This window comes from Schistocerca cancellata, chromosome 3 (assembly GCF_023864275.1).
Source record: "Schistocerca cancellata isolate TAMUIC-IGC-003103 chromosome 3, iqSchCanc2.1, whole genome shotgun sequence".
Classification (NCBI taxonomy): Eukaryota; Metazoa; Arthropoda; class Insecta; order Orthoptera; family Acrididae; genus Schistocerca; species Schistocerca cancellata.
This window is the reverse complement of record NC_064628.1, coordinates 408,331,567-408,468,686: the sequence shown is the minus strand read 5'-3', so window position 1 is coordinate 408,468,686 and position 137,120 is coordinate 408,331,567. Positions and strand designations below refer to the sequence as shown.

The 137,120-nt window shown below is 41.9% G+C and overlaps 1 protein-coding gene across 1 annotated transcript; it reads right to left on the bottom strand.

The window, feature by feature from the left end:
* Window positions 1-20,446: 20,446 nt before the first annotated feature.
* Window positions 20,447-131,494, bottom strand: LOC126176732 (zinc carboxypeptidase-like). The gene is made up of 10 exons (XM_049923901.1): window positions 131,425-131,494; window positions 121,288-121,447; window positions 90,408-90,544; window positions 78,773-78,848; window positions 70,718-70,862; window positions 49,923-50,083; window positions 44,147-44,231; window positions 28,007-28,212; window positions 24,638-24,722; window positions 20,447-20,696 (listed from the first exon to the last, which is right to left on the bottom strand). The coding sequence occupies exons 2-10, from the start codon at window positions 121,438-121,440 to the stop codon at window positions 20,488-20,490; spliced, it is 1,257 nt and encodes a 418-aa protein (XP_049779858.1). The 5' UTR covers window positions 121,441-121,447; window positions 131,425-131,494; the 3' UTR covers window positions 20,447-20,487.
* Window positions 131,495-137,120: the final 5,626 nt, after the last annotated feature.

Sequence of the window (137,120 nt, the reverse complement as noted above, 5' to 3'; positions counted from 1 at the left end):
AGATGCAGCGGTCCACCGCGCAGTTACGATTCAGGGAGAAATTCTCCACCACGTGATCGACAAGAAAGAAATTACAGAGCTACTGACACGACGACAGACGATATAATCATAACGACAGACCTGAATTTCATCAGAAATGGCGGGATTCGAACAGGGCAGGGCCCTCTCGGTAAGGTGAATTTGTAGAAATTAGGTCTCCTAATCCCAATAACGACCCTCGCAAGAGACAATAGACAATGACCCGCACAGCAGGCAGCCACGTGCGCCAGCTGGCTCAGTGAAAAATAACATAGACGCTAATCTCGAGAAAAATTTGAGCATTCTTTACCGTTGCATACCACATGATAATTGCGTTGAAGGTGAAGCTCTGTGTACTATGAAGAGTATAGGTTTACACCACATTTCACATGTAAAACCATTTATTGAGAGATAATTTGCTTTCTGAATTAGTATTTACGATAAAATTTTTCACTTCACGTTACTAGTACGCTTTGTCACACTTAGAAACTGTTAACATGCAACAATGTTTTGAAGTCAACTATCCAGGCAACAACCTAGGGAACTTATTTAGACAGTAACTAAGAATGCATTTTTGTAGTGAACAGACTACATAATGTTATTGTGTGTACATTCTTGCTTGTCAGCTGCTCCCTGCCGCCGTTGGATAAGCAGCTGCAGCAGCAAGTCGTATACTCCTAGCTCACTCATTTGTTACATAGTTTAATTCTTAATTTATTTGCGTGTTTTTGGTACTTGCATTGTTAAATTCATAAATTTCGGGCGTATTATAGTATTTGAGAGTTGTAGCATCGCGTTTTAGTACCTGAATAGTGTAAATTCGCGTAGTCGTCAGTCTTCTGTTTTTGTTTTGAACGGCCAGTGTCGGTTGGTCACAGTCAGTGTGCTCCCTGCCGCCGTTGGATAAGCAGCTGCAGCAGCAAGTCGTATACTCCTAGCTCACTCATTTGTTACATAGTTTAATTCTTAATTTCTTTGCGTGTTTTTGTTACTTGCATTGTTTAATTCATAAATTTCGGGCGTATTATAGTATTTGAGAGTTGTAGCATCGCGTTTTAGTACCTGAATAGTGTAAATTCGCGTAGTCTCCTTCCGCCGCCGAGCAGTGTGTCAGCAGTGCACAAGTTACTGCATTTACTAGGCAATCTCGTATTTTAATAACCGTTTAAATTTTGTGTCGATTTGTTTGCGCTCTCTGTAGATTAGTTCAGACGTTCTTTGCACAAGTTTTTAGCATGGATAGGGACTGCAACTGCTGTGTTCGGATGCAGGCTGAGTTGGCATCCCTTCGCTCCCAGCTTCAGGCAGTGTTGGCTTCGGTCACACAGCTTGAGGCTGTTGCCAATGGGCATCACTGTGGGGGTCTGGATGGGAGTTTGTCGGGGACGGCCAGCTCGTCCCACGCATCCCCCGATCGGGCTACGACTGTGGTTGCCCGGGATACTGCCCGCATTGAGGCTGATCCCTCACCTGTGGTAGAGTGGGAGGTCGTCTCAAGGTGTGGCAGGGGGCGAAAGACATTCCGGAGGGCTGAACGGAAGGCCTCTCCAGTTTGTCTGACGAACCGGTTTCAGGCTCTGTCTCTGGCTGATACTCAGGCTGATACTGATCTTCGGCCTGACATGGCTGCCTGTCCTGTTCCAGAGGTTGCCCCTCAGTCTGCAAGATCCGGGCGGTCGCAGAGGGTGGGCTTACTGGTAGTTGGGAGCTCCAACGTCAGGCGCGTAATGGGGCCCCTTAGGGATATGGCAGCAAGGGAGGGGAAGAAGACCAAAGTGCACTCCGTGTGCATACCGGGGGGAGTCATTCCAGATGTGGAAAGGGTCCTTCCGGATGCCATGAAGGGTACAGGGTGCACCCATCTGCAGGTGGTCGCTCATGTCGGCACCAATGATGTGTGTCGCTATGGATCGGAGGAAATACTCTCTGGCTTCCGGCGGCTATCTGATTTGGTGAAGACTGCCAGTCTCGCTAGCGGGATGAAAGCAGAGCTCACCATCTGCAGCATCGTCGACAGGACTGACTGCGGACCTTTGGTACAGAGCCGAGTGGAGGGTCTGAATCAGAGGCTGAGACGGTTCTGCGACCTTGTGGGCTGCAGATTCCTCGACTTGCGCCATAGGGTGGTGGGGTTTCGGGTTCCGCTGGATAGGTCAGGAGTCCACTACACGCAACAAGCGGCTACACGGGTAGCAGGGGTTGTGTGGCGTGGGCTGGGCGGTTTTTTAGGTTAGATGGCCTCGGGCAAGTACAGAAAGGGCAACAGCCTCAACGGGTGCGGGGCAAAGTCAGAACATGCGGGGACCAAGCAGCAATCGGTATTGTAGTTGTAAACTGTCGAAGCTGCGTTGGTAAAGTACCGGAACTTCAAGCGCTGATAGAAAGCACTGAAGCTGAAATCGTTATAGGTACAGAAAGCTGGCTGAAGCCAGAGATAAATTCTGCCGAAATTTTTACAAAGGTACAGACGGTGTTTAGAAAGGATAGATTGCATGCAACCGGTGGTGGAGTGTTCGTCGCTGTTAGTAGTAGTTTATCCTGTAGTGAAGTAGAAGTGGATAGTTCCTGTGAATTATTATGGGTGGAGGTTACACTCAACAACCGAGCTAGGTTAATAATTGGCTCCTTTTACCGACCCCCCGACTCAGCAGCTTTAGTGGCAGAACAACTGAGAGAAAATTTGGAATACATTTCACATAAATTTTCTCAGCATGTTATAGTCTTAGGTGGAGATTTCAATTTACCAGATATAGACTGGGACACTCAGATGTTTAGGACGGGTGGTAGGGACAGAGCATCGAGTGACATTATACTGAGTGCACTATCCGAAAATTACCTTGAGCAATTAAACAGAGAACCGACTCGTGGAGATAACATCTTGGACCTACTGGTAACAAACAGACCCGAACTTTTCGACTCTGTAAGTGCAGAACAGGGAATCAGTGATCATAAGGCCGTTGCAGCATCACTGAATTTGGAAGTTAATAGGAATATAAAAAAAGGGCGGAAGGTTTATCTGTTTAGCAAGAGTAATAGAAGGCAGATTTCAGACTACCTAACAGATCAAAACGAAAATTTCTGTTCCGACTCTGACAATGTTGAGTGTTTATGGAAAAAGTTCAAGGCAATCGTAAAATGCGTTTTAGACAGGTACGTGCCGAGTAAAACTGTGAGGGACGGGAAAAACCCACCGTGGTACAACAACAAAGTTAGGAAACTACTGCGAAAGCAAAGAGAGCTTCACTCCAAGTTTAAACGCAGCCAAAACCTCTCAGACAAACAGAAGCTAAACGATGTCAAAGTTAGCGTAAGGAGGGCTATGCGTGAAGCGTTCGGTGAATTCGAAAGTAAAATTCTATGTACCGACTTGACAGAAAATCCTAGGAAGTTCTGGTCTTACGTTAAATCAGTAAGTGGCTCGAAACAGCATATCCAGACACTCCGGGATGATGATGGCATTGAAACAGAGGATGACAAGCGTAAAGCTGAAATACTAAACACCTTTTTCCAAAGCTGTTTCACAGAGGAAGACCGCACTGCAGTTCCTTCTCTAAATCCTCGCACAAACGAAAAAATGGCTGACATCGAAATAAGTGTCCAAGGAATAGAAAAGCAACTGGAATCACTCAACAGAGGAAAGTCCACTGGACCTGACGGGATACCAATTCGATTCTACACAGAGTACGCGAAAGAACTTGCCCCCCTTCTAACAGCCGTGTACCGCAAGTCTCTAGAGGAACGGAAGGTTCCAAATGATTGGAAAAGAGCACAGGTAGTCCCAGTCTTCAAGAAGGGTCGTCGAGCAGATGCGCAAAACTATAGACCTATATCTCTGACGTCGATCTGTTGTAGAATTTTAGAACATGTTTTTTGCTCGAATATCATGTCGTTTTTGGAAACTCAGAATCTACTATGTAGGAATCAACATGGATTCCGGAAACAGCGATCGTGTGAGACCCAACTCGCTTTATTTGTTCATGAGACCCAGAAAATATTAGATACAGGCTCCCAGGTAGATGCTATTTTTCTTGACTTCCGGAAGGCGTTCGATACAGTTCCGCACTGTCGCCTGATAAACAAAGTAAGAGCCTACGGAATATCAGACCAGCTGTGTGGCTGGATTGAAGAGTTTTTAGCAAACAGAACGCAGCATGTTGTTATCAACGGAGAGACGTCTACAGACGTTAAAGTAACCTCTGGTGTGCCACAGGGGAGTGTTATGGGACCATTGCTTTTCACAATATATATAAATGACCTAGTAGATAGTGTCGGAAGTTCCATGCGGCTTTTCGCGGATGATGCTGTAGTATACAGAGAAGTTGCAGCATTAGAAAATTGTAGCGAAATGCAGGAAGATCTGCAGCGGATAGGCACTTGGTGCAGGGAGTGGCAACTGACCCTTAACATAGACAAATGTAATGTATTGCGAATACATAGAAAGAAGGATCCTTTATTGTATGATTATATGATAGCGGAACAAACACTGGTAGCAGTTACTTCTGTAAAATATCTGGGAGTATGCATGCGGAACGATTTGAAGTGGAATGATCATATAAAATTAATTGTTGGTAAGGCGGGTACCAGGTTGAGATTCATTGGGAGAGTCCTTAGAAAATGTAGTCCATCAACAAAGGAGGTGGCTTACAAAACACTCGTTCGACCTATACTTGAGTATTGCTCATCAGTGTGGGATCCGTACCAGATCGGGTTGACGGAGGAGATAGAGAAGATTCAAAGAAGAGCGGCGCGTTTCGTCACAGGGTTATTTGGTAACCGTGATAGCGTTACGGAGATGTTTAACAAACTCAAGTGGCGGACTCTGCAAGAGAGGCGCTCTGCTTCGCGGTGTAGCTTGCTCGCCAGGTTTCGAGAGGGTGCGTTTCTGGATGAGGTATCGAATATATTGCTTCCCCCTACTTATACCTCCCGAGGAGATCACGAATGTAAAATTAGAGAGATTAGAGCGCGCACAGAGGCTTTCAGACAGTCGTTCTTCCCGCGAACCATACGCGACTGGAACAGGAAAGGGAGGTAATGACAGTGGCACGTAAAGTGCCCTCCGCCACACACCGTTGGGTGGCTTGCGGAGTATAAATGTAGATGTAGATGTAGATGTAGATTTTGTAACGACTATAAGGCTTACATATTTGGAACATATACTGCTAATGAGATTTTAGTGCAACATTTTGGTTTACTTGAAAAGACATTCCGGATTTAAAGTAATTTCTGAGAGATAACAGATGACACAGTGATTAGTTTATTTAACAGCTACACGATTATATCATGGTGCTATTAATGAGTAACACGATTTACATTATTGCTTTTGCGCTTTATCTGTTTTATATCTGCACAGTTTTTCTGTATTATTCTGGAAAGTAAAACATGTTTTAGTAGTAACTTTTGTAGTATAGCTACAATGAGATAGGTATTTTTCATTGCACAACAATACATTATAGTATGGTACTTTCTTGGTTATGGTAATGTATATAATAACTACGATATCTATATGCATAGCATTTCACTTTTGTTTATGATGAGGTATGTACATTGACTTTTGCAGAACTTTGCTTATGGGAGACGATAATTACGACACTTGGCACATTTTTACCATTAACTAATGACAGAGATTATCTTAGAAAAGGACGTACAGTCTAGCTCTCCAGTACACGTATTTGAGTGATTAATTTTCTACTTAAAAAGATTATTTTTAAAGATTTTTGAATTACAAAGATGCAAAGGTTTTCCGTGTTACATTTCATTCGATTGCTGTAATCTGTAACAACTGAGTGTATAATTACATTTATCCTCAGGGATACTTTGTGTACTAAGCGTGTGGCAAGCACTATGAGCCGTAACTAATATGGTATTTGCATATACATCTTTACACATCGGTACCATATTTCTCCAACACAGAATGTCACAGCTATCTGATCATTTAACTGAGAGAGACAACCATTTTTTTTACTACATCAGTGAAACATGTTTATGCAATTACACAGTTAGGTAACTTCACACTTATGAAATTGTATTTTGTCTGTACTTTGTAAACTGTTCATACTTTTTGGAACCATTTTGATGCTATGAGAGCTTTGAAAGAGGTGTTTTTTATGGGATCATGATTTTTGAAGCACGTTTGAGGTAGATGACACTATTGAAATGAGCAGAGAATTTTTTTTTTAGGTTTTGAAATTATTGAAGAAAGCTACAACGTTTCTGAGAATTTACTGAGATGTTATGATATTATTATGATGACAATGTGCATTATGCTGTTGAGGTATGTTTATGATCAATAATCTGATGATATATGAGGAATTTGATTATGCTACATATTTATTATGATGAAATATTGAAGAAGTGTCGACGAATATGTATATGTGTAATAAGGTAAGGAATAATGAGTAGTGGTTAGGGACTCTGATTTGTGAAAAGAATGTTGGAAACCAATAATAGTACTTTAAGAGTTATGAAATGTGTGTACATGTGTGAATTTGAGTATCACAACACTGCTGTTTATGGTATTTTGTTTCTACACATTTGTAACATAAATTCAGACCTGTGAAATTTTTTATATATATGAGACTGTCACTGTAGTGGAAACTGCTGTCGTAAATATTTTGATAAGGAAGGTAAGTGACCTAGACGTGCTGGCTTCAGTGGCCAAGTGGTTCTAGGCACTTCAATACAGAACAGTGTGACTTCTATGGTCACAGGTTCGAATCCTGCCTGGGGAGTGGATGTGTGTGATGTCCTTAGGTTAGTTAGGTTTATGTAGTTCTAAGTTCCAGGTGACTGATGACCTCAGATGTTATGTCCCATAGTTCTCAGAGCCATTTGAACCATTTGACCTTGATGTAATGCATTGTGGGCTCCCAGCTGCATGACAGTCGCCTGGAAAAAACCTATTAGGTGGAGAAAAAAGAGGCCATTAACCTCCCTATTGAAATTTCTTTGTAGAAAGCAGCGCAAATACGACATGCTCATACTTGAAGACATATAATTACACTTTGGAGCTCGTAATTGTTGATATTTACTGAAATGCCATATGTCCAGTGAGTGATGTTTCACGCTTTGCTCATTTTCTTTAACATCTAGTTTGTAGTTGCACTGCAGCATGGGTTAATATAAAATTTGATAGATGTACTAATGTGACAAATAGACATTTCCCGCCACAGGAAGTGCATGCATAATTTTTTCAACGATTTGGTAACTTCTTTGGTAAAGTAAGTTATCGTGATGCATTACTCTAGTGTTAAGATGCGACATAGGTATTACACATTTCCTATCTTTACTGTAATATTTTTCTGCTTGAGCTTGGCCATGTTTAAGTATAAGTTATTGTGTTTGCTGCTGCTGCTGTTTGTCAGGCATGGTCCTACTGAATTTTACGTTGTAGTAAGCCAGTTTTACTACTGATTTATTTTTCTTGTTGCTGCACATTGGCTCATATTAGTTGTAATGTTGCATTTGCTCTGCTAGTGTAGATATACTGCAGCTTGCTTTGCCAATTTGCATTTTTTTCTCATTGATGTTTGCGTTAATTGTTTTGTGCTGATGCATTGTCTTGTCCCTTAGTTTATGCATCTGAGCTCAGTAGATTTAAGTTACCTTAAGATGAGGTAGGCTTTACAAGAGAATGAATTGTGATGAATTGGAAGAAATGCATTGAGAAGCTACAAGAAAAATGTTTCTCCAAACAAGCATTGTACAATGAAGAATAATTATTTTGAAAGAGGATATGAACAGAAAAGTAGGGTTTAGGGACAACAGGTGTAGGTAGGATTCTCTTGGAAACAAGTGATGAACTCAGAAAGATCTCCGAGAAGTAAAGAAAATTTTGTTTGCAAATCAAATACAATAAATACTGCAGTACCAAATGTCATACTGAAAATAAACCCTGTCCTGTCCTTTTGTGTTATTCCCCTATGTATTTGTGTACCCTTATGTATTTGTGTTCTTCCTGTTTTTATGTGTTTAGCTGATAAGAATTATGTTAGAATTTTTATAATACTAAGCTACATTCACTATGATGAGGAATACTGTTATCTTCAATTATAATTTTCAATAATAATATGTTATTTACTATGTAAAGATGTTTAGACATTATTTATTCTGTTCTGTTTTAATGCTCACGTGTGAAGTTAATGTTTCTAAAACTATTCTCATTATTTTATTTATTTACTTATGTCCTAATTCCTGTAACACTGATGTATATGTCAATTTATATTCTTTTGTAAAGCCCATATTACTAAAAATGTTATCTGTACTATCATGTTCTTCAGTTATGTATTTTGTAACTTTGTAATTGATTTCACATGTCATAAATTTATAAGTGTATAGGCACCAGTTCCTCAAATTAAGTTTCATTTGACTGCACACGTTTCTGTTTGGTCATAGTATATGCACAATATATGAGAAGAAAAAAAAGTGACTGTTAGTGCTTGCACTTGTGTTGATAATTCAGCAAGGGACTGGTTAATAGTATTGCTGGTTTTAAGGAATTAAAAAAAAAAGTGATGCACATGTGGTGGTTCATGGACTTGCTATATTATCTGCAAGACTCTTTGATGTTAATTGTGCACCCGCACAGTCGCAACAGATGGCTGCTAACCATCTCTGCAATGACTACAGTGGGTCTGCACCTTTGGTAGCCCACCAATACCATTATCTCTACAAGGACTAGAGTGGGTCTGCACCTCTGGTGGCCCACCAATACCATAATATCTAACAGGACTACAGTGGGTCTGCTCTGTGATGACCTACCTACCAATATTCTTCAAAACTTCGACTGACTCTGCTGTGGGTTTGCTCTGTTGTGGCCCATCACCTGTCTGCATGTCAAGAGTCAGCACCGTCTTTCCGTCGGAAGGACACCACTATTTCTTCAAGACTGCATGGAAATCCACTACTTCTGTGTGCATTTTCTTTTACTTATCAGACTTTGTGCAATGTAATTACTACTGTGATGAATGATCAGGACTATGAGAACAATTTTTGCTTTTCACCAACAATGTATCAATAATTGTGTCTATTTGATATATTCGTTATAGCTAATATAAAAAATTTGCAAATAATTAGTGGGCACTGCCAAAAACAATTTGTAAAATTTTTTGTGGGGAGCATGGGGGCTATGTAAGTGGGCTGTTTAGGTTTTTTGTTGGTAACGCCGCGTAGCGCTCTTTATGAATATCACTGACTGTGCTGTGTGCAGTCTGTGGCTGGTCGGACTTATTGTTGGAATACATCTACATACATACTCTTTGGAGTATAGATGGTATTGCTTCACTTCATGGATTGCCGCATTATTTCCTTTTCGAAGTGATAAACACATGTTTCATCGCCTGTGACGATGTTCGAAAGATAATTATCATCATCAGCTCCATAATGCACAAGCAACTCTGCACATATGGTCCTATCTGGGTCTTTATGGTCTTCTTTTGGGTGATGAGGAATCCAATGGGCTCACACTTTTGAGTACCCCAAATGGTGGAGGAGTGTGTCAGCACTACTAATAGTGACGTCCAATCGATCAGAGAGGAGTCTGATTGTGATCCATAGATCACCTCAGGTGAGAGTGTCTGGTCGTTTTCGACCTGGAATCTCGCTGACAGAAGTACAATCGTCTTCAGTGATGAGTCTTGCTTTGAACTATGCCCCGACGATGGGTGAGAACATGTCTGGAGATGTCCCAAACAGCACTGGGATACCAACCTGACTGTTACCTGCCATACAGCCTGACAACCAGGAGTAATAGTCTGTTGTGCCACTTCATTCCATAGCAGGATCCCTTTGCTTGTCATTCTCAGCACACTTACAGCAGTGCGGTACGTCGACGACATTATACGCCTCGTTTTGTTGCCCTTCGTGGCAAGCCATCCTTGGCTTACATTTTGCCTGTACACAGCGAGATTCTCTACTGCTTGCCTTCGTGCTTTACAAACCCTACCTTGCCCAGCAAGCTGACCAGATCTCTTCCCAAATGAGAACGTCTGGAGCTTTATGGGCAGAGCCCTCCTGCGATCTCGACATTTTGACGACCTAACACGCCAATTGGATAGATTACGCAGTGAGGGGCTTCCATGCGACGTGCGGTAGTAATCGAAGGCACCATGACAGCTGTTGTATCACATGAACGTTATTTACATCTCCTCATGCTTGATGTCTTCCCCGACGGCGATGAGATCTCACAACAGCATTACTGCCAACAACATCATTGCTCATTTCACAAGACCATAATCGCGCTACTATGGTACTAGGAGCATTACAGCTAACCTTTGTTGAAATCGTGGCTAGTAAATTCAAGTAATCAGAACTCGATGCAACACGTATGCGACGCTTTCGGATGCCAGCTCTATGCCAATAAACCACCTGTCGGTATTCTACAGGATTTGAGTGACTTGTGCGTACTCGTCTGATACCACGTAGCTCCAAAGATTTGTCGCATATGTGCCATGCAGAAGTGTTACTGTATTGCGTGCCAAAAGTGGATCAACTCATAACTTGCCAGGTGATCACTATATTTCTGACAATCACTGTAAATAACTTTTCTAGTGTGTTCCAGAGTGTGTGTATCATAATGGACAAACGCTATTTTTCTGAATTAAGCAAATGGGCTGCTGAATGTCAAATAAAGTGTTTTGAAGTACTTCTTTGACAACCTGTAATCATCCAGTATGTTCCACTTCCGACAATCGGTGACTCATTTCATTTCAGTAATACACTCCTGGAAATTGAAATAAGAACACCGTGAATTCATTGTCCCTGGAAGGGGAAACTTTATTGACACATTCCTGGGGTCAGATACATCACATGATCACACTGACAGAACCACAGGCACATAGACACAGGCAACAGAGCATGCACAATGTCGGCACTAGTACAGTGTATATCCACCTTTCGCAGCAATGCAGGCTGCTATTCTCCCATGGAGACGATCGTAGAGATGCTGGATGTAGTCCTGTGGAAAGACTTGCCATGCCATTTCCACCTGGCGCCTCAGTTGGACCAGCGTTCGTGCTGGACGTGCAGACCGCGTGAGACGACGCTTCATCCAGTCCCAAACATGCTCAATGAGGGACAGATCCGGAGATCTTGCTGGCCAGGGTAGTTGACTTACACCTTCTAGAGCACGTTGGGTGGCACGGGATACATGCGGACGTGCATTGTCCTGTTGGAACAGCAAGTTCCCTTGCCGGTCTAGGAATGGTAGAACGATGGGTTCGATGACGGTTTGGATGTACCGTGCACTATTCAGCGTCCCCTCGACGATCACCAGTGGTGTACGGCCAGTGTAGGAGATCGCTCCCCACACCATGATGCCGGGTGTTGGCCCTGTGTGCCTCGGTCGTATGCAGTCCTGATTGTGGCGCTCACCTGCACGGCGCCAAACACGCATACGACCATCATTGGCATCAAGGCAGAAGCGACTCTCATCGCTGAAGACGACACGTCTCCATTCGTCCCTCCATTCACGCCTGTCGCGACACCACTGGAGGCGGGCTGCACGATGTTGGGGCGTGAGCGGAAGACGGCCTAACGGTGTGCGGGACCGTAGCCCAGCTTCATGGAGACGGTTGCGAATGGTCCTCGCCGATACCCCAGGAGCAACAGTGTCCCTAATTTGCTGGGAAGTGGCGGTGCGGTCCCCTACGGCACTGCGTAGGATCCTACGGTCTTGGCGTGCATCCGTGCGTCGCTGCGGTCCGGTCCCAGGTCGACGGGCACGTGCACCTTCCGCCGACCACTGGCGACAACATCGATGTACTGTGGATACCTCACGCCCCACGTGTTGAGCAATTCGGCGGTACGTCCACCCGGCCTCCCGCATGCCCACTATACCCCCTCGCTCAAAGTCCGTCAACTGCACATACGGTTCACGTCCACGCTGTCGCGGCATGCTACCAGTGTTAAAGACTGCGATGGAGCTCCGTATGCCACGGCAAACTGGCTGACACTCACGGCGGCGGTGCACAAATGCTGCGCAGCTAGCGCCATTCGACGGCCAACACCGCGGTTCCTGGTGTGTCCGCTGTGCCGTGCGTGTGATCATTGCTTGTACAGCCCTCTCGCAGTGTCCGGAGCAAGTATGGTGGGTCTGACACACCGGTGTCAATGTGTTCTTTTTTCCATTTCCAGGAGTGTATTTGCGAAACATTTGTATCACTACGATGCATATCTGTGATCATGGATGCAATCTGACAGGTAGATGTAGTGGGTCACAAAGAAAAAAAAAATTCTGAAACATCATAAAATACCGCAAGTATCGAAAATCTCGAAGAATACCCTGTCCGGTTCTGCAACATAGGACCTCTCATCAGGTGCAAAGCCCTGTGCGACATGTATAAATATAATAATATTAATAATTTTTACTTCTGTGTATGAGGATGAGAATACAGATTAGATAATAAATATTTCAAAGTATTAAGATTAAACATTATTAATTCCTCACACATTGTCTGTCGTGCAAACAATGACATTGTTAGATGAGGTCGTGCGTTTGCTAAGTGTTTTTGCGCTACCGTGTGAAATATTGGACTTCTGGCAGTAAATTTGCCGTGGAGATAGACTTATGGTTCTTTTATGCTAGGACTTTATCATTTTCCATCAGATTGCACACAAACTTTTGCCACGTCGCAGCCGCTTACATCATTGTTGAAACTACTTGAAATGAAAAATGACACAGATATTAATAAAATATCACATAAATTATGAATAGACTCTTACATATAAATAATAATTTCTGCTTGGCAGTACATTAATATAAATGACTATGTCGATGAGCCTTCTAAATCTGCTTATGTTCAGTATATAAGAAAATGTCTCGACTTACAGAGCAATGAGAAAATGCGTCGGTACAGAAACAGATTGCCTCACCACTCTGAGAAGAGCGAGAGGAGAAGAAGCTGAAGTATAATATTAAAACGTTTGCTGCTTTCTCACCACAAATACATGTTGTTTATCGATAGCGCTTTGTAACATATATTTGACAGCTCGAAAAAATTGTATTATCGCTTTCGCGTGCAGATGAGTCCTTCAACATGTCAGCGCAATTTTAATTTATGAGAAATGATCTAGCCTCGATTCCCGCCACACCTACCAAATTTTGAATTTCCCACAAGGAATGAGGACTGTTATACATATGAGAACTGACTTGTTTGAATTTCCTAAGCCGACCGCGGTGGTCTAGCGGTTCTAGGCGCTCAGTCCGGAGCCGCGCGACTGCTACGGTCACAGGTTTGAATCCTGCCTCGGGCATGGATGTGTGTGATGCCCTTAGGTTACTTAAGTTTAACTGGTTCTAAGTTCTAGGGGACTGATGACCATAGCTGTCAAGTCCCATAGTTCTCAGAGCCATTTGAACCATTTTGAATTTTTGAATTTCCTAACCCCGCCAAAATGGAATTTTCTTCAGAAGGCTATTGGGAAGGAGAGTTAGTACTTAACCCCCCTTCGAAAATGAGGACATTAAAGACGGAGCACAAGCTACGACTGTTTCAAGGATGGTGAAGGAAATCAGCCGTGTTCTTCCAAAAAACAATCCTAGAATTTTCAGGAGTGATTTAGGGAAATCACGGAAAACCTAAATCAGGATGGTCAGATGCGGATTTGTACCACCGTACTCCCGAATGCTAGTACACTGTGATGGCCACTGTGTCACCTCGCTCGTTCAGAGAGTTAGGGAGCAGGGATGGAATCGAGAAGGTAATAGGAGAACTGGGTTAACTACTTTCACCTCTGACGTTACTAATGAAAGGTGACAGGCCCTTCTGGTCCCTCCAGTCTAGCTGGAAGGCCCATTCCTTTTTCATTCATTTGGTTTTTTTTTACTTATTTTCGCAATCCAACATGCATTTTCTCATTTAGTTTCTGTTATGGAACAGGAGGCATGAGACGGTGATTCAGCTCACATTACCTGTATGTCGGGGGAATTTCATCGTTGAGGGGATGGATTTCTTTTCTCAGCACTACGTTTCGCCCGCTGTAAGTGGCGGTTGCATTCGGTCGGAGTCACGTGAAGTTGGCACCAGACATTCGAGAAATATACATTCTTTTTCAGAGTTATTGGTAGATATGCTATAGTTTTAGAGTTCTCTGTACTAAATTTAAATAGTTCTGCAGAATTTTGTGAAGACAACACTAGTAATCGGGAATCTTTTAATGTTGTGAAAAGATTGTTAGCCAGTTTGCGAAAATAAAATTGTGATCTGATTTGTTAGCAGCTACAAGTCCTTGCCCATACTGGTACTTCCCTCTCTCTAGCTTTGCATGGATCAACGGAAAGATATTACCCGGTATATCATTTTCATAACTGGAATTGATGCTAATGTTAATGTCTTCGAAGATGTTACCAGTCGGAGACGTTGAATGCAAAAACAATAGAATCAGGAATATCTGAAAAAGTAAAATTATGACTACAAAAATTTAAAAATATATTAGAGGAAAGTCATCAATAAGTGTACTGACGGAGAGCCGTTAATGATACGAATAATCAACGGCACTGCAATTTTGCTCGAATACCTTTTAAAACATCCTTTACTAAAGTATTACTGCATTATACACCTAGAGTCACTGATGGAAAACCTTAAATAAGCAGCGTGTTATGCCACCTGTTCTGAAATGTGTGAATAAACCTAGAGCCACGGCATTAACTACACGAGGATTCTAAGGGTCCTGTGAATTGTTGGACTTCGAGTATGGAGGACTTGGATTTGTCCTACATTTTGAGATGCAATATTTACGGAAGGAATACAGCTTGAAACTTGACAGATGCTGTTTGTGATCTTTTTAGAACGGGAAAACACGCTATCTGAAAAATGAATCCTATGACATGACAACAAACAACTGTATTTGGTATTTTTAGTTGAACTTAGTTGCCACCTCAAAGTCTAAATTTAAAACTAGAAGGGAAAAGCATCAGTCCATTTAAAGTTATATTTAAACTGATTATCTCTCAGTCATAAAATTAGAATTCGAGTGAATTTCCATATCTGAAACAAGAGAGTGAATGAACTGCTGATAACAGCTGCTCGACCAAATATATTGAAAAACACAAAAATTTCGAAGCTCATTTGAAATTCGTTTTCATCAATTTCAAACTCAATTTTAGTTAGTCAAAAAAACATAATGCCGATTTCTAGTGATACTGAAACAGAGCTGATTAATCTAGAAGTAATTTAGTAGTAAAAAATGAAATCTGATAAGCTTTCTTCATATCTAAATGATTCTGCCGTAATTAATTTCTGGCATTCATTAAGCAGCAAACATTTCCTAGAGCTAAGAACATTTTCACATGATTATATAGCCCTATGCCTCTTTGAGACGATATACAGATGAACATAAGGCTTTTCATGTATGACATTTACTGAGAGCAAAACAACGTTACGGATAAAAGATGCATATTAATGGAATGTAAGGTTCCTGAGCTGTGACAGATATTGTTTAAATATATTAATTAAAACGTTAATTAAGTCTACAATCAAACTTCGTTTCATACTTTTGAACATCGGCTGGGAGTCATAGTGAGCAGAGGCAACCGACAGCTTGCAAGTTCTGTCTCTCTCTCTCACACACACACATACACACACAACGCACACACGTACACACACTTCGAATCCCCAAATCTGGTCCAGAGCTATCTTCACTAAACGACACTCTCCGGCAGGTGTGGCGCCATAAGCAGTGTCCACGGCAGCACTCACCCTCCTCACCCTCTCATCGAACAGATGATTTCCGACTACTGATGACTGGTGCTGTAATAAGCGTGTGTATTTGAGCTGGCCTAAATCAATGAATTTAATTCCGTGGGTCAGTTGGTCTTTTACCTCGTCTAAGCGAACAAGACCCTACCCTATCCCAGTTTTCCAACGCTGACAATAAACATATGAAGGTACGAAAGGTGCTTGACTTGTATGACTCATCTGAACTCCTCGTGAAAAAATAGGTCTTGCTAATTTTTCGAAAGTCCCACTCCGTATCGAATACTAAAGTAACAGGAGACCGTGAAAGACCATTATAGCGAGAGCTTTCTGGAAATCCGATACTTAGTTGTAGCAAAGAGTATCAAATTAAATTAAAGTTGTTGTAATACGTAATAAGTTAACGAAAAATTGGTAACTACCGTTAGATTGCTGGGGTTGTCAGCAGTCGGATACATAGCACAGTCGACACGATGTGTGCCGACGTGTGCTTCGTCCACCTATCACAATTGAGAAAGCGACGCTCAGCCTCCTATGGAAAAGCTGTATTATTGCAATTATGAACGATTACCTCCACAAGGAATTGCATAAGGTTTTTCTATATAATTCTTGGACTGTTATCCAGAACTGTGGTCGGAACTGTCATCAGAATTCTGGTGGTATTTCATATATTTTGTGTAGTGAAAAATGGGTCCCTCATTATTGCAATTATCTCATAAACTATTACCTGCACAAAATATTTCATTAAGATATTCTGTCGAGCTCTTGGGGAGCTATTCAGAATTGTGATCACAACTTTATTTCCCCAAATTGGTAAAAAAACTTTTCACAGCGTTAAAATGTTCTCGATTACTAGTGTACTTTATTGAAATTCTGCATAACTATTTAAATTTTGCGCAGAGAACTCTAGAACAATGGCGTACCTATGAAGAACTCCGAAAGAAACGTATATTTCTCTAAAGCTGGGTGTCAACTTCATCAGACTACATTCGAGAACCTTCCTGGAAGGAAGTGAGGACAATACGTGAAAGCACAAAGATCCTCACAGTCACAGTTCGTGTTTTAAGTTACCGGTGCGCTGCCCAGACTCAGCGCCAGCGAAACCGCGTTACAGTTCGCCCTCTCTGTCGCTGGAAGCCTCGTGATTGTTCCAGCGGGCAGGTTGCTGGGCTACGGTGTCCGCACTCCTTCGTGTGTTAGCACTGTAAGTAGGCTGGTTAGGTTTTTATGTTGGTAACGCCACGTAGTGCTCTGTATGAAAATCGCTGACTGTGCTGTGTGCGGTCTGTGGCTGGTTGGACTCATTGTTGGAATATTCGCTAATGTAGTGTTGGACAGTTAGGTGTGAACAGCGCGTAGCGTTGGGCAGTTGGAGAGGAGCCGCCAGCAGTGGTGGAAGTGGGAAGAGAGATGCCAGAGTTTTGAGAGGTTACTATGAGCGGACGATCTGGATGTGTGTGCGTCAGAAAAAGGAGATTTGTGTAATTGGATACCACACTTTTGAACGCTATTAAGGTAAATACATTGTTTGTTCTCTATCAAAATCTTTCATTTGCTAACTATGCCGATCAGTAGTTAGTGCCTTCAGTAGTTAGTATCCTTTATTTAGCTAGCGGTATTGGCGCTCGCTGTATTGTAGTAGTTCGAGTAACGAAGATCTTTGTGAGGTAAGTGTGTGTGTGTGTGTGAAATCTTATGGGACTTAACTGCTAAGGTCATCAGTCCCTAAGCTTACACATTACTTAACCTAAATTATCCTAAGGACAAACACACACACCGATCTCCACCTTGGCTCCTTCGGAGACCCAAACTTGTTTTAGATTTGACTAATTTTAAGAAAGCTGGCACACCAGATTTTACGTTCCAATCTCTGTTTTTTAACATTTTAGATGTGCATCACGGTTTCACTGTCGTTTATACTGATGGCTCCAAACTGGAGACTTCCCTTGGCTGTTCTGTGGTGTTCCCTGATCATGTTACCCGAATTCGCCTCCCTGCTGAATATACCGTTTTTGCAGCGGAGCTCCACGCGATCCTGACGGCACTGGAGCAGATGCATCGTGTTCGGGGCGATCGATTTCTTCTCTGCTCCGATTCTCTTAGTGCCTTACAGTCACTGCAGGACCTGTATCCGACTGAAGAGATGGTCCAGCTGATACATGACCAACTGTACTTGCTCCAACGGCGGGGTAAAGAGGTATCCTTCTGATGGGTGCCTGGTCATGTCGGTATATGGGGCAATGAACAGGCTGATCGGGCTGCCAAGGAGGCCTGCAGAGAGCAGGATGTGGTCCAGTGTCCTATCCCCTTGCAGTCAGTCATCGCTGCACTCCACAGGAAGTGCATGGAGTTGTGGGAGGACGAATGGCTGGCGGTGACGGCCAATAAACTGCGGTCGGTAAAGTCGACCACTCGGCCGTGGCGTTCCTCCTGCCGGCTGCTCAGTCGGGAAGAGGTGGCGCTCAAATGTCTTCGGATCGGGCACTGTCCTCTGACACATAGCTATTTATTACGGTGGGAGGATCCTCCGTTTTGTGATGCTTGTGGTGTGCACATCTCTGTCCGGCACATTTTAACAGGCTGCGTTTTATACCGTGATGCAAGGGCAGAAGCACAAGTTGATGGGGATCTGCCCTGTGTTTTAGCTAACGATGAGACGTGTGTGTCTAGGGTTTTTAAGTTTTGTGATGTGTCTGGACTCTGGCCTAAACTTTTAGGCTGGCGGTTTTAGTGTATTGCAGAGTGGCTGACTCCTCCCTTTTTTCCTTGCGGTCAGCCAGCCACTTCCATCTGCTCTATTGTTTTAGCTCCCTCTACCTTTTTCTTCCTGTGTTGTCCGTGTTTTACTGCTGACGCCCTGCTTCATCCCACGCTTCGGTGTGGGTGAGCACATATTTTTCAATGATTGTTCCTCGTGTTTTATGTTCCGTTTTATGTTCCGTTTTATGTTCCGTTGGATGTAAATGTTCTGAGTTTTTTCTTGACACCCGTCTCACTATGATACTGAACGGGCGCTGAAGACCTTGCTGTCGTGCGCCCACAAAACCCTTCTACTACTCTACTACTACTACATGCCCGAGAGAGGAGTCGAACCTCCGCCGGGACCAGCCGCGCAGTCCATGACTGGAGCGCCTAAGACCGATCGGCTAGTCCCGCGCGTCTTGTGAGGTAAGTGATTCATGAAAGGTGTATGTTATTGTTCGTAAGGGCCATATTTATGTAGGGATTATTGAAAGTCAGATTGCGTTGCGCTAAAAATATTGTGTCAGTTTAGTGATGATCTGAATATGTAAAGAAAGAAATGTCTGAGTACGTTCAGTTTTTCTCAGTTGTTTGAAAATCAAATAACGTAAGAGGTTTTTCCAGCACTGTCATTCTTTACATACAAAGGGGAAGTTTCAGAATTTGCAGAAATATCCCTTCGGATCTACGGGACGTCCGCTGGAGTGGTTCCACACGTAAGCCCAGCAGATTTTCATTGCATCCCGCACTAGAGTTCTCCCACCCGTGGGCGTATGTTTGGTGGGTCCACTGTGACGTCTGCCCATGTTCAAAGCAGCCTTTTGGTTTTGGCGGAACGCCTTGACATTGATACAGCGCGTCTTTCTAGTGTGGGCAGAGCGCGTCTGAGTCAGGGACTTGATTGGTGCCAGTTTGTTGCTGCGTTAAGATTGGCGACGGAATGGTTTCCCGTGTTGTGGTGCGAAAGACAGAATATCAGACTCACTTCTGATTGGTCGCAGCGTAAAGTCGTCTTATGTCTTCTCTATCCACAGACACATTTGCGCAGAGATGTACTAGTCTGGATACCTGGTCGAAAATTTTTGACGTAGCCACGGATTAATCGTGCTCCACTCTGGAGTACGGCAGAGGCACGCTGGGCAGCTGACGACTCTTGCAGCTGCGGTGTCGTCTCCATGTATCCGTCGGCTTCGTGTCATACGTCTGCCGTTTTGGTAACGTGTCGCAGCACCGGCAGGTAGAGTATTCTGAGTTACATTACCAGCACTTGCTACCTTGTTGCCATCTGCAGTAGCCACACTCAGCGCCTCTCTGTTCACCTGCAAAGCCATGTCTTCTGTATCTGAGGTCAGTCACTGTTTCGAGTTAGGCAAATACTACGTTAATATTACATGTCCTCCATTCACGGTAGAGTCAACAGCACGTTTTCTGCAGTCAAGGTAGGAATGCAATCGTGTATTGTTAACAACCCATCAGAAATTCTTGCCCATGTTCCTGATTTTTGTATAACCTGTCGCTCTAAAAATTCTGGTCAAAATCCAAGTCTTAATTTTGTGCTTACGCAATTAAATCTATTTGTTATAGATTAGCACATTGTCTTCTTGGTTCGTGATCATAATTTAACTTCATTCCTCAGCTCACCCATTTTGAAGCGGTTCTCACATAATTTCTGTAGCAATTGTATGAGAAATTAGCCACCATGATTGCTAAAGTAAAATAGCGACACGGTATCAGTATTCTTCCTCTTGAGGGCGGCGGATATCAGAATTATTCGCTTTTTGATACTGACAAATGTAAGTCAGTCGCCCTAAATAGGAAGCACCACAGGCTAACTTCCAGTGAGCACGATTTGATTACAAAAGACAGATCACTGTTTCTGTATTACTCCTGCACTACAAGTATAGGTCCAGAAGCTCCAATACATCATTTATAGTTAATTATAAAAAGGAAAATACAGTACGGTATAATTATACCAGACACAAATTATCGTCAGGACCTTATTTATTTATTATTTACGGATACAACAAAACAGACACTAGTGCTTCCTTGAAGATTTACTGGAGGTGGCGAGTACGTCCCGAAGGATGGAGACCAGGCTGTCGAACGCCTCCTGGCAGGTCGGGACTATCTGGTCGGCAGGCAGCAGGAAACCATACTGGCCCTCGTCCCTCAGCTCCCAAGCAAAGTTGTACTGGTTGCCGTTGACACCTTGCATCCAGTCGATGCTGGTTCCCGACGCCGGATCTGCCAAAAACATTGTCACAGTCAAAGCTCACCAAGACTTTTCACTTAGTTGTCCGGTTACTTATGCGTAGATAAAGTCGATGTGACTCGATGGACGAGGTGTAGTTGTATGCTGTTGCATTAATTTGAGGTGTAAGCGGTTCTGATATTCAAGACCATAAAAGTGGGTTAAAAGCTGTGAGCTATGTGAGGAAGTTAACCTTGCATTACTGCGCAACTGTTTCACCAGGTATCCAGTCTAGCTTACCAAATTCCCAAACAGACTAACATTAATTATAATCTTTTAGTATTCATCTTACGGTAACCGGTGATATATATATATATATATATATATATATATATATATATATCAAGTTTGATATGCTGAAATTTTAACGGAACAATGATCAATGGTAAAATAAATGTCCAAATATAAACTGATTTATTTCTTTCTATTTAAATTGTCTTTGTATATATATATATATATATCGGGCTTTAGACGGCCACGTGGCACAACCAAGGGGTAGACCATCGTGTTCGGCGTGTGGCTTCGGCACATCATATTGCAGCAGCAGCAGCAATCTGAGCAGAAGTAGGCACCATAGTGACGCGACGAACTGTTGCAAATTGGTTACATCAAGGACAGCTCCCAGCCAGACGCCCTGCAGAGTGAATTCCACTGACCTCAAACCCCCGCCATTTGCAACTTCATGGTGTCAAGCGACAGCTCCTTAGTGGACAGGGTGGAGGTCTGTTGTCTTTCCTGATGGACGATGATTCTGCCTGGGTGCCAATGATGGCCGTGTGTTGGTTACAAGGAGGCCAGGTGAGCGCCTCCATCCAACCTGTGTGCGTGCTAGACACACTGGACGTACACCTGAAGTTTCGGTATGGGATGCGATTTCGTACGACAGGTAGAGCACTCTAGTGGTTATCTCACGCACCCTGACCGCAGATTTGTACGTCAGGCTGGTGATTCGACGTGTTATGCTGTCATTCATAAACAGCATTCCAGGGGTTGTTTTTCAACAGGTTAACGCTCGCCCTACCGCTTTTGTAACCCATCGTGCTCTACGGAGTGCCATGTTGCCTTGGCCTGCTCCATCACCACACCTGTCTCCAAATCGAGCCTACTGTCATACGCAAAACAGCATTAACCGTCCCTGTGTTGACCGACCAAGTGCAACAGGCATGGAACTCTATCCCACAAACTGACATCCAGCTCCTGTACAATGCAATGCATGCACGACTGCGGTCACACCGGTTATTACTGCAGCAGCATTTCGTATTTGCAATGGTGAATCTCGCACCTACATTAACCTGCGATCTTGCATTGTTAATCACTTAAAAATGTTACGCAGATATATGTTTTCCCGAAATTTCATTACTCTACATTAGTTACTTTTTGGTGTTGTGATTTTTTTTTCGTCAGTGTATTTTCTTTGTCTCTGTATTCTCGTCAACATTTCTGGTACCCACCGGGCGCAGACATATGAGTAGCCCAGTTTTTCAATTGTGGACATCGCATTCCCTTTAGCAGTGACTAATTGGAGACGCAAGTCATCTTTTGCTTCCAGGCGGCCGTCACGGATGATTTGGTCGACACGGTGGATTCGTGACGTCACTCCAGGTCACCGCTCTGTGTTGCATCAGCCAGCTGTGTTTGCCCTTCGGCGTATTGACAGTGACGAACCCATCGTCTAATGTTGCTGACGTTCACCGTGTTATCTCCATAACATTCTTAAGCCTTTCGTGAATACTGCTGGGCGTTTTGCATTCCGAGGTACAGAATTCTACCTCAGAATGCTGTCTTGCTGTCTGAATGTTGGCCATTTTCTGAACTTATACAGTGCTGACATTTGTTGATGTAGGACGCTGTTATTGGAATGGACTGTGGACGAAGTTTTGGGGAAGAGCGCAAAATGAAGGAGGCATTCATTTTAATGGCCCTCATACAATAAATTATGACACCACTTATTTACACACAGACAACATCTCCAAATCTCCCTGCAGCATAAGCAATAGATACTTTGAGTACGTCCATAGTATGCATTGCGATATCCACACCAGTTTGGCGAAGGATAGTGTAGAACACGCGTACTTACAGATTTATTTTTAATAAGATCTGAAGGCGACTGCCTTGTGCCGTTGAGAAAGGTCATCATCTGTAATTGTACTGCGGTTGTAGTATATATTATGTAACTTTCTTCGCGAAATTTCGCTGTACGTCAAATCCGTTACTCTTAAACCGGTCATACAGATATACTCGAAACCACTCACGGATTGGAATTGCAGCGCTTATTTCCACGTGTCCACTTTTTGTGACTGCTCTTCGTTGAGTAAGTTTGATATTACCCTAACTTTTCGGGGCCCATAAGACAAACCAGAGATTCCCGGTCTCTGTGCACTTAGGCTTTTAGTCCAGGTACATTGATTAACACTCCTCCGTAATTGTAGTTGTTATGTTATGTGATTATTTCACTTTTCACGAGTGCTGGTGTTTTAGGTTTACATTATGTAAAATGTTTCTCTCAGAAATGTCCTAGAAGTACAAGAAATACGCTAAAGTTATAGGAATACTAAATAGCAGTACATGTGTTTTTACGAAGTACGGTGCAGTCCTTCTTCGAACATGTACACAAGTCCGAAGGATGAGGCACTGCAGTGACTACATCTGCCAAGAAATACAGGAAAGGTATCCCCAACAGCGAATATGAACCACAGTCGATTTTACATTGGAATGACGACACTGAAAATTCGTGCCGGCCCCGTACTCGAAGCCGGATTTCCCGCTTTACGCGAGCGGTCACGTTAACAGCTTCGGCTGTTCGTGCACGAATCACAGCCAGGCTTAAACTTCCATTTGTCGTCGTCCATGTGTCACAACCTGCACTCAAACACTACGCATATTCTCGTTCAGGAAAGACACGTGTGTTGAGAATCGAGGGCCTGTTACTCTCGAATAAATATGAAATAGTAGTGCCTGTGTTATTAAGAATTACGATTGGCGTTCCTTAGGACATGCATGCAGGAACAGGCACTGCTGCGGCTACAGTTGTCAAGAAATATAGGAAATACACTCCCAGGTGCGAATGTGAACCATCATCGATGAGACTCGAAACCAGATTTCCCGCTACACGCGAGCGGTTGCCTCAACCGCTTCAGCTGTCCGTGCATGAACCATGGCCGGACCCGGACTTCCACATGCGTGCATGTCCGAAGGAATATTGCACCGTACTTCTTGATAACACAGGCACTGCCACTTATGGGATATGCGGGTTCGGGTCCTAGTCCACCTCAAATTTTCGCTGTCGTCATTCGAATATAGAGCAGATGTTGTTTCATATTTACAATTGCGAATACATATTCATGGGAAGTTAAAGAGACACCAGTCGGTCGTGTGCTACTCAGACATACGTGTCTCCTTACATACCTGGTAGAAATGCGAGTCTTACGCATGTGCAAACATTGTCACTGCGTTATTGAAGATCCACTGTCCACATAGTTCATCTCGAAAATCCGGAATCTATAACCCATTCCTCTTTAATCGATTATCTCAGTACGTCAGTAGATGGTTCGCCTACGATCTGGGCCATGTTCACTGCATACACGACTGTAACAGACTACTGAGAGAACGTATTCACACTCGCGCCATACGCCGCACCTAGCCGTAGCATTCGGTCGTCAAAATGTAGATATTCAAATGAGACAATCTGTCCTTTGACTTTTATTCATTCCGCTCAGATTGCTGTACATATTTAGGAAAGAATTAACATTGCACAATCCTGGATAAACAAATTTTTGTTGTGAATCCGTACTATAAAATAATTATCTCCAAGCAGACATTATTGAAAATAATCATGTGTACTAGATTTAGGTTGCAGTTATTTACATACATACGTCACTCTAGATAATTTAAGTTTGTTTTGCAGTCTGTGGAGCGATAACATTGCCATACTTACAGAGGAGGTCCTGCACGGTGCCGACGGTGTAATTGGTGCCGTACCTGGCCGCCAATGCATCGCGGGCCCTTTCAGCCATTTCGAGCTGTAAAGAAAATAGGACGTTAGTATTCCATTTTGTGTCACTGAAAGTGAAGACTCAGCTTCTGTAATTCCAGTATCATATTCTGGTTTTGTTTACACGACTTGAGGGGGGGGGGGGGGGGTGGAGGATGAGGAGATGGACAACGAGACGGGGGGAGGAGGATACTGGCAATCACAGGGGGCAGAAGAAGCAGCAAATAAGTAAATTTTACTTATCGCATTTACAGAGCATCATATGAAGAATATATTGTTAAATGGGTAGGCGATACAACTGTATATGGTGTCCGAAATTTAGTATGCAGCTGACACCTTTGGCAGCAACAATGGCTGCGTCCCGAGTAAGCATCAAATAGAACTGAGCTTGAATAACAGGTACCGGCACATTACGCTCTGCTCCTTCAGTTGTACGCCAGAGTTTACTACAGGAACTGCCAAGTGGCAGTCTCGCGGCCTCCGATTATCAAATGTTTTCAGTGCATGAGGAATATGGAGAACGTGCTGGTCACGAAAACAGTAAAACACCCTCTGTATCGATACAAGTCAGGACAGAAGGAGCAAAATGTGGTCTTGCGTCATCTTAGTGAAAGATAATGTCACAAAGCTCTGGAAGATAGTTAACAGCCACAAAACGACATAAATGTAACGGCTGCTGTCGAAATTATCGGCTATGTGAACGGGAGATGATGGTGTTGCGTGTTCAGTGGTTTCCCATACAATCGTGTCAGGAGTTGCGCTCGAATGATCAATGTTGGTGCTCCTCGAAGTCTCCACACGAGGGTACGTCCATTGTCATTTGACGCAAAACTGCCCTAACAACGATAGCCGTGTTGACAGTTTATGTTGCTCCAGAGGTCGTCGAACCGTCCGTGTGGATACTTGTCTTCCTGCAAAGAAGTTACGCGACCTGTCTTTACGATCCTCCGGCAGAACTATCAGTATGTCTGCTCTCGAGTGTCCTTTTCGCGTGGGGCTATTGAAATGCTGCATGGCGTTGATCATGGCTCTCCAGAACTCATCGATTCCATTTTAGCGTGTCGGTCTACCAACGCGAGCGGTAACTCCGCAATCTCGACAGGGCATGGTCTTGCCGCTGTAGAATTATGACACATTTCTCCCTCTTACACAAGGCACAACACAATCTCACAAATTCGCTTTTAAATGCGAATTCTGAACGAGAAGCCTGCTGTAAAATCTTTCCTTACATCCGGAATGTAGATGTTGTTACTGCTGCCTACTTTAATCGCTAGCCCAAAAACGCTAATCGTTTGCCTGTCCGAGTATGTAGTCGTTTTCATTCCAGTTTGACGTTTGTTGATTGCCGCATCCATGATTTAGCAAATTTAATCGCCACGAGTGTATATTTTGTGAAGGATAAGGTACAGCTGTCATCAACGTGAAGATTGGTGTAAACGCCACAGTGGTTTACCAGTCTGGTGTCCTACTGAAGGTGGACGCCCTCACTGGTCTCCGACCTCTGGACTGACTTCAGTTACAGGGAGACTTAAATGCAACGCGGCTTCTAACTTGTGATATGTCCGCTTCAAATAACTCAATAAAAAGGAGATCACACCAAAGCTTTGTGAGGAATATTAACGCAAATATGAAGGTAAAACAGCTATTTTGTGAAAAACAACCAGCCACTGACATACCAAATTCGCATAAGGCTAATGAAACTCAGCGCTATTAGGAGCAGGGAAAAATTCACTATACAATTGAAGCACATGCAATGAACGAAGTTTCGTAGACTTGTAGATGCGCTTCTACGTCATACCTATGGAAAACTCACTTCTTTTCAGACACTTAGAATAACTTTCCATCAGCACATCAGCACACGTCCTTCCAAATATGACAGCAATTACTGGCACTTAGCGCTGACCTATTCCACCTTCAGCGTGCCAAAAAATGCAGCATCCCACTACGGTTATAACGGCCAGCTCAACCCCGCTGCAACGCGGGACTTCCCCTCACGCAGAGCAACTCTCTCCACATATTTTACTTGAACTTTGTGGCCGGATGCGCGTCGCGTCACCATTGAAAGAAGCGATAACGGGAAGTTCGACGTGCGACGGCTTAATAGCACGCCAGAACATTGCTCGGCTTCCACTGCTGTCTACTACATGTTTTAAAGTATACTTCGGCACCACGGCTCATCGCCCCTACCGTAAACTCAGCTTCCATGAAGCACAGCAATCCGCTCTTGGTAAATCACTATACTCACTTGCCCGTCCAAAATTGTCTCCACCGGTTCGCGCTTTCATCCTTTAGGCTTCGGCCCACCTTGCGGCGAGCGATACATCGTAGGCCGATTGCCACAATCTCTCCAATCGACTACAGACCGCCTCACTTGCGTGCAACTTTCAGTTTTACACATTAACAAATCGTTGCCAGAAGAGAAAGAATCACAACTCTTTCCGTGTTTCATAGTATTTATGTCATTGTTCAGGGTCCACAGTGTTGATATTTCGGCAGTTTTAATTTACCTGAAGTTTGTGGCGGGATACCCATCGTATCGTCATTGAAATAAGCAACAACGGAAAAAAATTCGAGGTTCAGACTCTTTAATTGTGTTACAATATTATTTTTTGATTTTATTTTCTTTTACTAATCCGTAACTGCCTCGCCCTAGCTGATCATTTAATTTTCATCTGAGTCTATGTTCCTATTGTTTCAGCATTTATCTGTCTTTGAATTCTCTCTCCTCTCAGGCGTTTCTCTGTAGTAATAGCGTGGGCATTGGTCTCAGAGCAGACGTGTTTGTCTCCATCTGGGGAAATCTTTTGGTTATCCTCGCCACTATAATAGACTAAACCTTCGGTTGCACAACAGATGGATCATTCCATGAGAGTTGACAACTGAGACATTATTGTTGTAAAATATGGAGACTTAACACGAGTAGAGACATAGAGAAATCAGATAGAAAATTTTTACAGAAGACAAATAAATGAAAACAAGCTGCCTGATTTAGCTGTATGAAGAGACGAAAGTGAGAGGAGAGAATAGAGTTTAACGTCCCACCAACAGCGCGATTAACGGAGACGGCGCACAAGCTCAAGTTACGAAAGGGGGGGAAGGTAATCGGCCTTCTCAGAGGAACCATCCCGGACATTGCTCTGAACGTTTTACTTAAATTATGGATAACCTCTGGACAGCCGAACGGAGATTTGGATCGTCGTCCTCCCGTCCAAAGAGCTAACCTCCGCGCCAGATGGCTCGGTAAGAGGCGGAAGTCACCGACACAGCGAGTACTTGGTTCATTAGTGAAGTGCAGCGAAAAGGAGGTCTCACCAGTTCGTCGTGATTGGTGGCCACTTCGTCAGGCACGCCATATGGAAACAAGATCATCTGGCCGTAAGCGTGGAAGCTGCCGTAGAACACCAGCACGCCGGAGTCGTACCCCGTCAGCGTCTTGGAGAAAGTCGCTGTCTCGTACTCCGAGAACGGCACTGGCCCCGGGTAGTTGTCTGCACAGAAGTCCTCGCTGATACCGTTTTCTGCCAACAGACGGTACCGCTCATATTTCTGGACAAGAATCGGTTTTATAATATAACAATATGACAAATTGTGCTTGATCTTGAGACATGGTTAAATCAGTAAGACATGCAGGATCATGAAGATCATTTAGAGTGGAATATAATATCTACGAAGCATCAAGCAAAGATTTCCACAAAAGTATTAACGTAAAAAAACCATCACGTCACAGACAGACAACTACGTGAAGTTGTGGACGACGTGTTAGGCCACCTATCGCCAGGTTTATTGACTAGATTCGACAGAGCAACCATCGAGATCGTATCAGTAACAACCATTCGAAGGTTGTATTAACGCCATGAAAATCTTCTTCGCCATCACTATTCATATCAGCATCGTCATGTGTCTTCACCACATTCATCATCACCAACTGCCGTCACAGGCTGTTGGGCTCTGTAGACATGTTTTGGCTGTTATCGCATATAATTTATATTATTTTCACTACCTTCGTGCTGCCACCGTTACTGCCTTTCATTTTATCAGTCTTCACACCACCATCATCTTCAGGGAGACATATATTAAGCAGCTGAAGTGCTTCGTCACAACCATAGTCTTGATTACCCATCACCCTGTCGCCTCTCTTTTCTTACCAAAATTCACAATTTCAATATCATCTACATTCATCCACTCCCACATACAACTTTATCCCCTTTTCATTATCGTGCCCATTCTTCCTACCCAAGACTAATGACCATGCCAACCTGTTACTTTTTAGTCAGTAGTCCATAATTTTATATCGAACCATCATCATCACGAGCACGACTACCATCCACAACTGCACCTGTGTGATTTGCACCAGCATCGTCATCGGCAGTCTCAGCCACATTAAATTCATCATCAGCAGGTTCCATCGCACCAGTTTCATCCCAGATATCCATGCCACGATTAAATCAACTTATCGTACGCCCCAAACAACAGAGCAATTAATATCCCTGCAAACCTCGCCCAAAACGTCTAAAATACCACCACAAAGTTCTGAACCCAACACAGTCTATGGATTCATGAACTTCATTCCATCACTATCCAGACCGTTTCTCCAACACAAGCCTTTGTCCTGTCCAGTCTTCAACCAAAATTCTTTAACCCAAAGTCTGTATCCCAATTTGAACATAAATCAAATCATAGTATGTAAAGATGTAAAAACGTCGTGATCGTGAATGTCATTAACCCTGAATTCGACTCCAAGCCTTAACGTTTGATCCCCATGCTTCCTTGCTCCCTATAGCATCACCTCATCGAAAACAACTAAACCCTCACCATCTCAAACCTCATCATACCTCACTGCTGTGGTCAAAAAGGAGATCACCAAAGGAAAGACTGAGACAGACACCTCAGTCAGAAAATTCCCCTGCATCTGTAAGACCTCTGGAACCAGATTGCAAGTACGAATTTTCTTGAAAATCGATCACATCGTAATAACAGCGCCCTCATCTATCACTGAAGGCACCACATTAAATCATACAACTCTTAAGCACAATCATAGCAAAGCCTCAAATATCTTAGAACGACCCCCTCTCTCATGACAGTAAAAACCCACTTATCTTCGTTGCAAAGCCAATCAATTCTTCAAGCAATAACCAATCCACGATCCGCAGCCATGTATAACGTCTTCAACCAGACTAACCTGACTGAAAACTAAGCATCCTCTCATCAAACCTAAAATAACAACTCTTTGCCTCATCCAATAATCTCTGCAACCACACAAGTTGATATATCGTGCGCACACGACTGAATATACAACCTGATTTGTAACCATATTCCTGCGAAACGTCCTTCCATTTAAGCGATCCGATACCTAAGAACAAATCTCAAGGATAGCTCGTTCAACATTTCACCTCAGTCCCACTCCCACATACTCCCACATTTCCCTTTCTCTCGTCTACATGGTCTTGTGTAAACTCAGTCTGATCTCAGCCTGCACAGCATCGCTGTCCCCTGCATCCCTGTCCTCCTGCACTCACTTGCTACCATAAAGACAGCCAGATTCTGTTCCTTTACACCAGTCCTCACAATACTTACTTACTTCCCCAAGCTATACTTTCACCTTTGCAATCTGTCCTCATCCCAGTGTTTTCTTCCGTCCCACAATTCCATTCCATCCGAATTTTTTTAAAGAAGCTGAAGACAAACTCCAATCCCGTTACAGCAGCTCCAACAGATCATCAACAGGTTACAACGCGAACTCTGTTACTATAGCAGCGTTCACCGCCAAAAGACCATTCGGTAATTCACACGTTTTTAGCATCCCTTTAATTTTTGTGCACAATTTCACTAAAATCATATCTGTACAGCAGAAGAGTAGACACTTCTCTGCTGACAGCCCTCTTTCGGAGAGTGAAACAACAATAATGGAAAAAAAACAGGACCTCCTTGACTTTTCTGAATCCATTAAACGCTGGCGAGAAAAACGTTCGTAGGAACAGAGAGGAAATAATGAGGTGTTCCTGGACAAAGATTAGTTTGCTTTCGCGATACATCTTGGTAACAGAAAATCAATAGTCATCTGGCGCTTAGTCCCGGAAAGAATAAAAGTGCTTTGCTGCTGGTAAATACGCACGGAAATGTCAAACGTCTTGGGATATCTCCTAATGTCGTTGAGCCGGTATTGTTGTTGTGGTATTCAGTCCTGAGACTGGTTTGATGCAGCTCTCCATGATACTCTATCCTGTGCAAGCTTCTTCATCTCCCAGTTCTTACCGCAACCTACATCCTTCTGAATCTGCTTAGTGTATTCATCTCTTGGTCTCCCTCTACGATTTTTACCCTCCACGCTACCCTCCGGTGCTAAATTTGTGATCCCTTGATGCCTCAGAACATGTCCTATAAACCGGTCCCTTCTTCTTCTCAAGTTGTGCTACAAACTCCTCTTCTCCCCAATTCTATTCAATACCTCCTCGTTAGTTATGTGATCTACCCATCTAATCTTCAGCATTCTTCTGTAGCACCACATTTCGAAAGCTTCTATTCTCTTCTTGTCCAAACTATTTATCATCCATGTTTCACTTCCATACATGGCTACACTCCATACGAATACTTTCAGAAACGACTTCCTGACACTTAAATCTGAACTCGCTGTTAACAAATTTCTCTTCTTCAGAAACGCTTTCCTTGCCATTGCCAGTCTACATTTTATATCCTCTCTACTTCGACCATCATCAGTTATTTTTCTCCCCATATAGCAAAACTCCTTTACTACTTTAAATGTCTCATTTCCTCATCTAATTCTCTCAGAATCACCCGACTTAATTCGACTACATTCCATTATCCTCGTTTTGCTTTTGTTGATGTTCATCTTATATCCTCCTTTCAAGACACTGTCCAGTCCGTTCAACTACTCTTCCAAGTCCTTTGCTGTCTCTGACAGAATTACAATCTCATCGGCGAACCCCAAAGTTTTTATTTCTTCTCCATGGATTTTAATACCTACTCCGAATTTTTCTTTTGTTTCCTTTACTGCTTGCTCAATATACAGATTGATTAACATCGGGGAGAGGCTACAACCCTGTCTCACTCCCTTCCAAACCGCTGCTTCCCTTTCGTGCCCCTCGACTAACTACCATCTGGTTATGTGCAAATTATAAATAGCCTTTCGCTTCCTGTATTTTACCACTGCCACCTTCGCAATTTGAAAGAGAGTGTTCCATCCAACATTGTCAAAAGCTTTCTCTAAGTCTACAAATGCTAGAAACGTAGGTTTGTCTTGCCTTAATCTTTCTTCTAAGATAAGTCGTAAGGTCAGTATTGCGTCACTTGTTCCAACATTTCTACGGAATCCAAACTGATCTTCCCCGAGGTCGGATTCTACCAGTTTTTCCATTCGTCTGTAAAGAATTCGCGTTAGTATTTTGCAGCTGTGACTTATTAAGCTGATAGTTCCCTAATTTTCACATCTGTCAACACCTGCTTACTTTGGGATTCGAATTATTATATTATTCTTGAAGTCTGAGGGTATTTCGCCTGTCTCATACATCTTGCTCACCAGATGGTAGAGTTTTGTCAGGTCTGGCTCTCCCAAGGCCATCAGTAGTTCTAATGGAATGTTGTCTACTCCCGGGGCCTTGTTTCGACTCAGGTCTTTCAGTGATCTGTCAAACTCTTCACACAGTATCGTATCTCCCATTTCATCTTCATCTACATCCTCTTCCATTCCCATAATATTGTCCTCAAGTACGTCGCCCTTGTATAGACCCTCTATATACTCCCTCCACCTTTCTGATTTCCCTTCTTTGCTTAGAACTGGGTTTCCATCTGAGCTCTCGATATTCATGCAAGTGGTTCTCTTTTCTCCAAAGGTCTCTTTAATTATCCTGTAGGCAGTATCAATCTTCCCCCAGTGAGATAAGGCTCTACATCCTTACATTTGTCCTCTAGCCATCCCTACTTAGCCATTTTGCACTTCCTGTCGATCTCATTTTTGAGACGTTTGTGTTTCTTTTTGCCTGCTTCATTTACTGCATTTTTATATTTTCTCCTTTCATCAATTAAATTCAATATTTCTTCTGTTACCCAAGGATTTCTAGCAGCCCTAGTCTTTTTACCTACTTGATCCTCTGCTGCCTTCACTACTTCATCCCTCAGAGCTACCCATTCTTCTTCTACTGTATTTCTTTCCCCCATTCGTGACAACTGTTCCCTTATGCTCTCCCTGGAACTCTGTACAACCTCTGGTTTAGTCGGTTTAACCAGGTCCCATCTCCTTAAATTCCCACTTTTTTGCAGTTTCTTCAGTTTTAATCTACAGTTCATAACCAATAGATTTTGGTAAGAGTCCACATCTGCCCCTGGAAATGTCCTACAATTTAAAACCTGGTTCCTAAATATCTGTCTTACCATTATATAATCTATCTGATACCTTCTACTATCTCCAGGATTTTTCGATGTATACAACCTTCTTTCATGATTCTTGAACCAAGTGGTAGCTATGATTAAGTTATGCTCTGTGCAAAGATCTACTAGACGGCTTCCTCTTTCATTTCTTACTCCCAATCCATATTCACCTACTATGTTTCCTTCTCTCCCTTTTACTACTCTCGAATTCCTGTCACCCATGACTATTAAATTTTCGTCTCCCTTCACTACCTGAATAATTTCTTTTATCTCATCATGCATTTCATCAATTTCTTCATCATCTGCAGAGCTAGTTGGCATATAAACTTTTACTGCTGTAGTAGGCGTGGGCTTCGCATCTATCTTGGCCACAATAACTCGTTCACTATGCTGTTTGTAGTAGCTTACCCACACTCTTATTTTTTTTATTGATTATTAGACCTACTCCTGCATTACCCCTATTTGATTTTGTATTTATAACCCTGTATTCACCTGATCAAAAGTATTGTTCCTCCTGCCACCGAAATTGACTAATTCCCCCTATATCAAACTTTAACCTATCCATTTCACTTTTTAAATTTTGTAATCTATCTGCCCGATTAAGGGATCTGACATTCCACGCTCCGACCTGTAGAATGCCAGTTTTCTTTCTCCTGATAACGGCGTCCTCTTGAGTAGTCCCCGCCCGGAGATCCGAATGGGGGATTATTTTAACTCCGGAATATTTTACCCAAGAGGACGCCATCATCATTTAACCATACAGTAAAGCTTCATGCCCTCGCGAAAAATTACGGCTGTAGTTTCCCCTTGCTTTCAGCCGTTCGCAGTACCAGCACAGCAAGGCCGTTTTGGTTAGTGTTACAAGGCCAGATCAGTCAATCATCCAGACTGTTGCCCCTGCAACTACTGAAAAGGCTGCTGCCCCTCTTCAGGAACCACACGTTCGTCTGGCCTCTCAACAGATACCCCTCCGTTGTGGTTGCACCTACGGTATGGCCATCTGTGTCGGCAAGGTCCATGGTTCATGAGGGGCGGGGGTGGGGGGAGAGCTGGTACGGCATGGTATTTAAATTTTTTTCGTTTTTTGAAACTACCCGCCTTCTCAGTACTCGCCGAGATGTTAATATCGAGATCGGATTGGAGTCTCTGGTCGCCGCTTATCTTTGGCGAGTTGGCTTCCCGCGCACCGCGAGGCGAACAGAAGGGGCTGGCGGAGAGTGAGCGCTGGATAGTGCCTGAGGAGCGACGCCGTTGTCGGTGGGCAAGGCAACTTGTTCGGTGGGCCCTGCGGAAGCAGTCGATTGGGACGGAACGCTCCAAGATCTCAGTGTGTGGAGGGTCGGTGTTGTCCCGACGGCGATCATCGTGTGGTCATTCAACGGCTGAGAAGTTATTTCTTGGTTCTGCTCTTGGATTCCGACAAAGAATTACGGCATGTTCGGTGTATGAGGTTACCGTAAGAATTCTAAAAAGGTGTATTTCTGGTGTGTATATTAGACTTGTGAGTGGTGTAATCTTTGCTTCGGTACTGCAGTCCCCAGTTAGAGCGCTGCTTGGGAGGAGAGCGCTGATATGGGCTTTGTCATATATTTAGCTGCTTTAAGATGAATGACTGTTTGGATCGAAGGTGGATCCAAGTGAAGGACCGACTACTGAACTTCGGAGATACTGTTAAGTGTTTGCAGTAAGAGAAAGATAGTCTGTGGAGTTTTCAGTCAGACGCTTATGAACTGTGTTAATTGCAATTATCTTTCTATGGTATTTTACGGTTCTACTTGTCGTGACGAAATCGCTGATAGTATAGTAGCTTGGGAGGTCATTCTGTGCCTTGGTGTGCCTCTAAAAATGGTTCAAATGGCTCTGAGCACTATGGGACTTAACATCTATGGTCATCAGTCCCCTAGAACTTAGAACTACTTAAATCTAACTAACCTAAGGACATCACACAACACCCAGTCATCACGAGGCAGAGAAGATCCCTGACCCGCCGGGAATCGAACCCGGGAACCCGGGCGTGGGAAAGGTGTGCCTCTCCCAAGAGTTTAAAGTCCCAAATATTTTGTTACAGCCTTGTTGAGGTTGCCTTGCAACAGTTGTTGATTTGTCTCTCGTTTACTCCAGCGTACTGCTGTTTGGTGCAATGCGGTATAGTTGGTGTGTTTAGTAGTACCTCATCTACTCCCTCGTCCTTTTTAAGATTTGTGAGCCGCATCAACATCGATGTATAATCCTAGTATGCAAGTTGTGTAAGTTGGATGCGCCCTATTAACGTTTTATTCGTCGTGGAAAATCTTTCCCGTGCCGCGTGTGATTCTGAAGGACAGCACGGAGCACAACATCGCATGAACACGACGAAATCAAAAGATATGTATTGTATTTTTTTTAACGGATGTAACCACTGAGCTTAAGAGTTGAATTGTGTTTTCTTTTATTTCGAAAGGAAAAGTTTGATATACCTGGTTAATTATAACATTTATGGTTACTTATTTGTCATAATTCGTTGGCGGTAGTGCGCATCACACGTAGGGATATCTATGGTGTAAAGTGTTTAAAATTAAGGAAAATATTCTGTGATACGGTTCGCATCGTAGACGTTACCGGGTTTGAGTGTACGTCGATATTAATCAGATTTTATTCCATGTAAGTTGTTCTAATTAAAGTTTTCTGATCAATATTTTATTGCCTTTAGAGATCACAGGTCATATCTGCGAAAATTTTGGTACTGCCATGTGGCGTTAGAATCCTTTATTTAACCCTGCATTGTGCAATTTGTATATTTTTTCCTTTGCCTGAAAAGGGATTTTGAGTTTTAAGCGTTTTAAATTGATTCTGAGAGCTCTTCTTTGATCTGTTAAAATACTTTTAATAACAAACTATATTGAGGATCTTGTTGTTCATGATAACGAATGTTCACTCACTATTTTAAAATCAAGTTAATAAAGTTGTAAAATTTTAAAGGTAAAACAGAGTCTTCTATTAGAGAAACGGTGCCTGCCCGTACCCCCCACAACTTCCACGTATTCAAAGCACTGGCCTTCTGGCGTTGTCTGATGTTTTCCCCGGTATCTGTTCCAGCCAAAGCCTGTGGGGCCACGTCAATCGTGTCGGACCTCCTTTTGCGTGGCTTGGTGCAGTAACTCGATCTGGCATGGACCCGCTGCATTAATACTGAGTCATGCTGCCTCTATAGCTGTCCATCATTGTGAAATAGTTTCCAATGCAGGATTTTGTACACGAACTGACCTTTCGATTATGTCCCATAAATGTTCGATGGGATTCATGTTGGGAAATCTGGGCGGTCATCACATTCCCCCGAATTGCCCAGAACGTGCTTGAAACCAGTCGCCAACAATTGTGGCCCAGTGACAAGGCACAGTGTCATCCATAAAAAGTCCATCGTTGGTTGGGAACATGAAGCCGATGAATGGCTACAAATGCTCCCCAAGTAGCCAAACACAACCATTTTAAGTCAATGATCGGTTCAGTTGGACCAGAGGACCCACACTATTCGAGCCACCAGCAGCTTGTGCAATGCCTTGTTGACAACTTGAGTCCATAGTTTCGTGGGATCTGCGCCACACTCGAAACATACCATCAGCTCTTACCAACTGAAACCGGGGCTCAGCTGACCTGGACACGGTTTTCTTGTCGTCTAGCGTCCAACTGATATGGTCACGAGGAGAGACGCTGTAGGCGTTGTCGTACTGTTAGGAAAGGCACTCGAGTCTGTCGGTTGCTGCAATAGCTCATTAACGCCACATTTCGCCCCACTGTACTAACGGGTATGTTCATCGTACGTCCCATATTGTTTTTTGCCGTTACTTCACGTAGTGTTGCTTGTCTCTTAGCACTTTCGGTACACACTATGTCCCAGTTTTTCGCCGTCCCTTGTGACCAGCACGTAGTTTTTTGTCCTTTTCTACTTCCATGGTAAATTTTATGTTGGAGTGGAGGCTGTTCAAGTGTGTTAGGAAGACACTGAGCTGTTCTTCACCATGACTCTACACAACGAAAGTATCATCGACGTACCTGTACCACACCTTAGGTTTACAAGTCACCGAGTCCAGTGCCTGTGCTTCGAAATGTTCCATGAAGAAGTCGGCCACCATCAGACTATGAGGACTAACCGTGGCAGCGCCTTCCAGCTGTTCGTAGAAATTGCCATTCCACGTCAGTAAAATTATTTGACGAACGTCGGCCGAAGAACTCGAGACAGAAGCAAAGAGGCAGTTTGTCAACAACTGCCAACGAAAGCCTGAACAATTTTGTATTACGCCTCTACGGGGAGGAGATTTGTACCGACGCCTTGACCGACGACGGAAGAAAAAAACGCGATTGAAGTCCTCTCTCGTTTTCCTTTCGCGGTGCAGAGATGAAGATGCTATACGCAAGTTCTTGAAATGTAAGCGCCTATTCATCACCGCCCAAGCGCATCGTATCTACGACAGAATGGAACGAGCTTTTCTTCGTGAGCGAATTCATACAACACGTAGAGACTTGGCAAGAATGGATCAGGAACTTTTGGAAATTTTCTATCAATTAAGTAGCCGAGACGACTGGGACAAGATCGACAGCATCACTTACAGGAGCATGCAGAACGAACTCGAACGTTGCACTGAGTGACAGAAGAAAAAGTTTGAAGGATGCGGGAAGCAGACTGACAAGGCGATTCCCGACATGTCACCAACAGTGGTCAACCTCACTGAACGACAGTTGACGAAGAGGAAGTGTCTGTTCTTCAAAAAAATGGCTCTGAGCACTATGGGACTTAACATCTATGGTCATCAGTCCCATAGAACTTAGAACTACTTAAACCTAACTAACCTAAGGACAGCACACAACACCCAGCCATCACGAGGCAGAGAAAATCCCTGACCCCGCCGGGAATCGAACCCGGGAACCCGGGCGTGGGAAGCGAGAACGCTACCGCACGACCACGAGGTGCGGGCTCTGTTCTTCAAAAAGGAGGGAATTTCGTTATCATCCTGAGAACAATACCTATGGACGTCATCATCGCTAACACCGAAGCGGCCATTCGGATCCCTCCTTGTGAAAGGGCAGAAGAAATACGCACTGAAACAGCCAGGATACTGCGCCGAGCTAAACCACCAGCTTACAATCTGAAGAAAGAAGAGGTAAGCTATTAAGAATCTTAACGCCGACAGGTGTATGTTGGTACTGCCTGCCGATAAGGGGAATCCGAAGACGTACCGAAAACTAACCGCAGACCCGACGCAGCGTATCACACGGAATACGAATCGGTTAATCAAGGCGTCTTGTCTGCCTGCGGACATACAGAGAAACCTCGCAACACGGAAGCACTACCACATCGGCTATATGGATTACCTAAGATCCATAAGAACAACGTTCCACTAAGACCGATTGTTAGCGCTCCTAGCTCACCGACGTATAAACTGGCAAAACACTTGGCCTCTCTGCTCCAGCCACACGTGGGGAAGACCGACACACACATAAAGGACTCAGGAAATTTCATTGAGAAGCTGAAGAAACTGAAACTTGTACCTAACGACATCCTGGTCAGCTTTGATGTTGTTTCGTTGTTTACGAAAGTGCCACTCAGTGACGCTCTGGAGCACATCGGTTCCATTTTCCCGCAACACATCAAATAGCTCTTCCATGGATGTCTCACCACTAGCTATTTCACGTGGAATGGCAAATTCTACAAACAGCTGGGTAGTCCTCATAGTCTGATGGTAGCCGACTTCTTCGTGGAACATCTCGAAGCACAGGCACTGGACTCGGCGACTTGTAAACCTAAGGTGTGGTACAGGTACGTCGATGATACGTTCGTTGTGTGGAGCCATGGTGAAGAACAGCTCAGTGACTTCCTAAGACACTTGAACAGCCTCCACTCCAACATAAAAACTTCCATGGAAGTAGAAAAGGACAAAAAGCTACCATCTCTAGACGTGCTGGTCACAAGAGACGGCGTTAAACTGGGACATCGAAAACCGACACATATGGACCGATACCTGCACAATCTATCAAACCACCACCCGAGTCAGAAAAGAGGCACGATTCATATGCTCGTAACGCGAGCAGGACGAATATGTGAGACGCAGCACCTCGAACGTGAAATGCAACATCTGGAAAGTGTTCTGAAGAGCAATGGGTACTCCACAAATTATATTAGAAGTGTAACAGAGCCAAACACTCGGCGAAATAAGAAATCAGGAAAAGAAATGTCGGGTACGTCTTTTCTGCCATATATTACCAGAGTGATGGACAGAATCGGCTGTATATTGCGCAAACACGGCGTGAAGACAATTTTCAAACCGACAAGGAAGATCAAAGAATGTCTTAGATCGGAAAAGGATGAAAGGGACCCACTTGCAATGTCAGGGATATACCGCTTACCATGTACACGCGGAAAGGTTTATGTCGGAATGAGTGGACGATCAATCAACACCAGGATCAAAGAGCATAAGCGACATTGCAGGTTGGGGCAGGTGGAGAAATCGGCCGTGGCAGATCACGCGCTGAGTGAGACCGACCATGTAATAAAATTCACCGACACGGAAGTTCTGGCTGTAGAGAAGCACTATCACACCCGCTTGTTCAGAGAAGCTGTAAAAATACAAAAAGACGCGAACAGTTTGAACAAGAAAGAGGAAAGCCTTAAGGTAAACTGATCCTGCCTCCCCGTACTGCAGCGAACGACCCTCGCAGGTAGCAGGAGGAGAACCGCGCCGGAAATGACCGCGGTGAAGCCCTCAGACGTTGGCGCGCCAAGTACATATAGTCTGCGGCCGCGAGCTCGGCTCCAGTTCACCATCGGCAATGGAGGGTGAAGCTTTGACAATGCCAGCCACTCGTGCTGGCGAAACGTCAGTAAAATCATCAGACGAACGTCGGCCGAAGATCGCGAGACAGAAGCGAATAGGCAGTTTGTTAACAACTGCTCACGAAAGTCTGAACAATTTTGAACTCGAAACACTGTCACAAATCGTAATACTTCGTACTTCATGAGTGGGTGATCGCGGAAGCTGGTAGGAAATTATTGAGGTTGGAGATAACTAAGAAGTTTAAGATTATGCAGTCATTACAGAGTAAAAAGCTGAAGTTCGTTATATGGAAGATAACGGTATAAATATTAGTCCCACCCTTAAAAGATCACACTAGTCGTCTTGGAGCACTGTAGAAATTGTAGAACTGGTACTATATGGTTACGTGACCTTCCACCACTGACTAAGTCATGGCAGTGAACTGGTGCGTTTGTGCCTGCCTGTTGTATGCATTCACTGCATTGAGATAGTTCTATATGGAGACGTGGCAGAATGGCAATATGAGCTGTCGTGTTTGAACACGACACGACACATGAAACGTCCCCTTAGAACAATTATACACGACTGTGCTTAAACTGACACACAATATTTTTTTTAGTGCAACGCAATCTGACTTTCAAAAATCCCTACAAAAGAATGGCCCTGACTAACATTAACCTATACCTTTCACAAATCACTTACCTCACAAAAATCTTCATTACTCGAACTACTGCAATACAGCGAGCGCCACTACTGCCAGCTAAATAAAAGATTCAAACTACTGAAGGCACTAACTACTGATAGGCATAGTTAGCAAATGAAAGATTTTAATAGAGAACAAACAATGTATTTACCTTAATAGCCATCAAAAGTCATAATATATACAGCAGTTCATTACATCCATTGTTACAAATATCAAAACTCCGCCATTTCTCTCCCCACATCCACCACTGCTGGCGACTCACCTCCAACTGCGCAACGCTACGCGCTGTTCACATCCAGCTGCCGCTGCCCAACACTACAGTGGCAGACAACAATGCAAACTAGCCACAGACTGCACACAGCACATCCAGTGATTTTCATATAGAGCGCTACGTAACGTTGCCAATAAGAAAACATAAACAGCCTACTTACATAAAGAAAACATAAACAGCCTACTTACATAAAGAAAACATAAACAGCCTACTTACATAGCCCCCATGCTCCCCACAAAAAATTTTACAAATGGTTTTGGGCAGTGGCCAATAATGATTTGAAAAAATTTTTCATAATTACAATAACAAAGATGTCCAATGCACACACTTATTTATACAATGTTGGTCAAAAGCTAAAATTTTCTCACAGTCCATAAAGATAGTCCTGATCATTCATCATAATAGTAATTACAGTTTTTTTTGTTTTCACAAAGTCTCATTAGTAAAAGAAATTGCACACAGAAGTAGTGGATTTCCATGCAGTCTTGAAGAAGTAGTGTTGTCCTTCCAACGGAAAGACAGTGCTGACTCTTGACCGGTAATGGGCCACAACAGAGCAAACCCACAGCAGAGTCATTCGACGTTTTGAAGAATATTGGTAGGTAGGTCATCACAGAGTAGACCCACTGTAGTCCTGGTAGAGATTACTGTATTGGTGGGCCACCAGAGGTGCAGACCCACTGTAGTCCTTGTAGAAATAATGGTATTGGAGGGTCATCAGAGATGCAGACCTACTGTAGTCCTTGTAGAGATGGCCATCAGCCATCTGTTGTGATTGTGCGGGTGCACAGTCACCATTGAAGAGTCTTGCAGTTAATATAGCAAGTCCATAACCACCACTTGTGCACTCACAAAGTTTTTGGAATTGTCCTTAGAACCAGCAATGCTGTTATCCAGTCCCTTGCTAAATTATCAACACACGTGCAAACACTAACAGTCCCTACTTCTCACATATTGTCCATATACTATGACCAACAGAAACATGTGCAGTGAAATGTAACGTACAAGTTACTTAATTTGATGAACTGGTGTCAATTACAATTTTATAACATAAGAATACAATAACAAAGGTACAAAATACATCATTATAGAACATAACAATACAGATAACATTTGTAGTAATACAGGCTTTACAAAAGAATAGAAATAACATATACATCAGTGTTACAGGAATTATAAGTACCTACATAAAAGATCAGAATAACTTTTGAAACATCAACTTCACACATTAGCAACAAAACAGAACAGATAAATAATGTCTAAACATCTTTACAAAGTAAATAACATATTATAAATGCAAATTATATTTGAGGAGAACAGTATTCCTCATCATAGTGAATGTAGCTTAATATTAAAAGAAGAAAAAATTCTATGAAACTACACAGAGACAGGAAGAAAACAAATACACAAGGGTACACAAACACATAGTGGGATAACACAAAAGGAAAGGACAGGGTTCGTTTTCAGTGTAACATTTGGTACTGCAGTCCAACCCAAAACTTCATTCCATAGATCGTTCGTCTTATTTCAACCTTTGCTTCCACCAAAAAAATCCTATCCAAGCATGCTTTCTGTATTTATATGTTCACATATTTCTTACCTCATTATTTATTTTCCATTATCTTACCTCATCATTTATTTCCAAGAAAATCCTACCTATACCTGCTTTCTGTACTTGTTTCGTATAACTTCTCAATGCATTTCTCCCAATTCATCGCAACTCATTCTCTTATAGTCTACCCCCTCTTAAGCTAACTTAAATCTACCGAGCTCAGATGCTAAACTAAGGGACGAGGCAATGCAGCAGCATAAAACAATTAACACAAACATCAAGGACAAAAATTTTAAATAGGCAAAGCAAATTGCAGTTCTACAACTAATATAAGGCACTGTGCAGCAAACAAGAAAAATAAAACAGTAGTAAAACTAGCTTAGAAGAGTAATACATTGTTTGTTCTCTATTAAAATCTTTCATTTGCTAACTATGCCTATCAGTAGTTAGTGCCTTCAGTAGTTTGAATCTTTCATTTAGCTGGCAGTAGTGGCGCTCGCTGTATTGCAGTAGTTCGAGTAATGAAGATTTTTGTGAGGTAAGTGATTTGTGAAAGGTATAGGTTAATGTTAGTCAGGGCCATTCTTTTGTAGGGATGTTTGAAAGTCAGATTGCGTTGCGCTAAAAAAATATTGTGTGTCAGTTTAAGCACAGTCGTGTATAATTGTTCTAAGGGGAGGTTTCACACATTATCAGAGCGTAGGTGGATGGGGATACATCCTATTAGGTAGATGGTGTAATTTGGTTCATGTATTACATTGCCGTAGCAGGTTAAATGAAAGATTTTGTGTGGTATTATTACCAAATCTCTTTTTGTGTTGCCTTTACGTTATCTCATCAAGTAAGAGGGCCGAATACCGAAACACACGGCGATTGACAACGGATGGAACGTGAGTTTGCTAGTCGAACATGCAAGTCTGTCTCCCAGTACGGTGAAGCACTACAGCATTACCGTTCTCGAAGAGTTAAACGCCGGAAACATACAATTTTTACGTATTCTGTAAATATATTTCGGAATTATTATATATGTGTGGTTCAGGACCCTTTATGTTCAAACTTTTGAGGTTAGCTGAAATACTGTTAATATATATTTTAATGATATTATCCCAAACTATGCTGAAATTCATGCTAAGTAAATACATGTTCAGTACGTCGACTGAATTATTTTCGTAAAATAATATCTAGGAATGCTTCTGCACGCTATGTTAAAATATTAAGAGAGTGAGCAAACTCTGTCCGAATAGGTCTTGTAATGCCCAATGCTACCGAAGGCCGCACCGTTATCCTTTGCCAGTAGACATCACTGGATGCAGATATGAAGGGGCATGTGGTCACCATAGCGCTCTCTTGACCGTTGTCACATCTCATGACCAGAGCTAGTTCTCAGTTAAGTACCTCCTCAATTGACGTCACATGGGCTGAGTGTACCCCTCTTGCCAACAGCGTTCGTCAGACGTTAATGGTGACCCACCAAGCCCAAGAGCGCTTAACTTCGGTGATCTGACAGGAACCGACGTTATCACTGTCGTAAAGCCGTTGGCTTTAATCCACTGTGGACTCGTTAAAATTTCTCTTAGGATTTCCAACGAAAAAATGTGGTTGCAGCGGCGTCCTTCGACATAGTACACTCCAAAGAATTCGAGGATGTCTGTCTTGGTAATTCAACCGGGTCACTATAAGCTTTACTTTTCGTAAATCGTGAGACAAATAAACTGGTCGTACTTAATGAGGAAAATATTGCAGAAATTAAATTTCTCACCTGCGAAATGAAAGTCCCAGTTGCGGTTCAAATCAACGCCTATGCAGTTCTGATAAGGTGTGCGATTCTTACGCCATAGACGGTCCTGTAAACAAATTGAATCACGTTACAGTAACACGTACATTTCAGAGATTTCATCTATCAACATCATAGTCGCTCATAAAACTAAATAGAAATTTACTCGACTACCAATATGTGAAGTTATTTATGTAAATGAATAGAAAAACAAGAGGCTGACACCATTCAGTAGAACAAGGATAACACTGGGCGATTATATACGATTAATCGAGTAATTAGTTTATTCCACAAATGACTTACATACAACATTATTATTGGTTGTAATACCCAACGGCGAGGGGAGGTCAGAAGGAACAGACATATTTGTGCGCCAGCCCATGTAACTTTCACCTGGTACAGGAGTATGGTAAGACCAGTTTCTAGGGTGTGACGGCTATAGTAGTAAGAACTATCACTAATGAATGGCAGATCAATTTCAGAACAGCAAGACACGTAAAACCTATACGATAACAGGGTTTAGCAGCTCTCACAGGAGAACATTAGTACTGCATGGTGGAAGTGGACTGCAGCACACATCTAGGGCAAGTTGATAGTGGTCCTTCCACAGATGATAACAAAGCCCAAAAGTGTTTGTAAGAGCATTTCGAAATTGCGGTAACAAATGCACATTGTAGCTCGGTCAGAATGATGCGGATCTCAAGTATAACGCTTCTGCTGACTGATGGAGGCAGGCGCCAGCCACCTTTATCGAATGATCAACAACCCGAGCCTCACTTGACGATAGTAAGGATTTAGTTTGCCCGTCCCAAAATAAATTCTAGTACTGAAGCCAGACATCATTCACGTACGTAGGAAAGCGTGCCTGAGAAGTGTTGGTGGTGTCAGCCATCTACTCGAACGTTCTTTCCCTTTTAACTGGTGTGAAATGCGGTGCACTGGCCCATCAATTTTCAGCCATGGCCTGATAACAGAAATAACAAAACAAATCTGTGCAATACATGGTGTCTCAAACCATTATGGCCAAAATTAAATGGATGGAGAACAGTCTTAGATTGAGTATTTTAAAATAAAGAACTAATAGTCAGAAACGAATATTTTATTTTTATTGGCATGAACAACATACGTTTCGTAGCAGCAGCTTAAACTCGTCGCGAATGTTGAAACTGACAGCGGATATCTTCAGTATTTGAGTTACAAAGGAACAAAATCTTTAGCCATGCTCTGTACACAGAGGTGACAAAAGTTATGGGATAGCTATATGTGCACATATGGGTGGTGGTAATATCGCGTACACAACGTCAAAAAGGGCAGTACATTGGCGAAGCTGTCTTTGTACTAAATTGATTAAAGTGAAACGGTTTCCGAAATTATTGTGCTGAAGCGGCGAGAATTAACAGATTTTGAGTGGGGAACGGTAGTTGGAGTTAGACGCAAGGCACATTACGTTTCGAAAATCGTTACGGAATTCAGTATTGCGAGATTCTTAGTATCAAGAGTGCGGAGAATACCAAATGTTAGGCATTATCTCTCACCACGGACAACGCAGTGGTCGATGGCTTTCGCTTAAGGGGCTCCGGAACGCCCTATACATGCAATGTTAAAATAACGCTTATAAATTACATCTTTCCTCACAAAGTATTTGAGGTAGGAAGTTGAACTTTTTACAGATTATTTATTGGAATACGGGCTACAACTTAACACAGGGATTTTACAAAATTTTAGTTCAGTTATTAAAGATGATCTTTTTTCAATTGTAATGTAAATTCACAACATTTTTTTGCAATTTTTTATTTATATATTCAAAAATATACAGTTTTTTTGGAAAAAGCCTGTGTTAAATTATGCAGAAGGTACTGTGTAACATTTACTGAAAGTTTGAAACAAATATGTTTGGAAGATCCTTAGAAAACATGTAATTAGTATGAGAAAATAAAAGTTTTGGGAATCGAGCGACAAAGATTGGATTAACTTTTTAGTGCATTCCACGTCCATAGGATGGATTATCTTCATCCTCTGCAAACTCCTCCTCCAGCTTCCTGTTGTTCCTCCTCCTGTTTACTCTTGCTTGTATTTCTAGACTCTTTACAGCCCTGTCTGCAGCCCGAAGGCGTTCCTTGTCTAAAGCAAGCATCGCTCGTACCATGTTAGAACCTATCTTCATTCCCATATTTCTAAATACCTTGCACCTTACAATATTGTCATCATTGAAAGTCGCAACAGCAACTTTACTTTTACTCATTATTATACTTCAACAAAACAGAGACTCAAGAAACAGAATTAATTATGAATATTTTCGAGATAACGACAGAGTAAATAAACATGAAACAATCGACAATCACACCAGCGATATATATTGAACCATCACAGGTTAGCCACAACACATACTTTATCTCACATCACTAAAATGTACCTGATGAACACGGACGTTAATAATAACACCATTTGACAGCAGTTTAACAGCGCCACAGTGGGTCACGCCCATGTAGAACACATTTCAAAAAAAAAAAATTAAAAATAGTTGTAGTCTTCGGAATTGAATAAATTATATATCTATTAAAAGGTAATGGTCTGCAGATTCAGAAAACGCAAAAAAGTAAAAATTGAACTTTTCATGATTTTGAGCCTTTCCGGAGCCCCTTAACGACCTAGAGCAGCAGCGTTTGCTTAGAGCTGTCAGAGTTAACACACTAGCAACAGAGTGTAGGGAATAGTCGCAGAAATCTACGTGAAGCGTACGACGAATGTATCCGTTAGGACAGTGTGGCGAAATTTGACGTTAATGGGGTATCGCAGCAGACGATCAATGCGAGTGCCTTTGTTAACTGCTCCACACAGCTTGAAGCGCCTCTCCTATTCTCGTTACCACATCGGTTGGCCACAGACTACTGAAAATCCATGCCCTGTTCAGATGAGTCTCAACTTCAGATGGTAAGAGCTGAGAGTAGGGTTATTGTTTGGCGCAGACTCCACGAAGCCATGGATTCAAGTTGTCAACAAGGCACTGTGGAAACTGGTGGTGTTTCCGTAATGTTGTGGGCTATGTTTACATGGAACTGACTGGGACCTCTGGTCCAACTGGACCGATCATTGACTGGAATGGTTATGCTGGGCTACTTCGAGACCATCTGTAGCCATTCAGGAACCTCATGTTCCCAAAGAACGTTGTTACATTTATGGCTGAGAGTATGCCATATAACGTGGACACACTTGTTTCCGATTGGTTTGAAGAGCATTCTGGACAATTCGAGCGAATGATATGGCCAGCCGGATCGTCCGACATGAATCCCGACGAACATTTTTGGGACATAATTGAGAGGTCAGTTCGTGCACGAAATCCTGCACCGGCAACACTTCCGCAGTTATGGACGAACAAAAAGACAGCATGGCCCAATGTCTGTGCAGGGGACTTCCAGTAACTTGTTGAGTGTCTGCCACGTCGAGTTGCGGCACTACGCCGGGGAAAAGAAAGTACGACGCGATATTAGGAGGTACCCCACCTCAGTGTAGTGTGGAGTAATAGAAATAAGAAGGTAAACCATTATGGCCAACGTTATACAGTGATGGACGGTCCTAGCTCGAGTTCTTTCAGATAACAAACTAATGGTCAGAAATTAATATTGAGTTTCTATTGGAATTAAGAACATACGTTTCATAGCAACAGCGTATACGCGTCACGAATTTGGAAACTGACAACTGATAGCCTCAACGCATGTGTTACAAAGGAACATGAGCTATGGCCAAGCTCTTTGAAACATCCCTTTATCTGTTAGAGAATGAGAGGCTGCTGGGATCTACCACACATTTGCTCCTCATTTTCCGCTAGTGTTTCATTTGATTTTCTTAGGAAATCGGCACGTCACGTTGCATCATACTCCCGTTCTCATAACTGTCTCCATGGCCCCATTGCCCATATACCTTGAGGCTTGTAATCTATCCTAATCCATTGGGTTATAGTTCTCCATGGTGGAATACCTGTAGATGGAGAATTAACCCTGCGAAACCTTAAATAGTAAAGAGCATAGAGTGTTGTGGGGAATCTGTAACAAATAATAACCTTTTCATTTAGTAGCATTGTACTATTAGTTTGATAAAATGGCGATGGCTATAAAAGGCCCTATCTGATCTCTGTCCTTGTCACGTGGTCTGCAGTGCGAGGCTGGTTGGATGCAGCTCTGCACGCTCGGCTAGCCTGTGCTAGTCATCTCCGCATTGGAACCTGCTTACTGTAGCCAGACCTCGGTCTCCCTCTACGATTTCTACCTACAATAAGTCCTTCCATTTCTAAAATTACGGTTTCTTTATTCCTCAAAACGTGTTTTATGGCCGATTTATCTGTTACTAAAGTTATGCCTCAAATTTCTTGTTTTTACAATTCAGTTCTGTATCTCAGCAGAAGTTTTTCGATCTACCCACCCAATTTCCAACTTTTTTCGGATTACCACATTTCAAAAGCTTCTATTCTCCTCTTCCCCGAACTGTTTTTTGTTCACGTTTCACTTCCGAATAAGGCTATATACCACGCAAATGTCTATAAAAACTATTTCTGAACACTTAGATTTGTTAATATCTTTTTAAAACATTACCGTAAATTAACAGCGACCTGATGGGTAATTAAAATATCACTCAGTCTTGATCTAAAGGATTTACTGAGAATTAAAAATCAACCTCAGAATGGCAATCGGTTTTGATTTTATCAAGAATCATCTTCAGACCATGTCTCATCAAGTGATGAGCAGAGATGATGGCGAGGCACTGGTAGTGCTTTGAGCAGTTACCAACTGTCTTCTGCGACACTTACCAGTCGGTTACCATTCTGACGTGTGACTTTTAGGTTTTAATAAATCTTTGGGATCAATAGTGACTAGTAAGTTTCTTAAATTTGTATCCATTGCTAAGAAATTTATCTTTTTCAGAAAAGCTTTCCTTGCTGTTGCGTCTACATGTCATTTCCCCTGTACTTCGGTCATTAGCGATTATTTTTCTACTCAGACAGCAAAACCGATCAACAATTTTTAATGCCTCGTTTTCAAATCTAATTCTATTAGCATCACCTAATTTAATCCGACTACATTCCCTTACTGTTTTTCCTTTGTTGTTATTCTTACCATACCTTCTCTTCAAGACACTATGTACTCCTTTTAACTGTAATTGCAAGTCCTTCTCCGTTTCTGACAGAATTACAACGTCAACGGGCCGCGGGAGGTAGCCGCGCGGTCAGTGGCGCCTTGCCACGGTTCGTGCGGCTCCTTCCGTCGGGGATTCGAGTCGTCCCTCGAGCATGGGTGTGTGTGTTGTCCTTATCGTAAGTTAGTTTAAGTTAGATTAAGTAGTGTGTAAGCCTAGGGACCGATGACCTCAGCAGTTTGGTCTGATAGGAACTTACCGTAAATTTCCAAATTACAACGTCACCGGCGAACCTCACAGTTTTATTTTTCTTCCGAGAATCTGAACTTTTTTTCCTAATTTCCACTTCCTTAGCTTTGCTGGTAGTCTATGAACTGAATTAAATAACCATTTGTACCTGTTTGACGTTTTTCTTTAACGGCTCAAGACAGAACTTGAAAAGTCGATTGTGGCACGCATCTACGCATCTGTAACAGCTGGACGACTCAAAACAGAAGACATCTCAGTCGTGACGAAAACTCCTATGCTTTTGTGTTAGGATGAATATATGGAGCCTGATGAAAAGAGAAATTGCTTAACAATTGACACATTCAACATTTACGGGGAACCAAGTACTGTAATGAGAGATACTCACTGTATTCCAGGTGTAATTATAGCCGTCGAGATTGGAGGTGGGGTAGATATTGAATACGAACTGGCTGATAACATCCCTGACGTCCGTGTCGTTAGTCGTTAAGATCTCGTTGATGAACCAGTTCATACAGGCGGTGGCGGCCCAGTCACGTGGGTGCATACCTGAAGCATTAAAGATGTGTTAACCACCAGGAAAAGCACATTACTCGGATATAAACTGTTAAAAAAACAGAAAAAAAAGAAAAAAAGAAAAAAAAAGAAAAACCTCTACACAAACAATTACTTGTGGGACATAAAATAAAGTTGGTAGCACCGTTTCTACATCCCAAAGGTAATGTCCATTAAAATTTCGTGCCAGCCGCGTACGGATGGCGCTAGTAGCACCATTATGAGGATGTGAATCAGGTTTGCTTTAAATACACACTGTTACGCTCATGAGCGTTGCCTTTGAGATTGGACGATCTGAGGTTGATGTTAGTTAAGAATGCCTTTAAGGCGACCAAGAGGCCATTAGCAACATTCGACTGAGTTTGGACGAGGTGGTGTTAAGGGCTATGAGAAGCTGGATGTTCCTTCTGTGATATTGCAGAAAAACTTGAAAGGAATGTAATAACTGCACAAGATTGCTAGCGCTGGTCACGAGAATGTACGGTCGCAAGAAAACCGGTCTCTGGATGGCCACATGTCGCTACCGAGGGGGAAAACCATCGTGTTCGTCGTACGGTTCTGGCACATCGCATATGCATCTGCAGCAGCAATACTGGAAGCAGTTAGCACCACAGTGATACACCGAACTGTTAAAAATCGCTTACTTCGAGGACAGCTCCCAAACAGAGAGTGGTGTCAAGCGAGAGGTCATTGGAGGGCAGGGTGGAGGTTTGTTGTGTTTTGTGATGAAAGCTGGCTCTGACTCAGCACCAGTGAGGCCGTGTGTTGGTTAGAAGGAGGCCAGTTGAGGACCTGCAACCAACCTGTCTGCGTGCCAGATACTCTGCGCCTACACATGGATTCTAGGGTGCAGTTTCGTATAACAACAGAAGCACCCTCACTGCAACTTTGTACTTCAGTCTGGTGATTCGACCTGTTGTGCTGCCATTGATGAACCGCGTTCCATGTCGTGTTTTCCTACACGATAACGCTCGTCCACATACTGCGGTTGTGACCCATCATGCTCTACAGACTCTCGACATGTCGCCTCGGCCTGCTAGATTTTATCTCTAATGGAGCACATGTGGGGCATCATCAGACGACAACTGTAGCGTTATCGATAACGGCATTAAACGTCTCTGTATTGACGGCCTATGTGCAACAGGCATGGAACTCCATCCCACAAACTGACATTGGGCACCTGTACAAGAAAATGCATACACGTTTGCGTGCTTGTATTCTATATTCTGGCGATTGCACCAGTTATTAATGTACCAGCATTTCACGTTTGCAATGGCTTATCTCGCGGTTACGTTAACCTGTGATCTTGCAAAGTGGATCACTTAAATATGATATCTATACAATTGTGTTCCCGAAATTTCATTACTCTACATTAATTATTTTTTGGTGTTCGATTTTTTCCATCACTGTATAATTCTGATTGTAGTGGTAAAGAAACCACAATTACTTCACAATTGAAGTTACGTGCAGTAATGTTAAAACTGAATTACGGATAACGGCTTTGGTTCAAATAAATGGCTCTGTGCGCTATGGGACTTACATCTGAGGCCATCAGTCCCCTAGAACTTAGAACTACTTAAACCTAACTAACCTAAGGACATCACACACATCCATGCCCGAGGCAGGAATCTAACCTGCGACCGTAGTGGTCGCGCGGTTCCAGACTGAAGCGCCTAGAACCGTTCGGCCACTCCGGCCGGCTTAACGGCTTTCTTCTGCTGCTCCTCCGTATGGAATAGCTGGGTGTTATACGTCACTAGTGAGACGTTTAGACATTGTACTGGTGACCAATGTGACTGTCGACTGTAGCGAGGATAGGATCCGGCTTGTCGGTGCACTTGACCGTGGTCAAAGCGTAGGTGCGCGCCACATGGATAGCCTGTGTTTGAGGTGTAACAATTATACCTAGAGAAAACTTCCGGTACTAAATTGCTGTGGGTAACAAACTATTTATGACAAGGATTGCCATCTGCTTTCGCATATCGTTACAGAGTATAGTAATGTCAAATTGATCGCCTGTTAAGAGCTAAAGAAGTCCCCACCCATCGTTCTGTGCACCAATTGAAACGGGCACCGCTCTTCAACTTCAGTTGCTGACCGAAAGCCAATCATCAGTTTTCTCTCGCACTTGCAGGTGTAATAATATTGGACTCTTCGCTCATCAGTGTGATTGTGATCGAGCTACTAAAATAAATTTACGACCGATGAGATTATAAAGCAACAAAAATAAGTGTCGTAGATGGACTCAAACAAACAGACGTACTGAATAAAATTCCGTTACAGATAAAAGCCGGCCGGTGTGGCCGAGCGGTTCTAGGCAGTACAGTCTGGAACTGCGCGACCGCTACTGTCGCTGGTTCGAATCCTGCCTCGGGCATGGGTGTGTGATGTCCTTAGGTTAGTTAGGTTTAAGTAGTTCTAAGTTCTAGGGGACTGATGACCTCAGAAGTTAAGTCCCATAGTGCTCAGAGCCATTTGAGCCATCTGAACAGATAAAAGAGGCTCACTTAATGAGATATACCGGAATTGAATGTCAAATTGCGATGAAACTTATACTTCTTATCCGTCCAATAGTCATTTCTCGCTCAACAGAACGAAATAAAATATAATAATTATTATATAAATACCAGAGAATTAAGACGAGCGAGTGAGAAAATCAAGTGGCTCTGAGCACTATGGGACTTAACATCTATGGTCATCAGTCCCCTAGAACTTAGAACTACTTAAACCTAACTAACCTAAGGACAGCACACAACACCCAGCCATCACGAGGCAGAGAAAATCCCTGACCCCGCCGGGAATCGAACCCGGAAACCCGGGCGTGGGAAGCGAGAACGCTACCGCACGACCACGAGATGCGGGCGAGTGAGAGATTATGTGAAATGATCCTACCATTGCAGCAGAACGTTTAATGGTACCTGAGCGAGAGATTATGTCAAATGTTCCTGTGACGGCAGCAGAATGTTTAATGATACCTGAGACAGAGGTTATGTGAAATGATCCTATGATGGCAGCAGAGCGTTTAATGTTATCTGAGCGGTAGCAGGGATGACTACGTTGTTCACTTGCAGTCGTACTTTCGAGCTAAAACCACAGTATTTATTGATGGAATAGTCGCGATGAGCAAGCAACACGTTACCCAAACGGTTTGGTCATCGCAAGCCAGTAGCCTTCCCTAAACTTCTCATGTGTCTGCACTCTGGACCTTCTACTTTTACTATTTCTCAGCGTTCACCCCGTCTAGTATGGCCTCCACTTTTCAGGATTTGTCAGATTTTATTATTTATGCAACTTTCTGGCAGAGTGCCCTTCCTGACAGCGCAGTCGTCAGCATGACCTAAGGAAGGGAAGTCGCGTGTGCCATTTGTCTGTGAATCATGAAAACTTTGTTCAATAAAATTTCGGTCGTGCAGCCGCATAAATTCGACTTCTTCTTCTAATATTTCGGCTTAATACCGTCTTCAGAGTGAGTCGAGGTGATTGACGCTTCAGCACTTTCTCCGTCCTTTTAAACCCGCCGGCCGAAACACTGCGCATGCGGCTACAGATACAGATGGCGACAGAGACGTTGATGGGCGGGAAAGAGATCTGAAATGTACATGGAATTAGATTTATATCCGCGCAGTCGATCCGCAAGGTGATATCGATGTATCACTGCGAGCTGCACCGTCGCGACGTCTTCGTGAGTGTATTACAGAAATTGCCGGTCTCCGTCGTTTGCCCAAGCTGAAGTCGCAATATCTATTAATTAAATTAGGCGCCAACCAGTTTTCAATTGCTTCTTTCACTACTGAGTCCCAGAAAGATGCAGGTCATGAAGTTATTCCGGAACCAGGTCCAATTTTCGACGGGTAAAATGGATCCTCTCCTTAACAATAGCAGCCCCAGCTTCCCTTAAAATCTTATTCACAGCAGTTCTTTTTATTAAAAGGATGGAGAAAGTGCTGGAGCGTCAGTCACTTCGGCTCACTCTGAATATGGCTGGACGGTATTCAGCCGAAATATTAGAAGAAGTCGAATTTATGCGGCTGCACGCCCGAAATTTTATGGAACAATCTTTGCGCCGCGAAAATATGAAGATGCACATACAAACTGTGTTTCCATATTTCAATTGTTTGCTTACGTTAGTCGACCACCTTGGATTGAGGACGCTTCGGTCAGCTTATCGTGACTTTTTATAGTGATACTTCACGAGGACACGCTGAACCATTTGATACCACATACACAACCGTCCTGAAAGCATTCACAGTGAGATGCATTTTCCTTAGTCACCACTGTACTTGTTTACTGTAACGTAACCGTATGTTTCCTTTAACGACCACGGGATACGATAATACCGTTCTCGGGGAATACACATGTCAAAAACGTTTTGCATCACCTAGATTCCGAGAGTTCCGGAACCTGTACAGAAAGTTGGAATAGAGATCAACATAAACATAATTTCTGCCTTTTTTATTGCTCATGAAAACCACACATCTTCACAGGTGGTGGTAGATTGCTGTACACACAGGTACCTCTAATACCCAGTAGCACGTCCACCTGCACTGGTGCTTGCCTGTGGTATACTATCCACAAGTTCATCAACGCACCGTTGGTCCAGATTTTCCCACTTCTCAACGGCGATTCGGCGTAGATCCCTCAGAGTGGTTGGTGGATCACGTCATCTATAAAAAGCTCTCTGAAATCTATCCCGGGCATGTTCGATAGGGTTCAAGTCTGGAGAACATGCCGCCCATTCTAGTCGAGCGTTGTCGTTATCCTGAAGGAAGTCATTCGCATGATGTGCATGATAGGGGCGTGAATTTTTGTCCATAAAGACGAATGTCTCGCCAATGAGCTGCCGATATGGTTGCACTGTCGATCGGAGGATGACATTCACGTATCGTACAGCTGTTGCGGCGCCTTCCATGACCACCAGCGGCGTACGTCGGCCCCACATAATGCCACCCCAAAACAGCAGGAAACCTCCACCTTGCTGCACTTAATGGATAGTGTGTCTAAAGCGACGATTGTTTGGTTGAAGGAATATGTGACACTCATCTGTGAAGAGAATGTGATGCAAATCCTGAGTGGTCCATTCGGCATGACAGTTTGAGTCGTAACACGACGTCCTGTGGCTGCACAAAAAGAGTTATTCAAAATGATGGCGTTACTGCCAAGGATCCTCCGAACCTTAATCCAAAGGTAGCGGTCATCCACTGCAATACTACCCCTCGGGCGGCTTGAGCGAGGCATGTCATCGATAGTTCCTGCCTCTCTGTTTCTCCTCCATGTCCGAACAACATCGGTTTGGTTCACTCCGAGATGCCTGGACACTTCCCTTGTTGAGAGCCCTTCTGGCACAAAGTAACAATGCGGACGCGATCGAACCGCGGTATTGACCGTCTAGGCATTGTTGAACTACACACAAAATGAGCCGTGTACCTCATTCCTGTTGGAATGACTGGAACTGATCGGCTGTTGGACCCCCTCCATCTAACAGGCACTGCTCATGCATGGTTGTTTACATCCATGTGCGGGTTTAGTGACATCTCTGAACAGTCAAAGGGACTGCGTCTGTGATACAATATCCACAGTTAACGTCTATCTTCGATGTGTGTAGCACTCTCTGAGACGGTATTTCTGGATCAGTCCAGTGTTTGCCTAAACAAGCATGGGAAACCGTTAAGAATCCACACTCAGGGCATACCTACACACAGTCTTTAATCCGGTAAGCAGATCAATTCTCATCTAATTCATCTCCCTATCCCGGAAGATAGTGTACTGAGCATTACGCTATACGAGCAGATCAAGCTGAAACCTCGGGAAAACTACTGCCGGACTGAGTCCAAACCGTGGACCCATATCCTATCGCTGAAGCGTGTAATGACTTCTCAACCGCGGTCCAACAAGTAAAGCCCAATGCACAACTTGGAAGCTATTAAGAACCTCGTCTACCAAGGAAAACAGCCGACAGACCAAACTGTCACTGCTTATTATGTCTAACATAACTGTATTCACCAACAGTTCTTCATGGACTCCTTCGAAACTTGAGTTGCCAGGTACCTGCATCTTCTAATGGCTAACTTCAACTTGGAAATGTATCGCGGCACGTCAAAGCTTCAAACTGATAAAAAGGGTTGGTTGTAACTTAAACGGTCAGCTTTGCGATTGTTAATGACTTTTCAATGCAAACAGGTTTCGAATTAAAAAATACACAGGAAAACGTTCCTCTATGTTATCTATTTATCATCTCTAAGCTGCCCTAATGTCTTTGACTAGTAATGAAAACACCCTGGATCGTGCGTTCGAACTCATTAACTGGTTAAAATTTGAATAAGAGTCATCAGCAATGGCGGCCGAAGATTTCTGGTGAAATGAGTGACTAAGTTCTGCTAGATGCGTTCTCGAAAGGAATGGAGGAGCAGAGAGAGTTTCAGGGCAACATATAGCGCTAACGGTGGAGAACTGCACCTAAAAGGCGGAAGAATAAGCAACGAACAAAGAGATGACGATGAGGAATGCAATGGCAACCAATGCATTAAAGACACATAATGTATATCCACAGAATATGTGGCCTGTATTTGGAAAAGTGTAATGATGATCTCTCCATTAGCAAAAGACTCTGGATTATGGCCAGTTCACACTAGTCGTCACGTCGTGACACGACAAAGCATTTCATAATGCGTTTAAAATACGACATTCACACAGGCCGTCAACAGACCGTCACGTCACGTCACGCCACGTCAAGATATCTCGAGAAAAAAGCTTTGACGATCACGTCGTCTGCTAATATGGGAGGTTAATGTATTTTCACCGCGGTTACGCATGTTGTACTATTGGATTTTCTCCTTTTGTGGCTTCTTAATCATTATTTCATTATTGTGCTTTGCTTTCCCTCCGAATTCCAAGTATCCCATTGCGACTTGGATGTCTTTTTCCGTTAAGTGTTCTGGCACAAGCGATATCCGATGTTTGAAAGCGAAAAATTGTTTAGATTTTACGTAAAGAACTGAGAAATCTTCATTATATATTTAAGTGAAAAAGTCAGCTCTAATGTAGGAGCAAAATTCAGTTATTTATGGTATTATCGGACATGTAAGAAAAAAAAAGAACATAATGCGTAATGCAAAGAGGGTCACTTTATTTCTTTATAAATATTGTTTTATATGTTTATGTGTATATATGTTCGCTTACAAATAAATGTCAGCGTTTTGAAATTTTGTTCACTTCCCAGCACTTTACCACACAAAACTGATCACTGACATACGTTATGAAGTCTGCTTTGGCCATAAACCATATTGTCACTAGTTCCTCAATTCCGACATTATATTTCTATCTCTTGTCTCACTCAAAACCTGCATTGCATCGTTCAGTACTGAGCTAAGCGAACTGACTTGAAATGACGAGACGGAGATTGAGTGCACCTTATGTGGCAGTACCGTGACGTGAAGTGACATGACGGCCAGTGTCAACTGGCCTTTAGCTACTTTCGGATCTATGGGACGAGTACTGTCAAGAGAGACGTAACTCCAAGAAAAAGATTGAGTAATCAACAGTAGGGTAACTGAAGTGAAATGGAAAGAAAATAGGGATATCTGGTCAGACGAATACAGCGTAATATCAACTAAGCTGAAAATGGTATGAAGGAAGTAGGATTTTTTATGGAAAGGAACGTATAGTATAGCAAACAGTGAGTTACTGTAAACAGTTAAGTGATAGGCTTGATCTCATCAGAATCGACAGCAAGCCAACAGCGACAACATCAGTTCAGGTACACATACCAACTTTACAAGGAAGAGATGGAGAGATAAAGTATAAGGGACTGTTGAACGGATAACTCAATATGTAAGGGAAATGATAATCATGGAAGATTAGAAAACGGTAGTAGTTAAAGAAATAGCAGAAGGAGTTAAGGGAGGGCATGGGATTGGTGGTAGGAATGAAAGAGGAGATAGACTAATTGAATCTATCTATAAATTTCAGTTGGTAGTAACGAATACACTGTACACAAACGACAAGAAGAGGAGGTATACTGGAGAAAGGCCTTGGAGATACAGGAGGATTCTAGATGCATTACATCGTTGGCAGACAAAGGTTCTGGAATCAAGGATTGTAAGAGATACTTCGGAGCCCTTATAGACTCATATTACAATTTAGTATTAATGATGAATAGACTGGAGCTTAAGAGAATCGTCCAAAAGAATCAAAGTAGAAGGAAGTGGGACACTGAACTACTGAGAAACGATGAGATACGTTGGAAGTTATCTAAAACGATGGATACTGCGATAGTGACTACCACAGTAGGCGCTTCGATTGAAAAGAAATGCACATCTCTAAAAAAGAATATCTCAGAGGCTGGAAAGACAAATATAAGTACAACTAAAATTACTTCGAAGAACCAGAAGGGATGCTTGAATTTATTGGCGAAAGAATGATATATAACAGTGCCTATGGAAGGACAAGAATACAATAATACTACTCGATTAGGATTGAAGTAAATAGGAAGTGCAGAGAAGACTGCTGGAAAAGTAGAAATCGGAATGTAGATGGTTCCTGGAAGGACTGTTGCAGCTTACAAAGAAGTCGAAAGAAGCTTCATTGAAATTAAAAAGCAAGGCTGTCGACATTTAAGAGTCCAATGGTAAGCCCACTGTCAAACCCAAAAAAGAGAGCAGATGGGAGAATTTGTCTGACAACGTGATAGAAGAAAAATGGGAGTCGACACAAGATCCAGTATCAGGATATGGGTTTAATAAAGCTTTGGAAGACTTGCCCTCAAATAAGATATGAGGAATAAACAACATTCAATCGAAATTTCTAAAACGATTGAGGAAAGTGGCAACCAAACGGCTATTCAGGTTGGTGTGTAGAATCTATGAGAACGGAGACGTATCGTCAGACTTTCCACACAATCTCGAAGACATAAAGGGCAGATAAGTGCGAGAACTATCTCACAATAAGCCGTAAACACCATACATCGAAGTTTCTGACAAGAATAAAATACAAAAGACTGGGAAAGAAAACTGAGGCACTCTTATACGACGATCAGTTTGGCTTTTGGAAAGGTAAAGGCAGTAGTGTTCAAGTTATATGTTAAAGACCAAGATTAATATTCTGGGTGAAAGAGTAGGACTGAAACGGGTATTTGGAGCAAAGGACGCCCTCCCGCCATTCCTCGGACTTCGGCAGGTGGGCTGTTATAAGGAGAGTTCCAGGATGCGTGCCAGTATATGCACGTACACACAGACACACGCATGTTTGCACACAGAATATTGTAAGGGGCACTGTTTGCTGCATTCATGCTCGCTCATCCTGTTCTCGTAGATCGAAATCTGACCCCTAGCTCCGACATTTTGTTGTTTTACTTCGACCTCTGCTCCTGCTCCGCCCTCTTGTTCTTGTAGTTCTATCTCTCCATTTTATTATCATAGTTCGATGTCTAGATCCCCAAAGACGTTACAACAGTAGTTTGTTCTACATACCCCAGTTCCGTCATTTACTGTGAAGGTATGATCTTTGACCCCTGCTCTACCACTTGCACTCGTAGCTCGTTCTATGCACATAATGAATTTACGCTGTATGAGTTGATGAGAAGCTGTCATCTAGCTTTCGAGGCCCACGCACGCACACAGACTGCTAACATCGGACCATGGCTTGAGTGCTCAAGAAACTACCAGGAACCAGTTTAACATGGATGGGCTGTGCAATGAAGCTGTACTCGTGTAACAAATTTGTGTGTCAAATCATATGCCCCGAAAAAAAACAAAGAATTGGATAACCACATTACTGATTTTATGAAGGGATTTGGTCTGCGTCAATGAGAAACTTATGTCTTTCTTGGCGAAAGTAAACAGTTTTTACAATGAGTTACACTGTACTCTGTGCCAATTGGTTCAACGTGGATTAGATTTTAGGCTATCTAATGGAATAGTTGCTGTGTTGTGTTTAACAGTTAACTGAAATGTGTCTAGTGGGTCAATAAGAATGTATGAATGTTGACCGGTGTACAACCAAACCTCCAAGAAAAGATTACAAACTATGTTTTACCTGCCTATAATTCTAATTATTTATCTGTAAATTGTGTGGAAATTGTTAACACGAACTCCCATAAAGTATTATACTAAAGCTGAAGAAATACATTTTTTCAATTCAGGACAATGTCCTCCATCATGCCACCAAATAAAACATTACTGAATCAGGACTGGTTGCTACAAATAATGTTGCCTGCAGGATTCAAGAAAAAGAAAAGAACTCCTGTATCAGTATTGGTTGCAACAAGTAATGTTATCTACAGGTTTCAAGAAAAAGAACAAATGTATAGAACATATTTAAATCATTCCATACTAAAGAAATAACTGCTTTAAGTGAAGTTAATGTGCCGGCCGGAGTGGCCGTGCTGTTCTAGCGCTGCAGTCTGGAACCGAGCGACCGCAACGGTCACAGGTTCGAATCCTGCCTCGGGCATGGATGTGTGTGATGTTCTTAGGTTAGTTAGGTTTAATTAGTTCTATGTTCTAGGCGACTGATGACCTCAGCAGTTAAGTCGAATAGTGCACATCCAAAAGAAACTGGAAAGTGCCAAGAAGGAGGAACATACACTACTCTTGAAAAAACAACAAGCCATTACAGATGAACAAGAAGGTCTTCACAGATAACTTCAAACACAAAATATGGAAAAATCTGCCCGGCAGGGGTATATAAGACATGAACATTTACTGTAAATATCAAAGGAAAGTGGCCATACCTTGGAGTACTCGTAGGGAACATTTGATGCACAGACGTTTATTAAATATCTCTCTGTACGGAACTATATTTGTTATCTTGCAGATCTCTTTGAACTTCCTGAAAATGGATGGTTACGTAGTTTCTAAATTTGGTGCTGTCAGTATTGTACATATGGCAACAAAAAAGTCATTAATATAGTTTAAAACTGATGGTACAGCTACATTTATCTAACAGTTACTGCCACACAGATGTGTTATTTGTATGCCCTGTAACAGTTCTTTGCACATTTTTGACATGGTTTTCACGTCTTGAACATACAATGAACTGTGTATGAAGCCCGAGCAGCAGGCATTGAGAATGGCTAGTTTCTAGCTAAAATCTAGATCTGCCAATAAAATTTAAAAAGGACGACTGATAGCTGAAATTATTAAAAAAATGGCTCTGAGCACTATGAGACTTAACATCTGTGGTCATCAGTCCCCTAGAACTTAGAACTTAGAACAAAAACTAGTCATCGGCAGAATAAAAAAAATGTAAAATTTGAAACTGTGGACTGGTTTTTCGTTTCACTGATTAACATAATTTGCTGAGCCATAGCTACTCTAGCATGCTGGAAGTTGGATTTTTAGCAGTTCGTTGTGTCACTGTGGTGCCAAGAGCTTCCTGAATTACTGTTGCAGTTACGATACACCGAAAACGATTGTCTTCCCTCTGGGTAGTGCCACGTGGCCATCCGGAGACCGGTCTTCTTGCGGCTGTACATTCTCGTAACCACCGCTGTCTGCAAACATGTGCAGTGGCTACATTCCTGACAAGTCTTCGTGGAATACTGCATAAGGACTTTCCAGTTTCTCGTATCGCTATTGCCAAGGCCCTACACAGACTCTAGTGCAGAGGAGTAAGCAAGTAACTCCTTCTTGGCGTTGCGACTTTTTTTCCTCCGTGTAACTGAGGAGGAAAGTTTGACAGAAAAGAGGGATTCGTGGTGGGTCACATCAAACCAGTCAGGAGACTGATGTTTCATTAAATAAAGAGATAAATAAATACCGTTTTCATTGCACTGCATATAAAATAGTTATCCAGATTTGCAGTCTTATTAATTACCGAAGTCTTTCAAGGGCGAGGCAAACAAAAATGCCTCGGAGAACAGAGTTCTAGGATACAAACAACACAGCAGCGCAAAGGAAATACAGTACTAGCCTGACTATAGCAAATGTTGAAAGTGAATACCGTTCATCTCTTGGCACTTATGGGCCCTGGTCAGCAAGTTGCTGAAGGCAAATCGAAACTGGACTGCTGGAATTGCTGCAGTCTCATCCGAAATGTTCTGCAGCAGTTCTTTAAGACTGTGAGGGTTGTTGCGATGCACGTGAGACTTGAGGGCTCCTCACACTAAGTATCGCACACTGACAGATCATGTGATCTGGGTGGGTAGCTATGGCCGCGACTAGTCTGACCTCTGCTAACAACTCTGTCGGGTGGAAGATTGTGTGAATGTGTCATGTGGTGCGCGTATACAAGTGTGCGCCTGACGGTGTGTTGTTGTATGCATACATTCACGCCCTATCGTATCCACTCATTCGAACCACTTTTATTTTCCCCACCCTGCATAATGCCTTACCCGCTTCTCTTTAGTGTGTGGTGACACACGATGGCAGTTGGTGAATGACCACACCTTATGATCCCACTTCCTCGCTGAGGTGTACAGGAAGAAAAGCACCATGCAGCTCTCCTCAGATCATGCCACAAAGAGGAGAGATTTGCAAGGGAGCGGGAACGCCATCACTAGACACTCGAACTATGGAAATAGGGGTTTGGACTGACTAGTATCTCGTGCGGTAGCGTTCTCGCTTCCGGCGCCCTGGTTCCCGGGTTCGATTCCCGGCGGGATCAGGGATTTTCTCTGCCTCGTGATGACTGGGTGTTGTGTGATGTCCTTAGGTTAGTTAGGTTTAAGTAGGTCTAAGTTCTAGGGGACTGATGACCATAGATGTTAAGTCCCATAGCGCTCAGAGCCATTTTTTTTACTAGTATCCGTACATGATCGCAAATGCCATTTAGGAGACATGGGGTAGCCCAAAAATTTCTACAGGAGACGCATCACATTTGTCAGCCGAGATTTTGTCGTGTACTAGGCTTAAGAGGTACGCCACGAATGCCAGAGGGCCACCGCCACTCAGGCACCACCCCTCACGTGGCGCCTCTCAGTTCCGAGGAGCAGTGTCCAGATCGTACTCAACTATCCGGACCACTTTCTGCTTCTCCGCCACTTCCATTACCGTGTTGTGCTCGTTCGCCGACGTTGTTTCCAGTCACCGAAGAGAGTGCTGTCAATCAGGGACTACATTGCTTTCACCTATCAGTGGCTGAAAGGGAAATCCTTCTGCCGTCAGGTAGAAAAGACGATGTACCACAAACGCTCGCACATTTTTCATTCTGAAGTCAGACAGTTCAGTCCAGTAACTACAGTCAGCTCAGTTCACTTCCTGCAGGTCAGCCATTCTGACAAATGCTAAGAATTCTTGCGCTAAGCTACGGAGCAAAGTTACGATTTAGCGATGACTGTTTTACTGAGAACTAGGGCAGTTAAACGAGTATCTGCGTATTCACCTTGAGTGGTAGTAACAATATCAATGACTGCCAAGAGACAGCAAAGTTTGTGATGTGAGGCTGTTCTCGCATGTACTTAGGTTTTTAAGTCATTGGATACCGATATGCAGAAACGGAGATGGCAGTAGGATCGTGTACACAAGGTATAAAAGGGCAGTGCATTAGCAGAGCTGTCATTTGTACTCAGGTGATTCGTGTGAAAAGGTTTACGTCGCGATTATGGCCGCACGATGGGAATTAATAGACTTTTAACGCGGAATGATAGTTGGAGCTAGACGCATGAGACATTCGGTTTCGGATATCGTTTGGGAATTTAATATTCGGAGATCAAGAGTGTCAAGACTGTGCCCAAAATATGAAATCTGAGAAATTTCCCATCACCACGAACAAAATAGTAGCCGACGGCCTTCAATTAACGACAAAGAGCAACGGCCCTTGGCGTAGAGTTATCAGTGCTAACAGACAAGCAACGCTGAATAAAATAACCGCTGAAATCAATAAGGGTGTATGACGAATGTAACCGTTAGGACAGTGCTGCGAAATTTGGCGTTAATAGGTATAGTAGCGGACAACCGACTCGAGTGCGTTTATTACGGTGCAAAATCGACTGCAGCACCTCTGCTGAGTTCTCGATCATAGCAGTCGGACGCTAGAGGATTGGAAAGCCGTAGGGTGGTCAAATGAGACCCGATTTCTGTTGGTAAAAGCTGATGGTGCAGACACCTCGAAACCATGGACCCACTGTGCAAGCTGGTGGTGACTCCGTAACAGTGTAGGCTGTGTTTACATTGAATGGACTGGACTCTCTTGTCAAATTGAACCGGTCGTTGACTCGAAATGGTTATGTTCTGTTACATGGAGACTATTTTCAGCCATTCATGGAATAATTTTCCCAAACAACGATGGAACTTTTATGCCCATGTCGCCAGGCCACAGTTGTTAGTGATTGGTTTCAGGAGCATTCTGGAAAATTCGAGTGAATGGTTTAGCCATCCAAATTGCCCGATCTGAGTCCCGTCGAACATTTATGGGACATAATCGAGATGTCAAATGGCGCACAAAGTCCTGCACTGGCAACGCTGTGAACGCCTATAGAGGCAGCGTGGCTCAGTATTCCTGTAGGGGACTTCCAACGACTTGTTGAGTCCATGCCACGTCGAGCTGGTGCTCTACGCCGTCAAAAGGAGGTGTGACGCTATAGACAATGCATTAAGAACCATCCCATGACTTTTGTCCCCTCGGTTTACAAGCTGCTTCGAGGAGTCTTGGATGTACTGCCAGTTCCAATCGTAGAACGTCCACGATATTTCGTCGAAAAACCGGTCATCAGCTGGCGGTGATGCAATGACGTTTCCCCCGCATTCTGGCGGTATCGACATCTGCCTGTCCAGAGATGGGTCTCGTCGGCCTCGCTCCGTTCTCGGTGGTGGGGCTGGCATGTGTATGTGTGTGTGAGGGGGGAGGTGGACAAAAGTCTCAATTGCTGTACGCCCGCCTGTCGCAGCTCGCATATAGATGTTATGTTCTGCTTTGGTAGAGCTTAGTATTATCTTCCATGCCTTGCTCAGTTGAAAGATAGTGTCCATGTTGTTCAAAACTCTATTACACAGGACAAGCTCGATTTCATACGAACAAAGTCTGACGATAGAACTCTGGCACCTGTCATCCGTCTTCCACGAGAGTGGGTACAGCGTCCGATAGATTCAGACGGCCCTTGGAAGGAAGAACTCCAAAAACGACACGCAGAACGAAAAGAAGGCGATGAGAAGACCACTTTCATAGCGTTTGCTGGCAATGTGTCATCAAAAATTGGAAGAATATTGCGAAAACACCACGTAACTCTACTTTTTCACCTGCCAACCAAAATGCTAGTTATTAGGGACAGTGAAAGACGACACGGTTCTCAAAAAGGCGGGTGTGTACTAAGTTTTGTGTGAATGCGGAAAAATTTATATTAGAGAAACGATCCGCATAACTGAAAATCCATGTATCGAACATGAGCGCCACATCAGCCCAACAAGTCTACAATAGCGGAACAATGGACTGAAAATGGGTATAAAATGGGTATAAAATGTGTTACCAGTCTTGGCTAGCACTGGTATATTTTAGGATTATTTTTTTAAAGAAGGAATTGAAATCTGTGTAACTGATAATTTTATGAGCAGGGGCACATGTTCCCGACTCATCAAGGTGGGAGAGGCAGTACTTTGCTCCATCAAAGCAGAACCTGACAACCGGACGCGACATGAGACAGACGACGGACTGAACGCAACTGAGGCGCGGCCTATCTCAACGCCCGAAAACCGTTGAAAAGAGCAGAAGAGAAATGCTACTATTTTATGTGATGTTACGACATTCATTTCGAAAATGTTGTTTGAGTTAATATGAGATCTGTGCACCCAATATGAGAGGAACAAAATACAAAGGAGTTCTTTAAAAGGAAGTTACGTCATTTCGTAGCATGAAGACTCTAGCTCTCGACCCCCTGGAAACTGTAACGAAGTCACACGACGAGAGTCAATGGCACGTCACAACAAATCCACAGCTTCAAGAAACTTCGAGGAGGCGACCATAAGAAAGCAGTCACGGTAGAAATTCACGAGCAGTATCAGGGTGACGTATCACTGAATGTAACATGTCCTCTGGGTCCAGTATTGCCATCAAAAGCCCTTGCCGTTAAATTGCACTAAGCACAAATATTTATAAAAAGGTACAGTTTTTCGAGCATCTTTTGGGAATGCAAAGTTTAGAACGTTACAAAACCAGACCTTCAATTTTTTGCACAGTTTAAAGATAAAATTATACTCCGTATGGTGGCATATTTTCCTTGACTTTTTATCAGGCATTTCATCGCCGTGATTGATTTGTAGGCCTAGCCTCTTAATACTGCGGCGGAGAAAACACGGCTATAAAAGCTTTATGTTTTGTTTGTTGCATCATGTATCATTGCTAAACAATAATCTTAATTTTCCCATGTAAGGCGTTTCTATGGTAACCACTGTAGAAGGTATAATTTTAGCGACGCTGTGTCAAACCAGCGCACAACCACTTCTAAAATATTGCTCTAATCAATATGAGGTCTGCTCACGAATCTAAATGAATGTTGTATAAGAGTTCAGCCAAGTTCTTTCAAAGGAAGTTACGTCATTGGTAGCTTGAAGGCTACAGAGCTCTCCTACAATCCTCGACCCTCAGCAAAGGGAAACGAAGTCTATTCCAGCAATGAAAAGGTAAGACTGTTAGGATGTTCTGTTGTAGTTTTGGCACTTGCGGCGGTTGTCACATGCAGGGAGCAAAAACATTACTTTTAGGAATCAGTATAATGGGAAATGTATTATGAAAACTTGATAATCAAACATTTGTCAATAAATCGACGGTGAATTGTAATGTGAGTTTGTAGCAGTAAGTGAAAAATCCAACTTTGATAGGCAGTGAGTACTGGAATAATGTTTGCGGGACACAACTACCATTAAAAAATAATCCATAATAGCTTCTACCGAGTCTGAAGTCTCACTGCTGTTGTAGTCTCTCTGTGGCTCCCACCTGTTGTCTTCATCCATCTTCCTCTTTCACTGCCACTCTTTCTCTCCTCCCATCATTGTCTTCTCTCTCTTTTCTTCCACTGGCACTGCCTCCCCACTCTTTCACCATCACTATCTCTCTGCTACATTCTACCAGCGCAAAAAAACGCAAGTATGTTCGCTTGCCAAACGTTTTGGTGCTCTTTTAAAGATGAACAAATTCGCCTTTATTCGCGGGCTCTCTTATTAACTCTGCTACAGCAGCGCGTGCTGCTCATATAAAACGAATTCTATAGGGTAATAGTATTTTGACACATATAAACAGCAAATAAGTACGTATAATATAAGATTACCACAAAATCGTTTGCGCTACATTTTTTTCTGGATACTTTGCTCATCGATGACAATTCCTCGAAAATGTCCTGCCTATAATTTGTGTAGTAAAAGGGTAAAAATGTTATTATAAATGTGTTACTGAACATGCAGGCTTCCCTCTCATACACAATTTTTTGCTGTCATTTTAAGTTCTTTTTAGCCCATTGTTCGTCACTGCAGTACAATTACACATAGACAGTGTGCTATAAAGTTTTATTGGTGAAAAAATGCTGATTAAAACATAGTTTGGTGACTTTTGAACACTCTTGATGAGCATAGAACCTTTGCCAGATGTTCACTATGTGAGTTGAAACTATATAGCGTGTACTTCTCAGACCGCATGTTATGTGCATATTTCTCGTGCATAAGTACAGTAACTATGAAACTGTGGATTTGTGTAAAGGGTAATAATATCGAACAACATTTTCTGTTTTCTCGAAAATATCATCTTAAGAACATATGGTAAAAATATCGATTTGCACTGAATAAAAATTACGAAAGTCGTCATCACCACAATTGGTTCTTTTGGTAGCCAAAATTCATAGTTTTTCGGGCTTTTGTAAGGAATCACCCATGAACAAACGGTGCTTTAATAAGCCAGCTAAGGTCCACACTTGACCACACCTAGTGCAAAAGAAACAACCGATTTGCTCGATTTTCCTGGTCTGGTGGATGTGTGTAATGTGTAGTATAGTATAGCTACAGTATACCCGTTCTTTCGACTGGTATAAAAACGGTCACTAAGGCAAGGGCTATTCAAAACACTTGACTTCTTATCTGTGTGTTCAGTGGAACCCGAGATATGGTCCCCTGAAAAACATCAACAGTATTTTCGCAGGAGGCTTTTTGGAACGTACTGGTACCATGCACTGTCGTTCACAGACCACTGAGAACATTACACTCTCCAAGGAATTTCGATGATCTGAAGTATGGTCACAAGTGTTGCAGTAGATCCGCTTTGGTAAATTTCTCGTATGTCTTGTCTGTGCCGTTATCAGAAAAAAAGGTAGAAAATGCTTTTAAGATAAGAGATACTCTACAAGTGTACCTCTCCACTCTGCAAAATCTTCCAAGAACTGCGCAATATGTTTCAGTGACACGTACAGAAATTCGAAAACATATGAACAGTAAGACATGAACATTTGGCTTTACATGTGAGCGGAACCATTGTCAATCAAAGTCGTCGACTATAGCAGCAGTGAGTAACATACAACCGCTACTATTATGGATTTTTTTATCATTATCCTTTACTGCAAATATATTCCAGGTAATCGTTGCACATCAAATCAGATTGTTTTTAATTTATTTTAAAGGAAAAAAAGAACTGTAAAAGATCTGATTTTTTGCATATATCCCCATATATGACAGCTAATTTTAGGAGAGTAAAGTAGAATGGTAACTAAAGAGCCTTCAAAATAGAAAGGAATTATAGAAATTATAAACTACCACGTTTAACAAAGAGTACTTTTCAGTGGAGGCTTTCTCAAGAGGTTTGGCTTAACGGCGTGGCCAGCAGCATTGCAAGCAGTTGAGAGTACAGGAATATGAGTAAGACTAAAGGTAGAGACCCTCCACCAAGAATAAAACATGAACAGAAAAAAAACTTCCCGAATAAGGGCGGAAACGACCGAAAAAAAGAAAACAACTCCCTTCATTTATACACTCGTATAGCTTTCGTTTGCAGCTGTTTTCACAATCGTAGTACTCTGTGAATTACAGATAATTTTGACCGCACACCTCCATTTCATATTGTGTAAATTGTGACACTTCAATGTTACGAGAGTTGATTGCTAGTATAAGAGGAGCGTTCAATGAGTAATGCAACACATATTTTTTCCTCGGCCAACTTCACCTGAAAAATTACGGAATTTGTTGTGGAGTATAATGGAAAATTTCCGTTTCATGAAGTTCCGATAGGTGGGGGCGCCATACATTACCTACAGAATGGCGTCTATAATGGAGGCGCGTTCCATGTTGAGAGCTGTCATTGACTTCCTTTTAAGTGAAAACCAGTGCATCGCAGATATTCATAGGTACCTGCAGAATGTCTACGGAGACCTGACAGTGAACAAAGCAATGCGAGTCATTGGGCGAAACGTCCGTCATAATCACAACAAGGTCGTGCAAACATGTTAGATGTCCTGCGTGCCGGTCGGCTGCACGCAGCTGTGACTCCTGCAGTGTTGGAACATGAAGACACTGTCATGCGAGGTGATCAGCAGATAACCACCAGACAGCTCGATTCACAACTGGACGACTCTGTCGATTACACTGACACACTCGTCCACCAGTTGGGGTACTCTAAGGTATGTCCATCTGGGCTCCTCGCGGCCTAACAGAAGACCATAAAGAGGAACAAAGGACCATTTTGCCGCTTGCGCGTTACGTGGCTGATCGTGACAATTTTTTGTAACTTCGTCACAGGCGATGAAGCGTGTGTTCGTCACATGGAACCAGAAACAAGGCTACTTCCGAAAAAAAAGTACAAAGCCGCACCGCCAGCCGGTAGAGTCATCGCGACGGCACCTGGGATTCTGAAGAGGTTCTTCTGTTTGATGTCCTCCCTCATGGTGCAACGACCAACTCTGAAATGTAATATCCTACCCTTAGGAAATTGAAGAAATGGCTTCACCGCGTTCGTCGTCACAAAACTCAAACAAATTGCTTTTTCTTCATGACAAGGCAAGGCTTCACACAAATCTGCGCATCTGAGAGGAGCTCACAAAACTTGATTGAACTGTCGTCCCTCATTCACCCTACAGCCCGGATCTCGCACCTTCGAACTTCCATCGCTTTAGCCCAATGAAGAATGCACTCCACGGGAAGCAGTACGTGGACGACGCAGCAAGACGGTGGTCACGACGTCGACCATTACAGTGGTACCATGCGGGCGTACGGGACCCTCCCAGTAAAGTGACACAAGGGAGTGGAGAGTATTTGAATAATAGCATTTTGTAGTCGAAAGAGTGGGCAATAACAAGATGTATTGGAATCCAAAACAAACCTGTTCACAGAAAAAAAAGAAATGTGTTGCATTACTTGTTGCACGCTCCTTGCAGTTCTTAAAGTAATATTGTGACTGGAGTACATCTCAAGTATTCAACCGCATGCTTTTCAAAGGCTGTATTTTTCTAATTGCCAGTTTCTTGGCCATTATGCTACAACAATGTACTGTTCACAAAGTATTATTATGGCATTAGAATATTTTATACATCTAATGTTAATTAAGCAATTCATTATTATCCTCATCTGTGAGAACTTAAAAGTAGTAGTGATGGGAAATGATTGAGAAAGGGGGTGGGGTAGAGTGACAGACGGTGGAGACAGGCAGAGATAGTAATTAAGTGTAACCCACGACCAGAACTGAACTCAGGAACTACACACGCGTCTGTGGAAGAAAAGGTACTGTACTTACCTCCCTCGAGTATGACCACACGGCTCCCGTCTCCGTAGGAGATCTCTATCCCGTCGAATTCGAAACCTTCATATGTAGTTCCACCGAAGACCCTCCTCGTATAGTCAGGATATGCCTGCACCAGCGAATCGATCCAGGCGAAGATCTACAAACGAGGGCGTTTTTTGATTAAACCATTTTATTGTTATTTAAGGCTTTGTTAATAGTGTAGATAGTTACTTCACACTATCAAAAAACAGAAAATTAGATGCTTCTGTGAGTGGCTGTGGCACATAGATGCCCCACATAGTTTTGTAAGCATATTTCCATTTATAAAGCTGTTAATGACTTATCACTGAAAATTTAAGGTAAAATGTAACGATTATTATTTTTGATGCAGCCATGTATAATACGGGTTTATGCCAGCGACTCAATTGTAAACCGAATTATAGACTCAACTATATCATTACATATGGATTGTCCAAATTTCAATAAAACTCGGTATATTCGATTCATCGGCATATCAGTATTAGCTGTGAAATTTTAGATCCCTCTGTGATGAGATGACGACTGGAACCAACATTAATAAACGCAAAATAAGGGTACTGCAGTGTAGTAGATTTAAATAATGATGCTGAAGAAACTAGGTTAGGAAATGAGAAACTAAAAACAGTAGACCAGTTGTGTTGTTACAGAAGCAACTAAGGGATGAAGGCATTTGTAAACAACGTATGTAAGGGGCAGTCAAATGAAAACGAAGCTCATGCAAAAAAGTTAATGCATTATTTCTCTGGTTAATATAGCAAAAACTGTCGTGTTAATTTGCATCCAAAACGATAGCATTAAGCAACCAAGTCAAACATCTTTACTTCTCGACATTACAAACAATATTAACACTCAGTCATAGCTTGTAATGTATACTCATTTCACTTTTGCATAACATTACGTTACAGTCCATTGAACACATTCTCAACACAACTGAAGTAATAGCCCACCAACAGTAGTTCAGTATTCATTGTCTCTTATTATGTAACTGTCACCAATAGTGTCAAACGAGTTGCATTTCCAATCTTGACACGATAATGATCTGAACCAAAGGTTTTTCCTTTTTTTTTTTTGTTTGTCATTCATTTTCAAATCACAGTTTATCAAAATTAAGACAGCACATTATCCATTGTACAAACATGTCCTGTTGCAATGTAAAAGTAATAAAACGCTAGACACATGCAGTCTGTAACAAATATTATTGAATGCATTGAGCCACTGATTTACATCAATGAAAATGCCACGAAACTGTTAATATGATCATAACTGCAAGCACACTTTCATCAGACTGTTCATGTAATGATAGCAGTATGTAAACTCTCGAAGATGCTACCTGAGTGTGAGACAAGCTTAGACAAATTGTGTATACTTCTTTCATACCAGATGCTAAGCACAGACTAATTCTATATATGTCTTTGTCGTGTGACTACCACATGCAAAATGAAAATTTTTCTGTGGTGAGGGATACCTATAGGCTGGTGTAATGATATTTTGCGATCTTGAGAATTAAAATTCAGTTTGTAAAACTACATCGATTGTGAATTTCCAATTTTTAGGTAAAGTTACCATATTTGACATTACGTTAATTTAGTTAGTTCTTCATAACTGATTAATGAAGGATACTATCTGATTAAAAAAAATCAGGGCACCAAAATTTCGAATTCAGATGCTGGAATGTAACAGGCCTCCTTGCTCAAATGACAGATTCAGTTTAGAATGTGTCTGAACTTTAATTACAGTTAGCTTGCAAGATACTTAGGTCCTGGAAAGCTGAAACAGATTATTTGGAAGAATGAAATGGTGACTTTCTAATTAGTGGTCGAAATACTCTCAAACATACTAGTTAGCACATAGTACTTTTGCCACTACCAACTGCAGTGATAGTTTCAGTTATCAGTTACTCTTCATTGAAATGGCTTCCTGTGAAACTACGTTTACTGATATAATCAGTGGATTGAAAATTGCCACCTGAATAATAAATCAGTTAGAACCATTGTATGCACAATATTTTGGCTGTTTCAGGTGAATGTTTAAGTAGCCACAAGTGAAATATTGACAGTAAAATTTTGATTTGCCTGATGAATTCATGTATATTTAATTTATGTGACCATTAAGACTTGGCATGTAATGAATTTTTGGAGACGTCTTGATCACAGACAAGTTTACTTATTGTGACATATTGTAACTCATCATCTTCAGAAAACTGTGAAAATAAAGGAAATATTCACACAGTTTTTCGAAAATGCTGTACCAAAACATGTCACAATAAACAAATTTGTCTCTGACCAAGATATCTCCAAGAATTTATTATATGTCCCCATATCAATAACAATAGTGTACAGATCACCTAATACCCATACTGGACACTTGATGCATGTATGACTGACTACCCAGGATATTTGTGGTGCCTCTTCAAATCTGACCATGTAACTGGGTCCTATCCTTCTGACTTGCAACATCAGGCAACCACTGACCTCACCTGTCACCTGTAACTGCATCTGTTTGGTGGAATGTTTAAAAGATCCTAGTCTAATTATTTCAAGCAATGACACAAATAATCAACCTTTATCAAATGGAAATCGATCTGTTGTCTACCTGTATCATTCACATAAACACTACACGTGAGTAGAGAAAGTAATGAAATTTATGATGAATTACATACACACATATTGAAATTGGAACTTAAGCCAGTCATAACTATACATTTCAAAATAGAAATTAATTAGAATTTTCTGTTTTTAAATTATAAATTTTTAACAATTCCTTTTTTAGACTTGGGATATTAAACGAGAGGACACAAATGATTTTGATAATTTTGCTCACTAATTTCATGGCTGAGTCTTGGGGAAAAGAATTTTGAACTGACACTCAGTGCAGAAAAGTTCTGGCTGTGAATCTGTTTCCCAGTCACCTTTTCAAACGTCCATATGTTTTACAAGTCTCCATTAACAGCCATACATGAAAAACAACAATGTTCTAAATTGACACAATAATACAAATTTCTTCCTAAACCTAAAAGACAGTGGATTAATTCTTCTACTAGGCAAAATATCGATAATAAATACAAAATTTTATGTAATTCAACATTTGTGAAATTAAAGTGGGTAGAAGCTACTTTTAAATTCAACTGTTCCTGAAGTTAGATCCAGTTTCTAAAGTATTCCACCTTTACTCTTTCAAAAACTACACTACTGGCCATTAAAATTGCTACACCAAGAAGAAATGCAGATGATAAACGGGTATTATACTAGAACTTATGTGTGATTACATTTTCACGCAATTTGGGTGCATAGATCCTGAGAAATCAGTATCCAGAATATCCACCTCTGGCCGTAATAACGACCTTGATACGCCTGGGCATTGAGTCAAACAGAGCTTGGATGGCGTGTATAGGTACAGCTGCCCATGCAGCTTCAACACGATACCACAGTTCATCAAGAGTAGTGACTGGCGTATTGTGACGAGCCAGTTGCTCGGCCAACATTGACCAGACGTTTTCAGTTGGTGAGAGATCTGGAGAAGGTGCTGGCCAGGGCAGCAGTCGAAAATTTTCTGTATCCAGAGAGGCCTGTACAGGACCTGCTACATGCCGTCGTGCGTTATCCTGCTGAAATGTGGGGTTTTGCAGGGATCGAATGAAGGGTAGAGCCATGGCTCGTAACACATCTGAAATGTAACGTCCACTATTCAAAGTGCCGTCAATGCGAACAAGAGGTTACCAAGACATTAACCAATGGCACCCCATACCATCACGCTGGGTGATACGCCAAAATGATGATGACGAATACACGCTTCCAATGTGCGTTCACCGCGATGTCGCCAAACACGGATGCGACCATCATGATGCTGTAAACAGAACCTGGATTCATCCGAAAAAATGACGTTTTGCCATTCGTGCACCCAGGTTCGTCATTGAGTACACCATCGCAGGCGCTCCTGTCTGTGATGCAGCGTCAAGAGTAACTGCAGCCACGGTGTCCGAGCTGATAGTCCATGCTGCTGCAAACGTCGTCGAACTGTTCGTGAAGATGGTTGTTGTCTTGCAAACGTCCCCGTCTGGTGACTCACGGATAGAGATGTGGCTGCACGATCCGTTACAGCCATGCAGATAAGATGTCTGTCATCTCGACTGCTAGTGGTACGTGGCCGTTGGGATCCAGCACGGCGTTCCGTATTACCATCCTGAACCCACGGATTCCATATTCTGCTAACAGTCATTGGATCTCGAAAAACACTAGCAGCAATGTCGCGATACGATAAACCGCAATCGCAGTAGGCTACAATCCGTCCTTTATCAAAGTCGGAAACGTGATGGTACGCATTTCTCCTCCTTACACGAGGCATCACAACAACGTTTCACCAGGCAACGCCGGTCAACTGCTATTTGTGTGTGAGAAATCGTTTGGAAACTTTCCTCATGTCACCACGTTGTAAGTATCGTCACCGGCGCCAACCTTGTGTGATTGCTCTGAAAAGCTAATCATTAGCATATCATAGCATCTTCTTCCTGTCAGTTAAATTACGCGTCTGTTACGCGTCATCTTCGTGATGTAGCATTTTTAATGGTCAGTAGTGTAGGTTTCTTCTGTTGTTTATTCCAGACAGTTCATTTACATAATTTTATTACTTGTTTAAAGTGGTTACTTATAAATAGATTTTCCATAGTGCATTATTTCTTGAAAATGTTAATATTGAAACATATACTCACCAAACCAGTGTTTGCCTTATGTAGAATTGTTGGTGTAAATTAAATTGTGAATTTTAATTTTACTGAGTGTAGACTTGACCACTTACCACTGATGCATCCATGCCATTTCACCATTTTAATAATAGTTCATTGGTTTATTACTAGATCATCATTATGCCATATCTCTACATTACAACTTTATTAAACATCACTTCATTGATTCAGATTTCTCACAGAAAATAACTCTACTAGCTGTCGTCTGATAGCAACAGACAACAACAAAACTTTATTTTTCTTCACATATAAGACAAAATAGCATCACCTATAATGAAAAAACAATGAAATGTATTATGAACTACACACACACACACACACACACACACACACACACACACACACACATACATACACACACACACACACACACACACACACACACACACACACACACACACATATATATATATATATATGTATATATATATATATATATGTGTGTGTACGAATTGCAAATATGATATTGCTATTTTGTTCTTACACCAACTTTAATTTGACAAATATTGAATTATGTAAAATTTGGTGTGATTGTATATTTAATATTTTGCCTAGTAGAAGAATTAATCCACTTTATTTCAGGTTTAGGAACAAACTTGTGTTATTGTGTCAGATTACACAAACAGTTTCACTCCAACAATTTTACATAAGGCAAATGCTGGATTGCTATGTATATGTTTCTGTATTAATAATTTCAAGTGATAATGCACTATGGAAAATCTATTTATGATAAATCACCTTAAATATGTAAGAAACTTATGTAAGCTATCTGACTGGAATAAAAACCAGAGGCAACTTAGTTTGTGAGAGAGTAAAGATGAAGAATTTTAGTAACTGAATTTAATTTCAGGTACAGCTGAATTTCAAAGCAGCCTCCACCTAATTTTGCGTAATAAATGTTGAAATATGTATTATTTGTGTATGATAATTATTAAAGTTTCGACCAGTGGAAGAATTAATCCACTTTCTTTCAGGTTCAGGGAGAAATTTGTATTATTGTTTCAGTTTAGCATATTGTTGTTTCTCATGTAAGTATGTTAATGGAGACTTGTAAATCACATAGCATTGAGAAAAGGTGACTGAAGAACAGATTCACAGCCAGTAAAATTTCAGGGTCAATGTCATTTGAGAACAGTATTCCCAAAGACTCGGCTATGAAACAAGTGAGCAAAATTATATAAATGATTTGTGTCTTACTGTTTAATGTCCCAAGTCTAAAAAGGAATTGTTAAAATTTATAGAGTTATATACAGAAAATTCTAATGTATTTGTATTATGTAATGTAAGGTTATGACCAATATTTATGTTTCAGTTTCAGTCATATAATTTATATTTAAAAATCATATTGTGTGAAATTTTCTATAATTGATTTCTGCTTGATTTTAAAATGTCTACAAAAGGTAACACTGGTGGTTATTTTACATTGATGTATACAGTAAGCTATCTACTAAACATCTGTCTGTAAAATTAAGTAGTGGATGATGTAATGCAGAAAGCTGAAATTGTTCCTTCTACTATTATTCTACACATGTAGAGTGATTAATTTTTTGGCATACAATAAAGTCTTGCAGATATCTTCGTCAGAGACAAATATGTTTATTGTAACATGTTTTGACATACCATCTTTGGAGAACTATGTAAATATTTCTTTTATTTTCACAGTTTTCTGAAGATGCTGTGTCAAAATGTCACACTATATAAACTTGTCTCAGATAAAGAAGACACAAAAAATTTATTACATGCTAAGCCTTAATGGTCACATACCTTAACATGGATGAATTCATCAGACAAATGTATATTTTGTGGTCTATATTTCAACATTCACCAAAAACAGCCAAAACACTGTACACACACTGCTTCTAATTAATTTGTTATTCAGGTGACAGTTTTCAGTCCACTGATTATATCAGTAAACTTAGTTTCACTAGAAGCCATGTCAATGAAGAGTAACTGATAACCAAAACTATCACTGCAATATGTAGTGGTAAAAGTACTATGTGCTAACTAGTATGTTTGAGACATTGCCACCACTAATTAGAAAGTCACCATTTCATTCTTCCAAATAATCTATTTCAGATTTTCTTCATTAATCAGTTATGAAGAACTAACTAAATTAACATAATGTCAAATATGGCAACTTTACTTCAAAACTGGTAATTCACAGTTTTACAAACTGCATTATAATTCTCGAAATAGGTATCCCTCACCACAGAAAAAATTTGATTTTGCATGTGGTAGTCACACAACAAAGACATATATAGAACTAGGCTGTGCTTAGCATTTGGCATGATAAGATGTATACACAATTTGTCTAAGCTGGTCTCACAGTCAGGTAACATCTTTGCGAGTTTACATATTTCTATCATTACATGAACATTCTGATGAAAGTGTGCTTACAGTTATGATCATACTAACAGTTTCGTGGTATTTTCATTTATGTAAATCAGTGGGTTAATGCATACAATAATATTTATTACAGACTGCATATGTCTAGCGTCTTATTAACTTTGACATTGGACAGGACATGTTTATGCAATGGATAATGTGCAGTCTTAATTTTGATAAACTGTTTTTGAAAATGAATCACTAACAAATAAAGGAAAAGCATTTGGTCCACCACCATTTTCAGATCATTACCATGTCAAGATTGGAAATGCAACTCGTGTAACACCACTGGTGACAGTTACGTAATAAGAGACAATGATTACTGAACTTCTATTGGTGGCAACTACTTCAGTTGTGTTGAGAATGGACTGTAACGTAAAGTTATGCAGAACTGAAATGAGTATAGGTAAGAAGAATGGATTGAGTAAACAAGCTACGACTGAGTGTTAATGTTGTTTGTGATGTCGGGAAGTAAAGATGTTTTACTTGGTATCTTAATGATATCGTTTTGGATGCAAATTAGCATGACAATTTTTGTTAGATTTACCACTGGATTAATGCATAAAGAACTATCAGTTGATAGAAACTGGCCATCACTCCAATGAAAGAATCTAATTAGCATAAACGTTGAAAATTGAACTTGGTCATTTTGAGTCCAACACTGAATTTTAGATGACTTCAATTATGTGTGTGCCACCAAGGGATTTCAATCTAAGCCAGGTGAGTATAATTACGCTCTGTAGGTGTAAATTACTTCTTTACTAATACTCTCAAATTACCTCAAATTTGCAACAACTATTCCTTTAATCAGATTCACAGAGTGTCAGATGATAAGACAAAGTAATAGTGTATATGTCTAAAATCTGTTCACACGTGGAAAAAGTGTATGTAGACCGATAACTTACCTCTTCTAGGGTGTGATAATCATCTAAAGCAAAGTCTGCTCTCGCTACATTATCCGGCCTCTCATTGTCAATCAAGCTGAAAAAAGAAAAAAGTAAAGCTATTTCGGTCTTTATTTGTCATTATTGATGATTATTAGGTGCGATAATTACTAATGGATGTGGTGTCATATTTCTTCCCTGAACTGATAAACAGCTGTCTCAGCCACTCTTGGAGAGCATCCAGAGTGTACATCAATATTTTAATGGGTGTATCTGCGTTTTGACGTGAGAAACAAGCGTTACGCAACACCTGCGAAAGTTTATGTCACGTAATTTGATAGGCAATACGAATACACAATCTGGAAAATCAGATACATGGACATGACCATAGGTATTACGTTGGTAATACGTCGTGTTCTTGTTTTTGAATGTTCATATTCCAGTTGCTACAGATTTATTTATCATTCTCATTTTTTATTTGTAGTTCTCTATTGCTGTTTGAGTTTACATATTGTCATTTTGTCATCTGGAGAGAGTCAGGTAGCTATGGACACTAGACAATGGAGTAACAATGAAGAGATCGAAACATTTCCAAATATTTTTCTGTTTGAGTTCAGCAGAGAGGTGACAGCAGCAGAGGCAGCCAGAACCATTTGCGCCTTGTGTGGGGATGAGACCATTGGACAGAGCACTGGAAGAAAATGGTTTTCTCGTTTTAGCAAGAAACATTATGACATTAGTGACTCTCCACATTCAGGAAAACGTTCGGGGTTTGATGAAGGTCGCTTAAATGAATTAATCCACAGTGATCGCCTCCAGTACAGTCGATAACTAGCATATGTGGTGAACAGTGATCATCGCATCGTGCAGCAGCTGCATCCAACGGGGAAGGTTCAAAAACCGGAGGTATCGCACACTGTAATCTGAAACGACAAAAATCAGCGAGTAGCCATTTGTGCATATCTACTGCTCATTATCAATTGGTTCGTGAACAACACCGACTATTTCTGTCCTGTATCGTTACTGGTGACGAGAAATTTGACTTTATGCCAACATAAGGAAAAGAAGGGAATGGTTGAGCCCAAACAAAGCAGCAACTACCTGTACAAAGACTCGAGTGCATCCACGAAAGATAATGTCAATCATCTGGTGGAACAGTGACGGTGTAGTATACTACGAATTGCTTCCCAACGGGTAATAAGCAATGCTGACATTTATTGTCAAAGACTGAGACGCAATCGAAGCACAACGACCGGCAAAGCTGTACAGAGTGATGCCGCTACACGATAACGCCCGCCTGCATTCTGCTAGACTGACAGAAAACATACATCGTATTGGGTCGGTAAGTCAGTCGGCACTCACCTTATTTCCCTGATGCTGCGGACTCGGATTTCCACCTTTGCCGCTCTCAACCCAACGACGTCCAAGGACCTTCCTTTCCGAATGGAAAATGCGCTCCGAATATGACTCGACGAGTTCTTCGCCTCAAAACAACGTGGTCGCTAAGGTTGCGGAATCGAAAAGTTACCCAAACGGTGGCAGACTTCTGTAAATAGTGAAGGAGACTTAAGTCTCTGTTATGTGTAACTGTTGAGTTTTTTAAACTTATGGAGAAACGCTAGTAATGTATGTAGCAGACTAACAACTTTTCAGAAAAACCTTTATCAGCTAAAGATAAATCACTCAGCACTTTGATTCCATGTGCAGTGGCCGTTGGCCTGCCTTAGGTAGTAGTCACCTACCCACAACAAACTGCAGCCATGGTGACAGACGCAAGCGATGCACCAGCCAATGCCCCCATGCAGGTGCGCGGGGGATAGGCTAGCTGGTCACCGGACGCTGTCAGTCAACTGTTCCGACAGATCAATCATCATATGGCAACGGCATGCGCTTAAACATTCCTAACAAAAACTACCAGTTTATGTTTCGTTACTCTTACCGCAATGACGAAATGTCGCCGAACAGACATAGTCCACTAATCTGACGTGCTGCATACTGACTATCCAAGCAAACTGATATGAGTGAGTTCCAGCAAGAAAATCTTGAGAATAAGTGTAAGTGGAAAAAGATATTTTAGAAGCGAATTAGGTTTAATTTCGATAGGCCCACCCCCCTACAAGTGACTGGATTATAGGCAACACAGAAGACATACACGTAGCAGAGTGCTTAGGCCTAGTCACCTCTCAGGCGCATAATCACCACGAAAGGACGCCTTGCGACTGCGGGAAGCTCCGGCGAACATTTGGTCTCTAACGACAGGTGTTCACCATGCGTGTTCCATTCTCCATGAACGTTTCATGCAAAAACTTCGAAAACATCCTGTGTAATTGGGTGAAACTAACTAGCAGTGGTCCAACATATTATGGAAATAAAATGATTAAAATGTAATCTATTTATATTTACATTAATTAACCTCTGGTGTGTGTCAGGAAGATGTGATAAGTATGTTATTAGCAATATTAGACCAAACCAACCCTCACTACAAGTTGTATGCATGCTGACTGTTATTGGATTATTCTTAATTGTTCAATTATGTCCACAAGTAGTGAATGCAACTGTTATGTTAGGAAATATCTACATACAGGCTGTTTGATTGTTACAGATACGGTCAAAATGGGAAGGAGGAGGACAGGAAACAAGCAAATAATCGTAGTAAACATACGACATAAAAATAGTGTTGGCCCAATCGACTTATTATGACTGAGTAAATGAACTCCTTACGACAGTCCCCTCAGAACCAAAATGCAGATATGCACTTCAGGACAAACGGCTCATGTGAATGGAGGTTTCAGCATCCCTCCTCATCAACGGCCATATACATACAATTCTCCCACGCGTGCTCTGAACGCACTGACAATCATCCGTAGTGAATACCTGGAGCTCATCGACACTATAGATTGTGCAGGAATACGGAATAAGTCAAAGCTTTTACACATCCGCCCCCCCCCCCCACCAATTCCCCACAAAAAGAATCGAGTGTTTTCAAGTCCTGAGGTCTGCGAGGTCTCGGTATTGTTATAGAAACGCTCTTAACCATTGCTCAGGTATCAGTAATGATGATGAAATCATACGGAGTTTGGAATAAATCGTAGCCTCGGACATCAACGATATTATAACACTGGTATGACTGCACTTATACATAAATAGTATCGGTAAAACCCTTGGTTTCCGGACATTTGTTTGTTGGAACTATTTGTTGTTTCCACTTTCCTCTACTCGCCTCTTTAGTTTTTACCTGCAATAGTCAGACATCTCGTCTATAGAAAGAAGTATTGTGCTAAGGCTGCTCAGTTAATAATCAATCCGACCATTGAGGCGGCAAGTGGGTTTTTCAGCTTACTTCAAAACATTCTGTACCTCAATGTTATAGGCAATTTATACCCTTAGCGAGGCAGATGCCTCCAAAACGATTTGTGTGCTGCTATAACGAACTTCAAAGTATCTGTTCCTTTTTCCAATGAAATATTAGCCAGGGATTTCCACGCTTAGATAGAGGGTCAGCAGTAGACATATTTGCGAGTGGATGCAAAAGAAACATAGCCGATGTCGACAGACCTCAGCGGGGCAAACACAGAGAGGAGGCGAGCTGAACGCGACGCTTCTCTTCCTCCAACTTCTCCAGTGAAGCCGCCACAACGACCTGTGCCGAATTAGGGATGACTTAATTTAGTGGCTGACACCTAGCGACTAATTTCATTTAATTTCGTGTCTCAACAGACAAAACTTTGTCACATTTAACTTTAGATGAATATGGGATACGTAGGTCTTTATAGAGAGCAAACCTTTCCCTCGCTTTCTCCCTTTCACACCATCTCCCTTCCTATTTTTGTATGACAACTCTTGTATGATACGGACGGTATTTGCCTGCTAAACTTACAGTTTATTTCTAACAAACTTATATACACTCCTGGAAATTGAAATAAGAACACCGTGAATTCATTGTCCCAGGAAGGGGAAACTTTATTGACACATTCCTGGGGTCAGATACATCACATGATCACACTGACAGAACCACAGGCACATAGACACAGGCAACTGAGCATGCACAATGTCGGCACTATCACAGTGTATATCCACCTTTCGCAGCAATGCAGGCTGCTATTCTCCCATGGAGACGATCGTAGAGATGCTGGATGTAGTCCTGTGGAACGGCTTGCCATGCCATTTCCACCTGGCGCCTCAGTTGGACCAGCGTTCGTCCTGGACGTGCAGACCGCGTGAGACGACGCTTCATCCAGTCCCAAACATGCTCAATGGGGGACAGATCCGGAGATCTTGCTGGCCAGGGTAGTTGACTTACACCTTCTAGAGCACGTTGGGTGGCACGGGATACATGCGGACGTGCATTGTCCCGTTGGAACAGCAAGTTCCCTTGCCGGTCTAGGAATGGTAAAACGATGGGTTCGATGACGGTTTGGATGTACCGTGCACTATTCAGTGTCCCCTCGACGATCACCAGTGGTGTACGGCCAGTGTAGGAGATCGCTCCCCACACCATGATGCCGGGTGTTGGCCCTGTGTGCCTCGGTCGTATGCAGTCCTGATTGTGGCGCTCACCTGCACGGCGCCAAACACGCATACGACCATCATTGGCACCAAGGCAGAAGCGACTCTCATCGCTGAAGACGACACGTCTCCATTCGTCCCTCCATTCACGCCTGTCGCGACACCACTGGAGGCGGGCTGCACGATATGGGGGCGTGAGCGGAAGACGGCCTAACGGTGTGCGGGACCGTAGCCCAGCTTCATGGAGACGGTTGCGAATGGTCCTCGCCGATACCCCAGGAGCAACAGTGTCCCTAATTTGCTGGGAAGTGGCGGTGCGGTCCCCTACGGCACTGCGTAGGATCCTACGGTCTTGGCGTGCATCCGTGCGTCGCTGCGGTCCGGTCCCAGGTCGACGGGCACGTGCACCTTCCGCCGACCACTGGCGACAACATCGATGTACTGTGGAGACCTCACGCCCCACGTGTTGAGCAATTCGGCGGTACGTCCACCCGGCCTCCTGCATGCCCACTATACGCCCTCGCTCAAAGTCCGTCAACTGCACATACGGTTCACGTCCACGCTGTCGCGGCATGCTACCAGTGTTAAAGACTGCGATGGAGCTCCGTATGCCACGGCAAACTGGCTGACACTGAAGGCGGTGGTGCACAAATGCTGCGCAGCTAGCGCCATTCGACGGCCAACACCGCGGTTCCTGGTGTGTCCGCTGTGCCGTGCGTGTGATCATTGCTTGTACAGCCCTCTCGCAGTGTCCAGAGCAAGTATGGTGGGTCTGACACACCGGTGTCAATGTGTTCTTTTTTCCATTTCCAGGAGTGTAGGTATGTCGTTGTGAATTCTGTAGGGTATTTCAAAAAGATTTCACCCAACATGAAAACCATGTAGCCGGCCGCTGTGGCAGAGGGGTTCTAGGCGCTTCAGTCTGGAACCGCGCAACCCCTACGGTCGCAGATTCGAATCCTGCCTCGGGCATGGATGTGTGTGATGTCCTTAGGATAGTTAGGTTGAAATATTTCTACGTTCTAGGGGACTGATGACCTCAGATGTTGAGTCCCATAGTGCTCAGAGCCATTTGAACCATTTTTGAACCAAAAACATGTATCTTCTCGCATATGGATGAAGACTGAAATTTGTGGTGAATTGTGTCTTATGTTTCAAATTTAAAAGTTTGTCTTGGAGCCGATTGTAAGTTGCCTGCTGATGTGGGTGTCTGTATGTGTCTCCAGAGTGCTGCGTGTAGTTCCTTCAAGTGGAGGTAGCTGAAGCACAGCAAAAAAGCGCCTTTTCTTTTATCCAGTTCAGGAGACGGAAATCAAATATTCTGCTTTGAAAAACTTAACGACGAAAATAGCTTTCGCCTGTTCTGTCTCTGCCGAGTACCATAGTTCGTTGGAATATGGACAAACTGCTACAGTGGAGTACAGAATGTAACCGAAAGAAATACGCAACGAGACAGGCAGAAGCGATACTTTTATTCAAAGTCAATAATAACACTGATGTCACCACGATTCATGATGGCTCACATACATTACAAAAGCCGTGACGTGGTTTTAATGGAGAGCGTGATCACCACGGATGGCAATGGAAGGTTTACAATGGACTCCTATGTCCGTGACGAGGTTAGTAAGGAGTTGTTGCGGTAGAGCGTTCCGTTCCTCCACAAGTGGGTCTGACAACTATTGGATGGTCATCGGAGCATGTCTACGCGTTGAAAGACGTCTCCCCAACACATCCCATTCGTGATCGATAGAATTTAAGTCGTGGAGAGCAGGCCAGTCGATTCGCCGGACATACTCTCGTTCCAAGAGCTCCTCCACTCCCTCCACCTCCTGCGCTGTCCGATGTCGCCGCGCATCGTCATTCATCAAAATGAAGTCAGAGCCGAATGCATCCCTGAGGAAGAAAACAGTGTTACAGTACGACTGATCGGTGACTGTACCATGGTCAAAGATTTGGCGGTCAGTGTGCCCATGCAACATTATGCATCTGAGCAATAAAGCACTTGGACCACCAAAGCAATCATGTCGCAGCATGGTTCTGGGTGCATTTCGTGTTCCCACCACTCGCTATATCAGGATACGACCAGAATCAGTGCTCAGAATGAATCTGCTGTCGTCCAGGGAGGGCTCAGGACGCTGCTCCTCGTTAGGAGGACCCCTTGGCACCATCGCAAACGGTACAGTTCTGTTAATTGTGATTGCAATTGCACCCGCTGTCTGACGTGGGTACCTTATTGTCTGTAGCAAGATGTAGCTATAATCTGATGCTGTAGTTGATAATTGCACGGTAACTGAACTCAGATGGTCTCCTTGCCCGTGACCGGTACATTGTGTTCCGTTGTGTCCAGCTTTCTCTGTACGAATGAGAGACCCCTGGCTATGTGTTCCATCAATTTCATTCGGTTCCACGGAGTAATTACTGGGCAACGGTAGTTTATCTATGTCGCCCTTAAGTTGTGCAGGGCAGTTTATACTCGAGCTGCATCATTTTCATTTAGATAACATCTCTGCAAATTCTATAGCTCAGTGTAGTAGACGATACCGCCAGCAGTTTCAAGACAAAGGTTGTTTATTACAGTACCCTTATGCGAGTTCACAACTATAGATAAGATTACGAGATAGTGACAAAACAAAAGAAATTTATTTTTCACGCACATAAACTGAAATTATTCACAGCCAATGTCCACTGGGCCCAGTAATAAGTAAATTAAAAACACACACACTAACGATCTTCTTCGTCTGATATAGATAATGAATAATAGTATCACTTTGATTCATTGACAGAAACAATAACACTTGAAGTAACTATGTCCAAGTCGGATGTCAATCATTACCAAGGGTTTAGCAGTGCAATTGTAGGTCCAGTCAGACACCTATATCTGATAGTAGTTCCTGGGAAAAACATAGTCAATAGCCAATGTCGAATTAGGCGAAAGCTCCGGAAGTGACGTATGGTGGCTCTTTGTTAGCTGTTGTGATGCATTTTTGAAGCTGGGTCTACATCCAGATTTGGCTGAGTGACGTAAGTACTGGTTCAGCGAATTGAATTGCCAGCTAGGGGCTGGACCCAATCTTAAATACACGTCTGGTCGTCGGACATTTGTTCTACGCTCAGCGGGCACATGATCGGCGGCTGTTAAGCAGGGCCTGCATGTAGCGCCTATAGGGGTAACGGGGTGACGCAAGCGACACTTGTGGCTAAGCTGGCTCCACATATTTCCTTGGCGGCACCTGGGGTTCGACGTGACTACAGACCAGTGTCATGGTCGGCTGTAAATGTTGACATATATATTGCGGCCACTGAACAGGATTTTGACTGATAAACTTGCCTGCTGACTTGTGTGGTAACTACGCCGGTAAACACTAGCGGTTCTGGATTTCGGCACCTGCCGATCTCAGTTGTCGCCAGGTGGCTGTAGCTGCAATGTGATGTAGCAACTATTACATCCAGAGATCACCCAGTGCGCTCATTCAAGGCGTAGAGCACATTCAACAGCGTTTAACACTTGGTCAATAGACATTTGCCTATTGTGCCAGCAGAGAGTTAGTCATTCTTCATAAACTAGCTGATCAAAAGTATCTAGCCATGGAGTGTGTTCACCCGTTGCTTTTCTGATGGCTTGAACTCTGCTGGAGACAGTTTGAACGAGGGATCTGAATATATGTAGAGAAATGCCGACCACCCTTCTCTCATGAGCCGAAATCACCGAAGGTAGTGGTGTTGGACCTTTGGGTCTGGAGCGAAGTCATCCAAAAGGTATTGTCTCGCGATCTGGTTAGGAATCTGAGTAGACCAGTCCATTTCATGAATGTTACTGTCAGAAACCCATGTCTCGCATACAAATCACACAGTGCATTGTCATGCTGACAGAGACAGTCATCTTCTTCGAACTGTTCTTCTACGGTGCTCAGAACATGATGTTGTAAATGTGTTCACATCCTTCTGCATTTAACGTTTCCATAAGCGCAGTACCGTCATATCTTAACACCACCTCATCTGCGATGCTGACACTGCACATGATTGCTTTTAATATTCTCCAGGCATTTGGCAAACCCAAGCTGTTCCATCGGGTTGCCACGGTATATAGCGTGATTCGTCACTCCGAACCTTTCCTCTCCTGTCGCCCACTGTCCAGCGACGCCGCTCTACGCACCACCTCAAGTGTCGCTTGGCGTTGACTGCGGAAATGTGTGGCATGTGAGGAGCTGCTCGACAACTGTGCTCTGTTCTGTTCAATTCCCCACGTACATTCATTGTACTAATGAAACTATCGGTAGCACGTTCGAACTCATATGTGTTTCGTTCTGCTGATTTGTTGCGATTTTGTACAGCCACCTTCCGCAATTCTCGTTGGTCTTCGGCCTTCAGTAGACATGGTCTGTCTGGTCTTGGCTTAGCTGTGACTGCTCCTCCGCGTATCCAGTTCACAGTCACGTCACCAGTAGTCGTCTTGGGCAGCTTCAGAAGGATTGAAATTTTCCAGAAAGGTCTGTTACCCAGACGACACCTAATGACTAACGCACGTTCGGTCACTGACCTCTCCTGACTGTCCCGAACACTGTCACTGTTTCTCTACTCACCACACAATACTTCCTACCTGCTTCTATACTGGTGGGTGCGCCGCTAGTGACACCCAGTGGTCAGTTCCGGATTGCGTCGGTGTTTTCGGATACTTTGGGTTAGAAAATGTATGTCTGCCTGCTGTGTTTCGTGTTTTAGGAAGGTTTCTGTTGCTAAAAGCCCTTCCTGTTGGCGAGTAACAACAGCGTGAAGAGCTTTGTGAATTCATCCTGGGCGTGGAAATGAAAGATCAAAATTGCCTTTTACTTTTAATGTTCACACTTGTAGGAGAGGCTTAAAGTCTCTTCAAGAAGAATCGAGACACGCCTGACATGGACCCTGCATTGAACAGTGCATCCTCTCAAAGGTACCTGGTGTACCTGGAATAGATCCTGCTGGTGCCCCAATCCTGTCCACAGCTCCTCCGACGACTGAACGAGTGTTTCATAGAGTAGGCCCTTCACGTATCCTCACTTGAAAAAGTCGATTGCTGACAGATAGAGTGACCATGCGACTGGCCCACCGCAACCAGTCCAGCGGGTGAGAAAGGTTGCCTGCAGATGTGTCCTCACTTGTATCTTGAAACGTGGGGGCTCCGTCAAGCTGAAATCGAATGCAGCGACGAACACGCATGTGAACATCATTCAGCACGTCCGGCAGATTCTCTCGCAAAAATACGTGGTACGTATGACCGTGAAGTCTGTCTGAGAGAATGTACGGCCCAATTAAACGGTCTCCGACGATGGCAGCTCTCTCTTGATTGCAGTGTCCTCTCGTGGCTTTGTGACCCCCAGCTCCTATGTGATTACTGATCCTTGTTGTATGCCCAGTGTGCCATATCACTAATCACCCTGTATACTGGATTAACGATATACATATCAGATTTGTTGATCGCTACACAAGAGTACACGAACATTGTGAAGCATGCAGTACATTCTTAATTGCTTTTCAAGCTGGGGGAATGATCTAAAACGTAAAAAAATTTGAGTTTCTAAAAAGAGAAATTGAATTTCTGGAGCACATTGTGACAAAGTCTGAGACTGGGAACGACCCAGAAGAATTACCAGCTGTTGTGTAGTGCCCTCCCCGCAAGAATAAAGACAACGGCTATGGTTTTCTACTGAAAATTTGCGAAGGGCCAAGCTATTAATGGTCCTCTTTTAAACTACTTGATTAGGAAAAATAGTGCTTTTGTTTGGAAATGAGACTGTCAAGACGACATCGATTAATTTAAAAGAATATTCTTAAGGAATACAGTTTTGGATCGTTGAGAATTAACGCAGCCGTTTCATATGAGTGCTGACAGCAAAGCATATGGAATCAGGGTTGAAATGTTTCAATAAATCAGTAGCCTGGAAGGATCAGGTCATAAAACATTGATGCTAGCGAGCAGGACACCAACTAAATGCGAAAGAAATTACACCACATCAGAGAAAAAAGCCTTAGCAATAATATGGGTCTTAAAAAGTTTCGATGTTGTTTATGTAACATAGAATTATTATTCAAACGTGTCACAAAGCACTAACATTTCAAATAGATTGACTCTGATAGAGGGAAGATTAATCCGCTGGGCATTATAACTTCAGTCACATGATTATGAGATTTGTTACGTTAAGGCACTGGCAATTATGTAGCAGATGCCTTACCTTTGTTTCTGGAAAACCTAAGAAAGAACAATGAAGACGGTACATTCCAACTGTATTTCATTAAATAAGTAATTGGGAAAAAATGGGCATATATTTAAAAAAAAAAAGAAAAGAGTATGATACATCATCAAAACGGGAACCAAGATTGGAAGTCGGCAGTTATTAATTTTGCTGGTTTGAATCATCCTCACACTATTCAGTATTACAAAGGATTTTTATATAAACAAAAGATTTTGATAGGGAAAACTGGAGCGTCTATTGCCCATCTTATTTTGAAATTCAATGAACAGATTATTTCCAGTCAGCATTAGGACATCGTGGACCTATGGAATGTACTGTGAAACATTCAGGTGTCACAGTAATTGTTGATAACAGGGCTAAAAGACAAATAATTGAACTAAATCAAGAGACTGGTATTTGCCAAATGGAAAAAATGACAGACAGATCCAAAGATGTCCCACGGAAAACAATATACCCGAATTTGATTAAGTTCTATACATTTGTTTGAAACACTACTAAAAACTTTAGGACATGTTACATTTATACGAGTGGTAACGGCAATGTTTTCCATATTAATCAAACTCCAGGCACTTAGCAAACGAACACCAACAGCTACATTTAGTAGGGTGATTTAATACTTCGCATCTGTAGCAAAATTACAGTCAGTATTGTCAGTTAATAGACCCCAGTTCATTTCCAAAATTTGAAATCAAGGGTGTAGAGCAGTACGATGTACAAGTGATATATATTTCAGCTTATCACCCAGCAAGAAGTACAGTTACATGCTATATGTATGAGCTGGGCAGATTATATAGAACCTTTTCCCACCACAATGGAACAGGTTTCTGTACTTAGTAAGCTTGTTATCTGAGTTCAGTTGGTGTATTATGGGGTACTCTATGTAACCAAGGAAATGGAGCCTCTTGCTGCACTTGAACACTTACTATTGCACGTTCTCAATGAAAACGGACGCCGTGATGGAGTGCACTTGCAGCCATTCCAGAAAGGTAGGTTGCATCTTGGGCGACACCATGATGTCCGCTGGCATATTGACTGCCCTGGCTTCCTTCCAGAAGCGAATCTGCAAGAGAAAAAACAGTTACATTTTCGCCTGAAGTGCAGCATATAACAATATATTTCGCCGTATGCACAGTGATCAGCATAGAAGTTGTCAGACACATGTTATAGACAGATCTCAAGTCCTGAAAAGGACTTACGCAAATGTAATTTATCAGCCAAATGAAACTTTACGCCTGGGAGAGCAAGAAGTGATTACACACATAAATGGTCTTCCAGTGACTTAAAAAGATGACTGAAAAATTTATTAGCTGCTGATGATACAAGCGCTCTAATCAAGAGTCCAAAATCAACCTTATCAGCCAATGCTCATAAGTTTCATCCTGTGCGTCAGAAGTATAAAGTAGAGCGATACACTAAACGTAATAGTGTGTGTAAATTTCTGTGGGTCCATCTCGATAACAAGTCGGAACGGATTGGACTTATAGACATACTAATGAAGAAGCGCAGGTCACTCTGTTTCTTTCTTGGAAGTAGGTCTCTTTGTTTGACCCAACGACAAGAACGTTGTGTCATTTTGCATATCTTCAAGACTTGTTTCCTTATAGAATTATTTCACATAGATGTGTGCCTCTAGTATAGGTTGAAAGGGCTGTCCGATTTCCCATGTCGATTCTCAAGAAGTCTTGGTCATAGCTAAGACTGAAGTTGCGAATCTGATAAACGTACTCAACATCTGTAGTATCGAAATTATGATTTTCTTCGTAAGTCTGTGTTCTGAGACCAAAGATGTGAAAGTAAGGCATATAGTAGAAGTGTGCAGTGGTTGTTACACAATCTGGCTATGCACTCGGTTTGAAAAGGATGGAAGCTGGCCTACCGTGTAGTGCAGGCAGCATTATCTAAGAGCATGTTGTGCTAATATGTTTTGAGGAAAGAAAACGAGATTATATCAGTAGAAGAATGTTGAAGAGGAAATTTTAAGGTATTTGGGTTGATGTATATATGACTGTGTAATTCCTTATTGTTGGAACACTGTTTATGGCCGAGCTGTACTGTAGAAATAGGTTGAAGTGTACTGCAGGAATATTATAACGCAACATGTGGTTTTGTCTTATAATTGAAACAACTGTCAAGAAAAGTAATTTCACGCAGAAAAATTATTAAGAAATATTTTGCTAACTTGTCTAGTTGTGAAAACTTTATGGAAGGCTGTATTGTTGTTATGGCTTAATGAAGCGTAGTTATACTTGGCGTCTTTGTTCTCATTTATCAGTCGTCAGTTTAGTTCCTTCAAGTTAAGTTTCTCATTTTTCGTTGTGCTCCTTCATGAATGTGTTTGGATACTCGCACTGCACATCGCGAATTGTGTGCTGCAGAATCATTATTGAAAAAACTGATGAGATGCCGTCTTGCACTGCACATCAGAAGCACTTCAATTGAAATTTGATTTTTGAGAAACACCTCATTATTCCTTATGGCGAAAGGTTGCAGAACAGACAAGCGTTCTGTGCGCACTGATAGGCCAACAAATTTAATTATCATCGAAATTCATGTGAACTATAAAATATAGTGATTGTCATAATGTATTTGTAAAAAGATCTTATAAATCCAGAGGCTTAATACCAACAGAAGATCTAGTAAAGTGGTATCTTGTGAGTTTTCAAGCAATTTTATCAGAAAGTCAGATTCGTTAAATATTATGGTCATTTGCTCTGTAACTTGAATAACACTTCTGGTACAGTGAATCATAGCAAGACTAAAGATAAAGATTAACAATATTGAGGGCAAACATTTTAATCTGAGTCATTTGTTTTTCAGTCAATTAGCATAGCATATGTATATTTCATTGAAAACGGTTTGTAGTGGCTAATCTGGATTTCGCATCGTGTTACGCGAGTTTAAGATACTTCTGTTCAAAATTTAATTTTGGCACTATTCTGTTGCCCTGCACTGAGATTTACATATTTGGATACCGATATAAGTTTGATACATTTTTCAAATACTAAACAGACACACACAAACACGAATCTAAGTCGTTACACAATACTTTCAAGTTATGTGAAATATTTAGAACACAAAAGCGAGCATTGGGAATACTGACTTCTACAGAGACTTCTGTAACAATTTTACAGTGTCTTAGTTGACTTCTCAGTTTATTTAGTGTTTAATGGCGTGTGTTGCTGATAATAAAAATCAGCTTAGGCGAACTATGATTTGCACAATCACAGTGCAACAAAAAGAAATAATTTTTATGCGTACCTTGCATATTTTTCCAGACTTGAGAGTTGAGTTCTGTGTTCTGTGCGAAATTGTATAAGGCATTTGCATGGAGCACTAAAGCAAGATATTGGGTATCCCTGCTTATTCAAAATGGAATTAAAAACTTCTCCTTAGTCTTTCCTTCAGGAAATTATTATCAAATTATCTGTATTCAAGAAGTGAAAATTCCTGTTACATACATAGTAAGGAAAACTGCATGATAGATAGAAGTGCACTATAAACAGGTCTCTTTTTTCTAGAGTCAGGTAACTGTTTTATTTGGAAAGTACCTCTGTCATCAAGTAAATATTAAGTTACCAATAGAACAAAAGCAGTGGCATTTCAATACAAGAGAGGAAGGAGTAGCTTTTTCTAAGTGGCGTCTTTATTTCCAGCATACTAAGCAACATACTGTGTACAAATTAAGATTATACGAGCCACCGGCCTTCTGTTTACATGTATCTGGACTCGTTTCACACCTTTGACATTTTTCTGTTTGATGGGATGTACAGAACATGATTAATGGTTGGAAGAAAGTAAGTGAATTGATGGGTGAAGTAAAATTTCATTTTGAGATGGTCTCTTTACCTTAAAGCTCAATGGCTTTATCTTTATGGAGACGGTGGCAGATCCACATTTACATATTTCACTTTATTTTCGCAGCATCAGACACATTATTTTGCTTTGAAATTCGGGTGTCTGTAACGTCTCTAGTCATATATGCATTACTATAACTACACACAGTTATTATTTACGATGCTATGCAGTTAATTCTCCACAGCAAAGGTGCCAATATTTTGGGTATGAGTAAAATACGATCACTTCCAATCGCTGGTTAAAACCAACTACAGAATAAATACTTAGTGACAGTAACAACTACTACTAGCCCAGTTGTGTGGCTTCACTAGGGAAAAACAACAACAATTACTGAAGATACAAAAATAATAAGGCATGCATAGGAAATACAAGCTGCCATAATCTTCATTAATACTGCAAAAATGAGCGTGTTGCACTCTTAAGTTGTGTTTCCGTTAGTAGAAGAGACTCTACACTTTCACCAAAAACGACGCCGTATAAGAGCCACCTGACTTCCGCTTACATGTATCTTGACTCGTTTTACGCCTTTGAAGTTTTTTTCCTTGATTGGATGCACAGAACAAAGTACGTGAACGGGTATCTGTATCAGTGCTCTATATATGACCCCTTCACAGGAGCATCTGAAGTGTAACACGAAAATGAGGCATTGTAGGTTATCGAAACTACAGGAATCGGTATTACTTACAACAAAACCAACTGCCATTCGCACTTGACTACACACGTACCACGCTGCAACAAGTTACGCTAAAAAAGTTTTGGATCCGATTCGAGAGAATGGATTTGAAAGCAAACTTGCGGCTCTCAAGTAGAGTCAACGAAGTTTCATGATTTCCGATGCTAATCCATCGCTTTTTCCAAGAACATCTAATTTAAAAGAACATTGCTATTTTCGCAATGAACAAAATGATTTGTATAATATATTAAATTTCATAAAATTTATTATTTCATTTGTTTACTTGTATGCCATGTTCGTCCAATGTATGCTAGCATTAGTTTGCATAAACTAAGTGACCCCAGCAGCAGCAGCAAGCAAGCAGATTACTCCAAGTTATACTGAACTAAGATGTGTATAATCAGTGAACTAAACTTTATATGTCACTTCAGAACTAATTACTGAAGTGTAATGTTTGGAAACTGTTCTAGCAGTAAACATGCGTATTTGTCTCAAAGTTATCTTTGAGTGGTGGGGGCCAGAGTGATCTATATCAAAGACATCCCAATGATCACATGTTCTTGATGTCCTTGGAACACAAGTATAACAACAAACTTTTCAACTTCTCTGTTCACTCAAATAGTCTTTCAGTGTTGTATTTCTGCCGCAATTCGAGTCTCCCTTCACGCCAAAAAAGTTTCGTTACAATAGTGGAGGAACTGGGATAGTCGTGAAATTCTAGATGCCACGAATAAATCTTGTTTATATGTGGATGCAGGAAAAGTGACGAGAACTGACGCTCAACTGTAAGGACCTGCAACATCGCCGATGGACGAAAGATAAGTACTCTGTTTTTCAATTATATTAGTTTGGAACAAAATCAATTTTAATTTCAGTTGTTCAACAGTTACAAAGAGCTACGGTAAATCTTTAATAGTTGCAGTACAAGGATTCATCCATGTGGCGATTCATGGGAAGAGAACATTATTTACTGATTTTGAGCATTGTTGCAAGTCTAATACTAAGATGAGTGAGAATAATGTTCTCCACATACCTATGACCACTAGGTCAGGTAGGGAAATTTATGCTTCAACCCCAAACTTATATTGTGAAACTCATAATAACGAAAATGCGTCATGCAGTTTGTGTTCCCCTGTACACAGCATCCAACAATCAGGCCAACCTATAACTGAACAATTATCCAAATTGTTGGATACTAAATTATTAGACCATAGCAAGAAAGTAGAAAGGAATGTTAATCAGAACATAAAGAATGTTAATCAGAACATAAATAGTAGCTTTCAGAAAGTCTGTACAAGTTTAAACTATTTCAAGCAGAATACGAAATTGGTCAACATTAATATTCCTGTCGACCATATTGAAACAGACGTTGATTGTTTAAATCAAGTTACTGACTCAAAAGTAAAAGTAATAAACGATGGACTTGACGTCATTGAGGAATGGGTCAGCTTTACAGAAACAAATGTTATCAATGAGTTGATAAAGAGCAGAAAAGCTGAAATTAAACCTATGCAGGAATATGTTACTTCTGAAAGTCAATATGTAGACGAGAAACTGAAATTAAACTCCATATTAGTTGCAGAAGAGGTTAAATGCGTAAACGAAAAAGCTGAGTTAGTAACCCAAACTTTCAAACAGTCAACTTAAGAGTAAATAATTTAGAAAATAACCTTGTTGCTAACCTGTTGCTAACCTGTTTGCCAACCCAGGTAACAATGTACTGTTAAAAACTTTCCCTGGAGACGTCAAACTGCATCCTGTAGATTTCTTATATCAATGCAAGACAGTTTCACACCTGGTATGCCAACACCATTAAAAGTCGAAGTAGCTAAGAGTTTTCGTGATGGTGAGGATTTATCCTGAACATATCAGAATGTAAGCCCTGAAATGAGTTTTGATCAGTTTGAAACACTGTTTTTGAATAAATTGTGGTCGGAAATCAGACAAACTAGGATTAAGTCAGAATTTTAGAATGGCATCAAATATGAGAAGGGAAATTAAGTGTGGGTGAGTTTTGTAAAACACAGCTAAGAAAACTGACGCACCTAGTCAAACTTTTAGACGAGTTAATTCAGATTGATCCACTGAAACGACGTCTATCAAACTGGGTTCAGTGGGGCCTAGTTTACAGGCTGGATGACTCGATCAAAGATTTTTTGAAGTATGTGGATAGGCTATACTACGCATGGAAAAGTCATGAAGAGGTAAAACAATCAAAATAGGGGAGAGTGCCAACACCAGAGTGGTGGATTCTCTGAAAATCAAAATTATTATAACAGTAACAGACAAAATAACTATGGTAACAGAAAATACCTTGAAATAGCAACAACTACAGACAAAACACCAGCTCAAATTAGAACAGACAGTATAGACAAGAAAACGAGTAACCACCTCACTGGGGCCCAGCCAGTTTGAGATGAAGAGAAAAACTCGTAATCAGTCTATGAGCAGGAGACACAGACACAGGTCACACCACCAACGTTACACAGACAACACTAGAAACTATCACATTAATAATGTAAATAAGCACTACGAATTTTGGAAATACATGTTAAAAGAAATGAGTAATGATGACACAAAGACACAAAATAGTTATAAGCTTAGTGAAGAGGACCTGACAAATTTATTTGACAACAAGTGTGTATCCAATGATGGTTACAATGATGATTATAGTGTTGCTAGTTTATTTGTTAATGACAATGATCCAAGTTTGTTTCTAGTTGCAGTATGCCAAAATGATGACCTTGTACCAAAAAATATTGATGCTTTAGTAGCTGATAGAGATGGTGATGTAGCAGTAGAGAGATCTGATGTTGTAACTGCGTTCCATGCAGGTGCATGTGACTCAGGTGGTGCTGGTGATGATGATGATGATATTTTGTTTAAAGAAGGGTTTGATGGGATGATTTTTGTTGAAGTATTGGGAGATGACGTTAATAATTGTCGGTTAGTGGGTATTGATGATCTGATGAGTGAGGATAAGGTACAAGGATGTCTGTAGTCTTCTATTTATGTCAGGAAGATTTTGTCTAATAGTAATGATAAGAATGAACAAACTAAGCAAGTAGGTTACAATCTTTAAGAGGTTTTAAATAAGCAAGAACTCGTGAAGTGAAATACAGCAGTGATGATGATTATTTGGAATTTGACAGTAATTAAGTCGTGGAACACACACAAAAAACACTGAGCTAAGTAATAATTCCGGCAGTCAGCAAGGAATAATTAGTAAGCCCTCTTTCACAGAAAGCAGTAGTTTGTCAGATTCAGAAGAAATTCACTCTAATAGTGATATGTCTTTGTGAGCTTCAGTGAATAAGCAACAGTCATGTATTAACTTAGATTTTAGAGAAATAGAAGATGATTTATTAATGGAGGAAGTGAAAGTTGATAAACAAGAGGTATCTGGTAGTCCATATTTTCAAATAGCAACTGGGAATTGGAAAGGCATGTATGAAGCACAGTGTCTAATAGACATAGTGCTTCATATATAGAATTTCCTGTAACAGGTGTTAAGATTAAGGGAGCTACAGGTAAGTGCAGTAAACCAATTTGCAAACAGGCCTTGATTTCATTTTTAATTGGGGATTTGTTGTTTGATCAAGGATGTTTTGTGTTGATAAAACTAAATGAATAGATGTATGAAGGGCTTATTTCAATAGTGCTACAAGTCTATTACCTCCATTTTTCTGTCTATAATGCTTCTGACATTAATGGTCCAAACAAACAGAAAGAAAGGTTCATCTCTAGCAAGAAGCCATATGCTTGAATATTTCTGGTATCTCAACTGCAGATTTTCCAGCGCTCATTTAACTTTAGGACTTTGTATCTCAGAATGATCAAAAGTGGACTTGTACCCTTCATATTCTGCTGAAAGCAAATGTAATTTTAAATTGGGAAAACTTAAAAATATGTTTCACAGAACCAAAACCTGGTTGTTCTGGTGAGGCCAAATTACATTAAAATTGTATAAAAATTTCAGTAATCTGATTAGAGAAATTGAATTTTCTGATATCAGGTGCACTGAAGATTAAGAGTAAGAACAGGAGGACAATTTTGATAGTAATAGTTTTTCACAGTTAGTCAGTGATAAAGTAAATACTGCAGATAGCTTATCCAGTTCTCAGAGGGAAGATTTAAATCAGTTTCTGTTGGAATATTGTGACGTTCTTTGTAATAAGCTAGGAAGAGTTATAAATTATGTATGAAAATTGAAAATGAAAAAGCATGATCCACTTTTTATGAAACCATATGGGGTCCCAATATGCAAAACGAAATTAGTGGAGAGAGAATTGCAGAAGATGCAAAAATTGAGGATAGTGGAAAGGAGTAGCAGCCAGTACAATAATCCACTGGTTGTTATTTCTAACAAAGATGGAGATGTTAGACTTGTTTTGAATTCTCGCCATTCGAACAAATTCCTTGAAGGGGAAACTGACCATCCTGAATCCATTGAGGAATTATTGAATAAATTCAATGACCCAAAATATTTTTCTAGCCTAGATTTGACATCAGGATTTCTACAAATTGTTTTGGAGTCAATTTCAAGACTGTATACGACATTTTTATATGATGAAAAAAGCTATCAGTATTATGTGGTGCAATTTGTACTTAACATTTCAGTTGTTGAATTTATCTGTGTTTTAGATTGTGTCTTAGTTAGGGAATTATTGTCCAAATTAGTAATTTATGTAACTAGTGGCACATGGGAAGTACATATTGAAACTTTAAGACAAATTACATTTAGACACAGGGTATGACTTTGAAATTAGAGAACTGTAAATTTGGAGTGACAGAATTAAAACGTCTAGGCCACACTATTAGTGGAAAGGGGATTCTGCCTGACAAAGGTAAACTCATGGCCATTGAGGCAATTCATTGAAAGTTTCGTAATTCTGGTTATATGTAATAAGTGATTTCGTATAATATTTTAAATTTCATAAAATTTATTATTTTGCTTGTTTACTTGTATGTCATGTTCGTCCAATATATACTAGCATTATTTTGCATTCACTAATTACCCCATCATTAAGAAAAATTTGGTTGTCATTGTTTTTCACTATTTTGTATAATGTGATATATGTCTGTAAATATCTTTTATGTTGTATAGGCCAGTTTGGGCATAAAATACGAAAGGTTTATGTATATTTATTCATAATAACTTTGAACTTTTAATTATTAATTTTATAACTTTGCAATATAGATTTGTTAACTTCATTGTTAAGAACATGTAAATAGGGGGGAGCAGAAGGCTCAGAAGAGCTCAATTGGAGTCAGTTCACAGATACGACCACTGTGTCACACGTCAGTGTAATAATCTAATTGTTTTGCTACAGTGGTTTTGTGACTCTGTAGCCTGTTATGTGGAGTGGGCTCTCACCAAGAACCAGTTGTGCGGCTTGTCATTAATAAACCACTATAAAACGACTTGCTACCTGGATTATTTCATGGAAGTCACCTAACTAAATCCAGTTTGGAGATGAAGTGGACTGGGACGACGACTTTAGCAGCAGTGGCAGGAAGCAGATTGCTCTGAGTTACATCGAACTAACATATGTACAAGCAAAGAACTAAACTTTATATTACACTTTAGAACTAATTACTAAAGTGTAATGTTTGGAAAGTGTCCTAGCAATAAACATGCGCATTTGTCTCAAAGATATCTTTGAGTGGTGGAGGTCAGAGTGATCTACATCAAAGTCATCCACATGATCACAAATTCTTGATGTCCTTGGAACACAAGTATAACAATAAACTTTTCAAATTTTCTGTTTAATCAAATAATCTTTCAATGATTACTTTTGTAGTGTTCCAGACACCCCATGCCAAGAAATTTCGTTACAGCCGTTCCTCACAAGCGACTTACAATCAAATTGTGTTCCTATGGAGTATCGACCCCACCATGAACCATGGACCTTACCGTTGGTGGGGAGGCTTGCGTGCCTCAGGGATGCAGATAGCCATACCGTAGATGCAACCACAATGGAAGGGTATCTGTTGAGACGTGAGACAAACGTGTGGTTCCTGGGGCAGCAGCCTTTTCAGTAGTTGCAGGGGCAACAGTCTGGATGATTGACTGATCTGACCTTGAAACACTAACCAAAACGGCCTTACTCTGCTATTACTGCAAATGGCTGAAAGCAAGGGGAAACCTTCCTATTCATAACGAACCCTACGCCTGTTACACCATTTTCTGCTGCTGTTGATATTACCCGATACTCATCTGACCAGAAATCCTTGTATTCCTTCCACTTCATTTCACTGACCCCTACTATATCTAGATTGAGCCTTTGCATTTCCCTTTTCAGATTTTCTAGTTTCCCTACCACGTTCAAGCTTCTGACATTCCACGCCCCGGCTCGTAGAACCTCTCGTTGATTATTCAATCTTTTTCTCATGGTAACCTCCCCATTGGCAGTCCCCTCCCGGAGATCCAATGGGGGACTATTCCGGAATCTTTTGCCAATGGAGAGATCATCATGACACTTCTTCAATTACAGGCCACATGTCCTGTGGATACACGTTACGTGTCTTTAATGCAGTGGTTTCCATTGCCTTTTGCATCCTCATGTCGTTGATCATTGCTGATTCTTTCGCCTTTAGGGGCAATTTCCCACCCCTAGGACAAGAGAGTGCCCTGAACCTCTCTCCGCTCCTCCACCCTCTTTGACAAGGCCGTTGGCAGAATGAGGCTGACTTCTTATGCCGGAAGTCTTCGGCCGCCAATGCAGATTATTTATCAAAATTTAGGCAGTGGCGGGGATCGAACGCGGGACCGAAGAAGTTTTGATTATGAATCAAAGACGCTACCCCTAGACCACTGGAATACTCTCTTTCAAATTCTGAAGGTGGCAGAGGTAAAAGACAGGGAGCGAAAGGCTATTTACAATTTGTACAGAAACCAGATGGCAGTTATAAGAGTCTAGGGGCATGAAAGGGAAGCAGTGGTTGGGAAAGGAGTGAGACCGGGCTGTACCATATCCCCGATGTTATTAAATCTGTATATTGAGCAAGCAATAAAGGAAACAAAAGAAAAATTCGGAGTAGGTATTAAAATCCATGGAGAAGTAATAAAAACTTTGAAGTTCGTCGATGACATTGTAATTGTGTCAGAGATGGCGAAGACTTGGAAGAGCAGCTGAACGGAAAGGACAGTGTCTTGAAAGGAGGATATAACATGAAAATCAACAAAAGGAAAACGAGGATAATGGAATGTAGTGTAATTAAGGCTTGTGATGCTGAGGGAACTAGATTAGGAAATGAGACGCTTAAAGTAGTAACTGAGTTTTGCTATTTGGGGAGCAAAATAACTGATGATGGTCGAAGTAGGGAGGATATAAATTGCAGACTGGCAAAGGCAAGAAAAGCGTTTCTGAAGAAGAGAAATTTGTTAACATCGAATATAGATTTAAGTGTCAGGAAGTCGTTTCTGAAAGTATTTGTGTGGATTATAGCCATGTATGGAATTGAAACATGGACGATTAATAGTTTAGACAGGAAGAGAATAGAAACTTTCAAAATGTGGTGCTACAGAAGAATGCTGAACATTAGATGGATAGATCACATAACAAATGAGGAGGTACTGAATAGAATTGGAGAAAAGAGCAGTTTGTGGTACAACTTGACTAGATGAAGGGATCGGTTATTAGGGAATATTCTGAGGCATCAAGGGATCACCAATTTAGTATTGGAGGGCAGCGTGGAGGGTAAAAATCGTAGAGGGAGACCAAGAAATGAATACACTAAACAGATTCAGAAGGTTGTAGGTTGCAGTAGGTACTGGGAGATGAAGAAGCTTGCACAGGATGGAGTAGCATGGAGAGCTGCATTAAACCAGTCTCTGGACTGAAGACCACAACAACAACACATGGAATATCGGCTCAGTTGTGTAACTGGGATCGTAATTTCCAGTCATAAAGGACACAGTTCGTAGTAATTGATGGAAAGTCATCGAGGAGACCCGAAGTAATATCTGGAGTTCCCCAGGGAAGTGTTAGAGTCCCTTTGCTGTTCGAGATCTACATAAACGGTTTAGGAAACAATTTGAGTAGCCCTCTCAGAGTGTTTTCGGATGATGCTATCATTTACCGTCATGGGAAGTCATGAAATGATCAAAACAAATTGAAAGACGATCTAGACAAGATATCTCTATGGTGCGAGAAGTGGCATTTAGATCTAAATGCTGAAAAATGTGAAGTTATTTGAGTACTAAAAGAAATTCGCTAAATCTCGATAACGGGATTGAACACAGAAATCCAAAGACCATAATGTCAGCTAAATCGTTGGGGATTACAATTACGAATAACTTCAGATCGAACCATCGGACAGGTAAGGTTGTGGCAAAAGCAAACCAAAGACTGCGATTTACTGACAGAAAACTTAGAAAATACGACAGGAATACTAAAGAGACTGCTTACACTACGGCTATAAACTCTCTTCTGGGGCACTGCTACGCAGTGTCGATCCACATCAGATAGGATAAACGGAAGACACCGTAGAAGCTCAAAGAATTCCAGCTCGTTTTGTACTACCATAAAACAGGGGAGAGAGAGCTACGGTAATTTGGATGGTAATCGTTAAAACAAAGGAGTTTTACGTTGTAGCAGGATCTTGTCATGAAATTTCAATCACCAACTTCCTCGTCAGAGTGAAAATATTTTGTTGGCATCCATGTACATAGGGAGGAATGATTTTCATAATGAAATAACGGAAATCGGAACTGGCACTCGCGTTGTTCAAGAGTGGAACTTTAGAAAAGTAGCTTGAAAGTGGTTCTGTGAGGCCTCTGCCAGACAATTAATTGTGAATTGCAGAGTAATCATGTAGATGTAGATGCTCTCAATATCTGTCAGTGTTGTTCCCACAAACCTTATTCACAGTTTTGGGTAATGAATTGTCTTTACGTTTTGTTTTATCTTTGCACTTATCAGCATAATGGAAGCCTGTTGCACTACACGGAAAATGGCGGACATGATCATCTGTTTCGGTCGGGCAAATGAATGCAACCGAGGAGTCCGTGTCCTGTACGTCGAAAAATGTCCGGAACGCAGGGTACCATTCATCCGTCTATTCCAGCGACCAGCACTCTCTGGTCCCGTAGCTCCAAAACGGCTTACCGTGACAGACGTCACACCATTCGCACTTCTGTTGTGCAGGGACGAGTACTGAAACGTATTGAAGAAGATCCTGGAATTAATGTATGTAGAATTACAGTCTTTGCACTTATCAGCATAATGGAAGCCTGTTGCACTACACGGAAAGTGGCGGACATGATCTTCTGTTTCGGTCGGGCAATTGAATGCAACCGAGGAGCCCGTGTCCTGTACGTCGAAAAATGTCCGGAACGCAGGGTACCATTCATCCGTCTATTCCAGCGACCAGCACTCTCTGGTCCCGTAGCTCCAAAACGGCTTACCGTGACAGACGTCACACCATTCGCACTTCTGTTGTGCAGGGACGAGTACTGAAACGTATTGAAGAAGATCCTGGAATTAATGTATGTAGAATTACAGTCTTTGCACTTATCAGCATAATGGAAGCCTGTTGCACTACACGGAAAGTGGCGGACATGATCTTCTGTTTCGGTCGGGCAATTGAATGCAACCGAGGAGCCCGTGTCCTGTACGTCGAAAAATGTCCGGAACGCAGGGTACCATTCATCCGTCTATTCCAGCGACCAGCACTCTCTTGTCCCGTAGCTCCAAAACGGCGTACCGTGACAGACGTCACACCATCCGCACTTCTGTTGTGCAGGGACGAGTACTGAAACGTATTGAAGAAGAACTTGGAACTAATGTATGTAGAATTACAGTATCGGTCTATGTCAGTTATCGCCTTGTCTTGGCGACCCTGCGTGACCATTTGCCACACACATATGTATGGAATGTGTAACGCCTTCGGCCACAAGATCAGCGTACCAGAATTGATCTGCCAATGGGTATTGCAAAGATGTATTAAAGATCCACTATTAACATCAAAGATAACGTCCACGGACGAGGCTGATTGAAGGCTAGTGGGGATCGTTAATATCCATAATTAACATGTGTGGACTGATGTGCATCCACATGCAGCTGAAGAATGAACACATCAACGCCGATTTTCAGTTAACGTACGAGCAACAATTATTGCCGCCAGACTAATAGTAATTTACGCACTCCAAACAGGTTGTCTAGTGGAAGATATCGACAATCCCTCTCAAGCGACTCTCCTGTCTTGATAGAGGGGATGCCATTCGAACAACGTGTGGAGATGTGGTTCATACACATACATGACCGAGAACACCTCACACTGACATTTAATTAGCAGTTGATCAGTTGAGGAGGTCCCTTACGTTAGCCAGTTCGTTCCCTGACGTTAATCACTTGGATTTTTGGTTATGGGGATACTTGAAATCTGTAAAACGTGCAAGGCCCATTGATGATGAACAAACACTACAAAAACGCCTCATCAGTGCCTGACAGATCGTCCGTGACCAACCTGTTTTTTTTTTTTTTTTTTTTTTTTTTTTTTTTTTAGGGAGTACATGATTTTTTGAGACGTCGGACCCATCCATGCTATACTGTGAGTGGACACCATATTCAGCATCGCCTTTAGGGATGTGTCACAAGTGAAGGTGCTCTGTAATAGCAAGCCGATTGGATTAGAAGCTCTGCTGTTTTACAGTAAGAGATTAATGTGTTCTCATTTGTTTACACACTTGTTAACTGCATCTTGTAGGTCGTTTGCAACAGAAAATAGAGCTTGAAATAAATTAGATGTTTTCACAGAAGCGAAGATGAACAAATGCTCGTAGCTCTTAAGGTATGCATTTTAGGGTCAATTTTTACTGGACATTTTGACCAGAACTACACACCTATCGAAACATGAAATACTTTTTTTTAACACTCTGTGCATGCACACGTACGTAGTATTAACGAAAATAATAACATGACTGTAAAACAAAACAAAAATAACTACTAAAGAACGGCAGTAGCTCAGTGTTTCCCGTGTCACTTTAGCAGCCCAACTTTTGAGTGACGTTGCTATGGTGTACGGTACTTTGGCGAGCAAGTTCTCATGCTAACAACCCATCTTGCCGTTAAGTGACAGTCAGCGGATATCCTATGCTTGAAACTAAAATGGTGCGAAATAAGCGGTTTTCGATCAAAATAATACAAACTTTGCAAGACATGAGGATGATGCCAAGTTGTGAAATATCTCATGATCCTGTGGGACCAATGTGGTTCGAACACTGCATTACAGAATGGATGATTGGCTTGATGGTGAGAGGTGTATTCATACACTGTGTCCCAGGAGGAATGGCCGGTATCATGGAAGTGACGGGAACGACATTGGAGACAAAAAAGCACAGTAAACAAGGACTTAAGAATTGTGAGCACTTCTTCAATAGAAGAAGTGTGTTCTGCAATATCGAAGATAAGGTAGTGATCCTAGATCTTGAGGTATGCGATTTAGAGCCCGTGTTTAATAGTCATTTCGTTCTTGCCTTACTCAATATTACCGCCTTTTCAAAACATGGCAACCAAAGAGTTTGCAGTAGAAGAAATTTGCTTCACAGTATTGAAGGTGAAGGCGTGCTTATAGCTTTTAATCTATGCATTTTAGACCCCACGTCTACTAGACTTTTAATACAGTTCCCAACATACTGCTCGATATTGGCCATTCCTGCAGGGACGCCTTGTATGATGAGTAATGTTATGGTACTGTTAGTGTGACGTAACGCCAGATTTCATCAGTTATACTGGTTGGCGAGTGGTAGCGCGAAACTTTCTCGGCAACACACAGTCAGGTTTTTCGTTGGGTGAGGAATCTGGAGAATGTACGGGCTACGGCAATAGTCGAACGCCCTCTTCATCTGGATAGTGCAGCATGGCACACGTAAACATGTGTTATCTTGTTGAAACAGAACATAATGGAGACGAACATGTAACGCCGGAAATGCATATCCTCCTATTTCCATCTATTGTACTATTTTTTTTCCTTGCTTTGTTATCTCAAGATATGACATTTCTGTCTCTTTGTATATTGTAATTGTTTTACTATTTGTATATTTATGCATTTATGTCGATGTATAATTGGTTTGTTTCGTAAATATTATTTGTATTTTTACGCTGGGTCTTGCCTAGGGAAAACTGCTATCGATCGATTACGTCGATAGGTCGTGTGAAGAATCAAAGTGTGTAGGATCTTTGGTAGTGTTAACTCTGCCGCGTGGAGCGCGGGCTGAGCAGAGAGAGAAGGTGTCTGGCTGGAGTAGCGAGTGGAGCAGGTGTGTTGTGTGACGCTTCCGCGAGTTGCCGCGCTTCCGGGGTTTGGCAGCATGTAATTGCGCTCGACTTGCGATGATAGTTTCTGACATGGTGTCGCGGACGGGAAACATTAACTAGCGCACATCAAGAGCCCGTTTCGTCTGGTGACCGTGTCGAGAAGAAGGCGCGCCAACATCCAGCTTCTGCAACAGCGACGGCCGACAATGAGTGACTGTCGCCACCTCCTCGATCGACGGCTTCGAACCTTCAATCAACCAACAAGGAAGACTGGAAGCACGTAAAGTTTTAGAACTGTATGGCCGACCTCAGCTTTTAATCTTGTTCCATTTTCGTCACTATAATTACAGCAACTTAGCATGAACGTTTGTTGCTCATTGTCCCAATTGCATTACCAAGCAGGGTCCCTTCCTTTTCCGAAATGAACCCGAGTGTCGTTGAAATTTAAACGCCAGCACTAAAGTAATATAGCTAATTCTATTTCACTGCTTTAATTTCAAAGTTCAGTTAGCTGGCTACAATATTCAGATTACACAAGCACAAATTAAGAGTGCGAGTTTTGTTACCATATTTTAGCTTACCTGTGACTGCAGCTCAGCTTGGTACGTACTAAATTTTACTATTGTTAATTGTTCAGAATCATTTAATTCAGGCTCAAAGTTAAATCTCTTCTTTCTAAATTGCGTAGATTCAAGTAGCTTTTGAAATGATTGTTGAGGTAGTCCAAGACTAACCGTATTTTACTGAATTTCGATGTGCTTCAGAAAGAAAGCTCACTATTAACTTCAGTCACTAAATTAACTTTCGATTTTCCGGTTTTATTAATTCTTTTGCTAAATTAAGTCAGGGTGTAGCGAAATTTATTACTTCTGACAAACTTTCAGTTTTCACACTATGCGTGTCAACCTTCAGTTGCCACACTTCTAGTGCTAATAATATGTGTAATAACCTTTCTTTTTCAGTTACTATAGTAATTGACCATAGGACTGGCGACCGTGATTTCCCCCAAATCTCAAATACCTAATTACCGCTAGTTAATTGTTAACGTAATGGCTGCACATTTACTTTCTTTATTAACTTCACCCCTTTTCAAAATTGATTTCCACCAGTTTCATTAGCACAATTCCTTTCATTTAGATGTAACCCTTTCCTCCCTCTTTACCGACAGGTTAACTTCGGTGACGATTGCTTTTCCAAAACTCCCATTAGGTACACGCGGTTTCATTTTTCACTGTCATTAAGGTCGGTAAGTGAGGGGGAGGTTACACGTGGCGACCTGGTGACAGGACAATCTTCGGATTTGAGGTTGTTCTGGACACGAATTTTGCATTGTGCAAATCTCGTAACAAAGTACTGGTTACGTACAGGCCGTTACGTCAGCGAGAATAAGTAGTGGGAGTAATCCTAATTATATTTGAGGTTTGGCATTTATATTGAAAATTATTAAAATGAGTGAAGGCAACAATTGCCAAAATTTGGTAGACTTGGATACGGAACAATCGGTCCAACAGTGGGAAACGCGCACCGCGGTACCCATTGTTCAGGGGCAGGCGGCTAGCATGAAAGACGCGACCGCCGAAACGCAACAAAGAGCAGTAATGGAATTCCACACTTCAGAAAATGTTTCGGAATCGGAAGTGAAAATCAAATGTGAATCCCTTGATGACGAATACGGGGGGACAATTAAAGAGGAAGCCGCTACGGAAGTAAAACCGGTAGTTTCCGGGAATTTAACTGATTTATTGAATGTTTTGATTAACGAAATCAAGAGTCAATCGGCAGAAATTAAAGCTCTGTCTGCCAAGCAAGAAGATCAGGCTGCCAAGCAAGAAGCTCAGGCTCCCAAGCAAGAAGCTCAGGCTGCCAAGCAAGAAGCTCAGGCTGCCAAGCAATAAGCTCAGTCTGAAAAAATTGAACGGATGCTAGACAATCAGAACAAAGCTATTAACGTTGTTAACAACAATGTTGGAGTTGTTAATACAAAAGTTGATAAAATCAAAGAAGATATTGTTGTAATTAATACCGAAATCGGTAATCTTAAACAGGAAATGATAGGCGTTCAGGCGGAAATTGCGAGCATAAATACTCGTTTTGATTCCGAAATTAGCAGAATCGAGAAAAGTGTAGGAGAAGCAGTTGCTCCGATCATCGAGAATAAGGTGACGGAACAAATTCAATTAGTGAAAAAAGAGGATCAACAGAAGGTGGAAACTTTAAAGGCTTTAGTGTCCGAAGTAGACACTAAAGTGAGGGAGCAGGCTAATACCTGCGAAGAGAAAAAGAGGGAAGTGGAAACGCTTGCGACAACCACTTGCCAAGTAATTACGAGAGTGTCGGAATTAGAAAAGAAACTTGACGAAAAACAGAGCTATGTGCCAATCTGTGCACATAGTTCGGAATTGTTGACGAAAGAGGATCGGTTCGACCCCTTGAAAAAGGGCGGTATACACGCGACGGATTTCATTAAAAATTGTGAAAGAGTTTTACCTAGATCATGGACAAATGAGAGAAAAATTAATGCGGTTATTGATGTGCTGGCTGGTGATGCCAAGCGTTGGGGCTTAAACCTCAACATTACGAACCTGACTTTTGACGAGTTTAAAAATTTGTTTCTGGCTGAATACTGGTCAGAGCAAAAACAGCAAAGTGTCTGGCGCGAATTTGTCGTATCGAGGCCTTTCGATGCGAATTCGCGCGGCTCGATGAAGGAGTTTTGTGAGGGCTGGATCCGCAAGTTGGAATATTTGCGTGATCGCCGCACGGAATCCGAAATAGTCTGGGAACTCTACAAGAAGCTTCCAGATGATACAAAACGCTATGTAGGAAGCAATTATAGGACAGTAAATGATTTCCTGGAAAGAGTTAAGGACGAGGACAATTGGCGCAATAATCGCGACAGTGGTAGAGGCCGTGGTAACAACAACGAGTACCACAGCGACCACAACAATGATAACCATGGGAATAATGCATACCGCAGCAATAACAATAATGGTTCGGACCGTAATAACAATCGGTACAATGCAAATAATAACAGGAATGACAGAAACCAGTATCATACTAACGTGATACGGGCTTCACAGAATAGTAATAACGCCAGAGGGTGTGATCAGCCGCCTCAGCAGCATCCGGGGAGCGTATCTGCTGGGACGAGACAGGGAAACCATTAGCCGTGCCGGTGAGGGGCCGAGCGGGCGTGGAGAAATTTTGGCGGCCCAATAACAAGAGAAAACCCAGGTGTCGCCGTTATGAAAATTCCGTATGGAATAATCAACGGCGGGAGAGTGTGCCATTGTTAAGAGAAAAGAGTGCGCCCACAAGTAGTAGATCAGCTGTATACACGGCAGTAGAAAATACATTCGCTGTCAGTGAGAACAATTTAAGTAGTGTTCCGGAAATCGATCATAAAGTGGCAGCTGTAATACCCACAGCGGAACTGGAGATTGAGTTTAATAATGATTCACAAGTGTTGAGAGAAGATCAGATGTCGGATAAAACGTCCGTCAACGAGCGAGGGGATGCAGAGAGGGATGAGGTCTGGTTAAGGCAGTTCGGTCGCTTATACGACGAACTAAGAGATTATAGGGGTCTGTATGGGAAAAGTGTTTATGGGGAGCGCGTGCAGGATTTGTCGCGTCTCGTCCCACAGGATGATAGTGTTTGTGAAATGATAGGAAGTTCTGGCCCTAATCGGCAGATTTTACTAGAAATAGTTGATGTTAAGGGGGAGCACGAGCAAGATTCGTCGTGTTTCGTCCCGCAGGAGTTAGATGTTGAAGTAGTAACGGAAAGTTCTGGCCCTAACCGGCAGACCTTACCGAAAGTTTCAGTGTTAGAAGTAACCGACCCATCCGACGCAAACCTCCAGTTTAAACATTGCGAGAGTATTAAGGAGAAAGATTGCGAAAATTTTAGTGATAGCCGGACACGATTGGTAGAAAAGCACATAGATTACAACGTGTATGAGGTTAGAGCTGACATTATACGGTCATACGATAGCAGTGTGGGTTGCGCAGATCTAGCGGAAGTAATTGCAGAAACTACTGGACACATTCCTCCAGGTAGATTGGCGGATGAGATTAATCTGACCAAAGTGGAATCAACGAAGGTGACGATTAATGAATTGATAGCAAAGCAACACTCACTAGTTGACGAGTCACAGGAAAAGGTTTCGGTATTGGAGGCGAAGCTACAGACTACGCCTCAGGACAAACGTGTTGAAATTAAAACTGTATTTGAACAGATGCTGAAAAAGCCGCCAGATAAGCCGGATTTAGGATCAAAGCCGGATGGTTTTTTCTGGAATGACCTGGATATAGACGAGGATTTACTGTGGGAAAATAAAGAAACAGACGAGGACAAGTGTAGACAGATAGTAGTGTCTGTTAATATGCACGACCTACAACTAAACGTGTTGATTGACACCGGTGCAGAATTGAGTGCTGTATCTGGGAAAATATTTGAGTTACTGAAAGACAGACCCGGCATCGTAGTTATGCCAGTAACAGGAGTGAAAATTATCGGTGCTACTGGGAAGGCCAGTAAACCGGTCACAAAACAGATTTTTGTCAACTTCGAGATAGGTGGGGCACGATTTGAACAAGAGTTTGTCGTCGTGCCAGACTTGACTACGGAAGTAATTATCGGGTTAGATTGGCTATTAAAGTACCGTGCAGTGATTAATTGCGAAAGCAATACTTTGACATGTACGTCACAAGATAAAACGACAGTAGTTAGTTTTGACGAGGCAGGAGACGGTGTGCATAAGCAATACCAGCCTATACACATTGTTAACTGGCCGGATGACATTTACGTAGGAATGTATTTGAACTGCCGTAACGTGAGGAATTTCGGCAGTGACAAAAGTGTAGAAAGTGAATTGGAAGAGATAATCAAATTCCCTCCACGGATTGACATTAGTATTGGTGTGAAAAAAGATCGTTTGCGAGAAGTAATGAAGCTAAAAGCCGATGCTCGCATACGTCGTCATGACGCAAAAGCGCGTTTTGCTAAGTTTGCAATCGGAGACTTAGTACTTGTAAAAGCTCATGAGAAATCGAGCGAGATAGACAATGAAATCTCTAAATTTAAGTTTGTTTATAATGGACCATATAAAGTCATTGGTATACCTCACACAAATGCTTATTGCTTAGAGTATCCAAGCTCTGGAAAACGATTAGGTATACGGAATATTGTAGACTTGAAATTGTACCAACCTAGGATCGATTAATACCACACAATGGGTAATTTGTACAGTATGTAAATATAGAGTGTAAGATTTAAGGATGTGCCATGTTACGATGCTTTTGCCTGACCTAGAGGTCATTAAAGAAGTTGTAATTAATAAGTAATTAATTTTGACTAAATGATTTAAGAGTAACTGATTAGTAATCATCTGAAAAATCCAAGCTGCTAGTTTGTTTTCAGCTGAGTCACAGTAGATTAAGGAATGTAAATATGATTTTGTAACTTTCTGTAATATTTCATGAAAGTGTGTTTTTATTAGTCATTGCCGATGTACTTAGACGCTGTTTTAAGTTTCAGGCTAGTACATGCGTGTGATGATGGACAGTGTTGAGTTATCCACTGTGATAGTGTTAAGGGACTCCTTGAGATTACTCGGGAGTGAGTTTTTCCTAAAGAATTCAGTGAAACGGACGTTCTGGAAATGCCGTCACACAGGCGGGTGAGATCAAGCGTGCCGCACAGGCAGGCGCAACAATACTTGCGAGGCGAAGCCGCTGTCGGCTCTGTGCCGCTGTCGGCTCTTGTGCCGCTGTCGGCATTCCTTGTACTTGCGGGTACGGAAGGCGGAACTGTTTTTCTTCCTGGACAGCTGAAAGAATTCTACTGTCAATATTTATGTTTTATTTTATCTGCTGTATATTATTTTCTTGTTTAGCGTTAATTGGACATGACGAGAAAATTAATTATGCAAAGGTTACATAAAAATGTGTATTCTATGCAATTAATCATTAGTTTGCGTATTTTGATATACCTGTTTTTTATGACCATGTACTCTGATTAATTTTGCAAATAGTATTCCATTTCTTATAGTGTTACGAATTTTAATGATTTTGGAATAGCTAAACCATTTTCCATGTTTTATATGAATTTTGATATGTTGTCAATCTGTTTTATTTTGTGCAAGATGACAGAGTGGAATAAGATTAGGAGTGTCTCCACTCAATTATTATTGTCTAAAAAATTGGGTTATGGTTAATTAGAAGAATGCTAAATTTTCTTGATGTTTTGAGCATATACATTTCCACTGTTTCTTTTTTTGGGACATTTTCTGAGCCTGTTTACGTTACACGAACATCCTCAGACAATGTGGGGCACGTGTAACGCCGGAAATGCATATCCTCCTATTTCCATCTATTGTACTATTTTTTTTCCTTGCTTTGTTATCTCAAGATATGACATTTCTGTCTCTTTGTATATTGTAATTGTTTTACTATTTGTATATTTATGCATTTATGTCGATGTATAATTGGTTTGTTTCGTAAATATTATTTGTATTTTTACGCTGGGTCTTGCCTAGGGAAAACTGCTATCGAACGATTACGTCGATAGGTCGTGTGAAGAATCAAAGTGTTCAGGATCTTTGGTAGTGTTAACTCTGCCGCGTGGAGCGCGGGCTGAGCAGAGAGAGAAGGAGTCTGGTTGGAGTAGCGAGTGGAGCAGGTGTGTTGTGTGACGCTTCCGCGAGTTGCCGCGCTTTCGGGGTTTGGCAGCATGTAATTGCGCTCGACTTGCGATGATAGTTTCTGACATGGTGTCGCGGACGGGAAACATTAACTAGCGCACATCAAGAGCCCGTTTCGTCTGGTGACCGTGTCGAGAAGAAGGCGCGCCAACATCCAGCTTCTGCAACAGCGACGGCCGACAATGAGTGACTGTCGCCACCTCCTCGATCGACGGCTTCGAACCTTCAATCAACCAACAAGGAAGACTGGAAGCACGTAAAGTTTTAGAACTGTATGGCAGACCTCAGCTTTTAATCTTGTTCCATTTTCGTCACTATAATTACAGCAACTTAGCATGAACGTTTGTTGCTCATTGTCCCAATTGCATTACCAAGCAGGGTCCCTTCCTTTTCCGAAATGAACCCGAGTGTCGTTGAAATTTAAACGCCAGCACTAAAGTAATATAGCTAATTCTATTTCACTGCTTTAATTTCAAAGTTCAGTTAGCTGGCTACAATATTCAGATTACACAAGCACAAATTAAGAGTGCGAGTTTTGTTACCATATTTTAGCTTACCTGTGACTGCAGCTCAGCTTGGTACGTACTAAATTTTACTATTGTTAATTGTTCAGAATCATTTAATTCAGGCTCAAAGTTAAATCTCTTCTTTCTAAATTGCGTAGATTCAAGTAGCTTTTGAAATGATTGTTGAGGTAGTCCAAGACTAACCGTATTTTACTGAATTTCGATGTGCTTCAGAAAGAAAGCTCACTATTAACTTCAGTCACTAAATTAACTTTCGATTTTCCGGTTTTATTAATTCTTTTGCTAAATTAAGTCAGGGTGTAGCGAAATTTATTACTTCTGACAAACTTTCAGTTTTCACACTATGCGTGTCAACCTTCAGTTGCCACACTTCTAGTGCTAATAATATGTGTAATAACCTTTCTTTTTCAGTTACTATAGTAATTGACCATAGGACTGGCGACCGTGATTTCCCCCAAATCTCAAATACCTAATTACCGCTAGTTAATTGTTAACGTAATGGCTGCACATTTACTTTCTTTATTAACTTCACCCCTTTTCAAAATTGATTTCCACCAGTTTCATTAGCACAATTCCTTTCATTTAGATGTAACCCTTTCCTCCCTCTTTACCGACAGGTTAACTTCGGTGACGATTGCTTTTCCAAAACTCCCATTAGGTACACGCGGTTTCATTTTTCACTGTCATTAAGGTCGGTAAGTGAGGGGGAGGTTACAAACACCAGGCGTAATTTGTCCGAAATGTAATTGATTTTGTCCAAATGAACGTCTATGTGAACCATATGTGTACACAATGGAAGCCCACCTTGTACGTGTCTGTACTTGTATTGCTGCACACAAGCCCAATTCCTGACCCAAAGTGCCTAACACAGCTCTAGGATCTTCCATGGCCGACTAACAAGACTGGGCGAGGTTGCCATCAGTGGATCGATTCCATAGATGGACGAGCGCTATGTTTTTGTTTCGTCGACAGCTGCTGCCATCTAGTTATGCTTAACTGACTTGCCAGTTGGGAAACCAGCCGCCTTCTCAGTTTGAAAGCTGTAGGTTACAGCGAAGATTTGAAGTAAACGCATGAAGAAAATTATGTAATTTGATAGATTCAGATTGGATTGGATTGTGACAACATCGCTTATTTGAGGTCTACTTGGTGTGTACCATTGGTATGTGTGTCTTACTTACTTTTCATGGACATATTTAGATTTGTATTATTTGCCATAAGTATCTACCTAATAGAGTGTACAGCAGACGCTACAGTGTTGCAGCCATTGAACCACTGGTCGTGATTCATGAAAACACCGTAAAATTGTTTAAGACTATCGTCTGTATAAAGGGTATTATTTATTTATTATTTTATTGGCAAGAAAGACGTCCAAGGACGATTTCTGTTCCTCTCATAGGCACATAAATATGCTTCACAGTACAAATATTGCATTTTATAGACAATAAAAAAAATCAAATATTTAACAAAAGATATAAAATCATGCTGGTACGTCACAATTGTTTTAGTAAGTTGAGTTAAAACATTGGTTAGCTGTATTTAGTACTACAACCTTGCTATCACACGCACTTTTGAAATACGTTGGAACGAAAAGCAAGTCTATTTTGCACTTAGCAGTCGCATATTTAAATTCAAATGGTTTTAAAGTTTACCAGATAGAAGCCCAATAAAGTTTTTAGAGCTATGAAACTCATTTTATGATTGTTTAAAGTATATTTAAACTATTGTTTTGCAGTTTTCAAATCGCCAAAAGGAGTTAAATATAGGAAATGGAAGGAAGAGAATGAGCAGCGAACACTTGATGCTGTGCGAAATAATGATATCGGTTTGAATGCTGCTACGAAGCAGTATTGCGTTCCCAAAGCAACTCTCAAACGTCATCTGGATGGAAAAGATTAGTTTGCTTTGCGAATAAAAAAAGTAATCGACAGTGTTTGTGACTTATCTTCTGAAGTGGAGCATTTATATGTCAACATGTGATGTAATCAGAAGAGCGCATGTTTTCCAGCACTCGTAAGATCCTACGAATGATAGCATTCGAAGTTGCCAGAAGAAACAATATACCACCTAGATTTCACCGTGAGAAAAAGATGTCCACAAGAAATGGTACTATAATTTTATGAAGCAGCATCTCGTTGAGACAGCCAGGGGCCATATCATGGCTCGTGCCACTGGTTCCAACGAAGTGAGAGGTGAGGAACTTTTCTGACATTCTCACGAAGACAGTCGACGAGAACATGTTTGAAGGACCTGCAGTTTTTAATGTCGATGAAACTGGACTTTAGCTGTACAGAAAAAGACAAGGAAAGTAACTGCTAAGCGAGGGAAAGAAGAAGTTCGATCGATCTCAACCGGAGAAAGTCGTGTTACATCTGCTGTTGTTTTTGGCCTCAATGCTGCTGAACAATACGTACCGCCGATGTTGATCTTTGACCGAGTTCGTGGTAAACATGAGCTGAAGTATGGTGCACCTCTTGGGACTTTTCATTTCAGATAGCGGATACATAAGCAAAGAATTATTTGTGAAATATCTGGAACATCTTATGGCTAATGTAAAACCTTTGAAGGATCATACGATTCTTATTCTGCTTGATGGCCATGCAATCCATACAAAAAATCCCGAAGCACTACATCTACCTCGAGAGAAAGAATGACATTGCTTTATCTTTTCGGGCATACCTCTCATAGACCGCCGCCTTTAGACGTGTCTTTCTGCAAATCCGACGAGTTACCACTTTCAGTAATTTTTGGAAAAGCATATGGGAGGGCAGGAACTATAAAGACGGCAACTAAAGGACTTTCTCGTTGTGGGATCCGTTCAGTAGTCAGGTATATTTTTCAGGGTCGTCACTTTTATGTCTGTAATGCAGCTCACTCTGACCCATCCAGTGAGGAGTTACCAGCAGTGGGAGAGATTACTACTTCACCACCAACAGAGATGGGAGAGGCGTTTGGTTCAACGCATGGCTAAAAACCCAGCTAGACCACCAACGACCACAAAGGAAATCGAAGAAATGTCCGTTGGACGCAGTAATTTTTTTTTCCATTTAGCAAGCACGTCTCCCATTCCAAAATTGTCACGTCGGTGAAGACCAGGTCAAGAAAAAGCACACAGAAAGCTTTAATACTAACAAGTTCTCCATAGAATGATCAATTACAATGAAGCGCTTAACCTTCCGCTAACCTTAAGAGAGAACTGCCTATAGTGAGTCAAACGAAACAAATGGAAAACACGGACAACAATGATTGGTTTTGTCATTTCAAAATCGATCAGTGGAAGTCATGATTCAGTGCATGGTATATAGGAAGTCGGTGTATGAAAGCTGCGGTTGAGATAGGAAGAACCCTAAAAGTTACTTTTGTTTTAATAGCAGATTGACTATATCCCTGTGTTACGGAAAAGAGTGTGAACTGATTCATAGTCTTTCAACAACTATACGCAATGGCAATTGTTTTATAAAGTAGACTAAATTTTACTTAATTTCATAATAATGCCAGTTTAGAATCGTACTACACTTCAACGTCTGTCTAATTTACTCCTTTTTATGTTCAAAATCAATATTCCTCGTTCGCATTCAAATTTATTTCCACTTAATCACTGTGCGGCCATATTCAAATCCATCAGGGCGTAGTATTCTCGAATGAGATGTTTAATCGCGAAATTTCGCATATACCTCTAACGGTATGTTCATGGAATTCAACTGGTCCATTGATGGAAACGTGTATTCATGAAAAAACCTTTAAGTAAAATAATTCAGCACTTGTTTTTGATGGTGTTAAATGTCTTTCAGGAATAACCGTTTGCACTGTGATGTAGGTTACCTGAACAATTTTGGCATATCATTATCACAACATTTGAATAATAGGATTTCTTTCCTTTCTGACAAAAACTAACTCGTCCATTGATGGCAACTTTACCTTGTCTGTCCTCTCGAGCCCTGAGATCCTCCACAGTATTGATTATAAACCTCCTGAATATATAGATTCCTATTTGGTTTCGGATTCGTAGGATCCCGACTAATGCGAGCAGGAATATCGTGTTCCGACCGCTTAATGTTTCTCATTCTTGTACGATATCGTCGCAGACAAAGAACATTCAAATGGATTTTTGAATGAGATACGCATCACGTAATTTTCCTTATTGCATGTAACGTGAGGAGTTCAAATGTGTGTGAAATCTTATGGGACTTAACTGCTAAAGTCATCAGTCCCTCAGCTTACACACTACTTAGCCTAAATTATCCTAAGGACAAAGACAGACACCCATGCTCGAGGGAGGACTCGAACCTCCGCCGGGACCAGCCGCGCAGTCCATGACACACGTAACGTAGATAGTGTTAGTCCTACGTGCACTGTGCTGTTGTGATGGAATGATAATTCTTTGCATATTCAGGCCTGTAGTACAGTTAGTGGCAGTTTGACTTTCGTTGCATCCAGCTTTCACTATAGATTCTGTGCGCCGTTGAGGGCTCAAAAGAAGGACTAAAATGTCTTCCATTTGTTAATCTTTATTTTCTGCAAATGAAAAACTGTCGAAAACTGGTTTGGAACGGTGTAATACCCGGATGTCACGTAGCCCACAGTAGTAAGATATTCCAATGTACTGCGTTAAGTAGGCTATTCCAGCTTCTCAATAATTCTTGTACTGGTGGTCCTTGACCCCTGTTATTAAGCGACTTTTATTTGGGGGGGGGGGATGCATGACGAGGACAGTGTTCAGGTCCTTTGCAGTAACCTTTCTTGCCAGGCATAGTGGCTTCACTGCAAAGTTTCTAATCTTCACTATTTGACCCATATATACAGCTGCTCGTGTTATTCTGACCGGTACTTAATAGATCCACCTCTTGCAGCCAGATACAGCTGTATCCGGGTATGCCATTTTGATTTTTGTAAGTTATCGATGTGCTCAGCGGAGAGAGAGCCATAAAAAAATGTTTATTCTGGTTGTGGCACAGTATTTACCATTGCGCAGTCTGATACAATCTTCGTTGAAGTGTGATGGGTGATGGACGTATTCAGCAGTGCTATGTTAACTTGTGGTTGTATGTGTCAGATGAAGGAAGATTTATTATAAAGGACAGCAAGGATGAATATGTTGTATATATTTGTAGGCGAAAGAAATCTAAATTTTGGACAAAATTTTTATTTTTGAGGAGAAGAAGTTTGAGGTAAGATTGCAACACTGCGCCAGTAGTTCGTCGAAATGATTGCTGTCGGCTAGTTAACTTTGTTCACTTGCTCAGAGCTAAGAGAAAGCCTCCCTATTTCTCTAATTCATACACTGAGATATCAAATGATTATGGTGTTTGATTTTTATAGAAATTGTCTGTTAACACTGTACCCTTTTTAAAACATTGTTCACTTTGCTAAGCATAGTGTGGTTCGGACCAATGTTATGTGCGACTTTCAGGCGAAATTTTACTCTGTTCTTTTGAATACATAATTCGTTCAAAAATAGTTGTCTTGGAATATCATTTGATTAGAACTGTCACTCTCCCCATCACATTGTTTCTCATTACGCATTGTCACATTGCACCTTATGGTATACAACTGTTTGAATATTGTTTGGAAATATTATTTAAAAATAGAACTCTAGTTTAGCCGCTTCCTGCTTGCTGTTTGGTGTTGGCTTTCGAGAAATCTGCAGCAACGTTGTGAAAACACGAGGTAAGTGGAAATTTTAATGAGGGCCACAATATCGTTTCCAAATTAGGTTTTGTTTAGTCAAAGGTTAGCATAAGAGTTTAAGTTGGTGGGTACGTAGCTTTGCTAATAGACAGATTTTTTACAGAGTGAGAGGTAAATTTGGGCCAAGTTTCATACACATTCATATAGTGCGGAGCTTACACAATTTCTTCCAATTGTCTGAGTTGACAAAAGTCATGGGATAGGGATATGCACATATACAGAGAGCGGTAGCATCGCAGACACAACGTATAAAAGGGCAGTGCATTGGTGGGCCTCTCACCTGTGCTCAGGTGATTCACGTGGCAAAGTTTTCGACGTGATTATGGTCGCCGACGGGAATTAACACACTTTTCAAAGCGAAATGTAGTTTGAGCTAGACGCATGCGACATTCAATTTCAGAAATCGTCAGGGAATTCCATATCTCTGGATCCAAAGTGCAAATAGGGAACCGAGAATACAAAATTTCAGGTATTACCTCTCACCACAAATAACGCACTTTATGAGCGAGAGCAGCGGCGTTTGGGTAGTGTTGTCAGTGGTAACAGAGAAGCTACAAATAACCTCAGAAATCAATGTGGGATGTACGACGAAAGTATCTGTTACGACAGTAGGACCATTTGCTAACAGCATGACATCGCCTGAAACGCTTCTCCTGGCCTCGTGAGTATCCTAGATGACTCGAAACCCGTGGTCTGGCCAGTTGGCTCCCGATCCTAGTAGGAAAGAGCTGATGGTAGGATGCGAATGTGGTGCAGACCCTACGAAGCCATTGACAACCTCTCACTGGATTTGAACGCAGTTGTGTGCTACGAGAAGTTGGATGTTTCTTCTGTGATATTGCAGAGAGAGTTGGGAGTAATGTAGCGACAGTACACGACTGATGGGAGCGGTTGTCACGAGAGTGTTCGGTCGCAAGAGGAACGGGCACCAGACGGCCACGTGGCATTACCAAGAGGGAAGACCATCTTATTCAGTGTCCTGCTCTGGCGTATCGCACTGCATCTGCAAGAGCAATCTGAGCGGCGGTTGGCATCACAGTGAGACAGTGAACAGTTACAAATCCGAGATGGACAACGTGTAGCGTTCATTCCTCTAACCCCATGCAACCACCATTTGCAACATCGGTGGCATCCACCGAAAGCTCATTCGCAGGGAAGGATGGAGGTCTGTTGCGTTTTTTGATGGAAGCTGAGTCTGCCTCAGTGCCAGTGACGGCCGTGTGTAGGCTGGAAGGAGGCCAGATGAGGGTCTGCAACCAAGCTGCCTCCGTGCTAGACACAATGGTCAGTAGAACAGTAGGAACTCTCTCATGGTTATCCCACGCACCCTGACTGCAAAATTGTACTACCTGCTGTTCTTCCTTTCATGAACAGCACACCAGGGATGTTTTCCAGCAGGATAACCCTCGCCCATATACTGCGGTTATAGCCCCACATGCTCTAAATAGTGTCAACTTGTTGCCTTGGCCTACTGAGTCACCAGATTTTTATCCATATACGGGACATCATCGGAGTACAACTAGAGCCACGAAAGGAATTTACCGTCGCCGTATTGACCGACCAAGTGCAACAGTCTTGGTACTGCATCCCAAAAACTCTCATCCGGCACCTGTACAACACACTGAATGCACGTTTTCGTGCTTGTCTTCAACAGTGTGGGGGTTACACCGGTTATTAATGTACCAGCATTTAACATTTGCAGTATGTTAGCTACACAAATGTATTCCCGGAACTTTATTACTCTACGTTAATTATCTTTTGGTGCTGCGATTTTTTCCCGTGAGTGTAGAACGAAACGTGGTGGCTCTGTTGCAATTTATTAAGTGGCAAGAAAAGCCCATCTTGTCTATTGATGAAGGTTCCGTCTGGTACATTATATATTCTATAACGCCCGTCACTGATGCTGCTACAGATCACTACTGAGTATATTTTCATTAGTCAGTCTCTCTAATGAATGGAAAGTATTTCGAAACTCAGAAACAGTGATTTAGATTCAAATATTTCACACATATCTTTTAGCCTATTAAGTGTAAAGAACGCAAAGTCGAGGTACTCGTGAAATATGTGGACGATGGTTCGAAGAATACTCACGTCACTGTGGTACCTGGCGAGCCCATTGAGGAACTGCAGCTGGTCCACACTGGCTGGCAGCACCCGATACACTCGGTAGTCGTCGTATCGCACCTTCTCTCCAGCAGCCAGCGCAAGACCAGCCACCAGGAACAGCAGGATTCCTCGCATCATCCTGCAACTGAATCCCAGGGCTATTGTTCAGGTGCAAACTATCATCGCAGAGCATCTGTGTACTTTACCGAAGAGACTATCTAAGCAGGTGGAAGGGATGCTGGTCTTGATAAAAATTGTTTTTATTTTTTAATTTTTTTTAAATTCTGGGACGTTGTTTATTCACAACAAGGAGGCTTAGCCACTGAACGGCCACTTGCCTATTGCACAGGAAATATTTTTAAAGTGCACTTTGAGGAAGAAATTGTGACAAAATCCCCTCAACAAGATGGATGATTAATTTTATGGGAAAAACATGCTGACGAAGGTTTTATGTTGTATTATAGTAATAATACTGAAAGCGACCAGTTCCTCTGGGATCAAAACAGTTTGAAGCACACGATACAGTTTACTGGACAATGCACTGAGAAGGACACTTTACCTTTTCTGGACCACAAAGTGACCGTAAAAAGCGGAAATATTGACTTCGGTATTTACCGAAAGCCAAGCATGACAGGTCTCGTTATAAACAGGCAGTCATGTCACCCGATGAAATATAAATCCGCGACATTCCCAGACATTTAAATTGTATGCATAAAATGCCCCTTACAAGTGAAGCTTAAATGCCTGCATATGAGGCTAACCAGTATATGACGTATCAAAACCGTTACGATCCAGAATTTGTTTACTCCGTTAATAAGTGTATTAAAAAAGAAAAATCTTGTTTCTTATAGGGGATGAGAAGCAGGTTTTATAACGCTTAGTTCAGCCGAGCAGACAAAGGGATTCTCTATTTTTTGTAGAATACCATATCTGGGTACAGCATTCGAAACAGTAGGCGTACGTATGAGACCTAACAACATTATTTTACTTTTTCAGGTCTAGATAGAAAACTCAGGCCAAGGAAAAGCGGTGGTAAATATAATTAAGTGGGGTATACTACATTACGTGCAATGATTCCTATAAAAATATGTGGATCAAACCGGTAGCTCATTTCGAATAAGATTACAGGTACAGTTTAATTTAAATAATCCCCGATCTGCAGTAACAGCGCACTTACGCGAAGAGGAAAACAGCATCACAAGCCCTTCAGAAAATTTAAAAATATTAATAAAAAAGTCATATTTTGTTTCCGGTATTAGAAGAAGTAGAAACTTTTGGATACAAAAAAGGAACTGCACAGTTCACGTTGAATAATCAATTATGATTAAATAATTTAATTATATAGATAAAAGATCTACTCACCAAGCGGCGGCAGAACACGCACATTAAAGAAGGTTGTAATTAGGCATGATTTCGGAGCTAGTGGCTCCTTCTTCGGGCAGAAGTGTTGAAGGGAAAGGAAGAGGGGTGAAGTAAAATGACTGGAGAGGTCTAGTAGAAGAGGTAAATTTCGGGAAAGGCACACAGAACCGCGGGTCAAGGGAGACTTACCGCACGGGATGAGAAGGAAAGATTGATTCTTGGGGGGCTGCATCGGGCGAGATTTGAAAACTTGAGAGCAATTAGGATTAAAGCAGCATAGCAATCTGGTTAATTTTGACTGATTTATAAGATCAGGTGTTAGGAAATGATAAAATTATGTATTATTATCGCTTTTTAAGCCATCAACTCAAAGCTCCTAGTCATGTGTATATGACGTCACACTGTCCACGTGGACAGTTTCCGTTCAGTCAGCCAACTAATCTCTCTTAGTCGTTCGTGCGGGCTGCTTTTACTTTGCCCAACTCCACGTTGCCCTGCTGTCACACAAGTAAGACACTGCCACTGTAATTTGCAGAGTGCCGCGGAAATTTTAGCGTCCTCTCACTAAAATATATATTTCCTTTTACTTTTTAGATGTATGTCAATATTGAACCATACGCGGCTTGGCGGGGTCGGTAGTCTGCGGTTTTGTGAACGCTATCGTTCAGTCTGCCTACCTCGATAGGATTCTTACCAATGTCCCTTCACTCTGTGGTAGCAGATACGTGCTAAGCAGCATAAAGCAGCGTTGGTGAAACCACCACCTCATACCTACCACACAGAGGCTGCGCAACTCTAGTTGAAAGTCCGTTCCTTAAAGTTCATGATTAAAACATAGGGGGTTTGTGATTTTCAGTTTGCTTGCAGAAAAGCGTTTAAAATAAGATTAACTCTGCTTATTATTCATATTGAAACACATGAAATGGTTACCAAGTCCGCATTTAATATGGTAAAACGGTATCATCCAAAGTTCACTATCTGTATAACAAATATTCACTCGAAAAGTAGCCAAATTTTAGCAAGTCTGACCCGACTAATTCTCACGTTCTAGCAGTCACAGACCCTCAACTATTCGCGAGTTAAACATTTGGTCGTTTCAGTGGTCTCTTCAAAATATTCCGAACAGAGCACGGAACACGCCACGCGGATTTGTTACCACGACCAGGAAATTCACACGCTCATATCTCTCAAACTATTTAATTTAGAAACACCAAACTTTCATTAAAATGTTCGTAACTCCAGTCGCTTCAGTCGCGATATCTTCGAACAGAAATTAGCTCACTATTCCCTCATCTTACAGAGTATTTTTAAGGAGCGATCTGACATCGTGTTTTCCTTAGACCGGCTAGCAAGTGACTCTCCTCGAGGTACTCTCCTACATTCCCATTCCTATTTTCGCACGGGAACAGCTTAATTGAGATCGGCTGTTGATATAAATGACCAATCAGAAGTTCCTTCCAGATCATTCTCGTAGGAGATCTTGCCTTAACCAATCACTAATTTGATAGTAATTAATGGCAGCAGAATTTCAAATTTTTGTATTTTATTTAATCAAAATAAACGAAGTGCGAGATATTCTTCAAACTGACAAATAAACGTATTCTGCCTTTAACTTCCATTCTGCCTAATTTTATACAAAAGCAAGCACACACCGACATACTTCACCTGAATCGTGGTTGTAACATAACTTTCCCACGGTTCATTTATACAAGGTTTTACGTAAAACGAAATATTGAATTTTAACGCATGTCCGACATACACTCTCTCAATCATTCTCACGCACACACATGGTAAAATATAATCAAATAAAAATTTTGACCGATTTTCGTATTACGTAATACCCAGTGACTTAAGTTTTAAAAAGAAAAATTCTAATTAATTGATTTTTATGCAGTGATAACTTTGGAATGGCTTCAAAAGATAATGAAAGTGAATCTGTTATTGTTTCTAACTTGGTTTTGAAAAACAAGCGTAGGTTCTAGGAGTTTTAGGTAATTCTCTTTATCTTCAGAGCTATAATAATTAAAAATCTGAAATTTTGGGAGCATCATTCCATTAATAACAAAAGGCTGTATACCAAATTTGAGCAAAATCGGATAATAACTAATATGGATTATTTAGATTCGTAGGGGGGGATGAATTTTCGCATCGACTGAATGTTACGCTATACAGTTCTCACGGCGGGCATTGTCAGCTGTGCTGTGAGCAAAACGAAAAAAAAACATACCCACTCTGCAGCTACAGTACTAAGTTGCCTTACTGCAACGAATGTCATCTCGTAATAACTTGCTGCGTTACGCACGTTTCTCTTACTGTATATTTCACCTATCAGCATTTAGTACTAAATGAATGTCCTAATAGGATGAGCACATCTTGGTTACCTTTCGTTCGCCACAGTGCTGAAAGTATTCACTGAATAGTAAATTTGGACTAGGAGCAATGGGTATGCCTATGACCTTTTAACTATGTAAGTATAAGTATATTTTAGACAGTCTTTTATTAATTTTTAAATCCACAAAATGATGACACTGTATAACTTATTGCTCGTTACCATGTAGGATGCACCAGATGATGCGGCTTTAAGCAGCGAAATCAGCTGTCAGCGAAATTCCTCCAAACATCATTTTAGAACTATACCTGTAGTGCACTATTATTGACTGTGATGTCACAAGCATCAGCAGAGATCCTACTGTAAGTTGTCTACACTTTTAACTGGGTGTCGGACAGAATCTCCACACAAAAGACAAAGATTCCGTGACGTCGGAAAACGAGAAGAGAGACACTGTTGGCTGAATGTTTCAGCCATGCCTTGTTAAGATGGCTGTATTGATTTAACCCTACTTTAGAAAATCAAACGCTCTATTTAAAGAACTGATACGGCAAATACAATGTACAATCACATTAATGTGACTGTAGTAGTAGTAGCTTTATTCATCCGTAGATCTCTTTTTCCTAGGATATAGGACATGTCAAAGTATTTACAAGCTTAGACCAGTTTAAAATAAGCTAATTAGTATACACATATATTTACAGACTTCTAGTTACAGACATTCACCGAGCAAGGTGACGCAGTGGTTTGTACACTAGACTCGCATTCGGGAGGACGACGGTTTAATCCCGCTTCCGGCCATCCTGATTTAGGTTTTCCGTGATTTCCCTAAATCACTCCAGGCAAATGCCGGGATGGTTCCTTTGAAAGGTCACGGCCGACATCCTTCCCCATCCGTCCCTAATCCGATGAGACCGATGACCTCGCTGCGTGGTCTCCCCCCCCCCCCTCCAAACAACCCAACACAACCCAACAGACAGTCATAAGATTTGTTCCTGGTATACAATAGTTTTTTTTTTTGCAAATGACTTGTTAAATAATGTTAATACCACACCGTTCACTCGTATCTCACTATCAGTCACTGCACACACTACACACCCATTGTTTCGTAACACTTCACTTACTACACACACACATACACACACAAACACCCACTGTTGTTCTCTGGGCCATTTTCTGTACCACAACTTCCCATTTGCTATCCTGAGAAACTGAGTCAGCATCCCTCCATAATGAGTGAGATACTGAGCTCAGAAAGAGGTGTTTGTATTGTGGTATGAATAGCTTGAGTGGGGAGTGTTTCTAGAATGGAGAAAAAGAAGGAAAAAATAATGTGAAGGTCTTATGTGGAATGTTGGATGTTTTATAATCATTATTATTATTATTTATTTGTATAACATTTTTTTATCAAACCCGTACTATGTTTTATGTAGGTAATCCTTTAATGGATAAAACGTATTGCATAACAGGTACTTTTTAGCTGCCTTTTTAAATAAGTGTATTTTTGAAATTTGTTTAATCTCTTTTGGTAATTTATTGCACAGTTTTATTCCTTGGTAGAAAATGCTGTTTTGAGTTTTGTGTTTATTTTTTGGCAAATGTAAGCTGAGTCTTTCTCTTGTTGCATGGTCACGGAAAGAGCTGTTTGTGCAGTAATTACCAATGTTATTTTTTATGTGTACAACTGACTGGTAAATGTATTCATGTGGAGCAGTTAAAATCTCCAGTGTTTTGAACAGATCTTTACGATGAGCTCGACTAGTATTTTTGGTTATTATTCTTATAGCTCTTTTCTGGAGTTTGAAAGTTGTGCTCATATTTTGTGGGTTTGTTCCCCAAAAGGAATTCCATAGCTAAGAACTGAGTGTACATATGAATAACATGTAACTAAAAGACACTGCATGTTAGACACTGATGATAGGAGTCTAAGGGCGTAACATGCTGATAACATTCTGTTTGAAGTACCTTTGTGTGTTCACACTGTTGTGGGTTGGCAGGAGAGCCAACACCGGAGTAATAGAGGAAGCCAAAAGGCACGCGTTTTAGCTCACGCAGGCTGGCGTGAGGTATGATTCAGTATCAATAGTAACTGGTAATGGCGCCTTGCTACGTCGTAGCAAATGACGTAGCTGAAGGCTATGCTAACTATCGTCTCGGCAAATGAGAGCGTATTTTTTCAGTGAACCATCGCTAGCAAAGTCGGTTGTACAACTGGGGCGAGTGCTAGGAAGTCTCTCTAGACCTGCCGTGTGGCGGCACTCGGTCTACAATCACTGATAGTAGCGACACTCGGGTCCGACGTATACTAACGGACCGCGGCCGATTTAAAGGCTACCACCTAGCAAGTGTGGTGTCTGGCGGTGACACCACATACACCACTTAGACTGAGAATCAATATTCATTTCTAGAAATTTTGCATTTGTTACACAGTCTGAAGAGGTGCCATCTCCATTTAACTTAACAGTGTCATTTTTCCTCTTCAAACTGAAATTCATGACATTATTTTTCTTTATGTTCAATGTCACTTTGTTGCTTATTGATCAATCATAACTTCCTTGAGAGTTTCATTTGTGTCCTCGGCAAGGAGTTCTCTTGTTTTCTCAGTGACTATAATATTGCTGTCATCAGCGCAGAGAATTTTTTCACCAAAAGTAACACTATTGGGAAAGTCATTGATGTATATCAAGCAGTATTGGTCCTAATATGCTACCTCGCGGAACCTCTATATTAATGTATTAATGTATTTTGGATCTGATAAGTGCTTTAATAAATGTTTAGATCTATTTGAAGTATGTGTTATCTCTACTCTTTGTACCCTATCTGTAGGTATGATCGAAACCAGTCATTAGCTACACCTCTTATTCCTAATGCTTGTAATTTATTTAATAGAATCTTGTGCTCGACTGTACCAAATGCTTTACAAAGATCCAAATATATGCCTGTGACAAACTCATCTTTATCAAGAGCATCAAGTGCAACATTCGTGAATTCTACTATGGCTGACTCCGTATTTTTGCCACTTCGGAAACAAAACTGTGATACGCTTGAAAGATCTGTCTTTCATAATTGCTTCTATTAATTTTGAGAATGCTTAGTGCAGGGAAATGGGCTGTAATTTTCCGTTTTCTGCATTTCCTTTCTTGAGCGAAGGTGCTACTTTTGATTGTTTTAACTGCCTCTCGAAATCCTAAATGACCACCTTTTGCAGTACGAACCGTTGGGAGACATGCAGCAAGTCAGTGAGGCTCTGGAAGATACCGACAACGACGTGGATCCATGCTGACTCCAATGATGTGGCCACCTGCGCTACGTTTCTCGGTTGAGGATTCATGGCGTGTACAGCGTGATCGAGATGGTCCCACAGATTCTCGATTGGGTTTAAATCAGGACAGTTTGGTGGCCAGGGGAGTACGGTAAACAAACCCTGGTGCTCTTCGAACAATGCACTCAAACAGCGATCTTTGTGACACTTTGCATTTTCCTGCTGGTAGATGCCACCGTGTCGACAAAATACAAACTGGATGTAGGGGTGGGCACAGTCCCCAAAGATAGATGCATTCATGTGTTGATCCATTGTGCCTTTCAGAATGACGAGATCACCCAGGCACTGCTGTGTTCTTCAGTCCATAGCGCTGCCTCCTCCGGCCTGGACCATTTCTTCGATTGTAGCAGGATGTTTGTTTTAGACGTTTCACGCCGTATACGGAAATAGCCATCTGTTCGTTGGAGAATAAAACTTGATTAATCTGAAAGGCCCCCCTGTCGCCACTTGGGTGTAAATTCTAGCCTTCGTCGCCGATGAACAGCAGACAATAGTAGTGCACGAGCCAGACGCCTATTGTGGAGGTTCATGCACAACAACTTTCAGGTATGTTTAGAAGCCAACAAATTAAAATGGTAAACGGCTTTTCTCTGCCTCGTGATGACTGGGTGTTGTGTGATGTCCTTAGGTTAGTTACGTTTAAGTAGTTCTAAGTTCTACGGGACTGATGACCATAGATGTTAAGTCCCATAGTGCTCAGAGCCATTTGAACCATTTTTTGGTAAACGGCTCTTTGTAGATTATCTTCATTTTCTTCAAATATTTTTTGATCATCTGCATATAGTTCCAAGCTCTGAGTAGGTTTTCTACGTAGGGGTTCGAAATGATTGCAGAGACACCGCAATTTTTTAACACTGTGTTGTTGTTAACTGTTTCGGTAAAGAGCTTCAAAAGAGTAGCTTTGGGAAGCATCTTTTCTACGTAATCTATCACAGTAGCTGTCTGTTGACTTTGTGAAAAGATTTTTCGTAATTCAAACGCTGTATGCGTTTCTAAGTTAAATTCTTTCCTTTTATTTACAAGCCGTTTTATATTAAAAATACCACCAGTGTAGAATCGTCCCCTTGTAAAACTCATTTCTGATAAAATTAAAAGAAATTATATATTTATTATATTGCTACCAGAAATAGGCGAATGCACCTAGGTTGAAACTTTCGCAGTATTCCGATGTTATTCTCGTAAAACGTGTTTTGGGTTTGAGTTATTTCATACGGTCATGTATAAGAGATACAAACAAATACACTCCTGGAAATGGAAAAAAGAACACATTGACACCGGTGTGTCACACCCACCATACTTGCTCCGGACACTGCGAGAGGGCTGTACAAGCAATGATCACACGCACGGTACAGCGGACACACCAGGAACCGCGGTGTTGGCCGTCGAATGGCGCTAGCTGCGCAGCATTTGTGCACCGCCGCCGTCAGTGTCAGCCAGTTTGCCGTGGCATACGGAGCTCCATCGCAGTCTTTAACACTGGTAGCATGCCGCGACAGCGTGGACGTGAACCGTATGTGCAGTTGACGGACTTTGAGCGAGGGCGTATAGTGGGCATGCGGGAGGCCGGGTGGACGTACCGCCGAATTGCTCAACACGTGGGGCGTGAGGTCTCCACAGTACATCGATGTTGTCGCCAGTGGTCGGCGGAAGGTGCACGTGCCCGTCGACCTGGGACCGGACCGCAGCGACGCACGGATGCACGCCAAGACCGTAGGATCCAACGCAGTGCCGTAGGGGACCGCACCGCCACTTCCCAGCAAATTAGGGACACTGTTGCTCCTGGGGTATCGGCGAGGACCATTCGCAACCGTCTCCATGAAGCTGGGCTACGGTCCCGCACACCGTTAGGCCGTCTTCCGCTCACGCCCCAACATCGTGCAGCCCGCCTCCAGTGGTGTCGCGACAGGCGTGAATGGAGGGACGAATGGAGACGTGTCGTCTTCAGCGATGAGAGTCGCTTCTGCCTTGGTGCCAATGATGGTCGTATGCGTGTTTGGCGCCGTGCAGGTGAGCGCCACAATCAGGACTGCATACGACCGAGGCACACAGGGCCAACACCCGGCATCATGGTGTGGGGAGCGATCTCCTACACTGGCCGTACACCACTGGTGATCGTCGAGGGGACACTGAATAGTGCACGGTACATCCAAACCGTCATCGAACCCATCGTTCTACCATTCCTAGACCGGCAAGGGAACTTGCTGTTCCAACAGGACAATGCACGTCCGCATGTATCCCGTGCCACCCAACGTGCTCTAGAAGGTGTAAGTCAACTACCCTGGCCAGCAAGATCTCCGGATCTGTCCCCCATTGAGCATGTCTGGGACTGGATGAAGCGTCGTCTCACGCGGTCTGCACGTCCAGCACGAACGCTGGTCCAACTGAGGCGCCAGGTGGAAATGGCATGGCAAGCCGTTCCACAGGACTACATCCAGCATCTCTACGATCGTCTCCATGGGAGAATAGCAGCCTGCATTGCTGCGAAAGGTGGATATACACTGTACTAGTGCCGACATTGTGCATTCTCTGTTGCCTGTGTCTATGTGCCTGTGGTTCTGTCAGTGTGATCATGTGATGTATCTGACCCCAGGAATGTGTCAATAAAGTTTCCCCTTCCTGGGACAATGAATTCACGGTGTTCTTATTTCAATTTCCAGGAGTGTATATGCTGAATGCTTTGCGAGGCTAGGTTTTCTCCTAACTTTCAAAGTGTTTTACTATCATTTAGTATTGGGTAAAACTTAAAAACATAATCTTCACACAATCCTCTTTGACATCAGCGATGGTTCTTACTAAATTTATTTTTTCCTAAATAGAAGAAAGACACTACTTGCGAAAAAGCTGCAAGCTTACATTTGATAACTCTCTGTGGTACTTGGATAACAAATCCAGACTCAGCTTAACCGCCACTGTGGCAATTGTCATTCTTCGCAGCTGCCAGCGTATAGCATTTGTAGTGTAGCAATAGGATCACATTTTACATATACTGTACTTCCGTGAATTCACATCTTTCTTTAATCACATATACTCAACACTGAATGTAACAGCTCGGATAAACCGAACACAGACCAAAAAAATCTCCAGACCGAATTATCAGTTACATACTTACAAGGTTGTCTTGTAAGAACGACACCCGGGCGTGAGTAGTGTGTTTCTTATAAGACGTGTAGATCTTGGGAGTGAATACTGAACCTCCGATGAAGTGACACTTGCCGTAATGTGTTTATGGCCTTGAAGTAAACTAGAAAGCACTTATGCGTTATCAGAACGCTGCATCTCGTATTTCCCGTAACTAAGCAATTAAGCGCTCAATCTGACAGTCATCAGACGATTGCCATATCTGATATAGCTTATGTTGTATAACAGAACGTTGAAAGCCGTCACGTTGCTGCTATAACTGCTTTCGCGAATACGGATAAGACGACAATTAAATTTAATGCTTGTAAAGGCAGTTGATTTAAATTTATACACTTAATTTGTATTTTATTTCATCTATTTGTCGCATAAATGTTTGTTTTCCTTGTTTCATGTCGACAGCAAGGGCGACGCAACACGCCGGCGGCAGCATCTTCACTAGTGCGGTCAGAGATACTGTACTGCCTGGTGCCACTACTGAAGCGACGCTAGAAGATCCTGCCGGCCACTGCTGGGAAATTCTGGTTCTCATTGGCCATTAAACGATAGTACTGCATTTTAAAGAAAGGAAAGTGTCAGTTTGTCTACTATTGAGGACATACGTACTGTATTATGTTATAGAGGACAATTAAAGTGTATAGAGTTGAAAGTTCATTATACTTCTTGTTTACTTTTGAAGTAGTGAAGCTAATTTGTTTCCAGAAGGAGACTAAATGACAATTCTTAGAAATTTTTCAGTCATACATATAATTTGAAATCACGATCCCAGTGTGCAGTAATCGAATTTTGGCATAAATTTTGCCAATATACAGCATTTTTGGGTGGTCAATGTCGGAATTGTATTGTGCCAAGAGAATAAGTGAGTGAATCTTTTTTTCTCAGTCTCATCTTTTTCTGCAATATTATCAAAGAAACCTTTCTTTATTGCACTTCAAAACTTTGACGTGACCTGTGCTCTGGTTATATGAAATCCGAGCATCGTCGAACTGACTAATTTAAAGTTTACCAGTCAACACACAATTTTTCGAATCAGAAGCTTAGCGCCGCACTTTGGTACATGCTCACATAACATTGGGGAGACTTCGCAGTGAGAGCACTCAGTGACTTGCAACAAACCTTACACAAAGTTTCAAACGTTTATTAAACTTTTTCTCGCTGACTTGAGAGGGGAGGAGCAGGAAATGGACAGCGAAATATCAGAAGATGAGCTGGACAGTGAAGGGAAAGCGGAGGAGATGGATAGAGTCATGAGTGCAGAAGAGATGGGCATAGAGATGGAGCAGGTGGAGATGAACAGAGAGAGGGGGAGGAGTAAATGAACAGAGAAATATGAGTAATAGGAGATGGGCAGTCAGAGGACAGAGGAGGAGGTGGAAAGATGAAGAAAAGAGGAAGAGATGAACGGAAGTATGGGGTGGGGGGGGGGGAATGAAATGCGCATAGAAATGGAGGAGGAGTAGATGGACAGAAAGGGGGAGGAGGAAATGGACAGGGGGAGGAGGAGATGGACAAAGAGGTGTACAGAAGCAGATGGACAGCGAGTGGGGGTATGGAGGAGGTGCAAAGAGAGGGGGGTGCAGGAGGTGAGGGGAAGGGCGAGTTAGAGAGTGGGGAAGGGAAGGTGGCGGTGGAGGAGGAGGAACAGAGGGAGGGGACAAAGAGAGGGGGGTGCAGGAGGTGGACAGTGACAGGGGAGATGGAGGAAACAGATAGAGAGAAGGGGAAGGAGAAGATGGGCTAATAGACGATTAGAATAAATACATACTCGGGCAATGCTAGGTACTGTGTATGAGTACTAACCTGTGCTCTTCTGACGTGCATTCATGTCTCAAGGAGCAGATGCTGTAGACGATCGACAAATGTCTGAAACAGAAGATGTGTTCGCACATTGAGAATGTGATTAGACATCACATGTACAATGTATAAGTAACACATGAAAACTTATGCCAGACCATGACCTGAACAAGGATTTCCCATTTGTAGCAACTTGTCGCCCTACACAGTTTTTCCTCTCTTGTACGACAAAGTTACTATACATTTCAATATTAGTCCAAAACGAAACATTAACATGAAGATCATTTTTGATTCTTCTCAAGAATCACAAACACGGAAATTTTACAGTGCTGACAAATTGCAAAATGTACTGTACAGGTGTTGATGGTGTTGTGACACCAACCAGCCACAATTTTATTTTAAGTTCCTTTATTCAAAAGGTACCATTACCGGTTTCGAATCATTACAGTTCATCGTCAGTAGGCTTTCATACTTCCATCAGGTGGTGCGTTTTTTATTGATTAGTTGTCCTAAAATATAAATAATACATAATTATAAGCACGCCACACAGATAGTTACGTTACAGATTTGCACTGGGATATGACTTACGTGAAATGTCGGTCTGGAGTATTTGTTATCATAGTTTTCGTCCAACAAATGATGTTCGTAGTTTTCACTGTAAGAATCATCTGAATTAGAAGCCACACGTCCGTTGAAGATCCGCGTTCCAGGCGATGTTTATGTGTGTCGGTCACACGATACCACAAGCACATTCGGTTTCAGCCAGAGCAATGTCGTGCAGTCTCTATATTGTCAGAAACCTTTTGTTAACCAACTGGGGAGGTTATCTGTCGTGATCTATGTTTGGTGAATCGCTCGTCATAGTGCAAGCCATGCCACACCAGGGTGATGTCTCTCAACTGTATTCCGATATTGATTCGTCATCCATAGGCCACACACTCCCCACACTGTAAGTACCCTGGTAAAAGCGAATTCGTGTGCACACAGCTATATTAGACGAAAAATATTTTGATGTTGGAGAGTGCAGGCACGATGTGAGCGAGTGCAACAGTGATCCGGCGGGACGGAAGCTCCAGTTGATTAGCGAGGAGACCAGTGTAACTGTATCGACGATGGGTCCACATCCTGAGAATGGTGTTGATATGTAAGCCTGCTGCCACATTCAAACGTTGGAAAATCCCAGTCCTCCACTGCGAGGTGGGTCCACATCCCGCACATGGTGTTGATATATACGGCGGCTGCACTCACTCAAACGTTGATAAGTCGCAGTCCTCCGCTGCGAAGGGGGGAGTGTGGGGGCATCGTATCTCAAACTGAAGTGAAGTCTGTTACTGACGAAGTATGCAAAGACTGCCTGGGTCCACTGTGCCATCACTCGACGTATTGGTAGTATCTGTACCAAGTGAGGGATCTAGGACAGCATGTGGATGTTAATAAAAGTGATCCTTTGGACTGTATCTAGCACTCATGGGAGATGGCCTCGGACATCCATGTGGAGGGCTCGTAAAAGGCATCTCTAGTTCAGCGCCGTCGTACACTAGACTTCTCTAGTAAATACGATACAGAAACGCCAAAGTATATCCATCACCTGCAGTGGAGCCACACTCCCTTCCCGGTGCCCTCTGCCAATTTCTTTGGCCAGTGTTGCTGGTGGTGTTGCTGCCTGCCACACTCCTATACCGCTTGATCCGCCCTAGCGCCATATGGATCTGATTTTCAGAAGTCGCGAAGAAGAATAGATCACTTGTGTAAGGCCGGCCGGTGTGGCCGAGCGGTTCTAGGCTGTTCAGTATGGAACCGCGCGCCCGCTACAGTCGCAGGTTCGAATCCTGCCTCGGGCATGGATGTGTTTGATATCCGTAGGTTAGTCAGGTTTAAGTAGTTCTACGTTCTAGGGGACTGATGATCTCAGATGTTAAGTCCCATAGTGCTCATAGCCATTTGAACTTGTGCAAGCGCAGCTTGCAGGCCTCAGATCCAAAGGTTGGAGCTAATAAATCCGTCTCTGCAGACATTCTGAGCGAATTTGCTCCTCTTTAGAGGTAGGATGCAAAGTGCTTACTAAGGTGAATATGTTATCTGTCACATTCCATTCAATACAGGGTATGTGCTGCGTTGTGCCATAATTCTCTGTAATATAGTTGTGAATCGTTCCATAGTGCCTTAACCCTGACACTACTTCATCAACCAGGACTTCAATGGGAGTTCGAACATGCGAATCATCCTGAGAGCGAGACCCACATGATTCACAGTCACTGGACTAAATGTCTCTCACCTTCTGTAAAATCGCATCGCATCCAGCATCAATTACTAATTTAAGGTAAACCATGCTGTTCAAAATTGAGAGATGGGTCCACTGAGATCTGTACAGGGAATCTCCACATTGTCTTGAAGGAGTCGTTCTATACCCAGGGCTTTGGGACGTGCATATTGAGTTCAGAAGCTGAACCTCAGAGATGACTTCTGATAATAACTGGCCATTTATTCTGAAAGACATTCAGTTGTGTGATGGTTGATGAGGCGTGTAAATACGATAAAAACAAGCAACATGACGAGGACTTAAACAGCTCTGTCGGCACTGTTTAACTGGCAAACTCAGACTGTCACTTCTGCTACCTGCGCACGTCTTCCAGAGCAACCCAAACCTCCAGATCTCATCGAGAGCTCACGCCTGCACTAGTGTACTTGATGTGAATCCCACACTGGGAGAGTTTATTATTATTATTATCGCGGATTTTCTAGGCATGCAACACTAATTTGCAGTGTCTGTATTTTACTGTGCACTGCAGATACTCCCTTTTGAGATTACTGCTGAAATTTAATGTATGTAAAATCGTTTTGGCAGTGCCTCAAGGCACATCGAAGGAAAAACCTTTTCCCTTCACTGCTATTGATTGATGACATTGAAAATCCTTTTCCCTTCAATGCTATTGATTGATGACATTATCAAGTTGTAGACATTTGTCGTGATTCAGGTGATTGACATTTTGAACTGTCTGTGAAAGACAGAATGGTCGTAGTTTGTTTTTCGCTAATATTCCATGTTGGTTGATGTATTATATTGGCGTATATCGAAAAAAGAAGTCCAAAATTCTGTTATAGGTCGTTTATTCAATTCAAGTCGGGCTTAACCAAACGTGTTTTGTTTTTAATATGTACCATCTGATGACGGTTCTTGTCGTTTACGATGCAGTGTGTCTTAAGCCATGCTTTCAAGATGATTTTTCCAAAGAAGCCTCGTGTCAGTAATTGTAGTATGATAGCAAACAGTTGTCTGCTGTACAGAATATTGTAGCTTTCGATGTCATTTGTTTCAGTGAAAATCGTCTTGTCAGACAAATGGCTTTGCACACTCGTTGGATGGCATTGTAAGTCACCCATCACCGCTAGATGGTAAGGGCATCGTTTTCACAAGTTATGGTAATTGTAGTTTCGTGTGGGTCATTGCCTTGGTGTATTGGACGCCGCTTCGGTAACTTCAATCTTCCTACTCAATTATTGAGCAGGGAAATCGCTACCTACAGTTAAGCTTGGATCTGCAACTAATTGCGTTAAATCTCCACATAATTGAGAGATTGTTGCTATCTTAAAAAGAAAAAAAAGAGATAAAAATTCTTTTGTGACGGGAACTCGATCTCACGACATTTCGGCTATCAGGAATGCACTTTACAGCTAGACTACCACGTCCGAATCGGATCTTATGGCCAGTAAAGGAGACCTACACTCCAACATGGAATATGAGCTGCGTTTTCCTTCTAGCGAATGTTGACATCACCGAAAGGTCAGTGCAGTGAAAGATCCGTCGGACCGGAATTATGTTTCATAATCCTTGGTTTTCAGGCATGCACTTTACTACTATATCTCCAGGACTAACTT

Excerpts from the sequence above, each read along its gene's own strand:
- LOC126176732 (XM_049923901.1), bottom strand. The coding sequence starts at position 121,440 with ATGATGCGAGGAATCCTGCTGTTCCTGGTGGCTGGTCTTGCGCTGGCT. Across the intron at positions 24,723-28,006 it reads CCACCAATCACGACGAACTG|CTCGAAATGGCTGAAAGGGC; the intron begins GTGAGACCTCCT and ends TTTTCTTTACAG. Across the intron at positions 20,697-24,637 it reads CACCGTGCAGGACCTCCTCT|ATCCGGCGTCGGGAACCAGC; the intron begins GTAAGTATGGCA and ends TGTTTTTGGCAG.